This window comes from Uloborus diversus, chromosome 1, assembly GCF_026930045.1.
Source record: "Uloborus diversus isolate 005 chromosome 1, Udiv.v.3.1, whole genome shotgun sequence".
Taxonomy (NCBI): Eukaryota; Metazoa; Arthropoda; class Arachnida; order Araneae; family Uloboridae; genus Uloborus; species Uloborus diversus.
In genome coordinates this window covers 82,272,063-82,416,241 of record NC_072731.1, presented here as the reverse complement: position 1 = coordinate 82,416,241, position 144,179 = coordinate 82,272,063, and the positions used below count along the sequence as shown (strand labels likewise).

At 33.3% G+C, this 144,179-nt stretch overlaps 2 protein-coding genes across 3 annotated transcripts; one reads left to right on the top strand and one right to left on the bottom strand.

Moving 5' to 3' along the window:
* The first annotated feature begins 72,208 nt into the window (after positions 1-72,208).
* Positions 72,209-93,612, top strand: LOC129234680 (uncharacterized). Its single transcript, XM_054868727.1, has 3 exons — positions 72,209-72,347; positions 76,621-77,518; positions 93,498-93,612. The coding sequence occupies exons 2-3, from the start codon at positions 76,629-76,631 to the stop codon at positions 93,610-93,612; spliced, it is 1,005 nt and encodes a 334-aa protein (XP_054724702.1). The 5' UTR covers positions 72,209-72,347; positions 76,621-76,628.
* Positions 93,613-107,058: 13,446 nt separating this feature from the next.
* On the bottom strand, positions 107,059-141,501 carry LOC129230697 (cyclic AMP-responsive element-binding protein 3-like protein 3). 2 transcript variants are annotated; one of them, XM_054865120.1, is made up of 12 exons: positions 141,430-141,501; positions 135,323-135,542; positions 132,649-132,964; positions 130,837-130,937; positions 126,302-126,355; positions 125,237-125,326; positions 123,881-123,928; positions 123,747-123,805; positions 123,563-123,631; positions 116,555-116,639; positions 116,328-116,427; positions 107,059-115,138 (listed from the first exon to the last, which is right to left on the bottom strand). In XM_054865120.1, exons 2-12 carry the CDS (start codon positions 135,452-135,454, stop codon positions 114,804-114,806), a joined length of 1,389 nt encoding a protein of 462 aa, XP_054721095.1. In that variant the 5' UTR covers positions 135,455-135,542; positions 141,430-141,501; the 3' UTR covers positions 107,059-114,803. The 2 variants fall into 2 exon arrangements, with proteins under 2 accessions (XP_054721095.1, XP_054721102.1); XM_054865127.1 differs by having other exon boundaries at positions 141,210-141,441.
* Between the last annotated feature and the right edge of the window lie 2,678 nt (positions 141,502-144,179).

Below are 144,179 nucleotides of genomic sequence, written 5' to 3'. Positions count from 1 at the left end.
GTTATTGTAACATGCACGTGTAGTGTGATTCGATTCTTACCATTTTAGTAAAAGTTGTGAAGTTTGAAAATTTGCTGTTGTGCATTACTGATATCTAGATACTGATATAAAAATATGAAACAAGACAAAAGTTTCTCTGCTGCGTTTTGTCAAGACTTTGCAAACGTGCTACACAAAAAATAATGAACTCAATTTCACAAAGATGCTAGAACGAATTGACAACCAAAAGCACTTTAAGTTCCTAAAATTTCAGGCTTCCAGTGCCATAAAATGTTCCGTAATCTGAGATTGAACATGGCAATTCGTTACGACACACATAATTTCAAGCTCATTTTTCTATTCTTATTCGAAAGAACACCATCAAAGAAAAAACTTATTTTGAAAGGAAAAAAATGTGTTCTTTCTAATGGTATAAGCAAAAAGAAGATGCGAGGTGACAAACTTGAGCTATGGCGCTTTGAAAATTGGCAATTTTTCACTTCAACGGTTTTGATAGCCACTTTGAATAACAATATCTTTTAGAAAATAGATATTTTAGCTCTGCAACTGTAACCCATTAAAAACAAGCATTTTTGCAATGGAATCATGCAGCACGAGCTTTTTAATCATTTTGTTCAGATTTTATGACAACCTAAAATCCAGGGAAAAAATTTCCGATCACGCTTTTTCACAAGTTCACGCGCATTACGAGTTCACAAAATCTAACGAGCTCAAATTCACAAAAATACTTGAATAAACTAACGGTCAAACATACTTTAAGCCCCTAATATTTCAGGCTTATAGTGTGATAAAATGTTCTGTAAATTTGGCGTAAATTTGCAGTTTGGCGCAAAAAGCTAATCCGCCATCTTGTATCACATTTTTCAGAGATCCTAGATCCTCAGGATTTGGATCTAGGAAGCTGAAAATTTGCATAGGTTAGTTTCAAAGGCATCTCTGCGCTTCTATAAAATTTCATCCAAATCGGAGATGGTCGAGTGGGGACGATTTGAAACATTAGGTCAGTTGACGTGGCTCGTAAGCTTTAAAAATTATTTGTAAAACCTCAAATTTTAATTTTACAAAGGATTTAGCTTCTTGATCGTTATATTACACGACTTCGAACTTCCTTTACACCTGAATAAAATAAGCTATTATTCACTATACTCGAATTCCCGTGTCTATGATAATACAGTCATTCGATAAAGATTTTCACCGGAACAAACTTACCCCCCCCCCCATTTCTTATTTGAGCCATTGAAAGCCAAATTGGTGTAAGTCAATAGAACTAGTTACTAATAGAATTAATTACTAAGAGAATTAATTACTAATAGAATTAACTACTAATGTAAACTAGCAAGAGCTTTTCTCGCATTTTCTTTTTTGTGCCATGTTGTTAAGGGCCATTCATTAATTACGTAAGGATGATTTTGGCAATTTTTGTCCCCCCCCCCTCCCTCTCCCATGTAAGGGTACGGAAGATTTTTAAAACCCCTTCCTCCTGTTCTTACGTAAGATTCCATTTCGTTTTTCAAAATACTGAAACATTGTTAGAAAAATATCAAGTCCACTAAAACTCCCAGTTTGACTTAAACCAAAATCTCTTATTTTTCAAGATATTATATGATGCGATACTAATTAAAAAAAAAACATGCCAAGAAAAGTGCAATTTTTTAATTATATTTTACACTATTCATTCCTTGTTCAACAAGCAAAGAACAGCTCATCCTAGTACGTTTTTTGCCCTCCAGAAGCAAATGAAATATGATCTCTCCCACACCACTTGACCGCTCGATTTCTAATGTAAAATATCGGATTGGAATAACGTAAGAATGGGTTTGACCCCTCCCTCCCCAAAGTAAGGGTATGTAGAGATTTTTGAAACCCGCTTTTCCCCCTCGGGACCCCTACGTAATTAATGAATGGTTCCTTATTAATGAATATTGTACTAACCAAATGGTCATCGTTGATGATATGATTTCATTAAGAGAAGTTGATACCCTAAAAACTTTTTAAAAAAATCTTTTAGTTTTATACATTAAAATCGAGAGTTTTCAATCGACACAAAATTCATGTTTCTATGTAGATTGAAATTAACTCATTTTAAATATTGATTGGGCGCAGTGGCGTAGCGTAGGGGGGCAAACGGGGCACTCGCCCCGGGCGGCACATTGTTAGGGGCGGCAAATTCTGTAACACTACATTGAAATCAAAAAGTTTTTTTTTTTTTTAATACTGGATACTGACATGCATGCGGGCCATTATCACTTGGCGCTGGCATAGAAAGACAAGAAGAGAGAGGACAGTCTCCTTGGAAAGGATTATAAATCTCAAAGATCGACAAGCAAGCAGGGGCGGACTGGGTCCCTCAAGAGGGCGCCAACCTTAACTACCAAAGGGCACGTAAGAACTGGGGTTCAAGAGCGCAAAGGTTTTAAAGGTTCAAAAATAAAAGAAAGCGCACAGGTTTGATCGCGTGAAAAAACGTAGGCGCACAAGTTCAAGGGCGCCAAAAATCTTTACTAATATTAAAAAGAGAGAGTACGAATTTTTCTGTGTTTATATGTTCGAGGTAATCTCCGGAACCTCTGCACCTATTTGAAAAATTCTTTCACTGTATGAAAGGTGCCTTCTCACTGAGTAACATATAGGCTATAATCCGATAAATAGTGCTTTTTTTATTCCAATTTAGGCCCAAATTTCACGTAAATTGCCTATTATTGGCTATTAAGGGGGCGAAAAATTACTTGCACATATTAATATTATATATCGTTGAAAAGGGTAGATTTTTCCGCGTTCTAAGCAATTTGTTTCGATGCTCTAACTTCATTACGCCGGGAGTAATTTGCGTTTTTAGCTCGAACCTTTTTAGGCTTAGCTGAAATTTAGGCACTACTTTCTTCATTAAATCTATCAATGAAAAGTGAAGGAATCGTCCCACAGTTTTCTTTTTGACACCATTGAAAAAAGCGACATTTTTTACTCCAGAAATATCTCGACCAATGGCCGAAAAAAATCGTTTCTATCTTCAAAGGAAAAAAAGTTACAAGCGTTTTTAAATCAATTTCGAAATATGTCATTTTGATTCAGGTTGTCAACTATTTTATTTTCACGTTTCCACGGTTACGCTTTTTGAATTCATTGTATATTTCCTCAGTTTGCATTTAATACTTAAACTTATTTTATTTCATGTTTCCATGGTTACGCTTTCAAAATCAATCTTTCGCATTTTAATTTCTTAAAAGTATTTTGATATCTGTCGTCAATGTTTGGGACGGATGGATTATGATAGCGTGGTTGCTGGGCAAGTTTGGCGATAAACAATAGAGTTATGGAATTATTTTTACATTTGAAAGATATTATTTGATATATGAAAAATTATCATATAAACTTTGTGCTACAATATGATTAAAGTGAAAAACAACGTAAATAAAGCACAAATATTGGAGAAGATACAGCATATAGCTATTTCAAGGCTACAATAGAGCCTCTTCATCAGTGCAGAAAGCTCACCAACACAACCAAAAGTTGCGAGAGAACTGACAAGAACCAAGTGGACACCGGTATTTGTACCAAAGAGGGCCAACGAATAAGAATACAGGAATCAGACAACCAATCAGTGAACAGCACGTACACTCCGGACTCAAAGCAAGGGGAGAGACAACCAATCAGAAGCCAGGAGACAAAAAAGAGTGCGAGACACCGGAGAAACAGGAAAGGCAATTATAGAACTTGCTTCCAAACATCATGAAAAAATGGAGTGCTGGAAAAATCATTGACAAGAGAACGAGAATTTTTCCAAATATAGTAAGCTTCCCAAAAATCGAGGTCATAAACCGAAGAACATTTACAAATAATCTTTGCAGATGAAAAATCAAAACAATGACCAGAAGTCCAACAATGCTGAGCGATGGAAGAACGAGCAAGTTCTTTATGTTTAACATAGTTTTCGTGCTCTTTCAGACGGTGCTTGAGAGCACGTTTAGTCTGTCCAACATAACCAAGTCCACACTTGCAGGAGATGCTATAAATACCCCAGTTGCTATGGCAATCAATGGGGTCCTTTAAGTTTGTAAATTTTATCTTATTAACTGGAGAAAAAGCTTTATTATTTGATGTCTTTTTTTTTTTGTTTATTTGGCGAAATATTTTATATTGCAGCAAAAACCGCTTCACTCGCTAAATAGAGTTTTAGAGCAAATGTAAATCTAATTTAATCAACTGACGAAAAGTTTTCAATTCCAAAGAAACTTAAATATTTTTTTTTTGAAAAGGTGAATACGCATTTTATACAAAGAAAAATGATCATTTCACATCAGAGGGGGAGGGGACGTCAAAATTTTTTTTTATTTAACGGACCTCCATTACATTTTTGGCACGGGCATCGCTGTGCGGGTACTGCTAGTAAGTAAATAAAGTAAATAAAGTCACACAGGTTTGAGGGAGCACCCCGACACCCAAAAAACCCTATGCGCCCTTTTTTTTTGCGCTCACAAACCTGGGGCACTTTTTTTTTTTTTTTTTTTGGCGCTCTCGAACCTTTTATTTTTTTCATTTTATTTTATTTGTGCCTTCTGTTTTTTTTTTTTTTTTTTTCCACCTTTGATCCCGAGCTTTTTTTTTCTTTTTTGCGCTCTCAAACCTGAGCGTTTTTTCACCCGTCCTCGAACCTTTTTTTTCCCATTTTATTTTATTTGTGCCATCTTACGTGTGCGCCTTCGTTTTTTTTTTTTTTTTTTTTTTTTTTTTTTTTGCGCCCTTTCTCGAACCTGTGAACCTGTTTCTATTTGCGCGCTCAAACCTGTACGCCTTCGGGGAAAGGGGGAAAAGGTCTCTCTTTTTTTTTTATTTTATTTTTTTTTTTTTTACTCCTTCAAACCTGAGCGCCTTCTCTTTTTTTTTTGCAATCTTGAACATGTGAGCCTTCAGTTCTTTTTATTTATTTATTAATTTTTTTTTTATTTATTTTTGATTTATTTATTTATTTATTTATTTATTTATTTTTTTTTTTTTTTTTTTTTTTTTGCGTTCTTAAACCAATGCCTCCTCGGGGTTTTTCTTCTTCTTTTTTTGCACTCTTAACCCTGAGCGACTTTTTTTTTTTAATTTATTTATTTCATTTGAGCCCTCGAACCTGTGCGCACGTTTCTTTTTGCTCCCTGAAACCTGTGCGACTTTTTAAAATTTTTATTTGGCCCATTGAATTCGTGCGGCTTTGTGTCCTTTTTTCCGGCACTTTATTAGTATTTATATTTATTTTTATTATTATTTTTTTTTGTCAACCTGAACTTTTTTTTTGGACATGGGGATCATAGAAATGAAGCCGATACTTGAATATTACATCGAAAAGTAAATGATTGTACATCAAAAAATACAATCGAAAACAAACTGTGAAAAAAAAGAAAAAACAGTTTTTTTGATGAATTTTTAATTATTTTAGGGGGGAGAACCACCCTGAGGGTTCCTCCTTGCTACAAATGCTCATCTTTTTAAACTTTTCTTTTCTCTTGTCTCCCAGAATCCCAGAAGAATGCTAACTATCAATATAATGCTCCCTCCCACTCCCAAATAAAATTATTGGCTTAGTAAAAATTGGGAGGGGGTGGAGGTTTCTCTGCAGGATTCCAAAATGGGGTGGGTAATAGGGGGAAACAGTGGTCATATTTGCAGGTCCGGATCTATACATTTTGGACACCCTGCAACTAAATCTGCAGGGCCTCTCCCTAGAAGTGAGCAGTATATATTTGCGACGTTAATAAGTCTTAGTGCTAGATTTATTTATTTATTTATTTTTCCAGTTTCTTTGGCAGTCGGGCCCCTTAAGGCCGTGCCCCCCCCCCCTCCCCGCACTGCTGGGTCTGCGGGTGTGTAATTCCGGGCCTGCATATTAGGATTCGGAGGGTCATTTTAAAAAACGACATTTTATACGACATTTTACAGAAAAGACTGATACAATCGATATTGATAGTGTTGTTAAAGAATATCCGTTAGTGAAAAGTAGAAAATTAAAATTTTAGGTTAAGATGAAAAAATCTTTTCAAGTATAAAAAAATGTGTCGATCAGGTAATTTATAATCATATTTTTTTCTTCTTCTTCTTTTCAATAAAAGGTTTAAGAAATATGTTTAGTATACACAATTTTAGATCATGTTTTAAATGTTTTTATCTAAAATATTATCTCTCTTAATGCAATAATTTAATAATTTTTGAAAAATATTTATTAGAATTTTTCGATTAACAGTATTTTTTGTTAAAGTATGATTATATTAAAATGTAAAGCATGTAATGAAACGCAATGAAATCTTGTTTTTGTTCTGTAAAATGTTAAGCATGTCGTTTTTTTTTTTTTTTTTTGTGTGTGTGTGTGGGGAGGGGGGCATATAGCAGGACAATGTAAGAGGGGCGGCAAATTTGATGCCTGCCCCGGGCGGCAGAAACCTACGCTACGCCGCTGATGGGGCGGGAATGTATCAAAATGTACGTACAATTTCACTTTCAAACGTGCTTCTCTCAAAAAGTCAATTTTTGAACCTAATGTTCCCTTTTCTCCAAAACTACTTTGCATTATTACTTTGAAATTCTTACCACATTTCATTTATACCTTCATAACTATACTAAAGTGAAACCTTTGCATTAGGACTGAAACTTTTTCAAAAAAAAATCGGTGTTTTTATGGTCAGAAACGGCCCTTTTCTTCATTTAAAAAAGTGAATAGTGGCTAAAGGGTAGTAAATTATGGATTTGTCTTAAAGCTTCAGTTCCGTGGACTCTTAGATATATGTAAAAAACGTCGAGAAATGTTTAAGTTCCTGTCATTAAAACGTTTTGATAAAAAGGTACATGAAGTATAGCAATTCAACATTACGCGTAGTAAGTTAAAATGGATTCCGTAAAAGTAGTTTCTTTGTCAGTGTAGTGATAATGCCAGATAAACAACCAACAGTCGCTACATTCACCGAAAGGAGACTCTTATCAATGCATACCAGTTTTTTCTCACTTGGCACATTGAAAATTTCACCGAATTTCGAAGATTTTTTTTTTCCTTTTTCTCTTAGAGGATGTTCCGACTTAATTTTGTTCGAATATATTTGTTCGTTGGAGAAAAAAGTTATTGATGGCAAATCAGAGAGAGAGAGAGAGAGTAATTTTCAAATAAACTGAAAAAGTTTAACGGTATTTTCTTACTAAACAAAAGTTTGATGGGAACCTTATTGTAAATTTTTGTCAATTAAGAGGCGTCTGAAGATTGCTTAAAAATTTGTATTCAATTCATGCTGTCTGTTTTCCCCATCGGTATTTTTGACCGACTTTAGGAGGAGGGTGTTTATGGATAAGGTTTTGTTATGGAGTAATCACGTATTTTGTTTGTTTGCGAAGCTGTTTGAAGAAGTTTCGTGGATTTTTTAATTTTTTAATTTGTTTATTTTTAGACAGGGTCATTCAGGGTCAAAGGACCATATTTAAAAGTTTCAGCTTTAGATCCTTTCCTTTCTTTTGATGAATTGAAACATAGAATTTTGCTCATTGTGTCCAAAACGATACCTTCTGAGAGTAACTGGGTATGAAAAATTTACTTTTTGACTGATTGTTAAAAAACTAAACTATTTTTCTATTAACCCCATAGACTGGGGGTTAATGGAATGCACACGTGACAATACTTTTGGACATCAGCTTCATAACTTCCTTAAAAACATAACATTTTTTTTTTTTTAAATTGAGGAAAAAATTTTTGTTTAGCCAATCACACGAGTCAAGTACCAGTGAACCAGTGAAATGGTTCAACAAAAATTGAACTACCACCCTTATTAATTTGGGTAGAGATGAAATTGTAAGGAAAATGTAGTCCAAATTGTCCCACAAGTGATTATGGAATCAACTTCTAGAGAACCCCGTGGATTCACCCCTTCTATGTAACAAGTAAAATGAGTTAAAACCAGTTACTTCGCCTCTGTAAACCGGCTGGAGTGGAAAATGCAATATCCCTAAACTTTATATAAGTGTATACTAATAAAATAATAGTTTAAAAACTAAAAAAACACACGCTTTCGTAGCAAAATGAACTAAAAAGTGAAAAATAATCTTTGGATGATAATAGTTGACCAATCACTTAATAATTACATTAAAATGAAGTGATTGGTCAACTACTATCATCCAAAGATTATTTTTCACTTTTTAGTTCATTTTGCTGCGAAAGCGTGTTTTTTTAGTTTTTTAATTTATTATTTTATTTTCTTCTTTTTAGTTTAACTTGTTTTACGAAAAAATATTCATTTCAACATTGTTCAAAATCTATTATATTCATGAAATTTGCCCCAAAAAAGCGACTAAAGGTCTCGGGTGGCATTCGAAACGTGGTCTCTCGAATCCCAAAAAGAGCAACTGTACCCCTTAAAGTGTAATAGCCAAGCTCTAAAAACATTCAACTTCGCTGATACATTGCCTGTGGAGTAATTGTCTAATCCAGCTAATCCATCTCAGTCATCGATGTATGTGTGCGGAAATCATATCTACATTACTTTGAAAATTTGAGATGAATTTGCAGAAAAGTTTTGCTCAACAATGGTCTAATCAGCAATGAATTTCCAATTGAAGTCTAATCTAATTTTTAGCATGAAATTAGTTTAAAACAATTATATTTTATGTTTAATTACCTTGGAACATTGGAACAAATTTTGTCTGGTGCAGAAAAATTAAAGGTTTTTGTAGATATTTTTAAATAATTTTTGCGAGCATTTTTTAATGTATATTTAAAAAAATTTCCTTTTTTAAATTGTTGGATTTATGCCAAAATATTGATTAAAATTGGAGGAAACTAACAATTAAAAGAGTTAATTAATTAATTTGAATATAGAATATTGCATTGTCATCGGGTCTGAGGTCGCGTGCCAAATTTCAAAAGAATCCGATCGCAGGAAGTGGGCGAAATTTGAGCTGCAAGATTCCGTTACAAGATACATACATACATACAGGTGAAGCTTTTAAAAGCGTGTTAAAAAAAACGTTTTGCTCAACCCAAAATATTGCTACGATGCGGAAAATCAATGATCAATGGGAAAGAAAGATATAAAACGAACCAGTGCGGTACGTATAGTATGTAGTAAGAAAAACAAATTCACTTTCGTTGTAACGTATAGTAGATACAGTAATAATATTTGTAACTTAAAAAAGTGAAGATGATGATGATTTATGCTGCGTGATCAAACCGTTATTCTTATATATTTTTAAATAAACAATAGTTGCTTCACTATTTTTTTTATAATGTTTCCATCTATGGTAACACCCCTCTTCCTGGTTTCTTAAATTCACCATACAAGAGCAGCTTCCATGTTTATAATTTTTGCATTTCCCTTAGATACTACTCGGTGAAAATTGGAGGAAACTAACAATTAAAAGAGTTAATTAATTAATTTGATTATAGAATATTGCATTGTCGTCGGGTCTGAGGTCGCGTGTCAAATTTCAAGAGAATCCGATCGCAGGAAGTGGGCGAAATTTGAGCTGCAAGATTTCGTTACAAGATAGATAGACTCCGTATTTAGGGTCTGTGATATGAAACGTAAGCTCATCAAGTGCGGTCACTAATTTAAGAAATAGTCTTACTAAATGAAATAATAGTTGGAAATTTAAAAAAAAAAACATGCTTTTGTAGCAATATGAACTAAAAATTAATCTTTAAATATACCTGTAATGTTCGACAAAATAATTGACCAAACAGTTAAGTTCAACGCTAAAAATTCGTGGGGTGCACTAAGTCACTACATCCGGTACCTCGTATTGAAAATCAATTTTTATTCCTTCCGCCTTTCGGTTTGAATTCTTTGAATTGAAGATTTACCTATCGAAAATTCATCAATGTTACACTCAAGTGCGTCAATAGTAGCTTCAAGAATAAACACAGAATCTCGTATATTTAACTGACACCTGTCCAATGCAGCAACTAACTTTGGAGTAATAAAATCGTTCCTCATACATATTTACTTGTTCCAGGATCTTATTTACTTGTTCCAGGTTCTGGTATACTTGTTCCAGGTTCTGATATACTTGTTCCAGGTTCTGATACATTTGTTCCAGGTACTGGTGCTTCAGAGAAATCTTGTGAATGTATATTTTCACTAGAATCCGAAAAGGAATCTCCTTGTACTGGTTCATACAATTCCGAGAATGTTGAAGTGAATCGTATTTCATGAGCCTATTTTCTTCTGTGACAGCTCGAAGTCGAGCCCTTTCCTCTTTGTTGGCCAGTTTTTTTATCCACTCCAACTAAGTGACAAAGTTGCAAGAAAATCCTATCTTCCTCTATTTTGATTAACTGAATTGCATCAACATGTGCAATATCGAATAAGTAATTTAAATTACTCTCAAATTCTTGTTGGCGCTGCCCGATTACGTCTTGCAATTTCTTTGGATTTTTTTGTAAGTCTCTCCAAATTTGATACAGGTTTGTAAGTTTATTCACACAATTTGCAAAGATTTGGTGGGAATGCGTGCCTTTTCCCAAAAGAAGATACATTCCCGAATAGCGAGATTTGCACTTTCACTTATGGTTAAATTTACTTCTCGAATGTTATAAAATAAAACAAACAAAACTTGTCCATTAAAGGGAAGTTTTGAGCCCGTAATTTGATGTCTTACAACTCTTGTTAAAAATATCTCTTTTTTCGAGCTACGCAATTCCACTGTCATGTTTTGTTCCCTATGGAAGAACTATACTGCGTTATTTTCAGTAAGCTACCACCCTATAGCCAGGGCTGGGGCAGAAATACATGAAATACACCGCCATCTCAGTCATTACTGAGCTGGAGTTGTCTTTCATGGATACTGCGCTAGCTGAACGGAGTGTATTCGTACTGACACGTTTGACGGTGTGCACATTGCCACGGATTAGCTCCCAAATCTGTTTTTCTGTTTCGATTTGTTTTCTGTGCACCATTTACAGCTGTTTTGAGCTTCACAAAGTATCGCGTCACCAGCGTTCGCTTTCTTAGGAATACACGCGCTATTTACACGTTTAGGCGCAAGTCGGCACAGGTTATCGCGCTTCAAATTGTATGAAACTTTTTTTGCAACGGTTCTGATATAAAAGGAAAAAAATAAGAGGGTATTCGTTTGAAAAAAACGACTTTCATTTTTTTGGGGGCCACCCTAATATACATGCATAGGAAAAAAGTTTTTGATTTTAACAATATTTCCTACTGTTTTGTACAGTTAAAAACCCCTAGCATAGCGCCTACGGAGAAGCTTAAGGTCGATTTAGATCCTAAACTTAGAGGTGAATTAGCTTCAAACAAACCTTGTTGGAAAAAGCTCTTGATGAGGGATATGTATAGAGCAGATTTTTTTTTATTTGAGTGTTTTCAGATATTTTTTGAACAACACACCTTAAACGTGATTTTTTTTTTTTTTTACCTCAAAAATTTAAAATATTGTGCACATTCTGAATATATTCTCGCTTTTTTTGTTTCAAGAAGTAGGAAAAAAGTTATCAATGAAAATCAAAATACAATATTTCGTAGACTTAGCATTGACGCGTGACAGAGAAAAATATAAATATATCAAATGTGTTCACCAGGGCTGTGGAATCGGTGGGAAGATAGTGACTAACTCCAAACTCCGACTCCAACTCTATATTTTTTAGGGCCTTTGACTTCAACTCCGACTTTCTTTCTTTTATCGTTGCAATCATTGAGAAGAGATAAAATGGAGGGAGTGAAGACTTTCATCCGTGAAGCAAAGATCCCAAGTCACATGATAGATTTTAAGGCAAAGCATTGGAAGAAATCAGGTTTCTTTCGCTAGTTCCACGCAAAACGTGTCAACCATTCGTCGTTGCTGAATCATGTGACTTGAAGTCATTGCCTCAGCTTTTGCTAAGTAAATGATTCGACTTGCTTCCTCCATTTCCTAATTCCTACTCTAAAGTTCCAACCTAATAAACAGCCCCAATAACTTTACAACGTAATACCGTTGACCTCCGTAAAGAACATTTTAATCTTCTGTTTTGGTGTCTGATTCCTCGGAAAAAAAAAAAAGACACAACCCTTCGCTTCAAGGGCTGAGATTTCAGAAATTGCTGTAAGAGACCTCCATTTTGAAAGGAGAACCCGAAGATATGGTTTTCTCAATTGAAGTCACAGTCTCATGAGCGGATTCGTTCAAGATTCCACAAAATGTCATACAGTGGTCTCCCTGGGGGAAATTGAAGTAAGTCGTACTAAATTTGCACGTTTTGAGGTCTTCTGAATCCGTTTTGACCATTTTTGGAAAATGTCTGTAGTGGGGGGGGGGGGGTAAGTCTGTCTGCATGTGAGTGACTAGTTTTTTATAGCTGCTCTAGCGTAGAAATTGTTAAGTGAAATCAAACGAACCCAACCCTCGAGTAAATTCGTGCCCATTAGTGTTTGGCACCAATTAATCTGAGAAATGGTGTTGAGCATTCGAACATTTTTTTCGGTATGCGTGACTGCTATATTTCAAGAAATAACTGACGGAATCAAACAAAAATTGTTTTATAGGTCAGAGGGGGCAGATGTTGATTCAATTTTGGTGCAAATAGCTCTAAAGGAGAGGGGGGGGGGGAGAGTAATTGAGAGTTATTTCTCGTTACTTGCTTTATACTTGCTACTGTTCCTAAACTGCAAAACACAATCACAGACTTAAACTTTTGGAAACAGCAGCGCCATCTCTTTTAAGCAAAAGGTTTAAATATTAGTGTGTTTGAACTAGCTCATTGTTTTCAAAATTAATAAAAATTTCTGCATTAAATGTTATCAAAAATAATATTGCTGTATTAGAAATTATTTAACCCTTCATTAAAATTCAATAGTTTCCTTTTCTTGGTGAGTAGTCCTAGTAAATCTCCAGATCGAAAAGCAAACAGCAAAAACTGGAAAATTTGATACGACCGTATAGAATGCATGTGCTAAAGAGCTCAGTAAGTTGATAGATTATTCACCTCGTTCTGTAAAGCCGCTCATTACCTCCTTTCAACCGTGTAAATTATGTTTTATTCTGAGAGCACATTTCAACATTTCAAACCACTCTACTGGTAGCTCCATTATTGCCTATCTGATTTTCAACCAGGCTTGTATCAAGGCCCTAGCACAAGACTACTCTGCTTAACTGCAACCGTAACGTCAAAACTAGCTTAAAGCTAAACAGAATCATTTGTTTGAATCGAGTAATAACAATTCTTCCTGGAAATCGGAAGATGAATAGCAATAATGGAAGTAATGAATCACTCACATGTATGCGAAGAATAATTCTCATTTCTGAAATGCTTGTTAAACACGAAGCAGTTTATTTGAAAGCATGTAGCTTATATGTTTCTCAAACACTAGTACTTTATTTGTCAAAATGGAAGTTTTGCATCATGGTGATTCTTTAGAACGATTTTATATTTTAAGGAACATAATTTCAAAATCTTTTCTGCGACAAATTCACTATTTCCCCCAGTTACTCGTAGTTCAAACCATATTTTATTTTTGAGCAATCACGAATTGCTCATTATCCTCATTTGTTTGAAGTTGTTGATGCTCTGATTTTTACTTCCTTTTACGAAGTAAAAGAAGTATTGTATTCACGAAAAAAACTTAACCCAAAAATAGGCCTTAATTTCCATTTTGCTCGCTGAGTGTTCTCGTGACGTCTGTATGTACGTATGTGCATATCTATCTCGCATAACTCAAAAACGGTACGTCCTAGAAAGTTGAACTTTGGTTCATAGACCTCTAGTGGGGTCTAGTTGTGCACCTCCTCTTTTGTTTGCATTCGGATGTTCCAAAGGGAGTCGTTTACACTTTGGGGGGGGGGGGCGGAATCATTGTTAATATCAATGCAAACTTAAGTGGTGTTATAATTTGTCAAACATTTGGCGACATATCACCAAGCTTTTAATCGCCAAGTTTTTCGCCAATTTGGGCAAAAAAAAATGGCGTTTTTTTTTATTATTATTTGGTTTCACTTCGACCACTATTGGCGATATTTAGACAGTTAACCATTGAATCACATTAAAATGTCCAATATTGGGAAAATTAATCTGTATAAATCTTTTTTTTTTTTTTTTTGCTTCAGTTCGCAACAAACTTGGGCAAAAATATTTAAAGTGTTTATTTGCTTACTCCAAGGCACTACTATTATCATTCAATTGGCGTAAAAGGAAGTCATGTGATGCACACATCAGCTCGTTCACATTACCATGATGACGAGAATAAGGTAAGTCGTTGTTTTTAATATTTATTAAGAAGACAAATTTTTGTCGTTATGGGTACAAATCTTTTGCGTATATTCTAGATTTAACTTAAGCAGATTTCTACTTGTAAAATGAGGGGAGGGGGTAAAATTACGTTTTTTCAAGAAAAACATCAGCATAAATTAACTTAGAAAGCAAAAATTCATCTACAGAGGTGTGAAATTTCTTAGACTCAAGGAGCGAAAAACAGGGAAATCGAATATTCAGGCTTTAAAATAGCCTCTAGATCCTTTTTAAAAGCCTAATTATGTTTTTCGAGAATAGTCGAAGAACTATATACAATATTTCGGAGCTAAATTTCTCGTTTGCTTTGAGTTTCCCCTCCATGGCAGCATTGAGTCGAATCTAATAACCTCCGTCATTATCACTGGCGGCACTAGGAAATCCCGACGGGGAGGCAAGCTTGCCCGACAGGGGAGCATAGCCAAATTTCAGTTTGCAAGTTCCCATTCCCCCTCCAATTTAGGGTATAAAAAACTAATCATTCTTGAATCTAACAACACGAATTCCCATAAAAATTAAAAGCAAAATATATAATTTTAAAATAGATAAAATGAAATATGTAGAAAAAAGTCAAATTTAAAATGAAAAACATGAAACTAGACTTTTGTGAGCTGGGTCATCGCGAGATCAATAAACTAGAACTGTCTGAGAATCATAATTTGACGAAAAATCTGAATATGATGTAAAATTATTATAAATGTGTGCTGTTCAGAGTTTATACAGAGAAAGAAACTTAACAACAGGGATTCAGTTGTGAGTGTAATGCTGCACTTACAAAAATTAGGAGGGTCCGTTGGTTCACCATCGGAAAATTTTCGAAATTGTAGCTCTAAAAACGCAATTTTAGATGCTCTTCGGTGGTTTCGTGGAGAGAAGGTTTTGGGTACTCACCCCCAAAGAATTTTAAGAGATTGAAGTTCAATAAACGAGATTTTAGTCGATCTGTAATGGTATTTTATAGGCAGTGAGAGTCGAGGTGCACCCCCAAAAATGTTTCAAAATTAAAGTATCGAAAACGCAATTGAATCTCTGATTTTAAAAAGGGCGTAAGTCACAATTTTTGACAAATCGAGATAATAATGGGAAACGGTACTGTTTTAGTAAACCTACTAAATGAGATTAAAAACGGCATAAGTCTATATGAATAATAATTGAGAAAAATGGAGGGGAAATTTGCGATGACTTTGAAAAGGGCGTTAGTCATTGAACTTACTCCCTTTTCAAACTCATTGACAATTCTAATAGATGTCTCTGGCTGTGCAAGGTAATATTTTTTGTTTCTCTCGTGGTACAGTGTTTACGAACTGTAGTGGGTAATCCCGTCATTATTTTGCCATTCTGCATCATTATTTTACCAATATTGCATCGTCATTAGCTATGTTGTTTTGGTTTAGGTATTTTTTCAAACATTAATGATGGACGAAGTAGATGAAAAAAACGTAAAAAAGGAGTCAGAAACATGCTTTGCTTAATTTTCTCCAGAGAAACGTGACGGTGTCCTTGTAATCTGTACTCTATGCAATAAAAGACAATGCAAGACGTCCACCTTCAGTCCATCGTTGATCACCATGAAGTCGAAAAACATCGTCCCAAAAAAGAGAACAAAGAATGAGGCAGTCCACTTTCAGCCATCATGTTATGCAGGGCTCCCAAAAGGTACCTGTTTGTCAAAAGGTTTTTCTCAGTCTTCACAGCGTCTCCGAAAAGAAGCTAAGGCGTTTACAGGGATTGTTAAGAAGAGGAGACACTCCAAAAGAACTGCGCGCTCAAGCTCCTTGACCAAATTTCGAGATTTCTGCCATTGAAATCAACCGAATGGTGTGGAACATATTAAATCCTTTCCCACTAAAACGTACCACTATTCCAGTTCCTGACGAACATCATGCAATGATTCTGGCTGCCAGAAAGGATCCCTTCACTGTCAAGGTGCTACGCCCCAAAGAAGTCAAAGATTTCAGTCAATGGTGGCCACAGAATAAGAAATCCTGCGTCCCTTTGAAAAAGACCCGCCGGGACCAGAAGAGCGATCATCGCGATTTATTCTCCATCAATTCCAACAAGATGTACGTGTTTGATTCTTCAACACCTGCGATTTTTATTGGTTTTGACCGGATTGACGGTCTTAACTACAACAGTTACAAACTCCTGAGAGTCATCCCCGATCTACCAACTACGCTAGCATACACTCACTGATAAGGTGCCCATCAATGGAAAGAAGTTGACTGACATTAGAAAGCTCCTCCCTCACATTCCGAATAACTCCATGGATTCTACAAAAGGATCTTCTCTTGGAAAACCACGGCTTTTGACAACGCCAGCGGCAACGATGAAATGTAGTTCAGAAAAAAATTTTGTAACATTTATACAATTAAAATGTCTTTAAAAAAAGTGCAAAGAAAATATTTTTTTTATTGCCAAAAACCGATTGATTTTGAAAAGGGCGTAAGTCATCTAATTTGTAAATTCGGTATTTGATCCAAATTAAATCGGAAATTAACCAAAACTTCACTGAACATATGTAAAAACAATGCCTTTGGAACGACGGCTATAGATTTAAAATAACATTTTTGTAACTTGAGGTAAACGGTTTTATCAAGTTTTCTTAAAATCAATTACTCGTGACTTACGCCCTTTTCAAAATCAGTGATTCAATTGTAGGTCATGTTTGGTAACATTAGGGTGATGGAGTTTGTGACCGACTGAGGGTTCCTCCTCTCCCCCTCCTTCCATAATCAAACCTTACAAACACACAAATTTACGGGGTGGCAACTCCAGGACTCAAGAGTGCTCATCCACTAGCTCAAAATATTTATTGGGGAGCAGAGAAACTGATATCTTAAGTACGTAGAAGAAGAGTAACTAATATTAAGTTAAAAAATTCAAAAGAACTTGAGTCCGATGCCTAGCTTTATATTAACATGAACCTCGCGAGTCAGAACACGTATAAAATTGAATTTATTTATATTTTCTTTCATTATTTAATTTTTCGAGATAACTTGGGAAAGCACGGAAAAGGGAAGACAATCACAACTACTAAGTTTTGCTAGTGCAAAAGCAGAATCAAGAGAAAAAAATTGAAAATCTTTTGAAGAGCCTTGCTAGCTAAAACCAATTACAAGTATTTTATTTGATAATAAATAGAAACTGGAAACGTATAAAAATTTTGCGATAAAAAATTAGAAAAGGTGCAAATTTTTACGGTTTTTAATTAATTTCTACGGTAATAAAAAGTCTACATCGATTAGGCTTAGCTGGTGATGGATGGAGCCGGCGGGCAGCCGGGCTGATTAGGTAAATAATTAGGACAGTTTCAGAGGGGCCGCCAACATATTTCATTCCTAGATTTTTAAAAATATCATCGTGCAAATCACAGCTCTTTGAAGGAAAACGTGTGGGTCACCGAAGCATGTTTGAAATAGAAAATAAAAGTTAAAATGTAATGAGCGAGTTTTAAATTATTGAAATGAAGAGTCACACCAGTAGTTCTAAGCAGGACTGCTGAGTCGGAATAAAAATGACCGACTCCGACTTCGGGAATTTTAGAGCCTTCGACTCCGATTCCACAAGATCTGGCAGAGTTCAGATTTTAAGGGAAAATGATCGACTCCGACTCTTGAATTTTTAAACTTTCGAATCCTGACTCCGACTTCTTTACCTCAAAATCGGTACGACTCCAACTCCTCTGCCTTGGTTCTAAGTTTTTGAATGCACAAAACGAAAGTAATGTGTGTGTGCGTGTTTTGTGTTATAAAAAAAAAAGAAAGCGAAACTTGATAATGCAGTCGGCACCATGCTGAAATGGCTAAAGTAACGAAGGTGAAAAATCGCGAATCTCGTTTTTCAAATTCAATGGTTTGCCGCAGTGCTCTAAAAGGGCTGTTACTACTTCAAACAATAAGGTTTACACTTTAAGTTATCTATAAAAATTAAAACATTGAACTAAACGCGTCTGGTGAACAAAAATATTGTTTTGGCTCTCCTGAAAAGAGCCAATTTTCACATTCGTTAGTTCAACATGGTGCGGACGATATTACGCCATAAACAAACTTCTTAAGTATCCCTATCAAAGTGATTAACATTAATTGCACCTATTTCCAGAGCATTTTTTAAATAATTTTCACTTTGCTACACAAGTCAAAAATAACGATGTTCTCATAAATTTTTCTCTACTTCTTAACAAATGTGTGCACATATCGTCGCCTCAAAGCAACGGCAGGATACCTTAGTGGTATTCCTGAAATTAAATGTCAGACTGTTGTTCTGAGGTGACTGTATAAGACTTCTGGCTTAAGAGAAAGCTGACATGAACCTAACCGTAAATTAATATTAACTTACGGTTAATAACAAAGGAGGTCCGAAAAAAGGGTTCCGAGAGTTTCGTCCCCGGAAAATTTTTGAGTTTGTAGTCTTACGCATTTTAGACGATCTTTGGTGATGATAGGGCTTGAGTGAGAAAGCGTCGAGCACAGCAGTAGTCTGAAAACAGCTAAGATGAGCAAAATAGAGAAACAAATGGAGCGCAGCGTCTCGGACTCTTCCGAAGGCTGTACAGAAAGGCTTTTTCAAATGCGCAATTATTTTACAAAGAAAATTGTCTTCATCATCAGTTCGACTTTATCAAAGGAAGCTTTCCGAAAAAAATTCGCGAGTCACTAACAGAAATCGCTTTATTTGCCCAGAGAACTTGAAGAGATTTCTTGATTTTTTCAAGGATTAAATCTTCAGATACTGACCTGATGATCATGGGATCACCTGGGAAGTAACAAGAAAAACCCTTTTCAAACAAGAAAAAAAAATGTTCCAAATTGGTCTATGCGTGTTCGAGTTTACAGGAGAGATACATAAAAAGATTCCGACAAAATAAGAACGTCTTTTTAAAGTTGGTTAAAAAAAAAGAACAAAATCTCAATGCGCATAACATTTTATACGATTGGCACAAAAGACTTATCTTTGTTTCTCTTACGGATTTATTTGTGCGCTAATTTAATTAGAACCATTTAAATATCAATGGTTTTCCAAACTATTTTATATTTCACAATAATACGTGTCACGTAGCTCGTGAAAAAAGTCACATTTCTCTTAACTTGGCTCCGTTATAGATCAACACCACACTAGAAACATAGTATCTAGTGATGTTGTATATATGAAGATCAAAATACTATTAGAGCAATGGTACTAAATGAATTTCCTGTTTGCTTCAGAAGAGTCTTTATTCAAAATTTGCGATATGACTACTAATGATTAATACAGGGGAAAATATTTAGGGGGCAAATTCTCCAAAGCAAGAGCCCCTCTAAAAAGGAAAAATACCACTCAACCCCCCCCCCCTTAAGGCGGCGCACCTGATTAATATTAATGTTTTATGGAATTTTCTTTAACACTGAGTAAAGAAAGGATCTTTGTTTAATGGCACTTTCTTTAACCACGGATTTTATATTTAATCGTTTAATATTGAAATTAAATGAAGTTTATTATAATGGCCCATAACTTTTTTCTAAAGAACAAATATGGTGAAGCAAAGCTTTGGGAAATAAGTAGATCTTTCTCAGATTAAACAAAAAAACCATAAATATCGTTTTCACTAAGTGAGACGCTATGAATTTACAAACAACAAAGCGCGAGTAAGAAATTTGAAGAGTTCCCTCGATTTTCTCCAGGATCCCTCATACCCGGACTTTAAGACCAGTAGACGACCGGGAGAAGGACACCGTTTCAAACAGAAAGAGAATTTTCCTAATAGGGCCAGGTGTCTTCTAATAATCGGGGAGCATAGTACATAAAAAACTTCCAACGAAGCCTGTTAATTAGTATTGCCATAGCTGCAAATTAAACTGACGGTGTCATGAAATATTAATCTAGAATACTTGTCAAACTTCAGAAATTGGACACCAGTTACGATATATTTATTAAGGAATATAAACTGAATCGTAGGAGGGGGTGAGGGGTGGGGGAGGATTTTTGTCTTTAATTCCCCTTGAATTGTACACTAAATATATTTCAAAACTGAAATATTTAAAAAAAAAATTAAAAAAATCTTTAATGACTAAATGAAATTATTTATTAGCAAAAAATTTTTTATACTAAATTAATTAATTCAACTATTTTTGTTGCAAAATACATTTAATTTACTGATTTGCTACATAAGTAATAAATACATTAGTAAGATTATAATTAAAATTTACAAGCGACACTGTGAAAATCAAATATCTCGATGCGTGAGAATTAAATGATTGTTCAAGACAAGATTCCCTCCGTCGAAAAAATGCGCCGTTCACGCCAAATCCACGTGACCTGTTGACGTATCGTAACAGCTGACGAAACCTGGTCTACGTAGCCTCAACGCATGTAATTTAAAGTTTCTTGGATTTCTCCGGGACCCCTCATCAGATCCAGACGAAATTAAACATGGCACCATCTGGAAAGTATACCGTTCCAAACAAAAAAAAAGAAATTTTCAAATCAGTTCCAGTATTCTAGGTATAATACGAAAACATACATAAAAAGCCGCAATATAAAATCATAACCTCCTTTTTTGAAGTCGGTTAATAATGACGGAGGTTATCAGATAAGACTCAATGCTGCCATGGAGAGGAAACTCAAAGCAAACGGGGAATTTAGCGCCGAAGTATTGTATATAATACATCGACTATTCTCGGAAAACATAATTAGGCTTTTAAAAAGGATCTAGAGGCAATTTTTAAGTCAGAATATTCGATTTTCCTGTTTTTCGCTCCTTGAGTCTAATAAATTTCACACCTCTGTAAGTACAAAATTTCCATATTATTAACTCGCATCATTTAAGATTGATAAGAAATGAAAATACATAACGTTATATGCTGTAAATAATCTTTATATAATGGTACTGGGGGATGTCGGCCATAAAATCTTTGCCTTTATTACTGCATTCTAATCCCCTTTTTTTTTTTCTTTTTTGATGAATATTCCACCGTAAAATCACCAGTCATATGACGGGTGCAAATTTCTTAGCCATTTCCATTCCAATTGAAGAAACAAGAAACTCAACGAGTAGGGTCCTATCGCAGTTCGTGATTGCAAAAAAAATAATTTATTTGATTTTATTCATATATCTTTCAGGACTTGACTCAAGCAGACTTCACATTTAAAAAAAGGAAGGATTTTGTGTAAAAGTAGGTTTTTTCGGGGGAAAAAACGTCTATATAGACGAACTTAAAATGCAAAACTTCATCCAAATACAAAATTTCCAGATTACTGATTATCATCCATTTTAGATTAAAAAGAAATAAAATTTTTATAACGCTGTAAACAATCTTTATGATAAGTGTACTGGTGGATATCAAACCATAAAATCTTTTATCTTAATCACCATTTCTTGTTTTATGGATATGCCTCGTATTACCCATTCTAGAAAATCACCAGTCATGAGGGGCAATTTTCTTGGTCATTACCATTCCATTTCGTTTGTAGAAACAAGAAACCCAATGAGTAGGGTTCTGTTGCAATTCGAGATTTCGATTAACATAATTTGAATTCAAGAAATCAAAGTTTAAATGATTTTTCTAAAAATATTATTCTGCTTTTGTAACGATGAGGTAACGATTGTATTTAATTGAAACGGTTAGGAATAGCTGTGAATTTGTTTCAAAATACTTTAATCCAACAGGAGTGATTTGGACAAGATCATAACGTTTCTTTCAAATAAATTTTATTTCAGCAGAACCATCCAATATTCAAGAATGTTTCGCAGTTTCTCTGTTCTGATACATTGTAGCCAAAGGACTAAGAGAGCTATAAATTGTTCAGAACGTCTGGTTTTAAATACATTCTAACGCAGATGTGTAGTAGGGTGGGTCAAAAAATTATTTTTCGAAATGTTAAGGGGCAGGGGATTAAAAAGGAGCCAAATGGTCACAAACTAACACGTGTGAATTTTGTTTTCCACTCTGATAAGTCTTTTTGCCTCCGGATTGAGTTCGAAGTTTGTATTTCCTTACCCAAATAGGACACGTTCCATGTACGATTGCAATAAGAATAAATATTACTTCGTTTACAGGAACAAGTAATGAAACTTTCCATTTTGCACCTGGTTCTAAATCACGCTTGCAATTTTAGGTGTTAGAATTGACTGAAATGTGTGAATTAGGTCAAACGCTCCCTGCCTTCTGTGCAACGTAAATGAGTAAGAGATGCTTTTTTTTTTTTTTTTTTTTTTTTTGAAAATTTACCTCTTGAAATGCAGCAGCAATCTTTCGAAATCCTATCCGAAAATAACTAAGAAAAATAATCAGAATCATTCTACCAAGCTAGTAAATTGCTATTTAATACTTCATCTTGCAAATGCAAAGATTTTAACGACTAACATTTGTCCGAAAAAAAAAGAACAAGAGAGAGGGAGAGAAATTGCAGCTGCAGCCTCAAGAAGAAAGTGAAGACAGTTTTAGTATCATTACTTCATCGCATCTCTTCTATCGGATACGGACAGTGAGGATGAATTCAAGGGACCTCGAGAAGCTTCAAACTACAAACGCTTATATCGATAAGTTTACTACTACAAGCAATACAGTGGACTTGAATTTGCTTTTACGGACATGTGATAGATACGAAGTATCCGACAAGGCTGGAGTAGTTATTGCTTCAGGAGTACTTTACCCCACCACTTCAGAAATGATAGATAAAAACTTTTTTCTTCGGAAGCGCAAAATAGCACAAAAATCTGCCCTGGCAAGAGCCAAAGCCTAGTAAAATGTCTCATGTTCTATGGCTAACTCGTGCTAATCGAATTCAACATTTGTGTGTTTCAGTGGAATCTCCTTCTGAAAAATTAATAATTCTTCAATATAAGTCGTCAACGTTTATGCTCCAATCTGGTTTGCTATCAAAAGTTACCCTTTATGAGCAGATTGGCTAGACAATCGTTCAAAATCACTGCAACTAGATATTTATTCACTGAGTTGAAGTGCAAAATTGATCCGGCAAATCCAAAGAAAGTGTTTTCGGTATGTCCTAAAAACTAATTTATTACAATGCTGACAACACGTTCTAAAACTGAAAAATAATTTAAAAAAAAAAAAAAAACTTTTAAAATGTGTTTTTTTTTTTCTTTCTTTTTTTTTCAGTGATTTATGTACGCATATTTGAAGAGTTTTACGGGGAGAGGGTGGGTGGGCGATCGAGCTTCCTTATAGTTTCTGAAAATTTCACACTGTGTGCAGATTTTATTTGAGTCCACAATCACCCATGGGTCCTTCTCACTCCTTCCCCCTCCCCAAGCCTCCAATTTCGCGAACTTGAGATCAAGGGGGGGGGGGGAATGTGGAGAGAATTTCGCAAAAAAACAAATGTTTTCTTTCATTTTTATTTCAGTTTCAGGGAAAGTAGCAATTTAATGCTCTAGACTACTTTAGTAAGTTCCTGAATGGGTAATTAATGTCGATATATTCACTTTATGCAAAATGGGATCGTTTATCGTAAAAGGTTCAGGTTGAAGGTAATAGTTAGTTTACAATTAAATATCACACACACGTTAAGTCCATGCATGTATAATTAAACGGATATCCTCAGAAATGGGGACACTTTTGCCCTAGTTCACAAAAATTGAGGAAAACTAAAGAAAGAAATAAACAGAATAAAGGGCATAGCGTGATTTTGCCCGCCACACCCATGTCCAGTCTTTCGAGAATAGCCCATTAATTCCTGAAGAGAGCGACACATATTTCTTCACTTCAGTTACTTGTTTAGACTGAATTACTTTTAAATTGACTCAGGAAGGAAATGTAAGGACAATAGGTTTTCGATGATTACAAATATTTACTATATCGCATCCCAGAAAAAAAAAGTAACGCGAAATCACAATTTTAGGAAAACATTCTAACTATTAATTCAATATCTAATATTGGCGTTATTTAGTGTCCAAACTCTCCCAAGCTGACCTATATATATTACAGGTGCGTGTAGAAAAAAAACGGTAAAATCAATAGCGACACATCATCAAAATTTCATAATTTAGAAGAAAATTTTTCGACTTTAATTCTGCTAGTAAAGATCAGATCATATTTTTTTGCGCCTATTAAAATATTAAATAGACTAAATCATTTTTAACTACTCTCGAGCTGATTTTCAGTCGATCGTGGCAACGTTTTAAACATCCTATTTTGTTACAGTACTATTTTGGGGGAGGGGGGTAAAAGGTTTAATTTCTGTATTAAAACATGATTGAAATTTTAAAATCGCTTTAAGTGCTCCAATTTTTAATACTTAAAAAACGAAAATTCTTTTTGCTTTATATTATTGAAAAAATTAGTCCACAAAATGAAAAAGAACCTTGACATGTATGTTTTACAGATTCTTTAAGCAAGAAAACAGATTTTTGAGTTGAATTTTAGATAGTGTACGCTGTTTTGTTAGATTTCCTTCATTTGTTTATCAGCAGCCATTGCGCCTGGATCGACTCGCCAATGATATTAAAAGTTAAACGTCTTATTAATCCTATTTTCCCGGTTGGTTAATTGAAATAAGTTAACAGTAAGAGTTAAAGAAAGCACGTTTTAACTATTTTAAAACAAATAATGTATTAGTGTCCGAAATTCTTTTAATGTAAGTCAACGTTGTTCACGTAACATTTTAGCAATTTTAAGCACTCATCACGAATCATTTATTTACTCATCATGAAAGACTCTTTTGTTGAGAGCTAACATGCAGTTCAAAGTCCGGCACAATCTCAACATAACAGTTAATGCATCACATCCATGAAATTCTTAATCGTGCATCAATCCCCCTTTCCCTCTTCCGCGTTTGCTGAAATTGGGAGGAAGATCTTTAAGTAATTTAGGTTGCCGATCACTGAACTAGCAGGGTTGGGTTTTGGACTGTCCAAAACTGGTTTAGGACAGGACAGGTAGTTTTTACCGTCCCAAACTGTCTAAAACTGTCCGAAACTGTCTTAAACTGTCCAAAACTATGCTAAAGCGGTGTAACATAATTAATGCACATTTACTGCAATATTCGTAGTGTATAAATATTGTTATTAATGAGGTTTAATTAATGAGTATTTGATGATATTTTCCCCCATAATGTTCATTTTAAAATATTTACTTAAAAAAATGCCAATAACTAGTACATAAAAACTTCCTCATGTAACGTAGTAGGGTAGAGTTATGAAAGGAAATTCACATCACTGCCAAGACAACTAATTTCAGTTCCATTTAGAACTCAAAGAAATGTTATAAAATGTGCCATATTTAGGTGCAAAAAAAAGCTTAATTTTTTTGATGGTTTTTGCAAATAAGTTTTACATGATGTTTTAACAAAATTATTTTTTAAATCATAGATTAAAGAACAAGAAATTCATGATTAAACACTTATGTTATAAAACTTGTGCTCTTTTTTATTTAGTTTATATTTTTAATATAACACTTTCTGTAACTATAAAAAAATTGTAATTTATTGCATTTAAGTCAATAATTGCACTATATTTTGAACATTATCATTTGCACACTTGCATAAATGTCGAAAAATTTGGTTTATGGGAAAAAAAACTCTTGCATACAAATTGAAATTTTTAAGGAAAAATTTAATTTCTACGTAACTAGATTAAAATAGCTGCATAAATAAGTTACATATATATTTATACTTGAATGTTCACATTGAATAAATATATTAAATAGTCAAAAAAATATTTTTGACACACTTTGTTCTGTTTTTGATATTTTCTCACAAAATATAGTTTTTCAAAAAGTAGTTTTGGACACAAGGGTTTTGAACAGGATGGTAAAAACCTTGTCAACCCTGCTTTCATTTGCACACAGGCATAAACATAAGGAAATTTGGTTACTAATATTAAAATAAATAGACTCATGCATACAAATTGAAATTTTAATCAATAATTCAACTTCTATGTAATTAGATAAAATCAGCTGCATAAATAAGTTGAATGTTCTCATTGAATAAATGTTCAGTATAAAACATTACTTTGATACATTTTATTGTTTTTTGATTTTTTCTCACAAAATACAATTTTTCTAAAAATATAGTTTTGGACAGTTTTGGACACAAGAGTTTTTACTGGACGGTAAAAACCAGGGTTTTTTACCATAGTGTCCAAAACCTTGCCAACCATGCTTCTTAGAGGCAATTTGTTCGCCCCTTAAATTTGAAAGGAAAAACAACAAAAGTTGTTAAATTAATGCTTATTTTTTGAATCATTTTAGTGTCGACATGTTCATCAAATGAGGCAGTGAGAAGTAAAGGGATGTAAATGGACATTTTCAAGTTTTCAGTAAAAATTATGAAGCTCCGGTGGTAGGTAGGCTTTCATTGGAAAGTTTTTCTAAATCATTCTGTATAGCAGCACCTACTAGGGCTACTAGTACTATCTCTTGCCCCAAAACAGAGGAGAGGTTCCCTTACCATTTGTACTGGTTATCTCTTTTTTTTTTTTTTTTAATATTTTGACACATACATCTCCTTGCTTCTCACTGCCTCAAATGCAGAATTTGAGATTAGAACACTAAAGAAAGGGTCTACAGCTTTCCTTTTGAGGATACATTCTCATGAACTTGTGTTTAAATTCTGTCCATGCACATATGCACATTTTGTGAGCATATTGCGCTCATGTGCTGAGGCGTCGCAAAGCTAATTATATGCTTTTTTCTGGTGATGACGCTTTAAAAAGAGCTTGCAGCAGTACTTTTGGAGAACAAAAAAAAAAAAAAAAAAAAGAATTAACTGAGTTGCTGCGTTGCGAAAATTAATGATTAGAGCTCTTTCTGGACCTATGTGTCTTATCCCAAATAACTTCTGTAAATAATTTAGTCTCATTTTACAAGTTTAATCATAGACGAGCACAGCGATGTTAATGATAATTTGCACCATATTAAACAACTAGAAAATCGCGACGGGTAAAAGATACGACAAGTGAAAATTGCTTCTACATTTGAATGAAGCCATTGCCTCTTTGGTAATATTTTGATTGTTGAAATTTTAACCTTAACTCCAGTGGGTGAACTCTAAAGTCCAGTGGATAGAGCTCATTGTTGACCCCTTTTTCGTTTCTTCATTCCCCTGAAATGACGCAGTCATAACAGTAAAACAGTTAACTAACCGGATCCAGTTCAGCCTTGTCACGATAAAGCCTTCCTCTGCATTTTAAACATTACCAAAACACATTATCAAATTATCATGCCGTGGCGCGAGTTTCATTGTTGATGACGTAAGGAGCGTCACTCGATCATTGGCTATTATATAAATGAGGACTAGAAAATCGACCGTCAAGGTATGACGGGTGAAAATTGCTTCTACAATTAAACGAACCAATTGCCTGTTTGGTGATATTTTGATAGTTGAAATTTTAACCCTAACTGCAGTGGATTAACCCTAAACTGTAGAAGATAGCGTTCATTGTTGACCCCATTTTGGTTTCTTCATTCTCCTGTTGTTGTTGTTGTTTACAATCCTTCATTGATCCAGCGGCAGCTAGATCAGATTCATGATGCCATGAACCCTAGCGAAGTCAAGCACCAGTAGTGGGCTAGCACAGACATCTGCCAGAGTGAACCCCAAACAATCAAGGATGGGGTCGGGGAATGCCGGTTTCAGATTGCATTTGCTGCACAAAGAGAAGATCTTACACCCAGAGTCGAAAATCATGTTCTTCAGATGACTACTTATGAGTCTCGAGACGGCCGTTTGATCATGTCTGTCACCCTCGAAATCTAACGAGACTCCCGGGGTCTTCCTGCAGTACCAGGGATGGGCGGGAGGGGTGATCCAGACTTGCCTGTCTCCTTGTTTCTTCATAGAGAAGATTTCCTTATAAGTTAATGTGAAGTCCTTGTTGGGCAACTCTGAACAACCTCTTTTAGCCAAGATGTCTGCGGCTTCATTGCCATGGACGTTTACATGAGAGGGAATCCACTGAAAGTGGACTTCCCTTCCCTTGGTTAGATTTTAGAGATGGGTGATAATCTGAATACCCACAAGGTCGCACACACTGCTCCAGTTCTGTAGGTATTGAATCGAGCTCCGACTATCAATAAGGATCCAAATGTCACCATATTTAGTGTCGTGAAGGATGGTATTTAATCCTTCATTTATGGCGATTAATTCACTTCTGAATACCGAACAGTTATCCAGGTTACGTCTGGAAAGCTGAACAGAAAGACTTTCGATAAAGACACCACTCCCATTGTTATTCAATTCCTCTTTACTGCCATCTGTGTAAATCAAAATGGCATTACTCGGGATGCCATCTATAACTTCTAGAGCCAACTGTCTTAAATAATCTGGAGCATCTGTGTTTTTGTTAGTGACGGACATAAGTTCAGTATGCAAGTGAACTCCGTGTAGGCCCACAATCGGGCTCACACAAGGTCTTAGAGAGGACTGCTCTACTGTTTTAGAAATTATCTTCATATTATCAGCCAAACTAAATGGGCTATATTTCTTTAATCTTTGATTATTTTTTCCAATTACACAAATATTCTGATGTTCTATTATGGTTTCCATAGCTGCGTAATTTGTTAAAATATTTAACCAAGTTTGAGTTTCTTTCAAGACCAAGTGGTGGAAGATTTGCCTCATAGAGTACAATGTCATTCGGGCAGCTGCTTTTCAAACCTGTTATGAGCTGCATATAACTGAAACCTCTCTAATTTGGAGAGATTCGTTAAAGAGGCGCTGAAGTATACTGGGGACCCATACTCTAGGATAGGTCTAATAAGAGCAATATACGTTGCCCTGAGTGTTTTTGCATCAGCACCCCAATTTCTTCCACAGATGTACTTAAGGATGTTCAGTCTCTTGCGACTCTTGTTGACCAAATGTAGTAAGTGCCCATTGCACGAGATCTCTGGATCCAAAACGAAACCCAGGTACTTAGGGTGTTTGACATATGAGAGAAGCTGGTTATTAAAGAGAATCTGGGGGCGATACGAGTAAAGATGTTTATTAGTAGTAAAGAATCCCGTATATGACTTTGAAACATTAAAAACCAGTCTGAAGTCATCTGCAAAGTTCTTCACATCAATTAACATTGAATTTAGAGTTGATTCTATAAGACTCGCATCGGGGCCAAAGCACCACAGGACAATGTCATCAGCGAACATTCCAACTTTACACCCTCCATCAGATATTATCTTTTCAATCCCGGCCAAGTACAATGACAACAAGGTTGGGCTGAGGACGGATCCCTGAGGGACACCTTGATGCATTCTGTAGCAACTGGATAGAACTCCATTATATTTAACACGAATCAGTCTATCCCTTAAAAAATCTGCTATCCAAGAGAGTGCTCTGCCTTCTATTCCAAATTTATCATGAAGTTTAATTATTAGACGGTTCCACCAGACTCTATCAAAAGCTTTAGAGATCTAAAAATGCAGCAGCGGTGTGATTGGTTGGCTTGTTGTTTTGAGCATCCCTGATCCTTTGGCATAAATACAAAACCTGATCAGTAGTGCTGTGGCCTTTCCGATATGCAAATTGTTCTTTTGGTAAAAGATTTTTGGAAGCGAGATGAAAGGTAAGTCTAGTAAGAATCATCTTCTCCATAACTTTACAGGGTATACTAGTTAAGGCAATAGGTCTATAAGCATCAGGTGAGGTTGCATTTTTGTCAGGTTTCCTTATAGGTATAACGGTTGCCTTTTTCCAGTTCCTGGGGAGTCTTCTTTTGCTCCAGGAGTTATTAATAATGTCAAGCAGTCTCTGTCCAGCCAGCTCACCAAGATGTGAAATCATCTGTCCATAAATGCCATCAGGGCCAGGAGATTTAGAAAGATTCAAGTCCTTAATTGCATTTTCTAATTCTTGCAGAGAGAAAGCAGCGCAGAATAAGGAATTCCCTGCCTTAATGGTACGGTGATCATGAGCTAGGTTTCTTGCTCTGCGTTCAATGGTCCTGTCTTGAGGCGTGAAGGACAGTTTACTGATACTCTTGTAATGTAAACCCAGTATGTCGGCTGCTCCTTTATCATTATGGGGAATGCTTCCATCTTGGGTCCTGTTGTTGTTGTCGTGTTTAATGAAGTGCAGAGTGTGAAAGGTTCAGATGCCTCCAAAAGTCTTACTAACAAGATCAGATAATTCTGGAGCCCGATGGCTGAAGAGGATTTCAATTGGTGGTGCATCAAGTTGGAGAGGGAGCAAATAATGGCCTGGCAATAAAAAACTTGATCAGGGGTAGTTTTGAATGGGGACAGTGCTTGCGGATTCATTCTCCTAAAATCAGTCTTACCAGTAAAACAGTTAAGTTACCGGATCCAGTTCAGCCTTGTCAAAATGAAGTATTTCCCTGCATGTCAAACATTACCAAAAAAATATTATCAAATTATCATGCCGTGGCACGAGTTTCATTGCGATCATTCGCTATTATACTAGGTGCGCCTTTTTAACCTTCAAGACCTTTATTTTCACAACCTGTAGTCCTAGATACATACTTCCAATTGAAAAAATGTTCAAAATCAGCTGCAGGGTTAAGATAATGAATTTTTGTAGCAAAAATAAAAATGAGTCAAAAAATACCAAATTTAACTATTTATACGGGCCTTAAGTCCCCTAACTTATATTCAGGGAAATAATCTTCACTGAAAAATATTTCTAACACAAAAACATTGGTACAATCAATTTTCACCGAGATATGAAACGCAGCGTTTTGTGACTTACACCACTTTACACTCGCCGTCAGTAACACCTTTTGGGGGAAAATATAGCAGTTAGCAAGGGTTTAAAATTATATGTCTGCATAGAATGTCTTTTTTCAAATTGATTGAGGTTTTGTAGTGTGTTTTTGCGCATCGTGGCATAACATTTGCACTTATTTTTGAACAGCAATGAAAAATATAAATACTTTGTTTTTTTTTACTTCAACAACCTGTCATTCTTCTTTAAGGGCGATAAATTTCTATCTCAACTTCTATATGGTTCCTTAAAACTTTAAACTCAAATATCTCCTTGAGTTTTGGTCACACAGGTATCAAATTTTTTGTGTTAGTAATATCTTTCAATGGAGATTATTTTTCCTAAGTATATACTAGAGGACCTAGGACCCGTATGAAAAGTTAAATTTTGTATTTTCGACACATTTTTATTTTTGCTTAGAACTTTCAATATCTTAACTCTGCATCTGATTTTGAACATTTTTGCAATTGGAAGTATGCATCTAGGACGAGGCTGCGAAAATAGAGGTCTTGCAGGTTAAAACGGAATACCCTGTATATATGAGGATTTGCGCGTGTTTTAAATTTAGTTATCGCGTTAACTTCCCTAAGTTTAAACGTACTTTCGGCGATTTTATTTGATTCATTCCTCCAATTATTATCGCAGCTTACATAAAGTAGTTAAAAGTCAGCACAACAAATTATTTCCAGTTTTAAATAGAAAATTAGTTTCAGAAAAGCATAATCTATAAATTTTATCACACTGAAAAATCAATACAGCTGACGCGAAAAACGTTTCAAGAGCGGTGATCAATCCACTCTGCCACTCGGAATAGGGAAACCTCGGCTCTTGAAGCACAAATAAAAACAAATTCTATAAAAACGATCACGAGCAAAAATTACCAGTTGTCATTAAGTTCTAGAAGAACGTATTTTAGACATTTAGAAAGAAATATCTTTTTTTTAATAAAATAAGCATTTAAACTGCTGATTTTAAATGTTAAATACACCCTTCAATACTTTATGTAGTAACATAGTTCTACTTCTCATTTATGTTAAGCTTTTTATTCAAAAGTTTCACAATAACAACATAATCTCCTAACCTAAAAATTACAACTTACTTTGGCCGAGCATAAAAACTTGAAAAAATCTAGGTGTAGAAAAGAAAGGAAAAGTAAAACTCTACACAGGAAAAACACAAGAAAAAACCAGGAATTCTCAGCGGCGGATTAAGAGGGCGATTACAGACTCAAATCCTCAGGGCTTAATTACATGACTTTTATTATGGACTAGCGGTACCCGCACGGCTTTTCCCACAATAGAAAATTAAAAGGTCATTTGGTTTGCCTGTATATTTATAAATAATGGATGATGAATTTCTCGCCAATTTGCTATGTTAATTTGCTCACCCATGTTATGATAATTTACTCGTCCATGTTATGATAATTTACTCGTCCGTGTTATGATAGTTTACTCGTCCATGTCATGATAATTGCTCGATAAAATGTTCTTAAAATTGGAGTAGAAAGGAACAAAATCAAATTTTCGAAAAATCGCTTCGAGGTGCTTACCCTTATGCTACGAACTAACTTTGCACCAAATCGGCCGAACAGCCTATGCGCTATGCGCATAACAGACATCCAGAGATCCAGATATCCAACAATCCAGATGTCGAGATCAAGACATGCAGACTTTCAGCTTGATTATTAGTAGTAAAGATAAAGAAGATGAAAAGATAAACTAAAAGTTGCAGAGGAGGTTTAGAAAACGTTGACCCAGTTGGCGTCTACTCCTAACAAATTTTGTTAAATTTGTTTTGAGAAGTTTACGGAATTTCGTTATTGTTGAACGGAATGAGCTCAGGTTTCCAGGTATAGATGCTCTTGCGGGATAAGAAGGATCCAATGTTTTAGAGCATGGAACGCACCAAAAAGTTTTCGAAGCGACCAAGTGTTTAGGATTTTTTCATTTTACGAATGCGATCACCTTCATAAAATTATTCAACCTCCAAAACTGATGAAAAGATGACTGTTCTCTGTCGGTAATTTATGAGAAAATAAGGCATTCACGTGCATTTTTAAAACATTTTTAATTTTCCTTAAAATAAATATGAGCTACTCAAACTTCTTGCGAAATGTATTATTATTTTTTTTCAAATAAATAGTTTTTCCTATGAACAAATGTCTTCCTTTGACTCTAGTTACTTCTGCAATGATTTGAAATAGGGAAAACCACTTTGGGCCAAAGTAATCCAAACGTAAGGGTAACATTCGCCCAAATGAAAAGCAATTAGAAAGGCAATAATACTTTCAACCAAAGTGATCAATATTCAAAAATTGAATTAAGAGAACTCTAGATGATTTAAAAAAGTTTGCACACAACATAAAAATATGAATAGTTACAAAATGGTTGAGAAAGGATGAGAAAAGTTCCAAAATGTGGGTCAAATTACCCGACGTTTACATGTTTACGTTTTAAGATAAACTAAAAAGTGTAAAATAATTTCTCTAAGCTTCATGTAGATTTAAAGCCTATGCAATTTCAGAATTTCTTACAGATTGTCTGGAAAATGAGTGATCATGAGTTTTAATAGCTATCAAAATACGTCTGAGCTTTAAAAGGAAAAATATGGGGCGAACGCAGCAGAAAATTGATGTATTTATAATTTAACAGTTTTATCGCTCTGCAAATAGTATAAACTGAGAATTAAGCGTTTTCATTAATAACCTTTCTTTACACTTATATATATATATATATATATATATATATTGTACGTGCTCCCCATGTTTTTCCTTTTACAGCTCAAAAGTGTTTTGATAGCTATTAAAAATTCATAATCAGATTTTCCAGACAATCTGTTAGAAATTCTGAAAGTGTATAGGACTTTAAATCTACATGAAGCTGGGAGAAATTATTTTACATATTTTAGTTTATTTTAAAAACATGGCAACAACTTTTTTATATCATTAATTATTTTCTTTTTAGTATTGTGTGTTTAAAATTTTCCATTCGATTTTACATACTTCGATCAGACAATGACTGAGACGGTTAAATTGACGATGATAGAGTTCGGTAAACTTATTCAGTCGACAAAACAAACTTAAACAATAAACTGCACCGTAAATGACATTGTAACCTTAAAAAAACATATAGCTTTATTTAAATTTCTTTTTATAACATAAGTTCAATGCAAGTAGAATATTTTTTACGTGGAAATACAAAAAATATCATGCATTTATTTCTCTGCGAATGCACTGGAAACACATAGATGATTACAAAAATGTACCAGCGTTGAGCTAAGCAGAAATAAAAACACATATCTACTAAAAAGTTGCAATTGAACCTAACATTTTATTTACATTGAAAGTTCGCCACAATTTTGAAATATCCCTTACATATACAAATTGCTATGATTATGTATATTGTTTTAAACATTTTAGGTAAATTTTAATAAAAGCTTTTTTCAACAATGACCCTTAACAACAATGAATTTTCAATTGAAGGTCCTCTTCATTTTTGCATGAAATTAGTTAAAAAGAGTCATAATTCTCGTTTTAATTACGTTGGATTGTTGGAAAAAAAATATCTGATGCAGAAAAATCAGAGGTTTCTATGAATATTTAATTTTAATTTGTGCGAGCATTTTTATCGTCCTTTTATTAGAGGATTTAGGAAAAAATGTAGATTAAAATTGGAATTTGATTATAAAATATTGCATTGTCATCGGGTGTGAGGTCACATACAAAATTTCAAAAGAATCCGATCATAAAAAGTGGGTGAAAATTAAGTTGCAAGACTCCAGCCGAACAGACAACAACGAAACCAAGTTAATAAAAATATGGTAAAATAAAATGATAATAAATAGAGAGCGAGAGAGAACGTGATATCAGTAAAAACACCAAAATAAACTTGACAAAGTTAAAATACTTTATAAAAGGACATTTGTGTGTTGTCCGAATGACAGCTGTTAATATTTCTCTAGAAGTACATTACGGTCATTACAAGAAAATGGACATTACAAGAAAAAAGGTAGAATTCAAATCCTGCAAAGTATTGTTTATGAGCTACGAAGTATTTTGACCTTTAAAAACTGACAGCTATAGATAACAGAAATGACAGGTTCAGACCGACTATTACTCATGAGGGCTTACTTAAGCATTTTCCAGTCTATCGCCATTTGTCTAATCACCTGTCCAGTGGAAGATTCACTTCATTTTATTTTATCTTTATTTTCTTTTTCTTTTTGTCTTTTTCGAAACTGTTCATGAATGTATATATGTACTACAATCACGAAGGATAATCACATACTGATCATTGGATGCTAAGTCAAAAATAACGTTTGCTATTATGGAAGTGGAATTGCGGTAATGCCAAATGACCTTGTGATTCTCTCTCTCTCTCTCTCTCTGCACTTAAATGGCATGGAATGACGATTTTCAACTGATTGGTCTCCCACTGGGATCTAATTGCTCTGTATATTACAAGACTAGAGATTTTGCTGGATTTAAATTTCTTTTGCTTTTCTTCTGAAAACTTTTATTGGATTAACTAACATCAGCTAATCAGATTTTTTTTAATTCTATTTTATTATTATTATTATTGTATGCAAGTGAGGGATTTTAATGTATTTCTGGCAAGGATTGTGTCAAATTAATTGAGGAACATTAAAAATATTATATGCGTTGTTATCTTTCTTTTCTTCGACATGCGAGTAAAAAATCAAATGAGAATAAAATATCCTAGTGTAACATTCTTCGCTGCATGGTACGCGTAATATGACAACTTACTACATGAAAATTTTATAAGAAAAATAAGTGTACGAATCGTTGAAGCACTGTCGTTTTTACTTCCTTTTACATCGTAAAGGAAGTACTGTACAGCCACGAAAATAATTTCTCTTAAATTTCGATTTAAATATTCTCAGTAGTTTTTCGGTTCACCTGCACGTGTTTATTGTACCTACGAACGTATGGACAGTCGAAATACAGTGGACTCTCTCTATTCTAAACACTCATGGAACCGAACAAAAGTGTTCAGATTATGGTGGTGTTTATTACGTAGGGAGACTGGAAATGCATGCGTATATGATATGCATTCTATTACGTAGTGCATTCATTGTCTGATTACACTTTAAACTCTTGTATTCCTTTCTTTTTTAATTTAAAACGTTTTGCGTTGCAAACAACTATAAAAAAAACTACAGCACACTTATCGGTACAATACCTCTCAAACAGAATAATTTTAATGTGTTTTTTGCATTGTGTGTTTTCATGCAAGGTACGTGTTATCATACAATTGTTTAAGTGAGAAGGTTAAAGGGGGATTCTCAAATTAATATTGCTTGTAGGTAATCGTACTTTAAAGGTCTTGAAAGGTTGGATTTTTTAAATGCACAGTTAAAGTGGCAGAAACTTCAGCCTCAGCTGAATGATTTTAGGAAAAGCAGCAATATCTACGAAAATAATCTTTCTTCTTCCTCTATTCATCTTCTTAATGTTCTTCAATCATTGTAATAAAATTGGGAAGGTATTTCAGGTTTTACAATTTGATTCATAGGAATTCCTAAGTTACTATTGTGTTCATATTCAGTACATAGAGAGGTAATAATTGAATGGGGTTAAAAATTGAGTTCATAATACTGGGGTGTTCATATTACAGGGCGTTCAGAATACAGAGAGGTCAACCTACGCTAAGTCTATGGAGTTTCGCTGGGGCCATAAAAATATGTTCAGAATATCGCGGTGTTCACACTAGGGAGTGTTTAGATAGAGAGAATCCACTGTATTCATTTTGATGATTTCTGAGTTAATTAGCACGAGTTTTCTCGTGATGTCTGTATGTGCGTATGCATGTATCTCATATAGCTCAAAAACGGTAAGCCAAGATGGATATTTTGTATATAAATGGATGTTTTGTAGAAGATGGATATTTTGTATGTAGACTCTTGAGTGGGGTCTAGTTGTGTATCTTGAGTATCTCTCTTTTGGTTGCATTCGGGTGTTTCAAAAAAGGTCTTTTACACCTTTTTGGGGCAAAGCAGGGTTAATTTAAGTGATACTATAATTTGGCAACATGTTTAATGCTATTGTGTCACCTTTTATTTTATTTTATTTATTTAATGCACTACCACTCATAAATTTTAATGTATTTGAGAGAATATGGAAAAGTGTGCAAATAGTGTTTTTAACATTTATGTTTTATGCAATGATGGTATGTTTTCGATAAAATACAGTTTCAAGATTCTTAATCACATTTTGTTGGTATTAATAAATTATTTACTCTTAATTATTTCCAGAAAGAAAAAAAAGTGAAAAATCCAATATTTAGGAGAACATGAAATGAAGCGATAAATACACCCATTCTGTAGTTACTGTGTACTAAACAATTGAAATCATATTACATATAATCAGAAGTATATACAATCACGATGAACACTTTTATATTTATTAACCCTCTACGAGCTGCGAGGAGAACTTTGCAATGATCTCGGACAGAGTATGTCAACTTTTGACTATCCTCCTTCTGACTAATTTCATGCCTAACAATGTTTTCCTGCAGTTTTGTCTCAATTTTCTTAGAAAAAATTTTATACCCATTTTATGCCAACAAATTAAATACAGGACTATTCCCAGTCCAATCCAAAACTTTACTACGAGGCATTTCCATGTGGGACTGCATCTTATGGGAGAAAATTGAAAGAAAGTTACTTTTATACAATATTCGTAATGTTTCTGATATCAAAACTTGTAAATTAGACGGTACAGTCATTAATAAATAAGTTGGATTGTACTTATTGGTTTAGTAGTATAAAAAGTGAAAATTCTTGTTGAAAAATGCAATTTCTAACCCCTTTCAAAATGTTCCAGCAAAGAGGTTGAATATTTGTATTTGTACTTTTGAAGCAGTGAATGCATCCATGTGCACCAAAATGTTAGAGAAGAGATTAAAGCCAGCTCTTCAGAATTGTTTGAAAGGTGTAGAAGTTGCATGTTTAAACGGATTCCCCCCCCCCCCAAAAATATATATACTCTTGAATTTTCCCTGTCAAAAAACAAAATATCTCCTTATAATCCTACTTCTTATTAAGCACTTTTATTGTACTTGGCCTGTTTGTGTCGGAGAAATCTGAGGCTTGGTTTTGCGTATATCTCTGCAACTAGAACACTTAGAGACTTCGGGATTTCACTAAATGATTTGCTTAATCTTAAGGTACAACTTAGCGCTGAAAAATTAAAATTCTAAAATAAAATTATTATTTCAGTTAGGATGAAAAACAGCAAATTTCATGTAATTTTCCTGTTAAATCTATATATATAAAATTGGAGTTTGGTAAATTTGTTCCCTAAGATCTCAGAAACTACCCGGCAGATTTGGCTGAAACTTTCACCGTTTGTTCTTTTTGGTACTGGGGAGGTTTGTAGACCAGTTCGAAAAAAATCCGATTGATAGTTCCTTTTTTATTTTAATTTGTCCAAATTTTCGCATAAATGCCTCAATATGACGGTGAAAAAAAACGTGCACATATTAAAGTTATGTGTCCATCGAAAGCGCTTATTTTTCTGCTGAAGATGGCATCTGTTAGAAAGTTCTAAGTTGTATGAAAAACGAGTTATGAGCTTTTTTGTTCCATGTTCGAAGGCTTTCCTCAACCCAATTCATTATTTAGTGTATCATCTCAACTCCCAGTTCATAAGAATTGTTGAATGTTTTTGGGTTTCGTCTGACTGTTTGAGGCTTTTCTCAAGTCAAATCTTAAAGTAACGTTTTTCCCCAAAATTGGATAATAATAACTTGATTTGGTTGATTATTTTCCATTTAAACGGAACCTTAGTGTAATTAATGGTTTTTTTTATAATTATTTGTGCTGATTGGATTTTTTAATCATTATCCAATCTAACAGCAGAAACCTCGCCAAAATTTACTGTAAAATAATCTAGCAACGAAATTAGGCAAATTCATAAATAGCACAAAAACTTCCATTAATGTGATTTTGTGCTCAAATTCAAACCATCGCCAAATTTTACTACTTATTTTGGAAACATTTCGGGTGAAATTGTTTTAGCGCCATTTTATGGTGACCAAAGTATCTTAGCATATGGCGACAATATCTCTTTAACAAAAATTAGTAACATACCGTTTTACAAAGTAAGGAGGGGGAGCATTATCCAAGGCATCCCAAAACGATTCCCGCAAATTCGGTAACATTTTAAATCGCACCAAGAACCCACAATAATTGAAAATTTCTAAAATAACTAAAGCAAGTTTAAAGGGATCACGGGCGCGCGGCTACATTTTTTAAACAGTTCGTTCTTCAATAGCCATATAGAGAAGGTAAGACTCCATGTAAACAAAAAATAAGTATTAATTGATAAATCTTTTTTAACATGTGAAGTTTAATTTCATATTTCGGAAATTCTTCAAATTTGTATACGCTTAAATTTCGTGTTTTCGTTTCTAAATGAATACTATTTTGCTCTTTTTACTTACTGCTACTTTAGTTTTATGAGTAAGAAAGAAGCTAGATTTTAAATCACGTCAAAAAGGTGTGTTTTAAGTTCTTTCACTTAAAACAGAAAACAAATGCAAGTAACGATTGTTTCTCATAATTATTGCTAACCCAGGCAACGCCGGGTATTTTTGCTAGTGATAAATATAAAACCCATTCTTACGGATTTTGTTTCCTTGCAACAGTAATGTTAAAAGCAATCATAATGAAAATTTTGAATCAAGGCTTCTCTGATGCAAGCATGAAATTAGCAAGCATAAATCCTAGTAGAAACAAGGATTGAATTTTAGTGCTAACTGCTAGACACGTAAGTTTTTTTTTCCCTTTTAGTACCGAGCATTTATTTGAAAAAATAAAAATTGTCTTATTCTAGTCATTTCAAACCAAACTTTCCCAATAAGAAAAATATGCATGTTTTAACACTCAAAGTTATGATTGAAAGCTAGATAATGATAAGAGAAATTTTCTTCATGACTTGAGTCGCACTTTTCTTCGGTTGTGGTGTCATTTTCTTGGAATTTTCGAAAACTACAGGAATTTTTAAATTGTCCTTTCTGACCTAGAAAAGTTATTTTGTCCTTTTGAGTACATTATGAAAAGTGCTTGGTATTTTTTAAAAAAAATCTGCTATTTTATGGCCTAAGTTCTCATCCTCGATACATAACGGTTACTGGAAAAGTAATTTTCCCCCATTTCCTCCCATCAGAACCAGTCCTAGGTGAAAAAATATCTCCCTAAAATTGTCGGTTGGACTAAGAATAGTCATGCATTTAAATTTGACGGCATAAAATCAGTTTAAAATTGCTTCTAAGAAACCTGCTATAAAGATAAAACTACAGGAAAAATTTATTAGGCATAAAATTACTTCGGAGGGCAGTCAGAAGTTGACAATCTCTATGCGAAACGAATGTAAAACTCTCCCCGCAGCTCGTAAAAGATTTAATATAAATATAGAAATATTTAACACAAGTGTATACAATTCTGAATATAACATGTAATATGGTTTTCGTTGCTTGGAATTCACATGAACTACAGAATTTGTGTTTTTATTGCTTAATTCCGCAATCTCCCGTATATTACATTTTTCAACCTTCTTCATTTTTCTTAAGAATTCATAATTTATTAATCCCAACAAATGTGATTATTCCTAGAAATGTATTTTATCGAAACAAAACCCTCATTGCAGAAAATATATAAATCAAAAATATTAGTTGCACACTTTTCCACTTTTCCGCGAATGTATTGAAACTAATGAGCAGTAGCCCTACTGATCTCTGACTTGCGCAAATGCTACGAGATATGGTATTTCGATTTTTTTTCCTTTTTCTAGAAACTAAAAGTTGTACTTTGAATCTGCACAATTTTTTAAACTTTTTGGTGCCAAAAAACAATTTTTTGTGCTGTCCTTAATGTCCAAAAATTTTGCAATATTCAAAAAAATACCCTTAAAATAGCTAAATCAAAGATATATTTTCTATACATGTTTTTCATCAAGGACCTCCTTCATCAAAGTTTGAAGCAAATCAGCCTTTAAGCTTGGATTTGTACTGACCTCAAGTTTCCCCATAATGCTAAGGTTATTTGAACTACGCTAATGTTAAGGTTATTTGAACTACCCTAATGTTAAGGTCTTCTGAACTGTTCAAAAAGGAACGAAATATTGTTCAAATCAAAGAGATCGTTTCTATGTACGAATTGTTGTAGCATGTACGTATGTTCTGTTCACACAGTTTGCTGGAAACAAATTCATATTTAAGTTCGGGATTTATATTTGCCTTACATTTCCCCGTAGGCACTAATGTTACTTTTTTTTTAATTGTTCCAAATTGAAATTCAAATCGAAAACAAAAACTGAAATATGGGAATGAGGTGTCCTCGCCGAGATTTTTCGTACAAGAAAAAAGTTTGTTCGAATCGAATTATTCACTCAAAAGTAATTAAGGGGTGGAGGTATAGACAAACAGATCGACAGACACACATTTTCCCTATCTCTATACCCTACTTTCCAATTTTTAATTTTTCGATATAATTATTTTACTTTATTTGACTTTTATTTTTCCGTTACATTTTTAAGAAACATTAAGCTTCCCTCCCCCCCCCCTTTTTTTTTCTTGAATTGCGTCTCTTTTTTTTTGCTTACATTTATGTTGCATAAAACTGTTTTCATCTAGCCTTTTGGGTACTAAGTTTGGCGAACACGCTGAGTGTTCTCAGTTGATATTTCTCTCAAACTGCTAATTGGTTTTGATGGCCAAAATCATTTATTTGGCGGATATTTCATACTTTAATGGAACTGTTGAACTTACTGTGGAGCCAAGATTTTGGAAAACAGGCAAAGAGTTCTTTCACAATGATGTTTTTGACAAGACTTCAACAACTGATATTCTGTTTCGTCAATCGTACATACTGGTGCTTTTCGTTCTTGCCTGCGTCGCAAAAATAGAACGACTGCCCTAACACATTATAATGACACTCGATGACTTTTGTTAAATTCTAGCAGCATCGCCCAGCGTTGCGAAATGCTACTTCGTTTACAAAAACGCTGTAAGTGATGCATATTAAACTTAAAAGAAGAAGAGAAAACATTTGGTACAAAATTTCATATCAGTATGACGACAAAAGTTACTAAAATCCTGCGTCTCGTTTTGTAAGAGCTGCCTTGATTGTTCCGTTTTTCAGTGGGAGAAAGAAAAAAAATTACCTCATGTCATGTGACGCGTGTTCAACATTCACTCCTAAATTTCCCACTCTAAAAAGGTCAGCAGTTTTTTTAAAATATCAATATTTCTTCTTAAAATCCCGATCCCCATCATATTGTGCCCGGTGCTGCGTGGGTTATCTCGATTGTGGCATCGCGTTTTGGAGGAGAAAGTAACGGAGGTCACGTGCCTCGTGGTACTAAAGCTGCCGTTTTAGAGTAAAGAATAGCAACAACGGACCCTACAAATCAGTTCTAATCAAGTTTCTAAAACGCTCAATTTGAGTGAGAAGAGCTGTCCCTAAAAACTCCAATCAGAAGCAAGGCAACAGTGAATAAATAACGCCAACGGTCCCTTCCCGTCAGAGTAATACAGACAGCAGTTTCTAAAAATTCGTAACACTTCACCTTACTTCTCCCCTTACCTTGTCACATGTCACGCTATGTTTCATAGCATATTGTTGTAAAAAATGCTTGATGTCATACTTCCTGTAACCCCCATTCCTCCCCTTGCCACAAAGTTTCACAATTTCAAGAACTCTCTCCCCACACATTACTCGTAATCTGTGTCCCTTCTTATCTGTAGATGAGAAGGGAATTGGTTATCAGTGAAATACAAAAACGTGGCTATTGGTGATTAAATATTTTAACATGGTTTAACATAAAGCAGTCTACACTAAAACGTAATTTTTGAGGGCGGCAGAAAGGAAGTTTTTTACTCTCTCTTATATATATATTTGGTTTTTACTATTTTTCTCTCTCCTCATTTTTTAGCAGTTCCAAACGCTAAGAAAATATAAAATATATGCAACGTTATTTGTTTCTTCTTCCTAATCTTTACATAACCTCTTCTCTAATGTGCACAAATTGGGCTGCACAACAAGGTTTTTCTAGCCTTTAGGGGATGAAAAAAAACTTAGACGTTTTTTAGAGAAGTGAAATTCAGCTTGGATGAGTGAAATACACAAAAACCGTGAAGACCACAATAGTTATCCAGTTTTTCAATGAAAAACTGGAAGATGTCAAGAAAGAAGAGATGTGTACTACTTTGACTTTTAACATTTGAAATGCTTACCACTTTATATTTAAAATGAGCTGATGTGACATCACATGACTTCCTTTTACTCCAATTTAATGTCATTTCCCCATTACAGGCAATTTTAATGTGATTCAATAGTTTACTCTCTAAATATCACCAACAGCGGCCAAATTGAAAGAGATTTTTTAAAAAAATCGCTAAATTTGTCGCCAAGCTGGCGAAAAAATTTGGAGACCAAAAGACTGGCGATATATTGCCAAGTGTCCGCCAAATTATAACACCACCTGAGTTTACATCGAAATTAACAATGATTCCCCCCCCCAAAAAAAAAGGGGCAAAATACCATTTTAGAAACACCCGAATGCAACCAAAAGCAGAGGTGCACAACTAGACACCACTAGGAGTCTACGTACTAAATTTCAACTTTCTAGGACTTACCGTTCTTAAGTTTTGCGACATACATCCGCACATACATACGTACATACAGACGTCACGAGAAAATTCGTTGTAATTAACTCGGGAATCACATCATTATGGATATTTCGCGTGTCTATACGTTCTTAGGCACTTAGCTACGTGTGGTCGAGTCGAAAAAAAAACTCAATATTCATTTGGGGGTGAGTAAAATGGAAATTAAGGTCGATTTTTGAGTGAAAATTTTTTTGCGAATACAATACTTCCTTTTTTGTAAAAGGAAGTAAAAATAACAAAACATTCAACTGTGATAGTTTTTAAATTCCAGTTGTTGTTTTTCACACAGTGCTAAATTTTAATTAAAATAAGGAGCTTGAAAATACGCTTAAATGAATTTTTAGGAGTATTTCCAATTTTCAATTGCTTGTACGTGTCATTTTTATGCAAAACCTTTAAAATGTTCAACTACAAAATATAATAACTTTTTTTTCTCACAACACAACTTTTGAAATACTTTTAAAAAGCATTTTTATTTTTACTTTTCAAATCCTTTTGATTAATTTAATTAAAACGAGGGCGTATTAAAATTGGAACTATTTGACTTTTCATTGGCTGTCATCTCTGTCTCATCATTGAAAACTTTCACTCTAAGAAGCCTCATCTGTTGTAGATCTATTCTCACTTTTATTTCTTGCTTGTCAGCCAATTAGTGTGGACTGTTTTTATTTTGTTTTTTGGTACATAATATGAATTGGGTCAAAAAATCTCTACAGGGGAACATTCCCTTTCAAAAAATAAATAAATAAATGTTTTACATACGCAACTTTTTCTACTAACGGTATGTGACAGTGAGCGCCACTAAATTAACCCGGGTTTTACTTACTTTTTGTTTTTATTTTTCCTATTCTCTTTATTTACCTTTTGTTTACAAACAAAACCAACAAATTGATTAATTAAAGAATAAATAAGCATTATTTTAATCATTGTCAATGCAGTCATCTGAAAAAACATTTTAGTTGGAGTTAGTAGTAAGATAAATTGAGAAACAGTTTTGGGGGGAGAAAAAACGAATGTCTTATTCGCTATATTTTCGTCCGTCAGAAATCAGTAATGGATCTATCGTATGGTTAGAAAGTTGATTATGTTTGTTAGATCAAGAAGTGCTTACATTTCTTTCCAGAAGTCTTATTGCAAAACATGGGCCACTTTGATTGAAACCCTCGATGATATGACGAATGGTCAAATGCAACGAAAGAATCACAAACCATCTATTAGAAATCAGTTGTTGTTATTTTCTATTCTGTTGTTTTTTATTATTTCTCATACGAATTAGCAGACTACTTGTTAAAAATCATTTGTATAGTTATTATGTTATTGTTTTAGAAAATGAACCTTAACTCATCCTGCAGTGCTACAAATTTTGAAACTAAAATTATTCACGTTTACAGGCGAATTTGCTGTAGCCCTTGATACGATGCGAAAGGAACAAAAACTGTTGCAAAGGTTATTATGTTATAAGGAAAAGCCCAGGCCCGTCATTTAGGGGGCAGGGGTCGATTGATCCCCTCCATCCCGACTTTGAAAAGTTAATGTTTTAGTTATAAGTTGCGGTGGCTTTTAATGTTTTCCGATAAAATTTGCATTGAGTACACACCCTTGCCACCCCCCCCCCCCTTGAAAAAAGCCGAAATGACTGGCCTGTCAGGGACTGCTCCACGTACTCCATCCGTGCTCCGTATGCCATACCCAAACATATCCAGTGCCGATGACCTTAGTTTCAATGTAGAGCCCATAACGCCCCATTTTGTAACAGGTTATAAAATTACAGATGAAAAAAGATTTTGCCCAAATTTTAGAGCTAACTTAGTGCCACGAGACCCGTAAGTTGGTCCCGTTGATCTTTCTGAATCTAAAATTCTCTGAAAACAAAAAATTCATCACTCATGCTTTTTTTCTCCTGTCATGTCTGAATAAAAAAAAGCAGAAGACCAACCTACCCGAACTCATCCGCGTTTTTTACCTTTTTGCAAGAATAACTAGGTGAATTAAAATGCAATGCAGTGAAATTCTGTTCCAACGAACTTCAATCAACCGCAAGTTCTGTTTGTAGCAAGGAGAATTTCGTTGTAATGGAATTCTCGAAATGTAATGGAATTAAATCGAGATTGAAAATTTATGTCATTCAAACGAATATTTCGTTGCATTAGTATTCGTTGTAACTAATGACAGAATTCACTGTATTTCTAGACATGCGGAATTTAATTTTTCACTGTTGCACAAATAAAAATATCATAGACTATTTGTATTAGAACATTGGTAGGGGATAAAAGTGGAAAACTCACCGGAATTGCTTGGAAAGTTTGTTAATCCGATTTTTGCACAAAAATCTAGAAACATAAATCACGTGCATCCGTTTACTTCATTGCCGCTTAACTGCTGTGATCCTGAAATCAGTATGAGAATTCTGTTTGTATCCGCGCTTAGCGATTTTTCCTTCCATTCCCAGCGTCACGTGTCTTTGTTTGGAAGGCCTGTTGCCCTGGTGACGTTGAACTTGTTGATCGAACTAACGGCCCTGCCTCCCAATTACAGCGGCTGACCGCCCCCTCTCGTTTGCCACATTCCTCGCAGTAGCAACAGCTGTCGTTGTAAACTGAAAATTGATGCTGACGAGTAGTGCAAGCGTTTCTAATTAAAATTGAGGTTTGTTCAATTTCAAAAGTTCGTGACATTTGACGGTCGGCTGGATCAATTTAGCTTTGAAATATCGCTCAATGTCTTCCGCTTAGCCGTGAACTGGATAGTTTCGCTTTCGATCTGTGAGATGTTCAATTTCGGACGGAAGAAAATTATTTTAATTGGGATTTTTGCTCGACATTTTGCTTTAAGGAATACACTAGTTCGTCAAGAGAGTTTTCTCCCTGATGAGCCAGTAAGGAATGCGGTATGTTTCGTAGTATTTTCAAAATTTTCAGAAATAAACAAACAAACATTTATAAAAAAAAAAAAAAAAAACTGCTCGTCAATTAAGTGTGATAAATGTAACGAATGAGTAGTTAGGGAAACTGGGAAGGCTTGAGCTAAAGCCCTAGGTCTTTGAGCAGCTTTTTACAAAGAAGCATGCAGAATTTCAAATTGAAAAAAAAAATTCTCGTTTTTGCCTCATTAAATCAGCAGCTTTATTGTTAGAATAAAACAAAATTTTCAACTTTCATGAATTTGAATCACTTTGACTATTTCATTTTCCCAATAATATTTTATTTTACTTTAACATATTCTCACGCGTTTTACTATTTATCATTCATTTACCAAAGTGATGAAAAATGTTCCCGCTATTATATTCAAAATACAACTCTTTCAATATAGTTATTTTCCAAGACGAAAGTTTACAAGATTTTCTAAATTATTACTTTACAGCCAACTAATTTCATTAACAGAATTTTCAATACAATTTATAAATTTCAGTTTTATTTATTTATTTTTTCATTCGCATGCAAATAAATTCAAAGTCGCATATTTCATACAAGTCGGCTTCAATTTTGTATAACTAAAGAAGCTTCCAACAAAACACTCCCACATCACAACCAAGACTTACAAAAGATATTTTTAAAAAATTTCAAATCATTTCAGGAATATACACACTCATAGAAAATCCCCAACAAAATAAAATAAAAAGTTTGCTTAACACAATTTTAGACCTATCACAAGTACTATATTTGCTCCTTTTTAAGAATTTTCATTAAACTTCGAATTAATTTAATGCTAGTTCATAATCAACATAAACAGATAGGAATATACACATACAATCTTCGTGAAAAAAAAAACCGGAATCAATAGTAAATTTATCATACGAAGAAAAAAATATTTTAAAGTCAAAAATCTAACCTTTGTAGGAAAAGACTCCTCCATTACTTATGCATTGATGCATTATTGAAGATAATAAATAATATTACAAAATTTGCGTCGATTTTAAATTTAACAACGGCATAAAATGTAATATTATCCAAACTTCATTTCCATGTCTTCCTAGAATGTTCTGACTGCAACCAACACTCTCTTCGCTAAGCGTCCATCCACATCGAAAGCACAATGGATAATGAAAGATGAAACATAGGCTTATCTCAGATTTCATCTTATCATAGTGAGTCATGGAATTCACGTGGTAAGATTTTAACTCAATACTAACGGCTGTAAACACATGTGACCTCTTTTATCGCTGATAAATGTTAGATATCGCAACAAAACCATTTGTAATAATCTTATCGCCCAAAAACTTAAAGAAGATACATCGATTTAAATCTTTATTTGAAACTAATTTCCTAATTAATTTCAAAACCCCTGTCGACGATTTATTTATTTTTTTCCCCGAACTTGAACTGTCTACAAAGTTATTCTATTCTATTCGTTTCTCATGAACACACACACACACACACACACACACGCACACACACACACAAACTTAAAGACTTAATTTTTTCTATTCGCAATCATTTCACCATAACATTTCGCCTTTTCAAAAAGACCATAGTTATTACTTTTTTAAACTTAGTTGTTTCTCAATGATTATTTCACTGTGGAGATTATTTTCAATGCGTTCTCATTCTTTTAATAGTCTTCATCAATTAAGCATTACAATTATTTATTCTTCCAAAAACACAGCGATTTTCACATTTCCAAAAAATATTTCTAGTGATTTTATTTTTACAACAACGAATTCAATTTCCTTAGAAATTTTTGAATGTATTTTGTCATATTAAAACGAATGCAATATTCAAGTTATACATACGTACATGGTGTAGTAATCAACCTTGAACGAATAATTTCAAGTCTTTACTTATGAAAAAAAAATTTCAATTTGTAAGAATATTTTTTTTTTTCCATAACAGATTTTTTTTTTTTTTTTTTTTTTTTGTTTCAAAACAATATTTTTTCAAACTTGTAATATTTTTCTACTTAGAAAATGAAATGAAATATATTTTTTTTCTTCAATCATATAAAATGTTTTTAAGAATTAATTTCTCAAACGTGTAATATATTTCCACTAATTAAAAAAAATCAATTTTTTTTTCAATCATATGAAAATAAATTTTTAATCTTACAAAAATAAATTTTTCCGCAAAAATATTTTTTTCAAAAAAAAAATAATAATATTTTTATAACATATTATTTTTTCTTTTCAATCTTTTTTCACAAAACTATTTTTTTTTTTTTTTCAAACTTGCAAAAATAAATTTCCTCAACTGAATCTTCAAACACAATGATTTAATTAATTTCAAAACTAGCAATCACTTTACTCTTTGTATTAATAACAAATATTGTTAATCCATTTACTCTTTGCACTCTCAGTATTAATTAGCACACATGCATTACAAATAATAATAATGTTTAAGATACTTATAAATCATTCACTCAAGCTTTCAAATATCCAATTATCATGTTATTGTTCAGTCATGTTAGGGAACTTGTAATGAAACTTTACTCATCAATCGAAATTATAAGCGAAAATATCACATTTTTAGCAATTATTATAATCATACAATTAACTTTGAATTTAAGAAAATTAAAAACTATTACACACTTAGTAACACATAGGTCGAAATGGTTTACGATCAGGTGAGTGTCTTTTATCAATTGAGAGAACAACATAGTTGAGAAAGAGCGCTCACATTTCATATTAGAATTTATAAGTCTTTAAGGTATTTCTCCAATATTGAATCCAGTATTGATACGTATGAATTTCAACATGTGAATGTGACTGTATATTATTTTTCAACCCATTAACTTGTTTAAGGTTCACTATCATAATTTTCAACTTTTTCTTAGCATATGTTGAAATATTTTATGTGTGTCAATTTATTGAAATATCACAAAAATCATATTCTCACTCAAACTATATTACAATACCATACAGTGAAACAAACAAAATACAGCCATTCTAAAGCTTGCTTACAAGAAAACGCATGTAGAAATATATGAAAGATTAATTTCAAAGCACAAATCATCAACTATATACAACGCAAAGCAATAAAACAAGTTTAACTGCCTTAAAGGATAACAGACACATTTTGAAGGATAGAGGTAATTCATTTATAAAACTTATTAATTTACTACTTAGCTAAAGGTGCGTATTTCGCAGTCTGAACTTCCACATTGACAATATGATCCAACGTCCACCCAGATCCAAGTTGTATAAACACCTCTAAGGCGTTTTCAACCTGATCAATAGCATCATTCAAATGTTCTAAGATAGTGTCCTTAACAAGTTCTATTCGCATTACACTTCTAAAATAAGAAGTAATCAAATTATCATCATCATCATCATTATCACCAACATGGCGACTCAGCACTGCCTTCATTACTATGCACCATTTAATGCTTCGTTTTTCATCTATTTCATCCTCCAATATTTGAATAATTTGGAGTCTTAACTCATCAAAACACATTTTATGTCTTGAGAATTTTGAGGAGCAGGTGTTACAAACTCCGTAGCAAAACACCGAATGTAGTTTGTCGAGTAGGTTTCAATCTCTTTGGGACAAGAGTTTTCACTGTAACTTGCTTCACTGCACTATGCATAACACGAACGTGAGGCAAAAGGGTAGATTTACTAGCAAGCACTTTTCCGCACTGATCACATGTATAGCTTCGTCCGTGTATCAGGATATGCCTTATCCAACTATCCTCTCGTTTAAACTTTCTGTCACATTTCGAACATGCAAAGGTGGTAGTAGAATTATGAATCTTCAAATGACGATTCAAAGCAGATGTCCACTTGAATGACTTTCCACATTCTTGACATATGAATGAGCGACCATGCTCCTTTATATGTAGATTCAAATGCTTTCTTTCATCGAATAGCATGTCGCACTTTTCACATCTATAAGACTTCTTTCTAGAATGTATCTCTTGATGACTTCTTAAAGTAGACTCACGCCCAAAGGAAGCATTACATTCCATACAACTAATTGGTTTCATCCCTGAATGAGTCTTAAGGTGTTGATTCAAATTTGAATTTTAACTAAATTGCTTCCCACATGAAGCACATACCTATAAAAGATAAAAAAGAATAATAAATCAAAAATTATTACAAACTTTTTTTATTTAAGTCAATTCTATCATCGAAAATATCATTTAAAACACTAGCACATATGAAGTTTCATGCTATATAATTTTTCAACATCATTTCATAATCTAAATTTAAACTCAAATGAATTATAAATAAGATTAAAAGACTTTAGAATAGTCTAAGACTAAAACGGTAAAATAATCCTCGAACTTTAAAATGCTTGAAAATAAATCTAACTTGTGAAAAAAATTCAAAGTCTGAAATGATTAAAAATAGTGAAAGACTAAAAATGTGAGAAAATAATCAAAGATTAAAAGACTTTAGAATAGTCTAAGACTAAAACGGTAAAATAATCCTCGAACTCTAAAATGCTTGAAAATAAATCAAAACGCATGAAAATATCGTCGTAAAAGTTTGTGAGAAAAACGACTAAGTCCAGCATGACCGAAAATAAATAAAATTCGCCGCAAAATATCTAAAATCGCGCGAAAATATCCTCGTAAAAGATTATGAGAAAAAGGTGACGAAGTCCGAAAACGCAGGGGAAAAATATAAGTGCGCGAAAATATCCTCGTAAAAGGTTAGAAAGAAAAACGACAAAATGCGCGAAAATACCCCTGTAATCTTCTACAAAGATTACACGGAAGCGCAGCCATGAGGTCAGAGGGGGATCAACCCAAGGTCAGAGGGGGATTGGGAGTCGGATTGAGAGGCGGATTGCAGATGCATAGCCGCAGAGTCGCAGGCTGGCGCAGAACTGTCATTTATCCCCTACTAGGATCATGTTCAGCGTGCTGAGGCCAGTTTTGCCTCAGCAGGCATATTTAGAATGCTCTCTCTAGTGAACAACGACTCATCTGTCCACAGTATATTTCTTAGAAAATGATGTTGTTCAGTGTCTCGGGCTAGTCATCTGTAAAATTTTACCCACTTTTCTAAATCTTAATTGCGCAATTCTTGTACTAGTGTGATATGGTAACGGTGACACTTGTTTTGGTGCAATGTTTTCAAAACTTTACTTTGTGAAAGCCCACCTTCTCTACCAATCGTGCGTGAACTCACACTTGGGTTTTCCACTACTCGGTCCAGCACATACTCCTCAACATCAGCAGGACCGTGATCCTGGCTCCTTTCCAGTTCCAGAGAGAGCGGAAATCATTTTCCAACACGATAGAGCCCCACACTAGGGCGGGCCGAAAAAAAACTCATTTTTTTTATTTCGAAGTTGTAATAGCGCGGAAAAGTTGCGAATTATTAAGACAAGGAATAAAAGAATTATGGAAATCGATTGACATCTTCCATTCGCGCATGGGGCCTAATGTTTGACAAAGTATGAAAAAAAAACATTATTTTTGAGATTTTTTTAAAAAAATTTAATTAGATGTTTTCTTAATGTAATAGTTTGTAACGTCATTAAACAGAGCTTCAAAATATTGTGTTTACATTTGGTTTCAATCAGCTAATATCTTTCGGTCGTGCATGTGCCCCAAAATTTTTCAAAATAATGAAAAAGTTACATTTTTATGGGGTTTTGGTATTTGATAAATAATCAGTGTTTAAATATAATAGACAAAGTGTTTTTTTTTCACTTGGACTGAAAATGAGATAGAAAAATAAATCTGTCAGGACACTCAATGTTTTCCGGTAACGCAAAGCCTTCCTAGAACCACGTTAGCTGTCTCCCAACATTGTTTTTTCAGTCTGCATATGTCAGTAGTGATCTCAGTAAACTATTATTTAGTTCGATCTAGCTGTTTTCATTCTGAAACTCTGGTAGTTTTCTGTCCTGATATATGCCTGTGCAATGAGCTGTTTATCTCCTCCATTTCAATGAGTTGCCATTTCGGCACAAGTTTAAGCTCTTGGATGGCAAGACAATGGAGTCCAGTACCTCTAAAGGACCAATTGGTCTTGGTGAAAAGTTTGTTGGCTATCTGGAACATTACTTTCAAGCTATGTCCAGTGCACGCGCAGACTATTGAACGCTGAGTAAAACTCGTCAGGTTGGTCTCAGGACAAGTTTGGAGCTGAATCTCGAGACGGAGTAATGAGAACCACCCTTCTGTCCAGATCATCCATGCCTAATTTCATCAGCAAATAGATATTCAAAGTCAGGTATTGAGTCACTGTCGATGTGTGATTCGATGTCGTCGTCGTCACTAATTTGTACCAACAGTGGGGAAGAAGATAATTCATAGTACATCCAGTTCACCATTTCTGAGTTTTCTTGCACACTGAAGTTGACTTTTGCGTGAGTGTTCCGTTTTCCTTCTTGGATCTATCTGTCTTGACTTCAGAATTCTTCGAATCCCGAACATTTGTCCCCCCCATATCCCGATCCCATATTTATTGTCATCTTGAGTCATGGCTAAACTAAGTTTTCTGGGTGAGCGAAAAAAAAAAACATTCCGTTCGATCACAGGTTTGACAACGTAAAGCAAAGGTTTTGACAAGTACCTAATATATTGTGTTACTTGGTAAACAAGTTTTGAGCCTTCTTAAGATAGTTTTGATGAAAAAACCACATTGGCATGAATGATTTCAATATAAAATATACTAATTCTTGAAGTTCAGATGCGAGGCTTTCTTCACTTATATACACAATCTGAGAGTTCTATTTGCCTTTGTCAATCACCTCGAATGTGATAAATACGGAGGATTTCGTACAGCCAAATCTTCTTTATAGGTTCCTGATTCAATTGCCTTTGAAATATCAAATTAATGATGCTGACCTTTGCTAAACGCATTTTGTTCAATCTTCGGGACCAGGCAATCAATACTCTGAAACTTAACTACCGGAAGATTCTGACAGTCTACTAACTTTTCCCCACTTGATCCTTTACACCCCGTTGTCTTGCCATCCAAGGGCTGAAACATGTGGTGAAATGGAGGCAACTGATTGAAATGGAAGAGACAAACTGTCCATTGCACTGGCATATATCATGACAGAAAACTACCAGAGTTGCAGAATGAAAACAGCTAGATCGAACTAAATAATAGTTTACTGAAATCACTAATGACATATGCAGACTGAAAAAGCAATGTTGGGAGACAGCTAACGTGGTTCTATGGAATAATAAATGATCTTAATTTCAAAATGATAGGCAGAATACAGAGCGAGAACGGCGTCGGTTCAGTAGGATGTAGGACCACCGCAGACTGCGATACACGAAGAAACACGTCTAGGCATAGAGTCAATAAGGGTGCGGATGGTGTCCAGAGGGATGGCTCTCCATTCCCTTTCAACCATTTGCCACAATTCGTCTTCTGAACGAGGCAGGAACAGAGTCTGCAAACGGCGTCCAATCACATCCCATACATGTTCGACTGGTGACAGGTCAGGAGAGTATGGTGGCCAGGGAAGCATCTGTGTTCATTGGAGTGCATGTTGGCAGATACGAGCACTGTGTGGTCGGACGTTATCCTGCTGAAAAATTGCAATAGGTAGCCCTTGAAGGTAGGGGATTGCAACCGGCCGCAGCACATTATCCAAGTATCGTTGGGCCGTCGTAACGAACTAGAGGGGATATATGATTGTACGCAATTCCGCCCCAAACCATTATGCCACGTTATCGTACGGTGGGACGTTCCGCAGTTACTGCCGGATTAGATCTGTCTCCACGTCGACACCACACACGTATGCGGCGACTATCACTGGATACACAGAAGCGGGATTCATCTGAGAACACGACATTTCGCCATTCTGTCATCCCCGTCGCTCTAGTCCGGCATCATACTAAACGTTGCTGTCTATGAAGTGGGGTCAATGGCAATCTTCTTAACGGACGCCGTGATTGCAGACCACGTGCGACCAAACGACGGGAAATGGTTCTGGTTGACACGGGAACATTCAGGATATCTTGCACCTGCTGCAGAATCGAGGAACCAGTAACTTGTGGATCTTCTACAGCTCGTAGGTGGATGCATCGATCCACGCGTTCTGACGTCACTCTGGCTGCCCCTGCACCCATCAATCTTGCCACATTTCGTTGTTCCAACCATCGTTGGCACAGCCGATGCACCGTGATCGCATCCATGTGGATATAAGCTGCGATTTGACGTACAGACCAACCTCCCCTTCACAGTCCGATCAAAGTCCTCGTGAAATCGTCTATCTGCTGGAAGTGCCTTCGTTGACGGCGGCCTGGCAATCTCTCGTGTTACACGTATTCTCCAACACAAAAACAAAATTTCTTCGATATTTCTCCTGTCAAAAATAACGACACGAATATTGCCCATTCTGCATGTTCCTTCCCTTATATCTTACTTCACGTGCGTCGGAGAGCTGCTCATTTTACATCGTTTGTATAACTCTGTGATGTACGTCTACTTTAAAATTTGCATAAATTTCTGAACATTCCTTCTTGGTGTTGCATTTTCAGTGTCGAGCAGTGTATTTCGGCGACCCATGAATTTTTCTCCACTTTGCTGTGTTTCTCGAAAAAAATTATTAATGTTTACATGTTAAGCCTTTATGAAGCTATCACGTTTGGCTTGCCATAGGTTTCCATAATGCACTGAATAATTTTTATTGCAGCATACATTTTGGGGGGCTGTTATTTAGATTATCTTAATAATTCATTCTCTGACGTTTCTAAAAAAAATTTAAAAAATTCCATTTCTATTTCAAATTGGAAAAATGTATCTGTTAATTTTATATTCCCACTTTTTCCTTTTTTTTTCTTTTGAGCAATCACGATTGCTTATTGTTTTCACTTAACTGTTTTTGATGTTACGCTGATTTTATTTTCCCTTCAGCACCCTCTGCCAGCACCACCGTCGCGTCGACCGGAATCACGATGCTGCTCCTCTTGCGAAAACCGTCTCCAGGTTGCGTCCATATGCTGCACACACACGCATACACACACACACACACACACACACACACACACTCATGCCTTCACACAGACAAAAACACATATGCCTACATACACACACATGAACGCCTACACACCATAGATCTTTAAAAGGGATAGATAGGCCTTTCTCCTACAGCGCAGCGTATTTCGCCCGGAGAAAGTGGGGTCATCATGATTCTTCCGAGAATCACGTGATCAAAGGACATCGTGTCTCCCTTTTCTCGGTCAGCAGTGATATAACAATGCGAAGCGTCGTTAAAAGTCCAGGATTGTCTGAAGATTGTCATTATACTTATGTGAGAAATCTCTATATGTGTGAATGTAGATGCCGAGCATTATATTAAATCACTAAAAACAAACGATGGAAAATTAGTTATAGTATGTCCGCGAAAAACTGGATTTTTAGGTTTTTCTAATTTCTATGAAAAGTGTGTGGGAACATATGAAAAGTATATAGGTGCCCGAATTCCAGTTCTAAACTGCGTAATGACTTATAAGCTTACTCAGGATCACCTTGAAACTTTTTTCAGTGCAATCAGAGTATGAGGGGATTCAACAATAATTGTCGGACAATTTCGAAGTGCGAAAAAAAGATTATTCATTCATACGGAAATTTAAAGAGTCCAGTTCTTCAAAGTGCCTGATTTTGACAACCTTCAGATGCTAGGATTAAATTTGAAGCGTAACAAAAATGCTTTGAAAGAAAGCCTTTTCTTCCGATTCCTTTGACGACGATTTAGAAAATTCAGAAATCATCTCAATTAACATGACGCAGTTAATTAATGATGTTTCTGACTACGATGATTTTTTTGTCCGGCAAGTGCACTCTGTTCTGAACTGCGACGAATGCAACGCAGTCTTAACTACAACAAATCAAAAAATAGACCTAATAAAATTTAAGAATTTTGAGACACATTCATGTATGATAACTTATTGCAAGATTGCAGCCATTGAAATATGTACATTTGTGAAGAACAACTGAGCGAGAGTGTGAAAAAGTTTTGGGAGTAAAACACAAAAATATAATGTTACTCATGAGACCACAAGAGTTATGAGAAAAATTTCGAATTCAGTTTTTCTAAGTTTAAATAAGCATATGTTGGAAACAGAAGCAGCAGATTTTCTCGTTAAAAAGTTTATAAAATTAATCGTTACTAAATATTTAAGCGCTAGAAATCGCGCAGTCAATTCAAACAATGAAAATAATTCACAAAGACCAATAAGTAGGAAAGTAACAAAATTAATATTGTTAAGGGACAATAATCACTAGTTTTCTTCACCCTCGAGTTTAAATTGTCAAAATTATCATATTCTGTGGACGAAAAAAAAGAAAAATTGGGAAGGGGGCGGAAGTCAAATGACCATTCATGTAGTTTATAATTGCAAATGAATTTATTTTCTGAGTACTTAAAAAAAAAGAAAACACTGAAGTTGTTTAAAAATTAGGAACAAACCAAAGTTATTGGTTTGGCTAATATAGTGTTGGTGCGAAACGCATACGAATATTAGAATATTATTTAATTGAGTTGATATTCGATACTATTTACATTTGTATTTCTAATTGGTTTATGGTTTTAGATAGGGTTTTATGTTAAATTGTTGCACTGGCTTCAAAAGTTGTGGGAAAAAGCACGCATTGAAACTATTTATCTGTATTTCAAAAATTTGATTGAAATAAAAGAAAATTTATAAGGTCAATTTTTGTTTAAGATTTTTGAAGACATCTATTTCTACTCAGTATTTAAAGCACTTGAAAAACTGCTTAAATAGCTTGTACGCCTGCTTCAAAAGTTATGATGGGAAAATATCTAATGAACCATTCCATGGAAAAGCTGTCATTTTGTCCCGCATTTCATTAAAAAGTAATAACTTAAAAAGGTAACAAAGAACATTTTTTGCAAAAGTACAACAAATACATTTGCGATATCTTAATGAAAAAAAAATAGTTACCTTTTTTAATTATTACTTTTAGTGAATAAGCATTTAACCCATGGGTTAAATGCTTTAATTTCCCTTAATTGTGCAAATGATCGCGGCGCAAAATAATTCTCTTCGAGAAGGGAAACAGTTTCTTGTGAAGGGTGTCCCTTGATCACGTGATGTCCAACGGGGGATGTTGACGCGCGCTCTGAGGAGAAAAGTGGGGAGAAGGCACATTTATTCTATTTTAAGATCTATGCTACACACACACACACACGCGCGTACACACACAGCACTGCATACACAATACGCACACACATGCATGCATACACTCATATACACGCACCCAGATACATGCGCCTACACCAACACACACGCGCATTTATACACACACACGCTCGTGATTGCGAAAAACATAATTTAAATTCAAGATGCCGAAAATTCAAACTACTATAACTTTTTATTTCTTTTCTTTTTTTTCTTTTATCGCCTCAAAGGTCAACACAGCCTTTTTTTTGCAGTAAAATCTAATTTTCGACGCCTTTCTTGAAAACTCGGGACAACCCTGTTCTCCTTGCCGGCTCCACGTTGTAATTAAATAATTTGCTAATTGTCATTAATCCAACTTATAGCTGTGTTCATTTTTAAATAAAATTTTGGCAAACAGCTATAAATTGTTGAAGTTTTCAAAGTTTGAGCCGGGCCTCCATTTTAAAGTTTTCTAGGGGGGGGGAGCAAAGGGTACGAATTCATTGTACTTTATTATCGAAAAAAGCATCAAAATACAAGCAAAAATGAATAACTACTCTGTTTCCAAATTCCAGGGGAGATCAATTGGCCTCCGCCCGCCCCCTGATTTCCCATATGACGAGCCTGGTTTGAGCCCTTTTCACTCGTTAATCGAGACCTGTATAAACTTTGCAAACTTCCGCGAGTATAAATCTCTCTGCTACTTGAATTTTCTTAGGAATATTTAACGTGCATGAATGAGACTATGACATAATGCTGACATCTGAGTCCCCCGATCTAGATCCTACCCAAAAGTTTCTCATTTCGTGGCTCCCGCGCGGTCAGGACTCAGATTTTTCCATCTCAGGTGACCTAGGGGGGTTGGTATTATAATACGTATGTCCTCGAGCCAAGGTTTGGTTTTCGCGTATGAAGATTGGGGACCTTTCTACTCAGGTCCTGATTACTGCATAAGAACCCCGAAATGACTAAAACTGCAAATTGCGGAAATTGTGATGTTCGACTGCAAGCGTGCCCCGAAAAGGTTTTCAGCCTAGAGTACTAGATATCTTGTTTGGGCTCATCTCTACCTACTTTGGAAAGAAATGCAAAGATTTGGTATACTTCGGAACCAAAAAAGCTTTTTAAACTAAGTTCGATTTTCTGAAGAATTTAATTAAATTGACTGAAAATAAAGTTCCAAAATTTTCTGGCCCCTTTTGACTCCCCCCCCCCCCCCCGCTTTGCAAGGTTGTGCGATATGTAGCTACGCCACTTCTGGTAGCTGCTGCATTTTGATTCAAAATATTCTTCTACTTGATCTCAATTTGTAGTTAATTTAAACTTAGGTATTGTTGCAAGTTTAGGAAGCACGTTTATGAAATAGCATTAAAAGATGAATTAAAATGCAAACCAATCCACCAGCTACTTTATTCAGTCCCTTCGCGAAATTGGTGAAACATATTCTCGCGAAGCGACCAAGTTAACCCCGCTCAAAACTGCACTGCTGTATCCCATAATTCCGGCTTCAATTTCATCTCATTTTTACCCAGGGCCGATACCAAGAAGGGGGGGGGGTGTTACACCCCTCCAGATTTTCAGAAGTGGGTCCGCCAATTTCCTTTCAGCGATGCAACAAACGAAGAAAAAGGGAAACTCTTCCTTGTTTTAAAAAACTAAAATAGTAAATATAAATGAACAATTAAAATAATAGTGACAAAAAGTATTTTTTCTGCAAAATTTGAATGGAAAATGCAGTCTTAAAACACAATTTAGGAACATCCATGATTATCTTTTATTATAATTATAAAAGTAAGGGGCCGCGGAAATATGCGCTTGAAACCTTTTTAACGCAAAAGAAAAAAAAGTATTCAGTGCACTAGGCCGCATAGTGGGTATGTCTGTCTTGTCAAAAACTATGGGCCCGGCTCAAATTAAAGTACTGTGCATAGAGCATAATGGGAGGGAGGACCGGCGACAAAACGTGTGCACGCCTTGTCTGTCGGCGGCCCTGGTTACACAAAACCATGCTTCATGGTTCTTCAGTTTAAAAAAAAAATAGCTAAATAAATAGGATGGCTTCATAGGGGCCTCCGAAACATTCCCATATATAATTTTTTTGATGAAAAATATTGTCATGAAAATCGTTTTTAAGTGGAGAAAAATGCATGGGTTACAGAAATATATTTTAAACAGAGAGACGGGGGAAGAAAAAAAAAAGATTAATGCTAAGAGAGATTCAAAGTATTGTGATGAATACTCACACCGGAAATTCTAAATGTTTGAACGTAAAAATCGTAAGTAAATCAAAGCTTGATCAAGAGATGGAGGAGGCACATTTAAAATAAAATGAAGTGGAATGAATAAGACATAAGGTATCACAGAAAATTACCACATCCATTCAAAATGTTAAAAGTTCTTTTTCTGGGGCCGCAGATGCTTGTATTTCAAGAAAACAAAAAATATTAGGCTGGAAATTGAGAATTTTACTATGAGAAATCTAAGCAAATAATCGTGTTTGGCAAAAGGAAAATTGGAAGAAAGTATTACCACAATATGTTTATCAATAATTAAAATTTAAAATGAAGATAGGGACGTAGCCAAACTGAGGGTAGAGTGGAGAACTTTTTTTTACGTCCCCAAAGCTGGCCTGGAAGTGAGTTTTTAAAATTTCAGCTTTGAAAAAAATCCGAGAAAACGTTCTCAAACCCCATCCCTTGCCCTAACGTCATTAAAGATTGCCTATACATCAGTATTTCATTTTTCAATTCAATTCATTTTACTTTAATCAGGGTATTTTTTTTTACAAATATGCATTTCACATATAAGATAAAATAAAAAGAAGTTACAAACAGAAATTTATTTCACCCTATCTATTTGAAAATCTCTGATTGAGTAGGTGGGAGTAAAGGTTATAGCAATAGCCTGACTAGCTCCCACCACTCAGAAAAGAACTTAATTTAGAGCCAGTTTATACCATAAAATATTAATAACAAAAAAATTTTGAAAAAAAAAATTTAACCGACTTCAAAATTGCTCTAAAAAGTGAAAAATAATTTTATTCTTTAAACACCATCGATGCTTTTAAACATAACTTTCGAAGTTGGCGCAAAAACAAAACGTCAAATCCAGTGTAACCATGCTTCGTTCATATTTTTTCAGAAAAGCATCCGAAGTTACGAACGAAACATTTATATCGCTATTCAAATATGTTGTCATCAATGCATAATGTATGTGATAGTGAAGAAACTGGTCCTGATTAAATTTATAGTTGTATTTGAGTTATGGCTGTGAATGATTTTATCTCTCGTTTTTGCGCCAACTTCAAAAATTATGTTTAAAAGCATTATCGATGGTGTTTAAAGAATAAAATTATTTTTCACTTTTTAGAGCAATTTTGAAGTCGGTTCTATTTTTTTTTTTTTTCAAAATTTTTTTATTTTATTCTTTTTAGTGTAAATGTAGGTATTTCAGAAATAATAAGAAGTTACCATCACGAAACTTCACATTTTTTTCTTAAAAATGCTCCATACTAAAAAAAAAACTATTGACACGCGTCAAACTTTAAGCGATTGGTACTAAAAACTTATCTTTGTTCCTCTCTGGAAATCATGCGTACTTAATTTAATTATAACCATTTAAGTATTACGTTTTTTCTAACTAATTTACATTCCACAGCATCTAACTTGCTCATGATGCAAACCTGTATTTTCTTACTTAGCCCCGATCATCTGTTAGCGGCATAGATGATAACGATAAAAATACTACAGAGTAGTTGAGTCAAACCTAATGGTAGCATTGCGAAGGCTAAGCAGATCCTAATCACTGCATCACCTCGCTTCCAGGTTAGGTTTACCCCTACTATGGAGCAATAGCACTGAAGAAAGGAAGATTTTGATAATTCACATAGGGTTACTATAAATCAGCAGGATTACTAAAATAAAATTATTTACGCCAGAAATGAGACGACAGCGCCAGATTCCCCATTATCAAAATATGCCTTGAAGAAATTTGATGCTTGCTTCAGAGAAGCCTTCATTCAAAATTATCATTACAATTACTATTAATGTTACTGTTATATGGCACCAAACTTTTATAACAATGAGTTTCATATTGTCGCGTAGATGAAGATAGCGAAGACAATGTGAAAGCCAAATGAAGCGAATACTCGTTAGTCTCAACTCGAGATCTTTATTCAGAACCACGAATGAACGTTACATCTCCTTATATACAACTTGAGAAAGTGCTGGAACTGTCCACACTTGGAAAGATACAGAAATTAATAGAAGATTCGAGAAAATACGGGAAACAGTAGAAACGAAATTTTAGTAAAATTCACTTTGTCCTAGTCGGGATTTGAACTTGGGTCGCTCGTGTGGGAGGCGAGAATTCTACCACTGAGCCACCGTTATCCACGGATGAAAAGTGCGAACTTCGCTACAATATCATTTTAATCATTTAATAGGGAAATTGCATGGAATTTACTGTTTTTTTGCCCATAACTTTATTTTAAAGAACAAATATGGTCAAACAAAGTAATGGGACCTAAGTTGAGCCATCCCCTATCCATTAAAAAAAGAATCATCAAAATCGGTTCACTAGGTGAGACGCTATGAGTGGACAAACCAAAAAAAAAAAAAACATACATACGGCATGAATTGATAACCCCCTCCTTTTTGAAGTCGGTTAAAAAATGAATGCATAATCATACAAAGTACACATAAATACAACACAAGTAATGCAATAAAGTATGTCGAATTTTATAACAAAATCAAATATGCTACTTCATCCTAAATTAACTGTAGTCGAATTGAGTATAAAAATTTTTAGCCTTTTCTTAAACAAATTTCAACTATTAACGGTTTTTAAACGATTGGGTAAGGTGTTAAACAATCTTGCTCCGTAAGAGTTAATGCCAATAAACAATAGAATTGTTTTTGCGTTAATAGACATAATATTTTCACGGCTTCTAGTGGGGTAATTGTTAACCATTTCACGAATTTTTACTATTTCCAAATTCAAACCATTTATTACTAAATCATGCATAAAAATACCAACATTATATTTATAAATTTGTTCCACGGTCCTTAAAAAGGTTTTATTTTTGTTACCCATAATATTAAATCTATTAATTATTCTGTGAAATCTTTTTAATAAAATATTTATTCTATTTAGGTAATTTTTAGCTGATTGGCCCCAAGCAAGAACACCATAATTGAGAACTGAATATATCAAAGAAAAATATAAAATAAACAGAACATCAGCAGGAAGGAAATTAGACACAATATTGAACCTAAATTACAAGAAATCTTTTTTGAAACAAACTCAATGTGATTGTCCCAGCGCAAGTTATTTTGAAGATTAACCCCCAAAAAAATAATATTCTCAACATGGTGATAAATTTTTCCAATCAATTTCAGTTCAAAATTATCAAATTTTTTCATTTTTCCTAAGAAAAAACAGCGAAATTAGTTTTTTTCGTAATTAACAAATAATTTATTAGTGATAAACCATGTCATGACTTGCTCTAAAATTACCTGACATTTAATTTATAAGGAAACTATATCTTTTTCTCCAATAAAAACAGATGTATCATTAGCATAAGACAGTATTAATGAGTTATTTGCAATAGAGAAAATGTCATTTAGAAAAATGATAAATAACAGTGGGCCCAAAATTGATCCTTGAGGAACACCATGAGTAACAGTAAGCAATCTCGATTTGTATTTTTCATATAAACATATTGTTTTCTGTTCCTTAAATAACTCTGGAACAATTCAGATGGCCATCGTCTTATACCATAAAACTTGAATTTGTGCAGCAAAATATTGTGGTTAATAACATCAAAAGCTTTTGTGAAATCTAAGAAAAAACCAAGTACAATATTCTTTTTAATATCAATCTCTTTCTGAATATAATCAATTGCTCGAATTATAGCTGCTTCTGTTGATTTATTTTTACTGAAACCATACTGGTTATTAAATAATAACTTGTTATTATAAAAGTAGTTCCAAATCGTTGTATAAATTAATTTCTCAAGATTTTTTTTTTTTTTTTGAAGATGGGAACAACTTCACAAATTTTTAAATTATTAGGTATTTTAAACTCAAAAAAAAAACATTATTAAATAATATAGTAAGTACAGGAGAAATCGCATTATTAATGTTTTTTATCACTCTAGGATGTATTCCAATCACGACCTGCACTTATTTGATGCATTCAGTTTATTAATTGTCATATAAATCTCAGTAGTAGTAATTTCATAAGGATTAAAAGAGTTAAGCACTGACTCCAAATTCTCTAAATACCCTTGGAGTGAGAGATCATAAGAAACATCAGTATCATTAGTATTGATTAAATTATCAGATAGTTATTCAAGAGCTCAGCCTTATCTGCATCATTCACAATTACATCGTCATTGTTTAAATCTCCAATATCACACTTGTTCCATTCCCTTAACATCGACATTAATTTTCTTTAAATTATTCCATATAGCTTTAATTGATTTATGAACGGAAAATAAATTGCAAGAGAACTGCCTCTTCACTATTTTAATTTCCTTATTTATTCTATTTCTATAAGTCTTGTAGGTTAATAAATCATCGTAGTTTCTAGGGGGAATAAATTTCTGATAGAGCTTATTTCTGTATTTAATCTTTTTAGTACACTGTAACAAATTTCGGAAACGTTTCTGGATATATCGGAAACGTTTCCGAAATAGTAGGAATCCTTCATCCAATAGCGAACTCCTCAATATTCAGAAAGCTTTTTGTTATTTCAAGATATCTAGAAGCGGAAGTGATGACGCAACGCTTCGAAACCTATTTCATCCTTCCAACACAGGCGCCAATGAGTCGGAAATAACGAGAACTTCTTTCTTTCTTATCTATTGTTGCTGCAGTCACCAACTGTTTAGCATTGGATTGCTTGTTATTTCATGTCTAGAGAGTAGTAAAATGTGTCGAAACTAATTTTACGCCTTTGCATTTTGGACTACCCTTGATTTTTTAGACGATGTACGCAGCTATTAAGTTAGTTAATAACCATTTGCTTCTTTACAATTTCCAATGCGACCATAATTAGATATATATTGTGTGTTCAAGCGTGAATAGTTTCAACACCCGTGTTTATACTTAATGAAAGGAAACCCTTTGGATTACTTATTCAGTTGTAATGGAGGTACTTAGATTTTCTTCCGCTCATGTTCACTTGTAAGTATTAATGAATATTTTAAAACATGTTGTTATATACATTTATATTTTTGTTGATTTGCATTTGATGAGGCTCCAATTGTAACTGTTTTTGGGTTTATCGAATTAATTTAAAGTTATCCTACATACCTATGTGCGCGGTGTACTATTTGTTGTAACCAACTGAAACTGATTAATTACGCAAAAGAAGTAAGATTTATATTTGAGAAGCAATCACAGAAAAGTTATTTCGAAATACTTGGATGTACATACATTTTGGTTCAAAAAGAAAAAAAAATCAATTGTTTAATTCATTAGAAATATGGTAATGCAAATATTTTCTTGTATTGTAATATGCTTCACAAAAAATGTGCCGGTATAATTTATCTTTTTTTATTATAATTAATTCATTCATTTAAAAATATTTATACCATTAGAAAATGACCATGTTATCTATTAGTAAAAACATAGTTATGAAATTAATTCATCTGCTTATTCATTTTGTTAAATGTGGTTAACAATAAAAAAATTCCTTGACATTAGTTCCGAAAATAACATTTCCTTCGTGGATATACTAGTTTAATGTAGGACAGTCAGGAGGAATGAGTCAGTGGCAAAAATGGAACAGTTGCATTTACATGCTGAAATAAAAAGTAATATTATTTCATGTCATCGTTTTAAAAGAAATCAGTTTTTAAATACTATGTTATTAGTATGCAATGCACATATGGTGAGAAGACGAGGGGCGTTCACCACGCAGATTGTGCCATTGACATTTTCAAGGGGTTGCTTTTTTTTAAGGTGGGGGGCGCTTTATATCATTTTATGGGTGCACCATCACTCTTATGGTGTGGGGGGGGGGACTCTCGTATATATGAAATGGAATAATCATGTAATAGAGTTCAATGTTTTAATAAATAAAATATATAATGCATTTTGCGCACACTCTAAATCAGTAACCTATTTTGATTAAGTACCTATATTTGTGATAAACTGGAAAAGGGCAAGAACAGAAGAATAAACCCGAATGGTTCCAGCAGGGGGACTTTGGTGTCATATTTAAATTCATCAATTTCTCTGTTGGTACTTTTCGGTACACTTTGTTCGTCAAAGAAATTGACTTGACATGAACGAATTTCGGAACGCAAAGTGTAGGTAAGTTCTGTCAAATTTTATCCGAAAATAAAAGCTATCAAGTTTGATACAAGATATGTTTTTAAGTTCTGCATTAAAAATACAATATGTTGATAATTTTGTCTTGAAAATATTGAGAGAAAAACTGAAGTTTAATATTGTTTAACAAACAATCCCACTTTTGAGAAAGTACTCCCCTTCCCTCCCCCGACGATTTTGTGATTATGAATGAAACTACTATATTATTTCATAAATTTTCAAAAAATTTTAACTGTGCATATGTTATGCTGTTAACCATGCTATTTGTCATTAGAAATTCAGAAAAAAAAAATCCACGAATGATTCTAAAATTGCTTGTTTCATTGCTCTTAGATATGAAAAAACTGAAACTGATATGGCATGCAATACTATAGTAAAGAATTATTTTTTAGAAAAAATCACGGAAAAAGGATTCCGAAATTCTCAGAAACGTTTTTGAAAATTGTTTGGAGAATTCCGAAATACTCGGAAACGTTTTCGAAACTTTCATGAACCACAGCTGCACGGAATACTCAGAAACATTTCTGGAAATTACGGAAAGAGGATTCCGAAATACTCAGAAACGTTTCTGAAACTTACAGAAGGAGGATTCCAAAATACTCAGAAACATTTCTGGAAATTATAGAAAGAGGATTCCGAAATACTCAGCCACGTTTCTGGACATTACAGAAAGAGGATTCCGAAATACTCAGACACGTTTCCGGACATTACAGAAAGAGAATTCCGAAATACTCAGAAACGTTTTTGAAAATTTCATGAACCGCAGCTGCACAATATACTCAGAAACGTTTCCGAATTTTTTTTACAGTGTACGTCGTTATTCATCCAACACTTTCTCATTTTTTTCTTCTTTTTAAAGGCAATAAAAGGGGGGGGGGGAAATATCATAGTATTCAGAAAATGTATTCAAAAAAGCATTGTAGCTGTCATCAATGTTATTAACTGTCAAGATATCCTTCCAATTAATTCTAGAAATAAAAAGTCTGAAATCTTCAAGAGATTGCGGATTATAAGACCGGATCATAAGTACAGTGCAAACATTATCTTCATTTAGAACTATATGATTATTAAAAACTAATTTCTGATTAATTTTAACAAAAACAGGTAGATGATCAGAAATATCTGAGATAATTATGCTAGTAAAAATTTCCCGATTAAAATCAACAGAACCAAAGCGATCGAAACTTGCAATGTCACAATTGCCCAAGTTTTCGAGGTTAAGGTCAAAAAATTATCATATACGTTTGTAGCAATTATATCAATTAATGTAGAAGTATTATGAGTTATTCGAGTAGGTTTGTCAACATAATTATTGCAGCAATGGGATCTGAATAAGTCTTGTATCATATTAACATGGTCATTTTGTTCAAGAAAATTAATATTAAAGTCTGCAAAAATGCATTTTTCTTTTTTGATTTCTTTAGCATAATCACACAGAGAATCAATAGCAGAAAAAAAGGCAATAAAGTCAGCTTTTAGAGACTTATAACTAGTTGAAAACACAACTTTATCAGATTCAACAGTGCCAATTTCACAAAACTCAGTTATAAAGCTATATTTAACACATGTAAAAACATTATTAAAGTTTTGTTTTACAAAAAGAGCTACTCCTCCACCAATTTTATTCATTCTGTTAATATAATGGCAGTTGAAAGCCAGAAAATATGTAAAACCATCCAAAATACCTCATGTCGCAGTGATTCCAATTATTATGATATCATCAATTTCATTAATTAATCTGTTTAATTGATCAACCTTAGATCCAATACTTCTTACATTTATGTGCAAAATAGTGCAGTATTTAAATTCTCCAAGTGTGTTAGTTTTATGGTTTGCGGTTTGAGTGTTCAGATTATCACTATTATAATATGCAAAGTTCATTATGAAAAAATAAACAAAGAGGAAAAACGAAAGATCTCAGTTGCAAAAAATAGAACTATTGAAGGTATAAGCAAAAGAAAATCAGCAGACACAGCCCATAATCCAGTTAAATAGAATAGCGGAAAAATACATGAAGCATCGAAACACATGAAGCAACAAAGTAAATATCACCAAAAAAGACTTATAAATTAAGGCAAGTCAGCCATTAATCTAAACAAATGAGTAAACACAGAAAACCAATTATAATTATAAAAATAGTAACAATTAATGAACATTTTTATCAGATGCAAATGAATCAATATAGCGTTGCATTTCGAATAATTTTCTTAAAACTTTAATGTGGCCTTCATGCTGTACAAGTATATATCCCCCCCCCCCTCTTGTCCAACAGTTGACTTGAAAACTTCTTAGTTGCTCGTAAAAAAACACTTTTAACTCTAGTTAAGTTCTCAAAAATAGATATACAGGGTTTGTCCGGAAAGTAATAGGACTGAGTCGATCAAAAAAAAAATTATTGAGGCAATTGTTACAATTCTTTAAAAACTTTCAAAATAGGCTCCTTCTGCGCGGATGCAGCGCTGCCAGCGTGATTTCCAAGCATTAATGGCGTCACGGTAAGCATTCTCCGGAATAGCCTTGAGAGCCGCGGTGCATGCTGCTTGGATCCCCTCTGTCGTCTCAAAATGCTTGCCTTTCATCGGCCTTTTCAGGCGAGGAAACAAAAAAAAGTCCGGGGGACCACATCTGGGCTGTAGGGCGGTTACAGAAGCGTTGGGATGCCGGCCTTGGTCAAGTAACTGTTCGTCGTCAGTGAGCACTTTTGGGACCAATTTCGCGCACACCTTGAGCATGTTCAAATGCACCGTCACAAAACCATGAACCTCAGATTTTGGTAAATTTAACTTTTGGGCAATTAAACGAATACTTAGTCGACGGTCTCAGTTCGAAACTTTGCGCACACGAGTCACATTGTCGGTGTTTGTCGAAGTCGAGAGTCTTCCAGCACGGTCTTCATCGGCGACCTCTTCCCGGCCTGCCAAAAAGACCTGGTCTCACCGAAACACACCACTTCTTGCTAAAGCAACATCTGGGTAAGCCTGCTTGATCATATCAAACGACTCTGTCGCAGATTTACCGAGTTTGACACAGAATTTAATCTGCTCTAACGAACGCTGCATTTTCGGCTTGCACCACTCACAGAAACACGTCGAGCAAAAATGCCTGTCCTGACTCTCCAGGTGCTCGGAGACAATCGACTAGCCGCTCGTTCGTTAGCTTGGAACGTCCTCTGCCGAATCCAGTCGGCGCGTGCACGCTCCGAAGTACAGTCACGGCGGAAAAAAAATCAGTCCTATTACTTTCCGGACAAACCCTGTATCTGTAGTTTTTAAAAGTTTCTTGTTAGTAAACACTTTGTCCCGATTTTGCATTCTCACAAACTTGAAAATCAAAGGTCTTATCATCAACGCACACAGAAGGAACGCTATCAAAAACACAAAAGGAACGCTGCTCCTTCTGTGTTTTTAGTTCTGTGTTTCCCTTGGCCTGCCAATTCTGTGAATGTTGATAAAATCTGTATGTAGTAGGGATAGATTGAATTTTTCATTTAGAAAATATATTGCAACATTGTACAGGTTTTCTTTACTTCAATCCTAAACCATTTATTATTAGGGGGATTCTTTTCTATCATATAGTTCCATTACATCAACATTATCATCAAGGCAATTTAATCTGGATTGCATATTACTTACCTTATGATTAAAGTCACTGAATAGGTCGCTCCATTTTGTTTCTATTTTCTTGACCTCATCTTTTAACTGGTTATTTACACGATTGCACAAACTTTCATCATTTCCTTGTGTAGAAATCATCAGTTTCACGTCGTTTTTCAACTTGCAACTTAAATCATCAAAATCACGTTTCCAAACCTCTTTTAGCTTCTTGAGTTCGCTTGTACCATCTTCAAGATTGGATGTTGTAGGTGTGGAAGCTATTGTTAATTTCACTTTGGGAGGCATTTTGTTCAAAAAAAAAAAAAAAATGCATTAATACGATCAATTATGTATATTAGTTCCTCATGAGGAACTTATACACAAAATCCATTTGCCCCAATTAAAAAAAAAAATATTTACCACGAGCAAAATCTCTCTTTTAATGCCTCAATTACGAAACATTTCTGTGCGCGTGCACCTTCAAAACGCCCCCCCCCCCCCCGTTTTCATTGAATGTTGGCTTAAATATTTCTGTGCGAGAGTCCCTTCAACCCCCCCCTCCCCTTCATTGACGCTTGACTTACAGAACGTTTTCGAAGCTTTAATTTCAAGAAACTGGCGTTGCACTCAATTTTAACAAAAAAAATCTACAACCATGTTTCTATTTCAAAAAATTTCGGGGGGATGGTCCCCGCATCTTTCTTTTTCTTAATATTACCATACATCGTCTAAAACTGCATCTTTTGAACTACAATTTTCAAATTTTTCCATGGGGAAATCACCCGGACCCCCATTAACCTGTCACAATCTTAAAGGATTCACAATTGATGCTTGCTTGGAGTTTGAACATTTAACGGGGGATGACTCTTGAGACTCTTCCTCTCTTAACATCACCATAGATCGTCTAAAAACGTGTTTTTCAAATAGCAATCTTAAAAATGTCCCGTAAGGCCCCCTCTCAATACGTAATCAAATATAACGTACGAATGTGTTTTGGGAACTTGAATTAAAGGGGGGGGGGGATATCGGGAGAGGCTATCGATCCCCATCACCCTTCCTCCTCAACTTAAAATAGTCTAAAACTGCGTTTTTATATCTTCAATTTGGAACAAATACCAGGAGGAAGTCCTCTCCGACACCTTTATTTCTGACTGATATTATCCTTCGGATTAAATTTATATTGCTAGTACTAAGGTCTAGTAATATGTTTATCACTGCTAAACCAAAAGCTCTCTCTCTGCATATTGGAACATGCGTTTGGAACAATTAAGGGGCCGCGAAATGCGTACCCCCTTACCCCGGTTTTTTGACCTAGCGACGGCTCTGTTTTTACCATAGACTATCTGTGTAAATTTCTTTAAGGCCGATTCACATTTCGACCGTCACGTCCGCACATTGGGAACTGAAAGTAACCAAGACGTCTGGCGAGAGAATCTAAATAGGAAACGATGGCGATTGCCCGTTGTTCTGCGTGTTAAACTTTTTAGCAAAGGAATAAAAATGTCATTCGTGTATTATTTTAACTTATTGAACGAAAATGAAAAGCTCTTAAGCTGTTATATTTGTAGAAACTCTTGTTTAACAGTTAATCTTTCTGATAAATCTGAAAAAGGCATCATGAGAAAACTTGTCTTGTCACTCATACTACTTACGATCATTCTAGTCATCCAATGTGACAATGTGAGATACGAAAATATTTTGCAACGTAAACCACTCGGAAACTGGCCATGAGTAGTGTATATTGCTAAATTACTAGGATCTGCTTTGATACAAGTATATTCTAGCTACATTTTAAAGGTAACTCGGTATATATCGGCACCAAAACAATTAAATCAATCAGTGCAAATAATAATATGCAATCTTCCTGTGTAGAAATATACAGTGACAAAGGGATAGTATACAATAGATTAATGCTGAAATTAGAAACAGAAAAAGATATGAAATAATTGTACACAGTAAAGAGTCAAAGAATGGATGTGCAACAATACCAATACTACAAATAAAAATAGGAAAAGAAAACCAATATACCTACAGTTTATGAATAATTGGTGACACGGGGGGCGAAAAAATTTACTGTAACTCTACTAAAAGAAATTTCAGTTCCCAATGCTTGAAATAGACTCAATGCAGAAGAAAATAAAAAGGAAGACAGTAGTCATTTTTAAGTCCAGCTCAGTCACTTTCCTATGCCGGTCTGATGAGTGCAAATAAGCACGAAACTGCAGTCCTCGGCTGGAAATGACTGAGCTGGCGGTGTATTTCACGTATTTCTGCTTTAGCCCTGGCTATGGGCGGTAATTTACTGAAGATAATGAGAATTTAGAACTAGACCAGGAGCTAATAGCTACCTGGTGCTAGCACCCCCAGAGGTATCGTTTCACTTGGAGAACATTGAGACCACGAGCATATTTAACGTCGCCCAGTCCCCTTTAATGACGACGGTGGGTCTTCGACCATCGAGGTTCGAACTCAGGACCCTCCGGCCCCGAATCCGACACTCTACCGATCGGGCTAACACGGCCCTAGAAAAGACATTAGGATCCAGAAAAAATGTTTAATGATTATTATTATTTTGTAATTGATGGAGGAAAATTTCTATCAACGTTTTAAAGAATTTCCGTAACCGTATCTCTGTGTTAGTGTCCCATAATGGCGGCGACGTAATTGATGGATGTTGTGGGTGGGCGATGAACTGATTAACTGATGCTGTCACTGTTGTTAGTTCTTTTTACAAAGTGCGGCTGAACCTAAAAAGAACAGAAGTTAATGTCAATGCGAGGATGTGCATATCAATACAAAGGTGTGACGGATTGATTTTATTTATTGTTTGTTTGTAATTTGCTCGTACAATCATTTTGAAATGTATTGTAAATTTGATTTGTATATAACTTTGTGCATCGAACCATCTGTCATTGTGTTTCGTTTAAGTATAGACGTGTTATGTGTAAAACATTTTAATTTGTTATTGCGACAGTTAAAATAAATAGCAAATGATAGCAATTACATTATTTGTTGCTCCGATGCTGATTGAAAGTTTCTCACATAATAATCATCTTCATATTAATTCATCAATTCCCATTTGCTCGAGAAATTTTGCATTTGCGAACTTTATGTTGCTTTAAAAACAATGTAATGGTATAGCATCGTATCACTGGCCCTTTTATTTCATATTTATCATTTTACTACTTTCATTAAAAACATATCTCACTTATAGTTTTCATTAAGTTTTATTCCTTGTTTGGCTACTGCTTCTTTTTTCTTATTCACAATAAGTCTATTCCATAATGTTCAAATTATATTGTTGTGGTACATCTAGCACTTTACTTTTTTCAACAATTATTTATGAGTTAAGTGTCATTTTACCACCCCCCCCCCCTTCCATTTTGATCATGTCATGAATTTTTTGTGATATTTATGAAATAATTGCAATAATATTTATTTATTTGTTCAAATTAAATGCTCAATCCTTTTGCTATGTCATGCATATAGGCCTGGGCCTATATATTTTGGGCCCCTCCCGCAAAAAATCAGCAAGGCCCCTAACTGCTTACTGGATTTCTATGCCACTGAAAACCACAGTCCCCTTTAGTACAGCGCCCCCCCCCCCCTTCCCCCGGCATTGCGGTTTCTGCAAGTATGTAGTTCCGGGGCTGCATACCTATATATATTTTTGCACTTTATTCTGGAAATGCAAGATAAGAAGTTGAATAAGGATACATCTGATGTGAAATTTATGACAAATTAAAACATTACCGATGTATGATGAGCCAACATGGGCGGATATTTGTTTCTTCTTTCTGTGGAATTATTTTTTTTTAATAAGCAGGCAAACGTTTCGTAATGAGCTAGTCAGATATCACAAGAAATTTCTTAAACATTAAGCAATATCTAACCCTCTTGGCAGCACCACCCTAGTGCCCTTTGACACTGAAAAATGAAAGATTGAAAAATCATTTTGCATAAAAAATATATTTTGAAATAAATTCCAAATATTAAAGAGTAATAGAACTTAAATACTGCATAGACAGCCAGTTAGAGCACATAAAATATTTTATTGAATTTGGTAGACATTTAACTGTGCCTTCCTGACAGCAAAAAATTGGAGAAAAATGAAAAATATTCGATTTCCTAAAAAAACAATTTAGATTTTTTTTTTCAAAATTAATTCATTGACTGATTAATTAATTTGCACAATAAATCTTAGTGTTATTATGTGATTTTTTTCACAACAGTGTCCCATAGTTTCTAGAACTAAATACAGAAAGAATAAAGTTTTTAAAAAAATTACAAAAATGTGAATTGTTTTTAATATTTCAGGCATATTGAAATTAGGTGTCGGAATAATATTTTCTCTTACAGTTTCACCACAAACTATTATTGCAGCTTCAGATATTAGTTTCCCACAATACCTAACAGCCTAAATAAAGAAAATAGTTAAGAAAACATTTTTTTTTTTTTTTTTTTGAATGTTTCACAACGTGAGGAGAATTTATTTACCTTTTTGTAACGGACGTTACATATAATACATGATATTGTAATAATGCCCCCAACTAAAGCCAAAAACTGGGAAATTTGGTTAGTAGCCAGTGGCCGGCAGACTCGGTTTTATTAGTGACCACTTTTTAAAGTTAGTAGCTACTTTTTAAAACTGCAACTATGTTTCAAATTTTTATTATAATGAAAAAGTATCATCAGATAATTGCTCAAACGCAAGAAAGGTGACACAACCAAAAAGCATAAAATATACAGAAGAGACGAAAAAAAACTTTTAGTACAGTGCAAAACGAGGAAAAAGTTCGGTTTTAGAGCATTAATAATAAAATTGGTAAGTAAAATATTTATTCATACTGTTATGCATTATTTACATCACTTTTATTTGTTAGCTAACATCACTTAATGCAATATCTGTAGTTGAGTTTTTGCCATTTTTTCCATTTTTACCTTGGTTTTTTCCACTGTCCCGGCAAAAATATCATTTCGCCGGCAAAATGACCAACCCTGCTGCTAGGTAATCAGGGTGTCCCTAAGGCTTGCAGAATTGGGGTTTTTTTTTGAAAATCATAGTAAAAACCATTGTTGAAAATCATAGTAAAAACCATTGTTGAAAATCATTGTAAAAACAACCATTGTTGAAAATCACTGTAAAAACCATTGTTGAAAATCATTGTAAAAACCATTGTTGAAAATCATCGTAAAAGCCTTACTTGGTTTAATTACAAACATTTTATTTGTAGACAAAATGAAGATGGCAACAGAAAGATTTTAAATCACATTGAAAGTTTTCCGATGTTTTGTCCGTGCATTGCGTCCAGTTTGACATTTTATTCTGTATTGGTTTGTATCACCAAGTCGCAAGAACAAACAATGTCTGTTTGAGGCTTAGATTTGAGTACACCATATTTTTCACACAGATAATTATATGTGGCAAGTTTTCGGCTTGGCCAACGGCAAACCATCGAGCTTATTTGTGTTAGCTAAATATTGACAAAAAATATCGTACATTCAATTGCTCTTGAAAATAAATATTGATTTCCTTTATTTCATTTTCATATTTTGGAATAAAAAATATCATTTTTTTCAAACTTTTAATAGATTGAACAACTAGTTTATTTGTTATGTTAATGAAATGCATAATATTGAGAAAATGAATGGTTGGTGTTTTTTATTTGTGATCATTGTCTACAGCACTCCATTCCTCTTTCTGTCAAAGATATCATCTTCACAAATTTAAAATACATTCTCTATTTTTTAATTAAAAACCAAAATATTCACTGGAAAATATTTTTATGGCAGAACAACGTTTGCCGGGTGAGCTAGTAGAAATATAAAAAGTTACAAAAATCACCAGTAATTGGACCTGATACACCAGTGTATGACAGCTTGTGATCTAATGATTAGGACAATCTGTAAAATTACTTTACTTTTTGATTACATACAAATTTTAAATTCAAGTTGGTGATTTTACATAAATCAATGTTTAATCACACATTTTGATGTTGGAAAAGTATTTTAGTGAAAATAAAAATGAATTGGGAGTGTTGGAAAAAAATACCGAAATTATTGCCGTTTCATGTCGGTCAGTATGCAATTTTGATTTTAAGAATTATAGCTGTTTCCAGAGAAAAAGGACATTACCTAATGATTCTAAGGGACCATAAAAAATGAAACGATTCTCTACAGTCACAATATCCGACGTGATGCTCAAACATATAGGTTTTCTATATTGTTTCCCTTAAAAATTTAACTAGATTCTGTAGGATTCAAATCAATAGTACAACCTATATAATATTGTTGCTGCAAAAGTGTCAGAATTCAAACTAGTGACAGGACATTCAGAATTTCTAGCTTCAACAAATATGTTAAAACCAGCCTGATTAGACCCTGTAGTAATAAACAGGTGTGATAGTGAACTCAAATAAAATTTTCTGAAGGCAGTGAAATTTTCAGTAACTAGAACGAAACTCAAACCCCCTACCCAAACACATACACACACAAAGAGAAGGAAAAAATCCCCAAGGCACGGGTGGGAATCGAACCCATGGCATACAAAGCAAAGCTTCTATTATCAGAGAACCATGGAAGCCCCCTTGCCTAAATTAAAAACACAATAATAGATCTAACTTTTTAACTTTTTTTATATTTCATAATGTGATAAATCTTAATAGTGTTTTAAATTAACAAACTATTTATAAGGATTAGCATGTTGAAGTTAGTTAGTATAAAACAGTGAGTCATCTGTGCTGCATATGACTAGTTGAAAAAAGGTTTTTTGATTGGTTAAAAGGTTTAATCTGGTTGGGTTTAAAATCTGATTATCAGTTAATTTAAATCATATTTGCTGTGCTATCTAAAGTTTTATTAAATACTATGAAGCCTAATTTTATATTGTCTAGTATTAGTTTAACTATTATTGTTCCATTAATTTTATCTACCTAAAATAAAACTATCAAACGTTAAATAGTACCAGGCATACCCATTGAAATAGGGCATGAGCCAGCGCTGATCCAAATTGATAAACTTTGTTTTTTCCTGCTTTAACTTGTACATAGTAATGACAAAATTCCTTTTTTTAGAATAAAGAATGTCTGATGTGGACCGCGAACGACTCGCGGTGCCTGCAGCTCATAGTGTTTTCTCACAACACACAAATTCTGGAAGTTACAGTGGTACCAGTGTTGCTGGTACATCTTCAGCAGCTCCACCTTTTGCACCTCGCCCTCACTATGGCCAACAAGTTCGGCAACAGCATCAGCAACGATTGCATAGTACGGCTGCCTCTAGTAGGAGTGGAGGGACCTCTCACACCGATCGTATTCCCCCTTCTGCAGTGTCAGCAACTTCATCTTCATCCACAACTGAGTGCAATATCCATGAGATCTGCTATTACTTCCAACAGGCAATATTCATTCTGGCCATCATGACTGGCGTAGCCCTGGTCATTGCTGGTGCGGTTATGCATGTTCAGAATGGTGAGCTTTTAGTTCTTGTGTACATAGGTGTACTCCTTGGAGCCGTGAACACTGTACTTCTTACAATTCAATGCTGTGTTCGCCGTAAGCAAAAAAAGCGGTCTCGGGCTTATCGTTCCACACGTCCACAACAAGGACCACCCTCCTCTGCACCATCAAGTGCTGTCATCCGCTATGATCCTCTCAGTAATCCTCTACTTTCTACCACCCAAACTGTTTCATCTGGAGATGTTCAGCAATATCATTATAAACACTACCACATACATTCTCCAAATGTTACTCAACCTGCTTTTCAAGAGTTCCCTGTGCAACAAGGCATATTTGCCCAATCTCCTACAGAATCATCTCAAACACGATTTCATCATGGAGTACCTTACCACAGATCTGGATCTGTAGCTGGACATCACCGCCATACCAAAGGACTCTACCAAAAGTCTCCACCGTTAGGTCAAGCTCATCGTCCTCTGCTCAACACTTTAGGGCCCCAACAGCCAAATTTAAGGTAGATGCTTTTTTATTGTTAAAATTTATCAGAGAAATTAACAAGGTTCTGCTAGATCTTAAAAATACAGAGTTCAAAACATTTGTGTTAAATCTAATCAATTTTTAAGAATCTCTCTTGATGTAATCAGCCCAGTGGCAGAAAGTTTTGTAGCTGTCTGCGACAAGCTTTCTGAACTTCATAATCTGTCTGCGAAATTTCGAGCGTGGTTTCAATAAAAAAAATGTAAACAAGTCCTTTATTAAATAATTATTTTTTTAATTAAGGCAGGAGGTGAACCCCCCCCCCCCCAAAGACGATGTCTCCCTCCAAAACTAAGCCCAAAATCTTTCTTAAATTACCTCCTAAAAGTTTCAATGGTGCAATCTGATGACTCCCGCCCCCCTGTCCTTGATGGGCACCTGACATTTGCAAACATGTGTTGGCTATAAACAGGGGTCTGTTCAGGAATTTTTCACAGGGTCCTTTTTTTATGTGAAAACTCTTCATTTTGTGAAAAAGCAAATTATTCTGCGTGGGGGGGGGGGGAGGACAAAGTAAAATGAAATTTCAAAATGGGTGTTCGTGTGAAATTTTTCTTTTTTCTGTTATCATATTAATTTCTGCTTAATAATTGAAAAAAAAAAATCAAGCAGTAGTTGAGCATTTAACTCTTTGAAACTCTTAAGATCTCAGAATTTCGTTAAAAAATCTAAATTTCGTGATTTCAATAAATATAAGCAGGGCCGATCCTAGCAGGTGTGCAGAGTGTGCGCCGCACAAGGGCGGCCAAAGCAAGGGGCGGCCGCAGGTCGCATCATATAGTTCTTATAATCAAGCAAAATTCCTCACGAATTTCTCACAAGATAACTTATAATAAGTAGAATAAATATGCTGATTTTTAAATGTTCAATTGTCATAGTATGTCTCGATTTCAGGACAGCATAGCATAGTTTAAGAGAATAGAATGTTAGGGAACATTGAGTTGGTTCATTGTCCATTAATATCTACTCTTAACAACATGCTTCATTTGGTTGCAAAGTTTGTGACAGAACCAGTAATCAGGCATGGATACAGGGGAGGGGAAAGGCCCCCTTCTGAAGCATGAAATGGTGCCGTCTAATAAAAGGAGCACCGAGGGCGGCCACTAATGTTTACCCTCCAAGCTTTTATAGACCTAAACAATGAAGACATATTTTATTTAAATTATTTAAAAAAAAAAAAAAACTATACTGATTAGATACTCTTGCAAGCATTTCAAACAACAAACTATGTAACAAACTCTGTGTTTAACAATCAAAGATGCGTTGGAGAGAAAGTGGAAAATTGCGACTCCCTTGAGAGTAACATATATGAATGACGAACTAAAATGTTGTACTTTTCCCCCTTTAAGACAATTTTTCTGATTAGAATCTTGAATGAACTGCCCGGTTTCAGATCAGGTAGGAGGACAGGTTCCTTGCCCCGGGAAACAAATTTAAATGTAGCTCCAAAACAAAGATCCAAAAGGATGCCATGACCTCCTTGATGAAACTAAAGAAGTCTTAAAATTGCGTTTCTAGGACTTGACTTTCAGAAAATTTCGCTGGTTGAACCATCGATCTTAAAAACTCAATTAAATCTCTGATTCACTTCTTCCACCTTAACTTAATCAAACATAGCCTAAAAATGTTGGCTCCAAAATCCAAAACGTGTTTTCAGACAACAGCCCTTCCTATCCGCTTAAGAGCTCCAAAACCCTTCCTTCCCAAAAATAGCCTATAATGGATTTCAGTTCCGAAAGATATTTTGGTTCGGAATATTTTCACGTTTCCCCTATTGTTTTCAAATATAGCCAAAAGCGGGTTTTTGAAAAAATAGTGCCGAGAAATTTCCGGAGGATAACCGCCAGATCCCCTACCGTTACCAAAGACGGCCTATATTTGCGTTTTAAACTTATATTTCAAATCTTTCGATGGGAGACAATTGAATCTCCCTCCCTCTTGTAACGTCAACAAAGGTAACCCAAAATTGCGGGTTTAAAATTTCCGTTTCGGAAATTTTTCGGGAAGAACGCTGATCGTTCCTTTCCTAAGCTACTTTCTTAAAAAATAGTTTCAAATTGATTTCAATTTTGAAAGAATTTAAGGAAAGAACTGCAACATTACTTTCACCTAAAGTCTCGAAAAAGTTCCTAAAATTGCGATATTTGACGTCAATTTCGAAAATTTCTTCATGCATCTTGAATATACTTGACTCTTTTGTCCTTGCAACCGAACACAACTAGAGATTAACTAAAAATATTTTTCATAAGCCAATTTCGACAATTTTCTTCGAGCAATCCTCCTCCCCTGAACCCCTGACACCTCCCCCCACGCTTCCCCTTCCCCCGTCCCTTCTCTGATGTCACTGAAGAAAGACCATAAAATGCGTTTTTACGACTAGTAAATTTTGATATCTATTACTTTCTTCAAAGATATAAATTGTACCTAAGAAGTTTCTTATTATAAAAAAATTCTTCTTTTTTATAAGATCATTCTTCTCCCCCCCCCCCCGTCCCCTTTTTAAATTCGAACTTGGCATAGAAATTTAAAGAAAGATTTATATAGACGTTAAAGATTAGTCAAAATAGGCAAATTACACTTGAGGGGCCAGGGGCGGCACATTAGGTCTTTGCACACGGGCGGCCGACACCCTAGGATCGGCCCTGAATATAAGAGGAGAATTTATTTCTTTACCTCTTAACAACACTGTAAAGAAATTCCGAAACGTTACTGGTTATTTCCGTAGAACGTTTCGGGATTTCAAAGGTTTTTACCTATTTCCCAGCAAAATCAAGTATCTTCGCAAAAAAGTTTCCTGAATTGCTAAAAGATGCACGAATGCAGACTTTTCACTGGTGTGAAAAATGTTTTTTGCTACCAGTTTAAAGGTTGACTGAACGTGTTTATTAAGTGTATCGGCTTTAATTTAATCACGGCTCGTCTGGATTGACAAAGCTCCTAATGGGAACAAATAAGTCACTGGATAGCTGCAGCTTTGCGAGGCAGGAATTGCAGGCAAGGAATATGTTTGGTTCTTGCTTGCAGTTATGCTTCTGGAGCTTTCTTGGTAAACCAGGAAGACTCTATAATCAAATATATTAAACCTATTTACATTTTGTGGAAGATTTACGACTGGCTTTAACAGGGGAGATTTCCCAGTATTTCAGGAAGGTTACTCACTTTTGTCGGAAAACGTTCCTGGTTTTTGTAAGATACATTACTGGTTGAAATTGGGCACATCAGCTGCCTATTATTTTCCAGGAACGTTTCTGAATCGTTTTTACAGAGAAAGCATACTAAACATCAAAAATTCGAAAAATCCAATTCTCAAAGCGTATGCAAAGAGATTGCAATTCGCAAAGTAAAGTCTCCAAAAGTAATAAAAACGGCTCAAAAAGAATTAATTTTTTAAAAATTATTTTAGAATTGCTTTTTATAAGCCACAGAGAAGCCAAGATAAACATATCATTAATATCTATCGACACAGTTGCAGCAAAACTAAAATTAAACCATCTATTTGGCATTTAATTTTTTGACTCATACACAAAAACGAAGTTTCGTTTTAAAATCTTGAAATGATGGTTTTAATAGACTTTTCATTTATTTGCCCTCCATATAAAGCGAAGTTAGCTTGAAAAAAAAAAAAAAAAAGTAAAAGTTCGATCCTCATATCGGATGCAATTTTCAAAATGAAAACGTTAAAATTAAAAAATTGTAAATAAAAAAAAAAAATAATTTTAGAATTGCCATTTAGCAGGTCTACATGATGAATATTATTAATATCACTGACACATTCACCAAAAATTCGAAGTCGTGAAAAAAAAAAGGAGGAGTAAAAGTTTAAAACCAGACACTAAATGGCAATAATTTTAAAGCTGGTAACCCTATTTGAAGCGATCACATTTTAATTTGCTGATAAATGCTTTTTTTTAAAGTCATTAGCGGGAAGAAAAAGTCTGTAGGGAAGAAAAAGTCTTTACGCTGCATTTTCAGAGAACTTTAACAATACTACTGCTAACGATTTGATGAAACAAACAAGCAAAATTATTCACTATGTTATTAGTTAGTTATCGCTTGCATCACAGAATTGTGCTGACTCTTCTTTTTTTTTTTTTTTTTTGTATGCAGAAATATGCGTTATTTTGATTTCAGATTTGCTTTTTCAGTAAACAATTTTAAAAAAAATCGTTTTGTTTGGGTTTATACATGCCACCCGCGGGTGGGATTTTTCCCTCCCCCCCGCAATCCTTCCCCGCGTCAGCAGTTCATTTCCGACCATAATATGAAATAAATGTCATATGAAATAAATGTCCGACAGTTGCAAACAGCTTTTTTTTTCTTTTTTTCTCTCCAGACAACCTTTTTTTTTTCTGCGGACAACTTTCATTTTTTTAGTGCGCATAGAACTGTCCGCGATTTTGTTTCGTCGTCCGCAACAATGTCGCCGTGTCACGGCGTTTCTGCCACTGAGGTAATCAGAAGTCATTCCAAATTCTGAACTGTAATAGTAGTACTGTTGTAGTACAAAATTACGACACCAGCAGTTTTTGCTGAATGATACATTGAGCAATGTTTGCAAAATCCTAAGCAGATAATTAAAAATAATTAGGTACATCAGGATTCAGGAGTCTGATTAGCAAAAAAGATGCAATAAAAATTCCTTGCTCAGAAGCATGTCTAAACTTTTTGGGGATCAGTGAAACTTGATTTATTTGATTTTTATGAAATATTATGGAACAAAGCTCTTTTTTTAGTTTCTTCAAAATCGGAGTTCACATTTTTTATCTGTATATTTGAAACCATTAATTTTTCCTGCCCTATTGTATCAATGAGCAACATTTCCCCCAATCCCTATTAAAATCTAATTACTAATACGCCCCAAAATTTACTCGTATATACATGCATATAAGTCGAGAAAATGAATACGAAAAATGAGGTTTAAAGTTGGAGTAAACTTATAAGCGGGGCAGAATTTCCAAACATTTTCAAAGAAGAATTTGTAGCAAGAAACTCAAAAATGTGAACATTTTTCCAATTTTAGTCCAACTCTTTTAAGCAGATGCTCAAGAAGTAAATACTTCTCCATTCTGCTCTGGCTTTACATGGCCTGTCTGAAATAAAGACTGAAATCAGAGCTTCTCTCCCCCAGGATTAAAAAAGGCCATTTTTTTCGACATATTAAACTGCATGTTATCGCTTCAAAGCATTAGTGAATATAGTCATAGGATATATAATTCATGGGTTCAAATGTCTTACTATCGCAACTATAAAAACTTCAAAACATTCATGAATTACTTCCTAGGATAATTCAATAGTTTATCATCATTTCAAAAAAAATTATGATAACTAATTCTTTCAGCTGTTACTAGTTGTAACTTAGCACTTGTTTTTTATTTTCAATAGTTAAGTCTTTTGTTTTCAATTGAAATGTCCAAAATCATTAACATTTGGCTTTTACATGCTGAATTCTTCGTATTTTTGCATTTCTTTGATACCACGTGTCACACGAAATATTAGTGTTTTGCTGTAAGTCTGTAGCAATCTTTTAGCATCTGCTTTAGGTTTTCGATATTTCTCATTATTTTTTCAGTAGTAACACAAAATGAAGTGTATTGAGCAAAAATAGAAACTTTTTTCAGACCAAAGAATGCTTGGCGTGCATATAATGCATAATAAATAATAATCCACGAATTATGCGCAAAAACAACTATTTCAGCAAATAATTGGGATGTAGATTTTTAGATTGAAATAAAATTAAAACAAAAAATTAACTAACTTCGTGAAAAAAAAATGGAAAAAAATTATGCAGATTTTGAACATTGGCAGATTTAGGGCGGTGGATTTGTGGGGCTCCACTGCACCTGCTTAATTCTAATTCAAAATGTAAAAGCACCACTAAAAACTTGAATTTGAATGAAAGATTATAAAATGCCAGGCTAACTTAACGTTTATCTGGCTTGAAGAGAAGAGTTAAGATTATCTTAAAACACATGTCAATTGGACAAAGAAAAACTTCCCTTGTCATGAAGCAATAAGGATGACAGCCAGTATTCTTCGCTGGAGTAAGTGTAAAACTCTCCACATTATTGAATAAGAAGTGATGCAAATCCTGAGGCAAGGAGTAAGGAAGTGATTCTGCGAATTTTCAGCAGTGGCTTATCAGTGGTGTTCTCCAAGTAAAAGGCCCTTTGAAGAACATTGTTTAGTCTCTACAATGCCCAAGCCACTTTTTATCCCTTGTGGTAACTGATAATTGAAGACATGCTTTTCTCATAGTCAGCTCAATGGCAATCCAAGTTGGGGGGGGAGAGGGGGAGGGGTGGAAATTCGCTATTATCACTTAAAAGAAAGACATTGTAGGAAAACTATGGGAGGGGACACTACTGGCTCTCTTCTTTTTCCTACTAAGAATCTTAAATCAGAAGGGTGCCAGTTCATGAACAAAAATGAAATCAGGGCTCCGTTTTACCGATAAAATGGCAAGTTGTGTGCGTCCTAAGAATCAAAGGGAAAGTTAGGCGCATCCTAAGAATTATAGGGCAAGTTAGGTGCCACGCCCTACCGTCCAAGCCTGGGGGAGGGTCTGCTGAAATATTGCAGTAAACGGCAGATTATGCTATAAGTGCGGGAATCACCGAATTCAAGAATTTTCCAATAGTTGCTAATGAATGCTCTTTTTTTTTTTTTTTTTTAAGTAATGTAATATGGCTGCAGCTCAAAATTTTATTGATATTAAATCAAAGTAAAAGCAACAAGTAACAAAAATCGTAATGGCAAAGTCGAACCCTTTACAAAAATCGCGATCTCAGAAGTGAACCCTTTTTGTGCAAAATAATAAAAATCGGATGTTTTTTCACTCGAACATGTTCATCACAATTCATTTTTTTTCTTTTTATATTGTTTAAATTCAAAATTTGCAGCAAAATGCTCTATTTTTTCAGAAAGTAGGGACTGTACTTATATGCAGGTTTTCAATTTTGTCTCAACTTTCCTGCTAAAAGTAGGGGTGTATATGTGACTTATTATGCGAGATCGACTTATTCATGAGTATGTACGATATGTTAGAGGCTTCAGAAAAAAATTCTGTATTACTGCAGGGTGTAAATAATTTTGAAATGCACAAAAATAACATATTTCCCATATTAATTTTTTTGATCTGAACCTAGTGCCTTGTAGAGAAACTTCCTGTATTAAGAAATGAATTAAGTGAAACATTTTTAGGTAATTTGTATTCATGTTATATGAATGATAATCATTATAAATTACATCCAAAGGTTAAATAATTTGTTTTCTTACCAAGTGTTACTATTTACATAAAATGAATTCACAATGTTTAAAATTTGAAAAATTATCATTTAGTTAAGTATTTATTATTTTTGCTTTAAATACATAGAATATTGAAACTGTCAACAACTACTTTTAGTTTTGAGAGATATGATGATTTTATTTTCTTATGAATATTTTTATTAGCAAATGCATTAACATACATTGAAGTTGGTAACGAAAATGAAAAGATTAAGGTTCATTCATAGTATATCTACATGCCAATGATTATATTTCATTTCTCTTGTGTTAACTTTTCGATCTTCTCCCAATTGGTGAGTCGAAGCTCAAGTTATCTAGTTATTTGATGGCACTGCTTATGTTACATACTTAGCTGCGTCACCCGGCTTTGCACGGTCTACCTCAAAAATAAAAGTTATGTCAAGTGTTGCGTGTTCAACACTCAGGCTTGAACCAAAAAAAATCAATTAAATTTTAGGACTCGACCGATGAATCAGTGCCGATGGTTCAATAATTTAGCCATCGGCATTGGCGGCCGATGCTAACTTGCAGGAAACATCGGCCTTAAAAAACATCGGAAAGCCGATGGAATTGGCCGATGTTTTCGAAAAGGACCTTCGCTGTTTTACTTTTTAATTTAAAAAAAAGGGAGTTATTGCTTTCATATAAAATTTTTTACTTGAATTTCAGTACGAATTTCTATTTTTCACCCCTAAAAGAATTTTTAATACTGCATTCAGGTACATACACATGGGTGGATTTATGGGGGGGGGCAGAGGGGGGCAATGCCCCCCCAGTTTTGGGAGGACTTTATGTAGTAACAACACATCTTCCAAAAAATTTTTAACATTATTTTTTTCTTTTTTGACAGGGCATGGGTGAATTTATAGGAGGGGGCCATAGGGGCAATGCCCCCCAGTTTTGGGAGGACTTTAAATAGTAACAACACATCTTCCAAAATCTTAAAACAAAAAATCATTATTATTTTTTCTTTTTTTGAATAGTTCATTGAAAATGAAGAGGATAGTGAATGTCCTTTTCTGATGGGAGAAAAGAAAAAAAAAGAACATTAAATACAAATAGTACAGCTATCACTGGGGTGCTGGAAATATGCCTAAATTCACTATTTTGGACTGAAAACCATTTGGGCAAATATACAAATGAAAATATAGTCAAAACGAGCTATGCATTCAGCTGCAACACTTACAATAATTTACGATTATTTTTAAATTAGAACCTAAAACAAAGGGAACCCCCCACTCCCCCATTTGCGCTAACAGAACAATCTGCTCGTTATGATTTGTTTTCTTTCTTTTCAGAATGTTTATTTTCAATTTGCGTGATTTCAAAAACTAGATATTTTGTGTTGTTTCAGATGAAAGATTTTGAAGAACCTTCTGGATTCACACGTTCAGATTGGTAAAATTGTAAAAATCCTTTAATCGTAAAAACTGACGAACTTTCGTAAAAATTACAAAAATCTGCAGGTAATAGGGCCAGATTTGCCTATAAGATAAACAAGCTATAGCTTCGGGCCACTGCTTTGAAGTGGGTCCGTTACTCACAAAAAATTGCATGATTTGTTCTTTGAAAAATGGAAAGTGCTTGAAAAAATTAATTTCATCTTCAAGTGCTTGAATATTTGGAAAAGCGTGGCTACAAACCTTAAATTTTAAATTTCTAACAAATGGTAGGGGGAGGATGCCAAGATATGTCAAATTTAGCTCCTTGCTATATCGTGCATCAAAAGTGTAAAAATCATGTATGTAGCATATGACTTGAAAAAAAATTTTGTGACTCACATGTTTCATATCTTGCTATTTATTTAACCCCGAATGCAGTATTTTGGAAATTCTTTTGTATTGATTGCTTTTATCTTGCTTCTACTGCATATTGTTAATCCGTTTAGCCCGGAAAAAATGATACACTACCTCTATTCCTTTTCATTTTCTGCACTGCTTATAATTTAAAAAAAAGGTTGTTGTAATGAGAGAATTCTATAGTTTATTTTTTCCATAACCAAACCTTGTCGCCTTCGTTGAATTCATGTCCAGTAGACCTTGTGTCGTATCGGGTCTTCATCTTCTCCGCCGCGATGTTGATTCGCTCTCGTGCGAAGTTATGAACATCTTCCAACCGGGCCTGGAGATCCTGGATGTACTCCTCAGGCGATGTGCTCTTCCACAGTATCAAATTTTTCTTCCAGAGCATCGACTTTATCTCCCATGGCGGTTAGTTGATTCTCCATCATGGTTTTCATCGACGTTAGGTCACTTTTCATTTCATCGTGACTTGTAGTAATTTTAGCAGTTAAATCACTATTTAACAGTTCTTGGTTAGTCGTTAATTCATTTTTTAATTGTTCTTGATTTGCAGTAAAACTTGCAGTCAAGTCACTTTTTAATTGGTTTTGATTAGCCGCCATATCACTATTCACAGAGTTGATTGCATCAAGCAGTTGTTTTAATTGTTCATCCATTGCGCGAGTAATCACCATAAAAATAAAGTCCAAATTTAAAAAGTCTTTATGAAAAAATGTCCAAAGTCACACTTACTGCAAGAAAGTCCTGAAGTAGCCCCACGTTGGGCGCCAAATTGTAACGGATTCGGTGCGACTTCCACTTTCTTGAAATGAAGACACAGTTCTTGATAAAAACACAGGAAATTTATTTACACTATGTACAGGAAAGATCTTCAACCACTGCTAAATTATTCATCAGCAATTAAGCAATTATCACACAACACCGTAAACTCAACGTTTACACACGTATTTACTTCCAAATACGAAAACAACACAGCGAAATGCCTCGCTATAAACAGAGCAAAATGCCCTCAGCTCGAAATATCAATCCAAACTAACTGTTTATCCATCGCTAACGGCTTAAATACACCGAAAAGAAATTTCTCAAATATTCCACACGCTTCTGTAAAGTAGTAGACCGTTATCAATGAAAAGAAAGAAAATAGGGGTCGTATACTTTAGCCGAATGAAAAAAGGGTTGTATATTCATTACGGGAAACTATTTACAGGTTACGTTCCTACAATAATTACTTTTTACAGGATTTGTAACAGTATGTTACTCTCATGTTACATATTTTCTAATCCTGTACAGCATTTCTTTTAAAGTATTAACTTACATCACAAAGCACATTTAAATCATAAAACTTTTTTTAAAAAAATTGTCTATTTTTTCCCCGAGATTTTTGTTTTTCCAATTAACCCTTATTAGGCTTCAAAATGCACAATTTTACATCCATTTTACAAAATTTTCCCCGGACCCCCTAAATTGGGAGACATTCTTTATCCCACTTAAAAAGGAGCCCTGCGTCACTCTCTTGATACCAGTCACCTCTCTTAAGGTCAATTCAAAAAGGACAGCAAGAAAACACATATGAATGAAAACGACACACCAAAGGAAAAAAAAGAGTAAAAGCATGAACCTATGCATCGCAGGAAAACAGACCAAAAACATAGGGGGAAGGGGGGCAATTTAAAGTGTTGCTCAAAAAAAAAAAAAAAATCCTGCCCCCCCCCCAAGAACTCGGTCCTAAATTCGCCTATGTACATACAAGTTAATTATTGCACTGTTTTTTGCGATTGGATGTGCGAATGTATCTCTCATAAGTCACAACTCAAAAATGTTAAGCTGTAGAAGGTTAAAATTTCGTATATGGGGTCTGCGTATGTTCCAGTTGTGTGCAATTCCCTTTTTGTTTTCAATCGGATGTTCTAAAAGGCCTATTTACTCATTTTTGTAGCTATTAATTACTTGTTTCAATGCAAAACTAACATAGCATCTTAGACTGATCATTAAGATCATTATTGCCGAATCGGAGACCAACTTGGAAACAAATATGAGATGGCAAAACCGGTTTTTGTGACATTTCGTTAGTTTCTCGTGGAACCAACGGTAACTTTTAATTTTTCGATATTTGTAATGTGAATCACAGTAATGCAGTCTTCCTGTATCGCTTTGGTGCAGTTAAAAGTTGGGAACCCGTCGAAATACATTTTGGAGCCCTCTTTCTCTATCACGGAACTTGTAAAACATTTTTCATAAGGGTAGAATCCATGTTAATTCAACAAGGAGCGTAACTTGATGGTCTCTGATTTTTTTGAGTTTAACGTACGTTAAAATTCATATAAAATTTAGAAATATGTTTGCTTGTTTTTTTGTTTTGCCCAAAAAAATTCCTGAGCCGAGATACTGGCCGCTAAAGATGTCAGCCCTGTCATGATTTCTCACTTGGGATTATCTCAGGAAAGATAGAACATATTTTGTTGCGGTTCGTTTTATTTAAAAGAATATTTTTTTTGTTTAAGAAAATATACAAAATTAAAAAAAGAAAAATCCCACAGTCTTGTGTAAAAAAGAAAGTTTAATTTTTTTTTTTTTTTTTTTTTGACTTATCTCAAAAATGCCTATTTCAAAAATTTTCATTTTTTTACTATTTATTAGTACAACTGAGCACTACGTTCCCCGAAAAGGAGAGCTTCTACTTTATCTTGTAACAGATTTTAGAGGCATTTGAAAAAATGAGGGTTTTTAATGAATTTTTACATAAAGGCAAACTTGAAAATTAAAATTTTTTTTCACAGTAAGTGGCCAAAAAACACTTTTAATTCAGTCATATAGCGAAATTTTCATTTTGAGTCACCATTTGATTCAGGATATTCAATTAAGTGAAAACAAGATGACTTGCACTTAACGATTCTTTTAATGCTACGCTGTAAGGTTGCGTGGGAAAAAGCAGCGAATCGGATTGAGACTGCGCTATTGTTTTCATAAAGAATAAAACTCCTGGATAACGTGGAGACTAAAAATGATAATTTTGCTATATAATTTAACTTTAAAGTGTTTTCTGGCCGCTTGTTGTGATTGTTTTTTTTTTTTTTAAATTTTTAGGTCTGCCATTATGTAAAGAGTTCCTTAAAAACCCCCATTTCTTCAAATGCCTTTAAAATATCGTATAAACAAAAAGTGGAAGCTCTCCTTTTCAGGGAACGTAGTGCTCACAGTAGTACTAATAAACTGTAAAAAATAAAATAAAAAATATTAAATTGGCATTTTTGAGGAAAATTTAAAAAAAATATTTTAACTTTTTTTTTAAACAAGAAAAAATATCCTTTCAAGTAAAACAAACCGCAACAAAATGTGTTTTACTGTTCCTGAGATAATGTACTTTATAGATAGTGACGACCGCCATCTCTGGCAGCCTACATCTCGGCCCGAAATTTTTTTGGGCAAAAAAAAAAAAAAGAAAAGAAAACATATATCTTAATTTTTTATGAATTTTAACTTATGTTAAATTCAAAAAAATCCGGGACCATTAAGTTACGCACCTTGTTGAATTGAAATGGGTTCTACCATAAGCATTTTTGTAACTCCTACGGGGCCCTTATGGTAATGGGGCCTCTTGCGCTATTGCGATTTTTTTAAATCTGCCACTTCATGTCAAAAGAAACTGGGGTGCATGTGTTAAAAGTGTTTTTCTGCTCGCTCTAAGCAGGGTTGGCAAGGTTTTGGACACTATGGTAAAAACCACGGTAAAAACCCTGGTTTTTACCGTCCTGTCCAAAACCCTTGTGTCCAAAACTGTCCGAAAGTGTCCAAAACTATATTTTTAGAGAAATTGTATTTTGTGAGGAAAAATCAAAAACAGAATAAAATGCATTAAAGTAAAGTTTTATATAGAACATTTATTCAATGTGAACAGCAACTTATTTATGCCGCTGATTTTAATCTAGTTACAGAAGTTGAATTCTTGATTAAAATTTAAATTTGTATGCATGAGTTTATTTTATCTTTTTTATTTATTTATTGTTATTATTATTATTTTTTGATAATGGTAACCAAATTTACTTATGCTTGTGCATGTGTGCAAATGAAAGCAGGATTGGCAAGGTTTTTACCATCCGGTTCAAAACCCTTGTGTCCAAAAGTGTCCAAAACTATTTTTTGAAAAACCATATTTTGTGAGAAAATATCAAAAACAGAACAAAATGTGTCTTTTTTTTTTTTTTGACTATTTAATATATTTATTTAATGTGAACATTCAAGCATAAATATATATATATATAGCTTTTATATATACAGCAGATTTTAATCTAGTTACGTAGAAATTAAATTTTTTTTGTTTCCATAAACCAGATTTTTCGACATTTATGCATGTGTCGAAAGAAAGTAGTCAAAATATAGTGCAATAATTGACTTAAATGCAATAAATGACAATTCTTGTAAATATAGAATGTATTATATTAAAAATATGAACTAAAAAAAAGAATAGCACAAGTTTTAAAATATAAGTTGTGTTTAATTATTAATTTCTTGTTCATTAATCTAAGATTTAAAAAATAATTTTCATTAAAACATCACGCAAAATTTATTTGCCAAAACCATTGAAAAAAATGAAGCATTTTAAAAAATATTGTACATTTAATAACAGTCCTTTGAGTTATAAATGTAACTGAAATTAGTTGTCTTGGTAGTAATGTGAATTTCCTTTCATGACTGTACCAAAGGAAGTTTTTATGCGATAGAGTTATTGGCATTTTATTTTAAGTAAAATATTTTTAAATGAACATTTTGGAGAAAAGTATTATTAAATACTCATCACAATTAAACCTCATTAATATTTTTATTTATGCATTACAAATATTGTAGTAAATACAAATTGATTAGATTACACCCCTTTAGCTTTAGCATAGTTTTGGACAGTTTAAGACAGTTTCGGACACTTTTGGACAGTTTTAGACAGTTTTGGACGGTAAAAACCACCTGTCCTGTCCTAAACCAGTTTTAGACAGTCCAAAACCCAACCCTGGCTCTAAGGCAAGGGTTCTCAAACTGAAGCGGGGGAGGTGCACACCACCCTAGTGGGCGAAGAAGAGTGTCCTGGTAGGTGTACATGGTTAGAAAAAATAAAATGTAAAAGTAAACCTAACTATAATTTGCTCAATTTCATAGTCACTTGTGAATATTTTCGACATTATTGCTTTTTTCAGGTTGTTGGTGTAGTTTTCATCCACACATGAGTGAATCTGAATTTTCAGCATTAGAGCACCATATACAAAGTCAAAGCATCCAAGAAGATATTGAAAGTATTCTGATGCACTGCGTTAATTACAACCTAACATTCAGAAATTTATCAATCACAAGCAATGGCAGCCCTCCCACCAACGTAGCTAGTCTTACATTCCAATCTCACTTAGATCATAGATTTCCTCAAATTAATGTATATTAGTTCTTTGCTTCTTTGAATTCATGAGTTCTAATAATAACATGCACAAAATAAAGTTATATGTGTAGTCATAACATAAAAATATACATTTTGCGTACGAACTTGCTTTACTTTCATTTAAAAGCCTGCTTCAGTTTCAAATCCCTGTTTTCCGATTGCACTATTCTCGTATTGACCGAATATAGTTGAAATAGAAAGGAGGGGGGGGGGGGATACGTGTGAGACCAGTGGCCTAGTCAGGGTAGAGCCGGAGGGGGTGGGTCGCCCCAGGCGGCATTTTTTCAGGGGCGGCAAATTTACCCTAAATATTTTGGAAAAAGAAACGTTATTTTCCCAAAAAGGATAGTATATTTTAAATCTATATTTGCAGGCAAAAAGAAAATCTCTTAGAACTGTAAGTCTCTCGTATCACTACCAGAATAAAACTACTTAGATACCAAACAAGAGGTTTTCTTGATATCATATCAGTACATTTCCTTGTTTCTCAGTGAGGGGATGGCAGAGGAAAATCATGGAACCAATGTTTTTTCTACTGTATGAGGAAGCAATCAATGAAGTTTTCCTAAATTTCGTTTTTTGAAAAAGTTAACACTTGATTATAAGACAGTTTCTTGAAAACCTCCTAATAAAACAAAAACTTCCTTTTTTAACGTCAGGAAATGGTGGCAAGGTTTAGAAAGGGAGGGGGAAGGATCCTTCAAATCCCTGACAATCTTAGCAGTTTATTTTCGTTTGATTATTATTATTTTTTTGCCATCGGCCATTTGGAGAAAAACAATCGGCCCACAATCAGCATCGGCCCATCGGCCAAAAAATGCCATCGGTCGAGCCCTATTAAATGCAGATGGCGGAAAAATAACCAAAATGTAAACATTTCGAATCCTTCAATTACAGGAAAAGTCTTTAAAACAAAAGCAAGAATTTTACTTGTTCATATTTGAGAACAAAAATGGCAGCAGATCTTTCGTCTCAATGATTTTCTTCACTCTATAAATTTTGATAAAAGCATTGTTGAGATGAAGCACTGAATTATAATTTGAATGGAAGAAAGCCTTAAAAAATACGGATTTTATGTTGAAATCTAAGTGTCATAATTAATGGTTTTTAATTGATATCTTTGCTAATTATTATCAGAGGATTATGTTAAATTGCCAAACATAAAGATGGGAAAATTAGGAATCTATCAATACCTGGCTCGATGGTCAGTTCATTGGCGTTTGGGAGAAGTAACTTGGACATACATACATAGATACATACGCTCAGTTTTTAATTATATAAGATGAAGGGCAATTGATTTCAATGGCACCATCTATCAAGTAACTAGACAACTAGACATAGATCACCTATTAGGAAGATGCTGTATTTTCTTTAAAATTTTAATAATAAAAAGAACACTATTAAACGCTTACCAAACAGTGCATTAAACATTTTTAATGCATTAACTATTTCAGATCTGATGTTTGTCCTCAAGAATCATACAAAACCACTGTTGCACCTCCTAGCTATGAAGATATACTTCGTTCTGGGCGACTTCCTCAAGATGGCACAACAGTTCACTTAATTTAAGTGAAATACTACTGGTTCTGTTTGAAAATAACATATCATTATCATTCCTTGATGTTACGAAGTGTCTCGTCTATGAATGAATTTAATATATGTGTTCATGATATATTTACATGATCAATATTTTGTTTTTGTACATTAGTCATATTTTATATATATATATTTTAATATTTAATTAAACATTTGCAAGTTAATTAACTCTGTAATACTAAGTTACTCAAAATCTTGAGCCTCTTTGATTCAAGTTGCAATGACTGACTTTTTATGATTTAAAAAACAGTGAATGAATAGTTCATTAACAACAAAATCAACTTAACTATAACTTGTATCGAAATGTTTTCCTCAATTGCTACTAGTTTAATCAATACAAATACATAATATCATTTTAAACAATGTGCCCTGCCATCATGAATTTTTTTTTCAAATATACATTATGTATAAAATTGGTATTGCAAATCGACCTCTTCCAAGCATTCTCCCCAGACAGCAGAAATTAAAAATCTGGCTTTTAAGTATAATTTTTCTAATAACAGCGAAATGTTACTTGTTTGTTTTTTGCTGTAGTGGTGAAAAAGTCTCTGATACTTACAAAATTTGATGAGGTACAGTAGAAGACCGTTATAACACCGACCTATATAACGCAATTCTCTATAAACCACACAATATTTCAGAAGTAAACAATAGGTTTTGAAGTTAAAAAACTCCCTCTGTTTTGTCTTGCAAACATAAAAATTGTTGGGAAAATTAAAGTTTGAAACAGTTTCTCATCTTTCCATCTAATTCAAAGTTTTAAAATGAAAATTAGTGTTCACAGTAAAAAGAAAATACCAGTAGAGGGCTCTTGAAAATTCAGCTGTTAGGCAAACCATGAAGCTAGCAGAAGTGCAGGAGAATTCACCTTTTGATTGTGAAACATATTTATTTGTGAATAACTAATTGTAATATTGGTGCTTTAATACTCATTGCAGATAAAACTCATTCTGAAGTGCTAATATATAGCTATATTCTTAATATTAGTTTCAAAATTTGTGAAATGATCTGATATAACGCAAAATCCTGTATAATGCAAAAGCTCTGGTCCCAAGGTGTGCATTATAACGGTCTTCTACTGTATTATGAAAGTTATGGCATACCCACAAAAAACACACTTGAGAAGTAATGTGTATGATACTGTGATTTATCATATTCAAATAAGTCGCCCTGGCTTTGGCAGGAAACAGGTAGTAAAGGTACGTGCATGCGTAAAATTGCTGCAAAAACTAAATATCATAGCTTCATTCAATGTCACGTGACTTCATGGTCCTCATCCAACCATCTCGGATTTGGATTATTTTATAGAAGTGCAGACATGCCTTTGAAACTAACCTATGCAAAATTTTTAGCTTCCAAGACGAATCATGAGGATTTAGGATACCTCAAAAAGAAAAGAAAAAAGTGGGCTCCAAAATGGCCCTTAATGGCAAATTAGCCAAAATATGGCAATTTTTCACAAAGCTGATTTGCCATTTCAGAGCCTTTTTTTAATTGATCCTGGATTTTTAGGATTTGGGTCTTGGAAGCTGAAAATTTGTATAGGTTAGCTTCAAAGACATGTCTGCACCTCTATAAAACTTAGTTTGAATTGGAGATGGTCGGGTGGACATGACGAGGTCACTTGACAGGGAATAACTCCAAGATGGTTTAGTTTATGACACACTTTTTGCTGCCAGCTTCCTACCACGAGTTAGCTTAAATAATAGAGAACCTTTCTTACCTGGTGATGTGCTTACACAGAAAATTTTTGGGCCTTTATACTATGACTTAGGCTCTCAGGGGCTCTTGATCTATACTACGCACCCACCCATATACATAAATTTTTATATATTTATAGATTTTGGACTCATTTTTTTGTGGGGGGGGGGGAGGTTTTCTATCAGTAACTGTAATAAAGAAATTGTTTTTTCTAAGTTTACTTTAAAGCCTTTAATTAATTTTTTTAAGTTGTTATTATTAATATCTCTACAATCCATACGTCTGAATTCCTGGCAAGTCTGGATTTTTGGGATTGTACTGTATAAAAGTGTTATTTTTTTAAGGATACAATAATTGAATTTTAGTTGATTTCGTTGTTTATAAATTGATTTGATTAATTCCACTGTGTTTACAAGTGGTTACTTAATAAACATTTATCCTGTATAGCATGAACTGTCCATTGTAGACACAGCAAGAATTGTGTATTTATGATTTGAAAAAGCAATATTACCTCACTTAGTATGAAAGAAAAGTTACAAAATGTAAAACTTTCAAAAGTGAATGTTTTTTATCCTTAATTTTCCATGCATCAAGAACAAAATATCTCCTTTTCATGTTAAATCTTACAACCCTATTAAAAGGAAAAGTGAAGAAACTTACTTTTTCCTTCATATATGATGGAAGAAAGTGGGCCCTATATGCAGGCTTCTTGTATACAGATGTCAACATACTAAGTAGAATTTGGCATTTGCTTTTGCAGTTATTCTGAAGTTGTGGAGTCGCACCAATTGAGGCTTTTTCAAGTATCGAATTGTAGTTCCTGTATACCTTTCTTAGCTTCCCTAAAAACTTGATAAATTGTGCAAAGATTTGTGTAGGTTTAAGAGTACCATATATATAGAATATACATAGTGGTGCTATTTGAAGTAAAATTGTATTTTATATTTGTTTACTCTGAAAAGTTAATTTGTGCCTAACTTTTTTCCTACCCGTTTTCCTATAATTGAAATTAATTCTTATGAAACTTTATCTTTATGTAATATCTGCCATGTGCTTGTGAAATATTTTGGCTCTTGCCCATTTTTGATCTTGTAACTTATGCTTTTTATACTTTAAGAACCATTCATTAATTATGTAAAGATGATTTTGGCGATTTTTGATCCCTTCCCCTAAGGGTACATAAGATTTTTCAAACCTCTGCCCCTATTCTTATGTAAGATTCTGTTTCATTTTTCAAAATACATCACTTGAATCATTTTACTATTATTAAATGATTTTTAAAAATCTTTTTGTGTAAAGAAATATTTATTAACCCATTCCAAGATCAGCCCGAAACCCCTTAACGAGCATGCCGCAGATAACGAACGGAGTTGCTTTTTGCTACGTTGTAATAGCACTTTTCTCCCCATTTTGCTATCAGGATTTTAATTTTGTTTTTGCTGTTCAGCTTGCACTCGAAAATCGCTTCACTTTATTAGTTTTTTGGCACTGAATTAAATAGTGCAATAAAATACAAGGTTGCTAATATGTGCTAAAATATTCATTAAATTTACACAGTACATAACAGGAAAATAATAAACAATAGAGGATAGGACGAAAAGCAATTATTTTTATAACACTAATTATTTTATTGATTTAGTTTTCTTTTTGCTTTTATCTCAGTATATCATTTTTTTCTTTTTCTACACTTAAGAAATCAAAACTGCTAAATGTAAGATGATCTATCTTTCAAAACGGGCTCAACAAAACATTCTTCAAACAATGGACTGATCGATCCAATCTGTGAACAAGGGCATTGAATGGACAAAAACGGTTTAACTGTGGGAATGATTTTCTAAAAGGATAAAAAGTATTCTTCAGTGCCTTTTGATACATTGTGACCCTTCAAAAGGACCAATAAACACAGTGACATCTCTTTGCTTTTCAGTTCTTTTATCATAATTGCGATGACTTTTTAAATCCCTTCTGAGTGTCCAGATATCAGTTGCTCAAGCGTGGGAAGTATTTTGAAGATAAATGATTACAAAAGATCAAAACTTGCGGCTAATCCCCTATTTCCCTAAAGGATACTTTTGTGCCTACAACTAAAAGTCCCCAGCTGAGAGAGGAATAACAGAGGCTGCCTGGGCGGATTCCCTAAGGAGGTGTCCCCCTTGGTGTCTTGTGGTTATCCCTTCCACATTATTTTCTTACAACAAAACAGTTTGAATCAGAAAGGAATTCCAAAGCAAGCTTTACTGCTTGTATTTGAGAACATGTCTTCAGAAGAAAAAAAAAGAAAATCTTGCTTGAAATCGAGTCGGATTGTTTTTCTTTTTTTAAAACATATTTGGATACATTTTAGTCAGTTTCATAGGATTATTTACTAATTAAGGAAATTTAATTATTGAAAAGAAACCAAATGTTTTATTTCTATTTTTAAAATCTCATAAAAGAAGGTGCAATTAAAACATTGGAGCTTTTTTAAAACAATAAATAAAATCTGAAAAAGAAAGGGAGAAAAGCAATGTTTCGTTTTGTATGAGTAAAGCGAAAAGAACTCAAGATATTATCATTTCATTTGTAGTGTAGTATATATTTTATGTTTTGCATAAGGGTCAACTATTACGTATAATCAATGTGGTCGTCATAATTTTTGTTTGTGAAATTAAAAATATTCAAAACTATATCACTAAAAATCCATCAAAGGATGCCGCGAATATAAAAAGTTAAAATTTAAGTTTGAAAATATCACGATTTAAAAATAAATAAATAGTAAATAATAATAATAATATACAAATAAATAAAAAGCGTAGTAAACACGTCATAATAATAATATAAAAAAAACATACTCGTACAAAATTAAGATGTGTAAGATAATAAAAAAAAAATACAGTCGACGCTCGATATAACGACCATCTCCGTCCCAGAGAAAAAGGTCTTTATAACGAGTGGTCGTTATAAGAGGTATAATTAAAAAATATATACACGGTCATCATGCATGCCCCGCTGTTCCGAAAAAAATGGTACTTTTTCAAACATTCCAGTTAAATGCCCAAATTATTTTTATCATAGGAATTTTTTAGAAAAATCGTGTGCAAAATATTATGACAGAATATTAAACAAATTTTAAAGTAGAAAATATAGGGAGGAAAATGTTACACACTTGCAAATCTGCTACTACTACTACTACCACAACATTTTCTGAAGATAAAACCAGACAGATGTTTGCCTTTTTGACAGAAGTGATTTTTGTGAAACATTATTCTGTTTCAGATATAGGTGATAAATTGTGTTTTTCTTGCTTTTCAAAGAAGCATTTAAAAGTCCCTCGAGAACCCCAAATTTTAAAAACCACTAGATTCAAACACCAAACTACCAACATATCTGTCAACTCCCTTTTCTTAGGAATCTGGAAATTTCTCAATTTTTCCTCCCATTATTTTTTCTGTGCTAGCAGTGGTGAATGGTAATCCCTCCACCCCTCTCAAAGTTCGATTTGACATTGAAAACTTCAGGCAGATGTCCGTAAACAATAATCAAAGTCATTTCAAGCTACAAATTTGTTTATTGGAAAGAACACCAGAAATAGCGTCCGCTGAATTCGGTCGTTGTATTGGATCAGACGATACAGAACGGCCGTTATAACGAAGGCGAATTAACGTAGAGTTCGTAGGAACAAAGTAGGGACTTTTACCACTGGTCGTTATAATGGGACGGTCTTTATAATGTGTGGTCGCTATAATGAGCGTCGACTGTATTGTGTAAAATAAACAATTTGAGGATTATGAACAATTTAGTGAAGGATGCTTGTGTAAGAAGTTGGATTTTTGATAACAAGAAAAAATATTTCTGTTTATTTGCTTTATTCAGGCATAGAAATATTGTTAAATGTGTAAGGAAATATTTTCACACTTGTTCATCAGGAGTTCAAATGCCAGAATGCAAAAAGATAAAAATATAATGCCTGATTATTTGAAGCAATATATGTATCCCATCCAGGATTACTTGAAAGGTTAATATCTTATTAAAATAAATTACAACAAGTTTCGTGAAATACTATAATATTTTGTCTAAAGAGAAGAGCTTGATTACCGCTCCCCTAAAAGCACCAGAACCCAACAGAGAAGCGCAATAACAGGGTTCTGCCCCTGGAAGGATCACCGACACATATTCGGGCAAAGCAAAAACTGCTAGAAACGCCGTGACGACACAGGTTTGTCGAAGGCAGTTAGGAACCATTTTCTTGCGACGAGCCTGAATCGGCCGGTGCAGTATTAACACAAACTGCGCGGCCGATCCTGTATCGGCCGGGGCAAAGAATGGGTTAAAAAGTTGGAATTTAGACTGAAAGCTTTTTCAACTTTTTTTGTATATGATGCAGTACTAATTAAAAATGAAACATACTATACATATTGCAATTCTTTTATTATATTTTACATTATTAATTATTTAAAAGAAGCAAAAAGCAGCTCATCCTAATATGTTTTTTATCCTCCAGACGCAAATGCAATATGATACCTGCCAAATCACTTGACATTGCGCTTTCTAATATAAAATATTGATTTTAAAAATATTTTGTAAGAATAGGTTTGACCTCCCCCCCCCCCCCCCCAAAGTAAGGGTATGTAGATATTTTTCCAATCCCCACTTCCCCTTGGGATCTTTGCATATTTAGTGAATGGCCTCTTATGTTGCTCATTTATTTTAGTTATGAAATATTCATGAACATAAAATAGATGAACAACAATTTCATTAATTTATAATTTTAATGGATTTTAGAATGCATATCTTTTAAAACCCTTTTTTAAATGCATTTTTATACATCTCATGCTCTTTCTGTGATTTGTAAATGTTGTGTAAATATGTAAATTTTACATTTGTTTTGTTTTTTGTGCAGAGATTAGAAACTGGACACTTTTATTTGTTATCTAGATACAATATAAATGAAATCCTAGTCAACTAATATCCTATGGTATGGATCCTTGAACAATAAACATTCAATTTTCTTCAAACCAGTCACTATTTTTATCATTTTTTACTACATTATTATTTACAACTGCTTTGCTCTTGTGAAATTTTTGAACAGACTTTAATGTTGCAAATTTAATGGCCACACATTGATTAAAAAAACAAAGATGGTTGGTTTTTAACCACAAAAACCAGTTTTTGATGTAACTCACATTTTTAACTGGATTATACTGTTAAAACCCCAGTATCTTTAGAATTGAAAGTAATCAATTACTTAAAATTGTGTTGAAAATTATCTTGATATTCATTTGATTTTAAACTTAGTATGTCAAAAAATAATTGGTTTTTAATTATGGTATGAAAATTTAAATTTTATAAAACATGGAATATGAAATATTTTTATTTAAAAGTATGAAATGTTCATGTTTTTAATACATTAGGAACTGGTTGGCTTTATCATACTGAATTATGAGTAAACTGCAGTTAATTAGTTAAAGGCTAATTAAATAGTTGTATAGTAAATTCATCCTAATAAATTGACAATGAATTTACAGGATATGTTCTTTATTTAACACACAATATCTTTATAAAGAATAAATACCTTTGTGCTGAAAAATTAAAATGTCAGTAATCCAACGTTATTAAGCACAAAACTTGCAAATGATTGCAGACACGTGTTTCGGTGTTACAAGGAACACCTTTTTCAATGCAAAGAAGTGTGAGCTTTTGGATGAAAAGTCATCCGAGAAAAGCTTTTCTCGGATGACTTTTCATCCAAAAGCTCACACTTCTTTGCATTGAAAAAGGTGTTCCTTGTAACACCGAAACACGTGTCTGCAATCATTTGCAAGTTTTGTGCTTAATAACGTTGGATTACTGACATTTTAACACAATATCTTTATTTATTTACTTTTTTAAAATGCCTGTCATATCTCAACCTCTACTGATGTATCTAGAAATACATTTTTTAAAATACTGTCTTGCATTTGAAGCTTATTGCTTGTTTAGAATCTCATTTCATGGTCACTTTAGAAGACCACACATTAATTATTTATTATTTTATTTTGCATTCATTAGCATAAAATGAATAAGTGTGTTGAACATAATACATATGAATTCTCAGAACTAAAATTTTGTTCTTATCATATGAAGTGCATGCAATCTATTGTGCTGCAGTGAAAGCCATCATGCATTACTTTTCTTCTCTTTGACTAAGTAATTATGGTAAATTAAGTACTGTTATAACTTTTTTTCAACATTTTTATTTTTAATAGTATTTTTCAGTTTTTATTGGATTCAGTATATGTGCTTGCTTTTTGGTGAAAGGCAGGCTACCAATTTCTGGCATGAAAACTACTGGGCTTAATTGCTTTATGTGGCCATGCATGTTAGTTCTAAGATTTCTAGACTAAAGACCGAAAGAAAAAAAGAATGTTGCTAATCTTCATCAAAAATTCACACAATTTCCTTTAAATTAATGAATTGAAAAGACAATAATGTAAGATTACCATTTTCATGTATTAAGATACATCAATTTGGAACTACAGTTAGAGTAATTATACAAAAATTTAGACTAAAAACTTGTTTCTGTTGGCAAATTTTCATGATTTTGCGAAACTGAAAATGACAGGTGCTAACAGAGATCCCTTTTCCTGGTGTGAGCTGCCACTCAAAAGTGAGTTATATAAACAAAGTTTTATTTGAATAAAAATGAAACAACGTTTTAAAAGCACAAAAAGGATAAAAAGTTTATAAAAACACAGACATGTTTTTCTGGAATCCTTTTACATTCAAAAAAAACTTAAATAATCTTTGCAATGAGTCATAATCAATAGCTATTTTCATATATCTGTACCTCAGAGATTAGCTGAAAGATTACCAGATTAACATGAGTCCAAAAATTGCGATTTTCAGTTTATTAGTGCATGGTATATGTAGAATACTATTCTGCATCGAGCCATGTGAAAGTAGTTCTTAAAAAAAAATGTGTAATTTTTTACCAGTTAAGACTGCAAGTCCCATCCTTTGTATGCACCAGGCAATTATTTTCCCTCTTGCTTATAAAGAGATGATTATCTGACTTACATTAGTCTAGCTTTGAGGTACAGATATTTCTCATTCATGGAGGGTGAAATTTGTTCACATTTCAAGGTTGATGTACATTTTATATAAATTTAAATCAAACCATTAGTAAACTTTGATATATTTGTATCCAAACAATTCATGTTAATATGGTCCAACTGTTAATTTTATTTGTAAGTTAATATTTAATCATCAGTTTTTGACTATTTCATAGCAAAAAATTGAAAGTGGCTGGTTTATTATTATTTTAAAACACTTATCAAACTAGGTGTTTGTGTCTAGCATTAGATTAGTGCAACATGTTTTGTCTTTGAAAATGTTTTACTGATGAATGCTTAGGGTAGAAAATGTTTTCAAATTTTATTTCAACTAGATGAGATTGATCTTTAGATACATTTTTTAATAGCTTGAGGAATTAAAGAATGTTTCGAGTTATGTGAAATTCTGTGAGCATGTTTATAAAATTTGAAGTCTGACTGTAATTGAATACTTTGTCAAAACATCTACACAAAATTGAATCACTATACAGTGAAATTGTTGAGCATGTTTGTGACTACTTCTCAAATATGTTTATAATAAATTATAGAAAATTGTTTTAAGTACTTCACTCTTATTTGGTTTTGTTCCAATTTTCATTTGATACATACAGTAGTACCTCCTTTACGGGACACCTCTAAGGGACATTTTTGCTGATTCTAGTTCCTCTGATAAGGAACAGTCACATAGAAAAGAATTACAAAATATAATGTATAAATGAATAAGGAATAGTGGATTTACCCGTTAAAATTTAAGGTGAAATAGGGCAATAACTGGGAACTTGTTCTAATCTTCCTGTGATCATTTTCTTACCTATTAAAAATAACCTTCCTCTTTTTGAGAACATACAGGAATAAGTGCAGATCAGAAATATTTATTGGATATGCGTGTTGCTATATCAAGTGGGACTTGCTCACTAGATTTACTTTGATTGTACGTGGCAACTGAAAATCTCTAGACTCTGGCTCAGTACATTGTTAAAGTGTATGCTCCTGTGTTGTTTAACATTAAGTTTAAGCCTTCTTGCACTTACAGCTCTAATTGAATAATCATGGTTGAAAATTGTTCTCACTTGACCATCCTTGTCGTTGTGGTTCCTTTTTCAGCTCTGCAGCACTACCGGCCTCTGCAGGCACACCTCCTCTCTGGTCCGGAGCAATGTCCCCCGAAATTCACTTCTGCTGGGCGGTGGCATCCATGTGTCCTACACATGCATGCTCATACACATATACACTCATGCGCATGCCTTTACACACATACACACACCTCTACATGCACACAAGTAAGCCTACACACGCGCTTAACTATACACACGTAACTAACACCCCCCCCCCAGGGGGTCGGGGAGCCGTTTCTGGAAACAATAACTCCAATGAGTAGCATCTTGTCGCAACTCGTTATTGCGAAAAACATAATTTGAATTCTAAGTTTCAGATTTCAAATTAGAGTTGATTGGGGGAAGTGGGTCACAGTTTTTTTTTTTTTTTAGCTTATCTTATATTCACGATATCTCTCTCGTGATTTTAAGAACATTATAGACCCGTTCATGCAAAGAAATTGGTGTTTTGATGTAGCCGAAAAACTCCATTTGGCTATCCTATGCAGAGCCTAGAAATGTAATAGAACTTGGATTACGACGTGTGTTTAATGCAAGAACACAAAGTAGAGGTGGAGTTAGGAAGTTTGAAGTTCCACAAATAATCTTTGCTGCCAAAGACTCTATCGATATAATGTCATGGGGTGAAAATGACATAACTGAAGCCCCCTTGGTAAAACATGTGTCTAGTGACTCCCTCTAAGATTTTATATGAAAGCATCAAAAGTTCAATCAGTCAAAGTCAAGTAGACCCAGTTACAGACTTTCTGCGTTTCCCTTGACAGGCACAAGAAGTAGAAAGAGTTCTGAAAAATGTAACCGAAGCGGTTCTTAAAGTATGGTTCAGTCATGAAGATGGCTATGTAAGGGCAAAAATTGACTCAGGTAAGAGCATGCCGTTATTTGATCCAAAAAAAAAAAAAGTTTAATGTGTCAAAGAAGTAAACACAAACATCATACATGTTTAACCATTTATTTACAATCATTAAGGATACTTTAAATGATAAAAATTGAATTTTTAATGTCTTTTATGGTATATTATGATTTATTTCAAAAACTATTTTGTAATATGTTTTTCATAACCTAATGCTTAAAAAATGTATTTACTATCTTCTTTTGTATCATATGTAGTAGGGAACCATAAAAAGTAATCTAATTTTTAATTGAAAATTTCGTTTGTTATCAAAATTTAAGCTTGTTGCGGCACCTCAAGATGTTGTATTAAAGCAATGAAATTTCTTCTTCTTTTTGAACTTAAATGACAGCTTTTCCCCCCTACAGCAAAATTAAAAAAAAAAAGCAGGTCGTTTTTGTTACACCACTACGCAGTTCCTAATTGCAGTTTGACAATGCTATCAGGTTAAGTTAGAATCAACTGTAAAGTGAACAGCAGTTTTTTATGTGACAGCATGTAAAAGGAAGTAGAGAATTCTTAATTTTTATTGTAAATTTCTACAGGCCACTGTTATAGTTTCAGTCTATCTAGGTACAAGCTAGAACTGCTAAATAGACCAGTTCTATAGTTAATAGACCAGTGATTTTAATGTTTGAAACCAAAAAAAAATTTAGAACAGGATGAAACCTATTAGAAAAGTAAGAAAATATAATAAAAGTAATAGGAAAAATAATTTACGGGCCATCTGAGGTCGGGGAGGGAGGAGGAGGGGAGGTTTAAGGGTTGAAAACGGTTTATTGCAATTTCCGACAAAACTAAGAGTCCTATCGAAAAAAACTAAAAGACAAAATTGTTAGTAATAAAAAGATCTACAACTTTTGTATTTGCACTTTTTTTTACATAACCTCAAAATTTATGCAAAAAAATCAAAAAACAGACTTGTTGGTTTTTTATTTTTATCTCCCACAAAAAAATCAATTTTTTCACGAAACTTAGTGAAAAGTTACCTTTTTATGTCTCAAATACACTTTTTTTTTTAATTAAAAATGTTTATTTTTTCTTTCTTTTTTGGTTTAATACACTCCTGTTTGTGAAAATTGCAACACCATGAAGGAAGTTGAATGAAATTAAATACAGTGGAGTGGTAATGGTACAAATAAATGATTACATTTTCAAACCAACCAAACAATAAAAAGAGATAGAAATTAGTATTTTGTGTGGCCACCACACACCGCAATAAGAGCTGCTACACGCCTCAGCATGGAGTGAAACAAAGTGTTGCCTGCGGAAGAGTATTCCATATTGTTTGTATGCACAACCAAAGTTCGTCTGACGAAGCAACAGGACGAGGATCACGAATGAGATGCCGCCCAACAAAATTCCACACATGTTCAATCGGTGACATATCCGGGGAATATGCAGGGCAAAGAAGAAGCTGTACCTGCTGTAAATCAAAGTAGGATTTGACAGTCCTGGCAGGGCATTATCCTTCTGGAATACAGCCTCTGGCAATCCTTGCAGGAAAGGAGTAGCTTGGAGCTGTAAAACTTCCTTTATGTATCGGGTACTGTTCAAATTGCCCACAATTCATTATTTGAAAGCACACAAGTGATGTAGAGCCATTGATTATAATCCTACCCATGGCACAACTTGTAGGGTACTAGTTCTTTTCATTTATATTTGCCAGCTTGTGTGCTGTACCATTCTCATACCAGGTTAGGTGTCGTCCACAATTAGACGACAGACTGAACCTGCTTTCATCTGAGAATAGTACACAAGCCCAGTGGACTTCTCTCAAAATGCGATGCTGAAGATATCATTACAAATGAGCAAAACACCGACTTTTAGACAATGGGATGTACAAAACAAGCTGACGGGCATTTAGTCTTACTGCATTCAAACATCTGGCTACAGTTTTTCGGGATATTTGCTTGCTAGTAGCAGCAGGAAACTGCTTTGCTACCTCAGTAGCTGTGTTGCGCTGGTTCCTTTTCGTTGTTAGCACTAAGTACCAATCTTCTGCTGACGTTGTATTGCTTACACATTCCATTTCTTTGAAATGATTTCCAAACTCTAGAAACAAACCTGTGGCTGACGTCAAACTCCCTAGCAACATCTAAATTTTTCTGCCCTTCTTTGATGTTGCCAACCACACGGCAAATATCTAAATTTTAATATTAAATACACGGCAAATATTGAATTATATTTTACACCAGTCATTCTTTAAAACAATTAAAAAGAAGCTCATCCTAATACTTTTTTTACCTTCAAGAAGCAAATGAAATCTCTTCCAAACCAATTGACAGCACGATTTTTAATAAAAGGTATTAACTTGGAAAATATTACGTAAGAATTGTTTGACCCCTCCCTCTCCCAAAGTAAGGGTATGTACAGATTTTTGTAGCCCCCCTCCCCCTCAGGACCTTTACATTATTAATGAATGGCCCCTTATCAGTAACTCCATAAGATGTAGGTTATAACCCCTTATGTGCTAAGAGAACAAGCTGGAGTTGTACCCTGGAGCCCTTTTTGAGAGAATTAGAAAAATTAGCTTTTTTAATATTTAAAATTTCATTTTAAAACAGCTCAACAGAAACATGCTGTGATCAAAAAATTGATTGACATACTCAATATATACAAAAAAACAAAAAAATGGTTGGTTTTAAAAATTTATTTAAAAACTTAGAACAGAATACATTTTTGGTGAAATATTTTATGTACAAATAAAACATATATCCTAGTTTGAACGCTTGCAGTTACAGGTCATTGTGCTTCAAAATATTTCTTTACAAGAATAACAATCCACAATCTACTAAAACATAACAGATCCAAGGAAAAAAAATATTTACAATAGTTTTAAATATTTTTAGTCAGCAACATATATACACACAATTCTAACATATTAAGTTCTTTTGTTGCTTCAATTTTGAAAAGTGACTACTCAAGTTTTGTATAACTTCAACAAAAATTCTCCCTTTTTTTACCTCTTTTCCTCTTTATAGAAAGAGATGCACATTTTCAAATGGCAAAAGGATGTTTGTCTTCTTAAAAAAGAATTAAAAATAATTCAGTGATGTTTCATTTAACTGAAATTCAAATCTTTGTTTCTCAAACAGTTAAATATAACTTCATTTAATAAAAGTTATAATGACAACTATTTCTATATTCACTAAAAAATAGCCCAAAACTACAATCACTAGCATTTAAAATAACCGTACTTAGTTTCCATTCTGATTTCTGTAAAATAGGTAAATTATAAGTACAGGCGTCCCTCCTATAACATGGTACTTCTACAACATGGTTTCGATATTACACGGTACCAAATTTGTGATTATTATAACACAGTTTTGATATTACATGGTACAAAACTTTAATTCATAATTATACGGTTTTGATGTAACTCAAATTTTAAAAGAAAAAATTAAATTTTTGCACTGTTAAAAATGTATGATAATAACTGTAATAAGTTTTTACTTTGTTTTTATGAAACTTTTACGAAAAATTGTCTGTCTTGGGCTCAAAAGTGTGGTTTTCCCGTATAACACTAACTTTCAAATTTTAAATACATCCTTGATTTTTCTCATCAGTGTTCTAAAAGCAAAAAGATGAATATTATTTTGTTTCCAATGCACTGTAAGCAAATAATATTAGGATTAAACATATGTTAAATTTGGCGAACGATAAATGAAAAATGTAGTCAAAATATCAAATAAATAGAGCGATTCGATTTATTTTATTTTAAATTTTATTTTTTGTTGTTGTTGCTTAGACAAACTTAATTGCTACCAAAAAGCGCAGATATTTTTTCTTATAATGTGCTTTGTTCTTAGTATAGAAAGAAAAGTGGATTAAGTTTCCTCTTGTTGTGCATAAGTTTTAATTTAAGGTATTAAGTTTTATCGTTTATAACAACTCTTATTTTCAAATCAGTATGTCTTTGTATGTTCTGGTTGCCAGTTTTCGTTTGTATGTTCTATTGAGCCGAAATTTCCACTATTATAACATTTGCACCTTATGGCTTGGTTTCGATATAAAACGGTACACATTCCTTGATTTCCATTATTTCAAGGTCTTTTATAATACGGTTTCGATATAACACGGAACATGGTTTTGATATGACATGGTACACATTGACATGATTTATGATATGAACGTGATTAATTAGGTTAAAAAATGAGTAAAAAAATCATTTATAAAAAAGTCTTATATAACACAGTTTCGATACTACACAGAACGAATTAAGTATGTTAGACGAGGGATGCCCCTGTACTTAAATAGCAAAATAACCGCACCTGATGTGTCATAGGTGGAGCTTAAGAATAAGTAAATTTATAAGTGACAAAAGCTGACCGCCTTGTCTAGTGGTTGGAGAAATGCAGAAAGGGAGATTCTGGGTTCGAATCCCGGCTCGGGCCCCATGGATATACTTTCTCTCCTCTCCTTGTTCCTAATTTGAATGAATATGTTGTGTGCTGTGCCTACCCAGTGTTGCCAGATGGTCAAATCCATATTTCCCCAATTCCCTTTCAACTTTTCCCCAAAAAACGATGTTTTCTATCAAAATTCCCCAAATTCAAAAATTATTTTTCCACTAATATTTTCATAAAATGAATCGACTCCCTCTAATATTTTTGTCTGTTGAAAAAAAATGTTTTCCCCAAATAGCCAAATTTTCTTATAAAATTCCCCAACTTTTTTTTTCTTCCCTTTTTTTTTTTTTGTCTTCTTTATCTTTCTTTATCTTTACTAATAATAAAGCTGAAAGTCTCTCTGTCTGGATATCGTCAGGAGCTCTGTGACGCGCATAGCGCCTAGACCGTTCAGCCGATTTTCATGAAATTTGGCAAAGAATTAGTTTGTAGCATGAGGGTGTGCACCTTTAAGCAATTTTTTGAAAATTCGATTTTGTTCTTTTTCTATTCCAATTTTAAAAACATTTTCCCGAGCAAAATTATCATAAGATGGACGAGTAAATTACCAAGTTATCATAACATGGAACCGTAACATGGGCAAGCCAATTGGCGAGAAATTCATCATGCATTATTTGTAAATATATAGGGGATCTAATAGACCTTTTAATTTTCTACTACGGGCAAAGCCTTGCGGGTGCCACAAGTCATAAATACAAGAGCCTGACCGAAAGATAGGAAATAACTAAATATTTTTTTCTACTCGCATTTACTACTCTGCTTCTGTATGTACATTTAAACTATGATTTTTGTATATATTTATCCAAAAACATTATTCATCACTTATTTTTACCTTTTTCACCTATCGACTAGTTACTCATGCAGAACGATAATGCGAATTCCGTAGCATAATATTCCACATAATGCGAATTCCATAAAGTTGAGCAAAGCTAAACCAATGCTGTTTGATACAAACAATGTAACTACTACTTCTTGACGCAAATTTAAATACGAAAAATAAATCTTTTTTCCCCGAGGTTTTTCCCCCCCTAGGATTTCCCCCAAGAAAAAAATTTTCGCGATAGAATTCCCCTCAAAACACATTTCCCCAGAGAGCACCAAATTTCCCCAAAATGGGGAAATTTCCCCCAATCTGGCAACACTGTGCCTACCCTATAAACAGGTCTTTATGGCATGTGTATTGTGGAAGTCAGACTTCACACCAAACTACAGTAACGTCGGAAAAGTGAAGCAGCGCATCCCAAATTAGCCAGCCTAGCTGACACAAGACAACATAAGCGACAATTGAAGACCTCAATGCAAGAAAGGAACAGCTCCACTTTTTGCTGGTTTTGGGTTGAAATATGTAAAAATAATATTGCCTTTCATTCTGTATAAGAAATAGAAATGTCCAACTAATATTCCATACGATTTTAAAAGAAAAGAACTGCAAAAAATATTATTTTTAGTGTTTATCATGAGATTCTTTTCGTATTAAAACCAACTATTATTTGAATGATAGTAAAAGTCTGCTGCCGGATTATCCAGTATGAAGTTTAACTGGTCTTTCAAAAAAAAAAAAAAAATTTTTTTGCATGATAATTTACTGTATATAAAAAAATGCACTCATTTTTTTACTAAACAAGTATAAAATCTATTTGTAGACATTCCCATTTATTTATCCCCTTTTCCTTCCTATGACCTCAAAATTTTCTAGGTCAACAAAACTAGACTTTTCTCTAACTTACGCCAAGTTGAAACCTGATTTTTACATCTACTCTTGACCCATGTAAATGAGTGACCAGACTAGTTTTGTATGAAAAATTCGACTCTCCTACATTTTTTTTGGTGCAACCTAACTTTATATGTTACTTAGTTTGCATGGTTTGCAAAGTATGTGTAATCCGTTAGAAATAATGAGCCGTTCTTTTCTTTTACATACATTGCTATTGTTTCCAGCAAATGTATGCCAGTTTAAATGTATGAGCTTTTTTAGATCTTGCACGCACTAGTATAGTTCCTTACTTATTCTGTGGATTACACTTGGATAGTCGGATCCTCTATAAAAATATATATTTAGTGCAACAATGGGACAGCTCCAACGCTTAACATACTTTTAACAAAATATCATCAAAATTAAGTTTCATGGAGATAAATTCTAACATATTAAAAACCAAAACAAAATCCATGAAAATGAATTTTTAAAACTGTTTCAGGATTCCTGCAACATTCTTAAAAAGTGGAGCTGTCTTCTTGCACTGAGGTATTTTTTGCAGAAACATTATGGAAATCATTCAATATGAATAATACATACATGGAATACACCGCCAGCTCAGTCATTTCCAGCCGAGGACTGCAGTTTCGTGCTTATTAGCACTCAACAGCAGCCCAGCATAGGAAAGTGACTGAGCTGGAGATGGAAAACCTCTTAAGGAAGCCAAGAGTGCAAAACAAAGTGCTAATAAGCACAATACTGCAGTCCTCGGCTAGAAATGACTGAGCTGGCGGTGTATTCCATGTATTTCTGCTTTAGCCCTGGCTAATTGGGCGGTAATTTACTGAATATATGAATAATACATGTCTGCAAATCAATGATGTGAAAGAAAAAGTGAAGCGATATTTATCAGTTACTAATAAATTACTCTAAAAGTTTCCTAGATAGACCTTTCTTTAGCAAATGCTCAATGACTTACATCCTTTCAAGAAAATAAATTCAAAATTTTTATCACTCTCTTTCTTTCCAGGGGTGATTGTGACTCCATGAAAAAATACCTGAACTTTTTTCTAAGAAGAAAAAGTGTTTTGATGGTCATACATATACACATTACGTGTATGCACACATTATTTACATACATAATCATTTGTTGGGGCTAAAACTTGAAGTTTTAATTGGACTTAATATGTCCATGTGCATGGAGAGAATTAAATTCTTTTAATTTTTCTCATTTTTAAAAATTTTTCAAAGAATGTTTTATTTTCCTCCATTGTATCTGAATCCTTAACCATTTATTACATTCATTTTCTAAAAGTACATAAATATTTCAGAATTAAGTAAGTTTGAGGCAAAAAGGGCAGAATGTATTATGATCACTGCGCAATAGGGCTAGGCGATATCCGAATTTTAATGTCACGATATATCGATCTCCAAATATCGATATTTTCGATAGATATAAGTTGTTAAATTCAACATTTAATGGAGGGGGGACTGTAAACCCTATTACATAAGCATCTACAACAGAGAAAAGCCATAGGCCATCTTGGTGAATAAATATTTTAGCAATTTAATCTAATAATATAGTTATAGCAAGGATTTTCATGTGTTTGTGTCGGGAGGGGAGGGGGGGGTCATGAAGCAGATTATACCACAGAAACTTTTGGAGAAATTAATTTAGAAGAATTTAAGTCTTTTTATTAGTGGGTGGCAATTCTTGAGAGAAAAGGGGGCTTGGTAAAATTGAGGGGTGCCATCGGAGTCGGGGGGGAATGGGCAACCCTAGTTACATCATCTGCATATTAAGATATGCAACAGAAAAACGCTATTAGTCATCTTGAAAAGAAAATATTAAGGGGGAAAACATCAAGTAACCCTCCTTCCTCTTCTTATCTAGCCTTAATTCCATCTCCCACCCCAGCTCTTCTTCCATAATTACCATAGAGATTGCAAAACATGACGGTAGCTTACGCTTTATACCAAACGAAACGTCTTCAATTTGGACTTTCGGCGTTTCATTAAACATCGACCTAAATTTTACAAAAGTGGGTTTTTCTGAAAATATAGGATGGTTCCGGTATTTTCGAAGATGAAGATACCGGAAATCAAGATGTAAATACCGGAAATCCGGTAAAATACCGGAACACAATCACCCCTGTTCACACTATTTACAGAATTTTTGCACATTGAGCACCATCAAAATCACAATGCCTATTTCCTATTTTTATGTTTTTTTACATTATTCTGGCTTTTTTTTTTTTTTTCAATGACGAAACTAAGAGGAAGGAAGTAGTACCTGAATTTGCTGTCATTTAATATATTCGGCTCAGGCATAGTATTTGGGCTCAAAGGTTATTCCTACTGGGAAATAAATTTGAACATCACTTTTCAAAAAGACTTCATTATTATTATTTTATTTTATTTTTGTAAAATCAAAGTGCTGATAGTGTAAAATATTCATATTTGAAAATGCATATAACTTTCATGGAAAAAACATATGAACATCAGAGACTATTTTAGGTTATCTCTAAAGATACAATCAAGTCTGATTCAGAACTGAAATATAATCCGAAATGCAAAGGATTATATTTAGGGAAAATTTATGATTCAAAAAACTATTTCTAGTTTATTCTAAGAAGCTACAGTAGAGAAAATTGATCAATTTTCAAGCATAAAGAATCTTCTAATGAAGGTTATAATTTTGTAATTAGACATGGAATAGTCAAGTTACATTATAGATTTTGCTGCTATTTCGATCGTACCACCAGCTGATTTGAACCTTTATCAAGCACTCAAACCACCTTGAGTCTTCTTCAATTCACTAAACTTGAATTCATAATAGGGATGAACTGAGCAATAGCTAAGAAAAAATATCTTCACACAAAAAACAACTTGATATAAAAATTTGCTTCAAAAAAAAAAAGTAATAAGACCTCATGGCACATTATTCACAAAAAAAAAAGAAAAAAAGGTACAATGGAAACATGTTAAATTTGCTACTATTTTAATACATAAAATAGTCAAAGAGACTAAAACATCCGTGTTTGAAGCAATATTTTTTTGGCAGCTCCTAGCCTGACATGATAAATTTAATAGTAGAAGCAGATATTAATTAATCTGACTGGTCTTGGAATTTCAGCAGCTTCAAAAAAACATAGTCGGTACATATGTACAAGTATAACTATTACCATTCACATAATGCAAATTGTTAAATTTATTATGTATGGTAAATTATTATTAAATGTGATTCTTTATATACATACTATATAAAGAATTTGTATAATGAAAACAACTGTGTATGTGTGTCTTTACTAAAAAAAATTATACCATTTGATGGATTGGAATAAATTTAGGCACAAAATTAAAAATCGTCCTAGGCAAGGTTCCAACAGAAAATTCAAAATATTTTTTTATTATGTGAAGTTGTACAGAATTCACGAAAAGCTTTAATATATTCAGGTTTCACATCATTTTAGAGATGAAAAAAGTGCAAAAGTTGAAAATTGTTCATAAAACTAATTAAAGCGTGAGTTGATTGACCTTTTGTGTTGACGAAAGCGTGTTGACCTTTCTTTTATGAAGAAAGGCAGAAATAATGAGTAATTGAGCCAGATTGGTTAATTAAAATTTTGGAAATAACAAACTGAACTTGAATTTATTGTGAGCATTGTTTGAGCAGACTCAAGTAATTCCAAAGGTGTATACACATTTTTCTGCCTCAATATAGCTGTGGGCAAAGCTGGATAATTTTGTAATGTTATAAATTCAAGTAAAACAACATTGCATTTCACTTAAAGCATCTGAAACGGCAGTGAAAAAAATACCTTTAAAATTTGAGGTGTCAATGTGCCTCACTAGTTATTAACCAGACCCAGAGCCATAGACTCCAATAAAAGAGACAAGAAATCTTCCATATTTCACAGAGTAATGAGAATTATGAATGGAAAATCGGTACTGTTTGAATTTCCAAAACTGTTTTAAGATCTTTCACCATAATTTAAATGATATATTTGATTATGAAAATTTACTTTAAAAAATATTTGAACCAGCAGCATTACTCTAATCATACCCAAACCAATAATATAAATAACATACATATGCTTAAACATATAACTAGATATAAATTTGCATTATTTACAAAGCACATGTACTAATTTTGCATATTTAAAAATCAATCATTGGTATTTAATAATCTATTGAGGACCTGCCTCGTAGAGAATTGTTTTGAATGATATTCATGAATGTCAAATGAAAACATGCATAATAGATGATATAAACGAGCAACTAACTGTTCAATTTTAACACAACTGTATTAGGATCTGGAGCTTCTTTAACTTCAACAAAGTGACTTTCATTTTGCATGAATCCAGTAGGACCATCCTTGTGGTACTCTCGGAGATGCAATGGAATCAATTTGGATTCTTCAGGATCGAACATTTCTGTTTTAATAGTAGCAGCTGGCAGACCCTCAATTGCATTATCATATGGGGTTTGATAAACATTGGGTTTTAGCTGTGAGTAATCAACATGGCTTTGAGAAATATTTTCTTCAGTAATTTGTTCACTAATGTGAGCAGATTCAACACCTTCACGTGCCTCAAGCAGAAACCGTGATTGGCCTAAAAAAGGAAGTACAGTTAGACAAATTATCAATATTCCAGCTGGAAGTCATATAATGTCAGGGATCTCTACCAATTCACAACACAGAAAAACACTCACTAAAAGGCTTCCCGTAAATGATACAAAGTATTTTTTCAAAAAAAATGGACCCTTCTCCTTTTGGCACAAAATGTCACACTTCACCTTCCCTGTCCCCCTGTCACATGCCGCACTGTTTCTCATAAGCATATTGTTCTAAAAAATGTGTGATGTCACACTTGTTGCCCATTTCTTCTCCCTCGTCATAAACTCACAATTTGACACCCCTTCCCTCCACAAAAAAAAAAAAATGACATTTTGGGGTGACCCTTAAGACACCTATGTCTTTATGAGGAATATTATCAGTGAACCTGAAATTAAGTCTCCACTAGTTGTATCATTTATATCACAACAATCCACCAAAAGCATTTCAAAATGTAAAATAAACAGCATTACAAAAAGCTGAAATTCCACACCAAATCAACGAACCTCTAAAATTGATCCATCGTTGATTTCTTCAAAATTTACAGGAATGAGTCTACCCACGTGATGATTGAGTTTTTTTTTTTTTTTTTGGGGGGCGGGGGGCTTTTTTTGACCATTAGTTTTTTGAGTGAGACTGCCCAAAGTACTCAAAAAATGCCAAAAAGTGACATTTTGATAGTTGCAAAAATTAGTTTTTCTCAGCTCCTATAAGAATTAGAGTTTTGTAGTAGGTGTCATTTTAAAGCTCTTTTAATAGGCTTTCACATGATAGGACACTTGGCAAAGTTACGTGACACTAATATTTCAAGATCAAGCAAAACATTACTTGACTTTGAATATTTTAAAAAGCAGATTTTTTAAAAATCTGAAAAAAAAAAATCTGCTTACTGATGTGGTCTACACATGGTAAAAATTTCAGAATGGGACCATGCTGAAAATTAATTATGAAATTTTTTGATTCCGCAGAATAATGCAGTTTTCCCAATGTGTGATTGCTAATTGAAAAGAAATAATAAATTTTTTGTATGTACATATTCAAATAGTATCTCTAAAATCCATTTTTTTGTAGATACTGCCATTATGATAGAAAATTATGTCTTTAGTAAACAATACTTAAAAAAAAACATATAAAGCTTGATCCACAATAATTTTGCCAAATTATGAATTTCTGCTTTTCCCACATACCTGGTAGAGGGGTATCCTTTTTCAACATTGGAAACTTGGTAGAAGTTGAACTTTGGAAAAAGCTCGGCAAAAGAAATAATGCAAAAGACAGGAATAAAAACTGAAAGAAAATGAATATAAATTAATAAATAATCTGAATAATAAAAGCACTTAAATAAGTTAAAATGGATGAAAGAAAAATGCTGAAAAGGTCAACAAAATATTTAGAATGTTTTCAAGACACTTACCAAGAAACATGTGCTTGTTTGGACAGATTTCATGGATGAGTTAGTTATTGTAGCTTGAAGTTCTTTAATTTGATCCAATAAAGATCTAAAACATAAAAATATTGTTTAAAGAAAAAAAAATATTAAAAAATATTATATATATATATATATATATATATATATATATATATATATATATATATATATATATATATAATAAAAGTGAAAAATATTGAAAAGACCACACCAAGAGCCCATAGATGCGCAACGCAGCAAAACTAAAAAGCCAAGTAAATATAAAATTAAGCAAACAGAATTACAAATATTAAACAAATTATAAATAACAAATGATGATAAAAAGGAAAAATGCAAACAGCTATTAAGTAGGAATAGAAAAAGAGTGAATCCAGAGCTCATCAGCCGTGTGGTGCGTTTGCCCATTGTTACTCTATATTACATGTACTGGAGCTTAAACATTCTCTTCTAGTTTATAGTTAAAATTTTGGTCTTTTGACCATAATTAATGAATCCTCCACGGCTGATGAGCTCTGGATTCACTCTTTTTCTATTCCTACTTAATAGCTGTTTGCATTTTTCCTTTTTATCATCATTTGTTATTTATAATTTGTTTAATATTTGTAATTCTGTTTGCTTAATTTTATATATATATATATATATATATATATATATATATATATATATATATATATATATATATACATATATGTGATTGGTAGTTTTTGAAAATAAATCTTAATGCAATGTCAAGTTATCTGTATTTGGGTGAGTTCACAAAAGTGGGTTCCTCACTAATATTTTTATTCTATTTAATATCTTTAAAAAATAAAAATATCTTTGTACTTCTCAAGCACTGAAATTTCAACTTAACTGTGTCAAAATTAATTTTTTTCCCCCATCGAAAATAGGGTAACGGCATCAGAAACAGAGTCGTAAGTTTGAATTTAAATAATAAGAATTTTAGGCGGGTTAAACTAATACTGTTGCAACCCATGAATATGGTGCAACCATCTAGTGTTATGAGATGGATTTTATGAGGCAGTTGGTATTTACAAGGCAGTGGTATAAGGTTATGAACAGCCACCACAAGGTCTGTCGATGTTTCATGTTCATTTGAATTTAATACAGATTTAGATCTAAAAATAAAGAACTTTTGCACATTTCAAGAGAAAATAGGAGTTTTATCCATTACTCATCCTTTCCGTCACTGGGTATCATCAGAATTGTCGGTGTCTGTTACTGGGGTCGGACCTTTTTTCGAAACTGAGCAAATAGAAATAGAATCAACTAATTCAGAGGATCCGGAAGAAGCCAAACGTTAGATGAGATGTAGTTGCATGAGAGAAAAATAGTTTTAAAAGTCTAAATACATTAAAAGGCTCAGAAAATTGAGTTAACCTGAGAGCTATGTCTTAAGCATGTCTGTTACTGGTACCATTACCCTATTTTTTTTTTTAGGAAATATCATTGGTATGCCCTGTTTCATGGCTGTTATTCACATATTCTAAAAAATATAGACAAGAACTAATTAGAGATTTCAATTTCGTCTTTTTACAATTAAACATACATGCCTTAAGAAGATTTATTATAAAAAAAATATCAAAACAATGAAAACATTTTTTTTTAATGTAAACATTGTACCACGGATTGTTAGTCATCCAGATGGCAAGAAATCAAATATTTTTTATCCTTAGAAGATTTGTTTCACAAAGTGTGCTGGAAAAGAAGCATTTTAGTTTAATAAATCTGATCCAAGTTACAATTTGACGTTCTTCACGCATTTTGTTTATTGGTGTTAACTTTTACTTCATTTCTGGGTAAGTTTTTATTCTCCCTTGTTGTTGTGGCTTTTAGAAAACCAGTAAAATATAAATACAATTCAATTTTGAAATACACAGTACTTGCAATTCTAAGTTCTTGACGGAAGTTAAGACTAATAGCTTCACGCTTCTAAAACAGGGCTACCACTTAGTTATGGTCCTAAAAAAGTCGTTTTAGTTGCTTCTTAATGAAAAATAGCCTGCAAAATAGTTGTTAAACAAAGAATATATATATATATATATATATATATATATATATATATATATATATATATATAGTTTCTTAAATAGTCTCCTATTATTTCTTAAATAGTATTAATATTAAATTATGCCACATATACTTTGACAAATAGACATGTCTCAGATGCATGATGCATGAGCGGGATTTCCTAGACCAGCGGAACTCACTCCAGTTACACGCAAATGGTGTGCTCGACATGGTTTCATAACAATCTTATTTCAGTAACAAGAATGAACGTTAGGCGTATTATTATAGATATTTATAGAGTAATGAAAACATTACAGCCTACAGTCAGTAATTAATATTTTGAAATGTCTCGAAACATAACAGTTTGGGGAAAAAAAACACATTTTTGTTCTTTCAAGTACTAATCAGCCCCTTTTCTGTCTTAAATGAAGTAATTTTTTATCTCTACTACTCTGTCTGCCCATAGAACAAAGCAAAATTTTTGCCAATTCTCACTTTATGATATGATAGATAACCCAATAATCTGTTAAGAAACCATCTGCTATCTACAATATTGCACCTTGGAAAGAAAAGTGACACAGCTCAAAAAAATTGCATTGGAGAAAATTAAAGTTTGTAGTTTTAAGTGATTGAGTCTCCAATATTATAATACAGGCAAAAGAATTATTATTTGATGTTTACTGGTTAGTTTGTTTTTTATTTAAGTTAGTAATGCACACTTAGAGATCGAAAGTATTTGTCTTAATTTATAAAAATTTAATAATTTATCCCTACTGATTATATCATTTATGCACCACCACGCACCAGTTGCAACTTTGAGCGAGTTTGGCAAGAAAGAGCATTTAATTTAGATTTTACATTTTTCGTAAATTTTGAGTTTTGTCACTTTCCTTGCCAGGGTGCAATGTGTCTACAGCAGTTAAACACTTTTCTGTTTCAAAGCATTGCTAATGCACCCTAGTTATTTTTATTTTATAAGGTACAACAGACTTTTATATTTCAAAAAAATCCAAACACTTATTGAATTGAATAAAATATGACAACGTATATAAAGTACAAATTCAAAATGAAAAAAGGTTAAAAAACCAGCAAACAGCTGTTTCGGCACTCTAAAATACAAGTGCCATCATCAGTGCAATTAAAAACGAAGACAGGTTCAACCCGACTAAAACACAGTCGAGGCGAACATTGGAATGAGAGACGAGTTGTAAAAGATATGAGAGCAGTACCGGAAACGATGACGTCAAGGTTACGTCAGAACTACAGAGGACAGTTGCACTCAGGAGAAAACGTCACGGACAAAAAATAAATCAAATAACAGACTTCCAAACATTAGGAAAAGGGGGAGTGCTAGACAAATCATTGACGATTAAATTAGCATTTTTCCATATGTAATATGACTCCCAAAAATCTAAATCATGAATGGACGAACACTCGTGAATAACTTTGGCGGAAGAAAAAATAAAATTATGGCCACAAGACCAACAATGTTGAGCAATAGAGGAGCGTTTGAGATCCTGTTTTTTGATGTAGTTTTCGTGTTCTTTTATCCGGAATTTGAGGGATCGTCGAGTCTGCCCAATGTAGGCCAACTTGCACTGGCAGGAAACACTATAAATGCCCCATTTGTCAAGGTTCTGAACAGGGTGTTTAAGCTGGGAAAATTTTAATTTATTAACAGGAGAAAAAGTGACGGAAAAATGAAACTTTTTTAAGATTTTGGCAATTTGTAGACTGATTTTAGGAAAAAAGGGTAAGACAACGGAACTCAAATAGTTCACAGGAGCAAGTGTTTGATTTTTGTTAGCTGAGCTACATAGCTTCTTATAAATGGTATCAATAATATCTGATGTGAATCCCCGATCAACCGCAATACCTCGTTGGTAATTCAGTTCTGATGAAAGTAAAATGGAATTTGAACAAATGGCTAAAGCACAGTAAATAAAAGATCAAAAGCAGCCAATTTTTGAGCCAACATATGGAAAAATGCTAATTTAATCGTCAATGATTTGTCTAGCACTCCCCCTTTTCCTAGTGTTTGGAAGTCTGTTATTTGATTTATTTTTTGTCTGTGACGTTTTCTCCTGAGTGCAACTGTCCTCTGTAGTTCTGACGTAACCTTGACGTCATCGTTTCCGGTACTGCTCTCATATCTTTTACAACTCGTCTCTCATTCCAATGCTCGCCTCGACTGTGTTTTAGTCGGGTTGAACCTGTCTTCGTTTTTAATTGCACTGATGATGGCACTTGTATTTTAGAGTGCCGAAACAGCTGTTTGCTGGTTTTTTAACCTTTTTTCATTTTGAATTTGTACTTTATATACGTTGTCATATTTTATTCACTATGCAGTACAAAGTTTTCGACTACTTTTTATGTACTTATTGAATTCACAATCACTTATGCATATACATTTACACATTAAAGATTATTTACATTTACAGTAAAAATGAAAATAATGAAAAGAAAAAGACTCAACAGTGTATGTTCATTAAATAATACAAGGCTAAGATTAGCACCAATATAATTGTAACGGTTATTAATACGGCATGTGGTTGAAAAAATTTAACAAGTCATCCCCAAAACCTTTCATAGTTAACAAAATTAAAATGTATTGACAAATGTGAAAAAAGTAAGATATTGCACAAGAAAGTATTAATAACAGACTGTAGTGTTTAATATGGTAAATCAGGCTTTTAAATCACAAAAAAAAAAGCTTAACTCTATTAATTTACTATCACTTTAGCAGATAAAACAATCATTAGCTTTTATTTACATTTACACACTTAAGTTTTATTTACAGTTACAGAAAAATGAAAATAATAATAATGATAAAGCTGAATGCTCTATGTTCGTTAAATAACATCGTCGTCCGAATATTGTAGCTGCAGAGAACATCAAGCAGAGAAAAAAAGTACGATTGCCAGAAAATAATGATCTAGATTAACCTAAGGTACCTAAAAAAAGCAGTGTTTGCCCCTTTAAACTTTACTTTGCCATTGAATTAGTTATACTGCATATTTCCTTCCCAACCAGGAAGTACAATAAGGTACAAGGTTGAAATAGCCAACCCCCGAAACCGAAGTCATAATTCCCTTCACAACGTTATTGGTATTCTGAGGTTATTTCTGTTCCTCTTATTGGGAAGAAATGGGGTACCTGATAGAGCCAGGACAAAAAAATAAAAAAAAGTTGGTTTTACTTATTCTTGGCAATAAATAAGGCCGAGCTGGCCCATTTGGCGGCTTTTCACATAATTTAGCAGACAGCGTGATTTCAAAATTAGAAAAGTTCAACTGATGATACTTGAAGCCGAAGTTTTTTTTTTTTTTACATCGCTTGCATTTTTTACATTTTAGTCACTTTAAGGCCGAAATAGTAGCAGTTTTAAACGAAATAGTCATTTTGGGCTTAATTTAGGCTGAAATAGTCGTCATAGTCTGCAACTCTACAAAATAATCACTTTTTTAGTCTGTAGTGGCAGCTCTGCTAAAATAACTTCCTGAGACAGATTTTAATACTGTTTTCTTATTGGTATGCCCTTTATCTTATGTCATTGGTGTGGCTTTTATTGAAACATGAGAAAGACCCAAAGACCTTGGATTATAGAAGTGTAGAGCATAATCCATATCCATTCAGGCAAAAAAAAATTACCTTCATAGTCTCAGAATTTTTCAAATGTAACAATGTTAAAATTCATGAAAAAGTAAGGCGTGAGAAATTTTGGTTTCAACAAATAAAATTCCTGGGCCGAGATAAAGGCAGCCAAGGATGGCATCCCAAGCTTCATTTCTCACTTGTGATTTTCAACAAAAACTTTCAAGTTCTTTATATCTGGAATGGTACAACATATACATTGTTGTGATTTGTTGAACTTAAAAGGCTACTTTTTCTGTTTAAAAAGATATGCACCATTTTGAAATACCCTTTTAAGTTTTCTTTCCACAGTCTTATGGAAAAAAAATAATCTCTTTTACTTTTCTTTAAAAAAAAAAAAAAAATTACAAAAATTTTATTTTTTTTACTGTTGATCAGTATCAATGAATAATATATTCCCTGAAAAGAAGAACTTAACAATGACTTAACTTATGAGCTTAACAATGTTAATACGCAATTGAAAAATTAGGTTTTCTAGGAATTCTATATAAAAGAAGTTGACTTGAAAAATCAAAATTTTATGTAGTAGCAAGTGGCCAGTAGACACTTTTAATTCAGTTTTATAGCCCCCATTTTCATTTTTAGTAGTCGCTTCATGCAGGAATTTTATTTTTAACAAAATCAAGAAAAGTTACACTGACAATATCCCAGATTCAAGGGGGGGAGGACAACTTTGAGAAAATATGCTTATGTAAGATATTTATCTTGAACAGTTACCAGTCCACAGTCTTATGGAAAAAAAAATAATCTCTTTTACTTTTCTTTAAAAAAAAAAAACAATTACAAAAATTTTATTTTTTTTACTGTTGATCAGTATCAATGAATAATACATTCCCTGAAAAGAAGAACTTAACAATGACTTAACTTATGAGCTTAACAATGTTAATACGCAATTGAAAAATTAGGTTTTCTAGGAATTCTATATAAAAGAAGTTGACTTGAAAAATCAAAATTTTATGTAGTAGCAAGTGGCCAGTAGACACTTTTAATTCAGTTTTATAGCCCCCATTTTCATTTTTAGTAGTCGCTTCATGCAGGAATTTTATTTTTAACAAAATCAAGAAAAGTTACACTGACAATATCCCAGATTCAAGGGGGGGGGGGACAACTTTGAGAAAATATGCTTATGTAAGATATTTATCTTGAACAGTTACCAATTCAATATTTCCTTAAAAGAAGATAGCCAAATAGTAAACATACTTAATTTACAATGTTCTCTCTGAAAGGTATGCATGGCAATATAGAATTTTCAAAGAACACTTAGGATAATTAAAATTCATTTTATAATCAATTTAAAACAATTTAGAAACAGCTATAAAGTGAACATACTTTTGTTGCTTTTCAAGTGTATGTACTTTCTTTTGTAGTCGAATGTTTTCAGACGTACACAACTTCACCCTTAATGAAAAGAAGTCAAAAATTAGTCATTGTCAAGTTTTCCAAAATAGAGAAATAAAACTCATTAACTGATAGTAAAACAGTATAGGGAAATATATTAGGATATTATACAAACCTGGTTTCTAAACCATCAACATATTCTTTCTTACGCTTACGGCTTTCCTGAGCAGATTGCTGTAAAAATAGAAACACATAGCAGTCATAATATATGAGAAAATACTGAAATTTCAAACTGTTTAAAATATTTACTTTATTTCTTATTTTTCTTCGTATCCTCTTTAATTCCTTTTCTTCAGCCTGCAATGGAAAATTTAAAAAATATTTTCTCAGATAATTTAAAAAATGAATTGCATCACAAAATTAAAATATTTAAATGCAAATATAATTGACTGCAGATGAAAAATATAGGGGTTCGGATCGCATTAAGAAGAGTAAAACACTGAAATCCTGTTTCAACAAACTTCAAGGGAAGCACGTTTTATTTACTGTAACTTAAGTTTGGTTGTAATGGAATTTAAGCAATGTAATGGCAATTAAATTGGGACTGAAAATTTATCTCACTGAATTGGATATTTTGTTGCATTGATAGTCATTTTAACAGGATTTCACTGTAGGTCCATCAACTGCGTGAAAATTAAAAATTACACCTTTACCAAAATCAAAAAATCCTGTGTAATTAATTCTACAAACTAAACTTTTTAAAGTGCAGTTTAACTGTTACACAGTAAAAATAAATAAAAGTATTAATTCAGGGGGTGCCCAGATGGGACATCAGTTTGACCCCCCAAGATTTGTACAAATTTGGTAAACTTTGATTGACTACTTGGAACATGTGGAGATACATACAGTATTAAAATTATGATTTTTCTTAATTTCCCCATAATGTTTACTGCCTCTTTACATTAGATTTCGAGCATAGCAGGGATAATAGTGGACTCAAGTAAAATTTTCTGAAAACTGAAATTTTCTGAAACTATGAGGAAGCTCGCCCCCCCCCCCAAAAAAAAAAAAAAAAAACTCTTCAAATATGCATTTGAAATCATTAATAAAAACATTTTTAAAGGTTTTTTGTTTTAAAATTTGTTGTCAGCCTAAAATTTTTGGGTCATAAACACCCCTGTACATAGTATGCACACATTTTATCCATTTATTATTTTTCTATCATCTGGTAAAATTAGGAGTTTCATCCCCCCTCCCTCCAAAAAAAAGTTTAGGCTTGAGACGCCCCTCTGGTAAACACAAAAAATACTTTATACGCTTTGAATAATCATTTTAAGACCCTCAAAAGAGATGATGTTGAAAGAACCCAGAACCCAGATCCTACTGGACCAATATTGTAAGCAAATTACCACACAAATTCTGAAATAATGCATTCTAAATTCTAATTGCCCTCTTTCAAAGCTTTTTTCAATAGCAAAATTTTGATGCAAACGAAAACGTTTATTTTAGAAGAAAATTGTTCAATCAATGTTACACATCCAAATGCATGACAATATAGAATTTTTAAAGAAGTCTTTGGATTATTAAAAGTTCTTTCAGACTTAAATATAATTATTTGCGAAATACAAGGAAAACATTTACTATAAATTTTTTTATTTACACTACCTTGGTTAGAGGAAGGTGTGTAGGAATATCAATACCTTCTTTTTTCAATAATTTCTTTTCATCTTCGGTCAAATGCAAAATCTGAGTCCCCTACAGATAAAAGTTCTTAAATTACATTCACAAAAATAATTCATACGGTTACTTTGATTAAAGGCATTTCAAAAGGAAAAATTGATATTGTAACAGAAAATGATAGCTAAACATTCATTGAAAGATGTATAGAGCTAAAACCATGCAGCACAAATTTTAAGCTAAATTTCTTAGGTTCTTTTGCACAGGACAAGTGTTTTTTAGTGTCCAAAACTGTCCAGAATTACGCTAAAGCTAAATGAGTCTAATCTAATCAATATGCAGTTACTGGGATATTAATAATGCATAAGAATAAATATTAATTAGTTGTAATTATTAAATATTTCATAATATTTTTCTCTGAAATGTTAGTTTTAGAAAGAAATATTTTACACAAATAAATTTAAACTGTGTCAATAACTGTATTGGATAAAAAGTTCCTTTGTGCACGAGTTGCTATTGCTATGAAAAGAAATTCATAACTATTACAACACTACCAAAGCAACTAATTGCAGTTGCATTTTGTAATAGCATTACCGATGAGAAGTAAACAACACTCCGCTAATTGTTTTCTCATTTTTCTGTTGTAAAAGAAAAAAATCCAAACTTCTTTAAAAGTAAAAAAATCTCTAAATTAATACAAAAAGAATTGTTTGAGAAGGTGCATTTACTTTATCCGGTAATTAATAACATTAGCTGGACTTTAAATACAATAAATTTAGAATTTGAGTTATTATTGGAGCTATAAGAACAACGTTTAATACTGGATCGAATATGCAACAGCAAATATTTGGTATATTTTAAAACATGATACCATAATACCAGCATTAGAGATTTCCCAAAATATTTGTATTTCATAATTTTATGCAAAATATGCATAAGCTACAAAAAAATTATAATGAACAAATATAAAATTGAGGGACAGTTTTATAATAAAAAATCAAAACAGAGACACGAGAATGTTTTTAATGGTAGTTAGTGAAAAATTCTACTTACTGGTAGATAACTAAATGTGTCATCTGAATTTTTTCTCCTTTTGGGAGGAAGTTCCTAGAAAAAAATTTAAAACACAGGAAAATAAATAATTCATTTATTTTTTTAATTAACATGTAGTTTATTTTATTTTAGGAAAGAAGTTTTTGTGATTGGAAAATTTTATGTTGAATAAACAACAGTAGTTAAAGTATATAGTGTCTTAAAAGCTCCCACGAGATTATTCTGGGATTTACTGTACAAATGCAAACTGTAACAGCTATTTTTAATGTGCTTAAAAGCACCTTTTTCTTATTCCTTACAATAGCATAGAGATTTTTTTCTTGAGCTTAGAGTCAAACCTGTTTTTGTGCAATGGATAGGGACCACATAAAAAAATCGCATAAAAGAAATCGTTCAAAATTTCAGAAGTAGCTGTAAAAAATTTTCGCAACAAAAACTACTGCTAGATAGCACAAAAAAAAAAAAAAAAAAATCGCCCAAAAAAAGACCCTATGAAACACAGGTTTGAGCGCACATTATATGCATAAATTTTATTACATCACACTGCAATATATTCTAGAACATTATTTTTAAAAAATGTTTTGAATGTTTTTCTTTCTTTGCAAAATTTTTTAGAAACAAGTATAAAGTGACTTTATAGCATACCAGCACAATTTTTTTAATCCCGCCGAAAAGAAAATGGGAAGTTTATGTGCAGAATAAGCAAAAATAAAAACCTACAATGAGTTTTCTCATTCGAGCTGAGTTAACCACAAAACATTAGCTGCCAGTGGGGGGTTAACGAGGCCACAATTGCAAGGCGCCCTCATTACATGGGAGCCCAAAGGTTATCTAAAAAGGTATATGAAAATTATTCTTTTCCCAAAATGCATTAAAAAGGGCCCTCTAGCCTGTAAATCTGCAACAACTTCTTGTCTCTGACTACTGCATGTGTATTACACAGAATTAGCTGAATGGTTAGACATAATATATCTTTTCTCAATTTTGCATCACCTGAATATTTATGTCACTATCTGCCTTCTATTTTCAATATCATTTGCACCTTTGCCTTTGTCCTAGCACTAGGCAGTAACTTGCAGCTATTTGCGGAACAGAAAGCTTTACAGTTCATTTTAAGGTGAGCTACATCAGGTTTGTGGACCTCCGCTGGTGTGATAAATTAATTTTAGACATTAGTGGAAGGTAATTTCAGTTTTAATAAAAGTGCATCTACCTCTGCCTTGTTTATGGCTAGTCCGAGCTGATGATTGCAAGTAAGCAAGAAACTGCAGCATATGGATGCTATAGGTGAGCTGATGGGTTTTTACTGGTAGTTCTGCCTTAGCCTCGGTTCAGGATGGTAACTTGCAACATACTCAGGGTTGTCACTGAATTTTGGGGAAAAAATTTCCTGTGTTTTTCCTGTATGCAACATTACAAACAAGCGTACACTGATATTTAAAAAGAACTTTAAAATCCTGATAGTTTCATTACAGGGGGGGAAATATCAAATAAATATATAAAATACGACTTATTAAAGAAGAATTTCTCAACTGAAATAATAACATGGTGATTGTATATATATATTTAACTTTTTATAGAAGAAAAAAAAAGCCTTCTCCCAACCATTCATTACTTGAATCTAAAAACAAAGTTTAGTCGAAAAAGTTAAGCAGAACAATGAATATTGATGACTAATTTCAAACTCTAAAATAAATTAGCATAAAATTCAGGATGCACGTCAAATTGAAAAATAAATAATTTTTGCTTTTATGATAAGACATTTTAGTATTTACTAAAACAAAAACAAGAAAAAACCTGAAGTGAAAGTACCTTTTTATTATTTTAATTTTTTTAAACTTGATTAATAATAATTAAAAAAATATTTTCTTATTTATTTCAGTAGTAAATATATCTGAGCATTGATTTTGCATTTTCAACCTAAAAATTCCCAGTGTTTTCCAGGTTTTTGAGAAAATTTTTAAAATTTCCTTGATTTTCCCAGTTTTTTCTTTCTTTTTTTTTTTTTTGGTTGATTTTTAAATTTTCTGTATTTTCCCTGTTTTTTCAGGTTTCCCTGTGGCGTGGCGACCCTGTTACTTACTAAATTGCTACTATCATTTGAAACAATATACTTAGTAGAAACAGGCTTTTCAGCTCCAACAACAAATGGAAATACAGAAATTATCTTCCAAGAATGGTTGCAATGTTGAATATTGCATTAAATAAATTAATCCAAGTAATAATAAACAATTTGGTAAGCTAGAATGAGGAGCGGGTACTGTTATTGTACTGGTATAAAATTATTGCATGTTGTTAAAAAAAATATTGTCATGAGCTTGCGTCACTTATTTTCCCCTACACATATGGTTGGTTGCCTTTTAATATTGTCATTTTGGGAGGGGGAGGGGAGAACAAAGGTTGAGCAACCAGGGGTCTGGCCAGAGGACATTTTGGTCCGTTAATGGACCCTTCACAAAAATCCGATCAACCAAAACGGACCTTTCACAAAATCTCGATCAACCAAAACGAACCTTTCACAAAATTCTGACCTTTCACAAATTGTTTATTGAAAGAGCAAATCTGAAAGCAAAATAATGCATATTTCCATATTTCCAAATATTTCCAAATTTCTGTTTGTATAAAACCCCGATACTTTTTGGAACCTTTTTTGAAGTCATATTAGAGAGATCAGCTTATACAAAATCTGCTAATTTTGCAAAAAAAAATCGGCACTTTTGTGATGCTCCTGCAAGTGATAAATAATTGCTACTGCCACATAAATATCATGCTTGTTTCTTGGAAAGAAATTAACAGCTGAAAAATAAGTTTGGTTTTAAATAATTTTGTTTGTTTGATCACAGCTAATTAGCAGCGGTGCTGTTGTAAACTTTTCTGAAAAGGCGTTGGTAAGCACTTTTTCTCCCGTCTCATGATTTAATAAACAATATTAATAATAATATATATCAGCGAAATGAACTTAGAACTGCAAAGGGATAGTTTGGGTGGGGAAAAAATATGATCGATTCAGATAAGTTTACCAACTTCAAAATTATCACCACTTAGGGTCTGGCATTGAACCTTTATAATGACTTGATTAGAAAATATTCTCATCATTTTACCAGTTTGTCAATATTTCCGTTTTTACGTGAGGTGCAATGTTAAACTGTTATTTTGGGAAAAATTATATGGGTTTGATTTTTCAATGCTAACAAGGATGATTAACTTTAAATAAATTCTTTTAATTACCGTTTTTTTTCCTTAGATGTCTACATTTTGAAAAATGAAATCTTTCAACATCCGATATGGAATCATATTTTGTTCTTTTTTCAAGCTAACTTCGCTTTATTAGCATGCAAATAAATGAAAAGTCTCTTTATTTTTGTTAGAACTCTCATTTCAAGTTTTTAAAGCAAAATTCCATTTTCTTTTATAAGTCAAATATTAAAATGCTGAATCGGTGGTTTCATTTTTTTTTTTTTTTTTTCTTTTTTGCTTCAACTGTGTCCACAGATGTTAATGATATGAAGACTCTAAAATACAATTTTAAAATAATTTTATCAAAAATATTTCTTGTACAAGCAGTTTTTATACTTTTGATGCCTTCACTTTGAGAATTGCGATCTCTTTGCATCCGCTATGGGAATTCGATTTTTCGAATTTTTGATGTTTAGTACGCTTTGTTAAAAGGTAAAGAAATAAAATCTCTTTTTATTTTTGTTAAAATCACGAAATTTATAAGTTTTAAACAAAATTCTCTGCTTTTTAAGAGTGTCTTGGGTCAAAAAGTTAAAACCCTTGTCCGAATTTTATTTTATTTATTTATTTTTCTTTTTGTTACAATTATTTTAAATACTGCACAGAAATATTTCTAGTATAATTTAACATATTGTACAATTGTAGATAAATATTGATACTTGAGAGAGCAATGCCCCCCCCCCCCTCCCTCCATTAAATACTAGAAAAACACTCCACAATGATATTCTCAACATAGAAGAGGAAAATACTCAACTTTAAGTTTTAATGACGCAGTTTGTGCCATCTCTAAATTCCAAAATTTCGTTTTAACAATTTTTTTTAATGAAATTATTTGATTTTTCATAAAATTAATTCATTTTTTACAAAATTATTTGATTTTTCACAAAAAATGGACCCTATGGAAAATCTTGGGCAGATCCCTGGCAACATTGTATATCATTACGAGCAGTAATGTAGTCCATGAGGGGGGAGGGATGAGTGAGAGGACAGTTACAATACGAGTACAATTTAATGAAATTAAGAAATGGGGAGCTAAAGTCTAAATTTTAAAAAGTAGGGAGATGCAAGTGTGGAGGACTTTTATTACCAAGTTTTTAAAAAAGAAGCCTTAATTCTTCAAAACATGAAATGAACATTTTTGAAAGAATCTGAATATGCAAAGAAAAAAATTAGATTGCTTACTCATGAAATAACAAATTCTGTAAAAATAGATGCACCATGCAGAGGAAAAAGTGAAATACATAAAATTGCTTCCCAACACCTAAAACTATAACTTTAAATTTCAGAAAGTTTCTTACGTTAAATTCAAGCAAAGTATCACTTTTAAGAGATTCACAATCTGAATTATTAGAATCTTCACATACAGAGACTTCTGATGTCTCCACTACAATATCGGCACCTGAAAAGACAAAATGTAACTTTAAAATCTGTATCTCAGAGACAGAAGGACGCAAGTCACATTATAATTTTACTGGGGAGAAGAAAAACTTTTTTCTAGCCCATGCAAAGGATGGGACAGCTGCTTTTTTAATCCTAGTTTTAAGCATACACACATACACAAAAAATCATAATGGAAGATTTTTTAAAAACCAATAGCAACAGAAGTAATAACAGAAAATAGAGCCTTTTCAAAAATGCCAAATGAAATAAGATTTTGTTTGAGCATTAATTACGGAGTTTAGATCGCATGGTACAGTTGATTGTCATTTTAAAAATTCGGTACTTCAGAGAAATATAGTTGTTCCTCAACCTACAGCAAACTGTGACGCCGGCATGGCATGGGGTTAGCATTCAAATAGTTTCATAAAGGTGTTTTTTGTGGGAATGCCATCATCAAACTAGACATCATTTTAAAAAAAATTTTCATCACTACAGCAGAAAATAAACAAGTGCTACTTGTGCTATTATTTTAAAAAATACTTAAATCTGGATTTTTGAATTCCTTCTGTTGAGCGCCAATGCTTTGCACGGGTCAACTAGTTTTCTATATGAAATTGGAGTATCTATTCGTCATTTTGAAAAGAAATAAGAATAGTTTCCTAGATAAAGTTGCAACGAAACAACAGTTTATGAAATGTAATCTTACTGAGAAAATTAAAACACCATTTAATTTCAACTAAAATTATGTGGGCATGGGCAGCCACCAATTGAAGCACATCTGCTACATAGGCGTCACCCTTTGAGAGATGAAAATTTATATTTTAAGTAATCAAGTAAGCTGAAAATTACTAAATGATTAAATTATTACCTATTTTTAAATAATTATCATATTCATGTACATTACAAATTTTCAATTATAGTAAACCTTTGTTGTATCGCACTTGTCGGAAGACAAAAAAAAAAAAAAAAAAAGTGCCATATGACCAAGGTCATAGAAAGTAGTAATTCAAACAACATACAAATTAATGACATGTGAGATACAAAAAATAAAGTTTTTCATCACATTCAGATGATTTTTTTAACAAAAAACAAAAGAAAATTAGCTTTAACATAAAGGAAATAGTTTTAAATATTTCTATTGTTTTATGATGGAATAAAAATTGAAAGTTGCAGTATAAACTGCAACGTATTTAGATATATGGGAAACATACCAGTTTTGTTAATTGATTTAAGTAAGAGAAAAAATATTCCTTCTGAGGAATATATATTTTTTTTTCCCTGCAAAGAAACAAAATTTGAAGTCATTTAAATTGAACCAGAATGGCTCAAAATACCCTGAATGACTGCACCTTTTTTGCAGCAAACATTTCAACAAATATTTTTTCATTTGAACAGTGAAACCTGTGTAAGTTGACCACTTGTGGGGCACTACTTTTGTCGTCAACTTAAGCAGGTGGTCAACTTATAGATGTTGAATTATATGATAAGATCTAATTCTGTGCCTGAAAATAGCGGTCAACTTACAAGGGTGGTCAACTTTACAGATTTTACTACAAAAATTATTAATAATATTTATTTTCAAAATTTATACGGAAAACAAAGCACAAGCTCAGGAAAGTATTTAACTTTATTTGGAACTTTAAGAATTACCACTCAGTATTAGTCATAACTTTTTATTCAAGTAAAAGAAAAAATAATATTTTTCCCAAGAGGAAAAACTAAATAAATACCTATTTCAATAGTAGATGAATCAGGAAGGGCAGCAGCGTTACAATGCTGTATGAAAGGAGGATTGGAATTCCGATTAGTTTCCACGCTTTTATCTGGATAAGTATCTACACAAATAGGTTCTACAATTACTGATGCATCTACATTATCATAGCCTGATGATGCACTTTGTGGAGACAAGCTTCCACTATAATAGGACCCAGAGTCAGTTTCTGGATTGTCACTTGTGCCTTTCCCAATGAAGTAAGAGAAATCATCTTTTTCGACATCTCTCAAAAATGCACTCCAAAAATCTTCAGATGGAGCACTTGTATCAGTCTATAGAAGACAAGAAATCTCGTTACAAATAAAACATAGATAAAATCATTTACATAACAAAAATAAAGTGTTCTGAAACAACAGACTCTGTTTCACTTTTGATTACCTGCAGAATAGTCTTAGGATAATGCCAATAAGCAAATTTTGCAAATGATTTGAAAAATACATAAAAAATTATATTAGTCCATACCAGTAGCAAAAAAAAAAAAAAATCAATAACACTCCCATTAGAGATCATTGTGACCTCCCAAAAAATGTCCTTATTCAGCACATTTTCTCTGATGATTCGAGAAATTTGGAGAAAGTATTGCAATATTGAATTTTTATATGCTGACTATCTTTTCTCATTATAGGAACTTCTTCAACAAATATAACTTTTATGTCATACGCCTTTTACAGAAAAAACTTTAAGGAACAATTCATTTAACAATGCTTTTTAGTTTTATCAAAAATCTATCTATTTAAACCTGCCAACAATTTTTTAATAATAGTTTTTATTTTAGTATATTTTTGATTCACAACATGTGAATTCACACCTCTATGGCATGTCACACACCTTGTGAGATTGTTTATGTGCTTAATAATTTGTTTAATTAAAAGTACATACTTATTTATCTATTATTCCTTTCACAAGTGTCTCAAATACTAATTGTTTAAGTTTATTTAATTTTTTAATATTGTGTTTTAGTTTTTTTTAGTAGGATAAGGAGTCATGTCACACCATAAATTCTCACCTAAGTTATCTAAATACAAAATGCCATTCCTCATGGCAGTAATGACATCAAATTCTATTTTCCATGATACAAGTGTTGCGTTATTTATTTTCAGCCATAAAGAAGTTGTGAGATTTTTGTCAAAAACAAGAAGATGGATTTTGCTTTAAAAACTAAGTGTGGTTATTGTGACTTCTCATTTCCGTGAACTTGAATTTCAGAGATGTAAATTAATGTAAAAAAAAGAAGGGAACATGTTTTCATATGCTTAACATGTGCAGATTGTAGCAACGAAGAAACAAAATATTTCCCTGAAAAATGTATCCATTAGGCCTATATTAATGGAAAATTCTTCACCTCCGTGACAGACCTCATAAATGTCATTATTTCTAAGGTGAAATTAGCTGCTAGAAGGTCAATACATCAATCTTAGGCATTCTACCAAAATTATAAATTGCCAGTATATTTTAAAATTTACTAAATATTATTTTTTAGCACACACACACATTTGAAATAAAAGAATAACAGCTAATTAAGCCATACTTTAATTAGGAGAGCTTAATATTAGATTCCCACTAATCATTAAAATAGCTCATTGTTTGCACAATTAACAAAATTACTATTTTGATATTAAATTGGCCTCAATTTTTAGACATTAAAAGTTTTTTCTTTTTTTTATTTCCATAAACGAGGCATTATTTTATTTTTTCATTCATGAGTAAAATAATTGGAACTTAGCCGGGCCATTGTCTATGGTTACTTCTAGTAGGCAAAATTTGGAGTTTCATTAGGTAAAAAGTTAAGGTAGGGTAGCTCCCAATAACACATGCATAGCTGCCAACATGCCAACTTAAAAAATCTTACAATGTATGTGGTTATTTCTACTTTTTTTTGACCATTAAAGAAAAGCATTAAAATTGAAAGTGTTATAACATTTTCAAATCCTTACCTTCACTTGATCTGTGCTTTTATAAGCAAAAAATAAATAAATAAATTTAAAAATAAGTAAATAAATAAACTTTCTTTTTTTTGAACTTAAACTTTTAAAAGTTGCTGACTGAGCAGCTTTCAAAAATTGTTTATCAACAACTTGTTTGAAACAAGTTTTTCCTGTAAGTTCTACAAATGAAAATGTTCTCCATGCTGTTATCCGATAAAAAAATTGTGTGCACTACTCGTATAAATCTGCCATAAGACCGTACAATCATACAAAACGTCCAAAAATCTTACAATGTACAGCTAAATCGCTTTACATTTTCATTCTTGAGTTTAAAGATAAAAACTCAAAACTTATCGATGGAATTTTCCTTCCACATTCTCATGAACATCATTCAAATATTTATGTCAATCATTGGAACTTCTGTGCATCAAATGGTCAAATCAACATATAATGGATCACAGTACAGCAATGGGTATTGCATTGTTGTAAAATTTGGAAAGTTGTTCTAGGGATACTAAAAATATAGGATATTTTTCTTAAATGCTGGATTTTTTGGAATTATAGGGTGGCTTGAATTCCTGAAAATGGTTACACTAAACTCATTTTATGCATATCTTTCATTTTTAGCAATTTGTACCATGTCTCACAGTCACACTAAACATTTTAAAATTTGGCACACCTATTATAACTATCAGAATGACCTACCTGAATGCACTCTCTTAATTGCTCCAGACTTTCAGTGATATCTTCTTTCATGCAATAATCAACATCACAAAGAAGGGGATCATCTTTATCAAAAAGAATGTCCAAAATTTCATTACCAGGGCACAGATCCATTATTCAGATATGTCTCTATGTTTCAAACTTCAGCTGATAAGTTAGCCACCAATCACATAGCTTTCTTCTAGGACTAATAATTTGAAACCTGAAAGTGGAAAATAGTGTAATATTAACATCCCCAAAGCAGAATACTATTAAATTTGCGACGTACCTCGCAGAACAGATGTCTGAGCTACAGAACAATTCTGTTCAAATGGGAGAGGAAAACTCAGACAAATTTTCCGCAGAAATTCTACAGATTTCTGTGAAACTTCTGCAGATTTTCTACAAATATCTTCCAACTCAAGATATAATTTTGCACAAATTCTGCAGATTTCTTTAAATTAGAAAAAAATCTAAAAGTCCCAGAAATTATGATAATTCGGCAAAAAGCTCGCAAAAAACGTTGAATTCAAAAAGTCATCTGCAGGAACTTTAGATTTACTTTGAACTTATCTGTAGATTTCGCGAAATGCTATCTTGAGCTGGAAGATATTTGTAAAAAATCAGCAGTTTGCAGAAATTTCACATTCTAAATCTAAAAATATTCCGATTTTTCTAGCATTTTTAGTTTTCCTTTTCCTTATTTTTCCCAATTGATCTTCACCGCTGCAACTTCCTACATAAATGTATGTTTTGGAAACATGTCAACATTGAAACACCTCGTCGTTGAAAATTGCTTGTCTTGTTTGAGATTTCAATCCTTTTGCATCCTGAAAATATTTCAATAAATTTTCGAAAGTTTTATTATACTCAAGATTAACTCGATTCCTTTCTTTTATTATTTTAGTAATTTATTTATTTATTAATATTATTTTAATTGCTCCTTCATGCCATGTAAAACTAAAAAACGTGGTTTGGCACCTAGGATCGGATTTTTATAAAATTTTGTATCTCTGCTCTTTCTATGCATTTTAGAAAGCAGATAAAATATTTTTAGAGAATCTCAATCGGTTTAGGTTCCATAGAAATGCATAGTAACTGAAGTTTTAAAAACTGAAAGAAAAAAAAACCTGTATGAAACAATTTTGATTCAATGCTTCTGATTTGTGGAAAAGGTTACGTTGGTCTGTTTATACAATGCTTGAAGTACTTGCAAAACAATCTTGGTCAAATGATTTCATGTTGCATTGTTAAGTATTCTGATTTGGGGATTAACATATTACAAATGCTCACAATGTATACTTTCTTTCCTAAATAACATCTGAATAAAGAAATCCAAATTTTATAGAGCCTGCACATATTAATTGTTGGATACATTCAAAAGCGATCAAGATTAAGTTTCCATTTTTTATTTCTTGTAGCACACTAATTTAAAAAAAATTTTAAGCATTCTACAATCTGAAAAACTTGCATACCTTGAATTCAGCATTTTATGTGCATTCGAGATATGCAGAGGCGGTGATTGGGACTGAAAAGTGGGGGGGGACAAAAAAAAACTAAAAGCCATAGGACTTTTAGCAACAGCAAAGAAATGAAAAAAAAGGAGAGAGAGAAAAAGTACAAAATTTTGCTAGGGCTAGTTTTGAGAGCAGATGAGTAGTAATTAATGTAAAATCTAACAGCTTAACACGTTTTTATTAAGATTTTGATGAACTTTGTACACAACAACTTTTCCCGAAGAAACACTTACAGATGAACTAGACTTACATTATTTACCCCAAAGTATTTTGATGTGTCAAAAACACTTGGTAATAATTTCATTGAACAAGTATCACTTGTTTAAGTAAAACAAATGACTTACTAAAATATCAAAACAATGAATAAATAAAAGTTACTGATTGTCAGGATTTGAAAATATCATGATATTTTTGAAAATATGGAAAATATCCGATATCTTTGATCGGATATTTTGATATATATCCGATGTTTTCAACCAGCACAAACAAAAGTCTTCAAAATAGTAACTGCATTCACAAATCACTCTTTATTTTCTTATATTATTATTACAATATGTATACCTAAAATTAAGGTTTCTTTCATTATTTGTATCTAATATTCCATTTTGTATTTTTATCAATTTTAATGGAGTTAATTAAGTATTAGCTGTTTTACTGATTTTTCTTCTGTTAGCCATTTTTACACAGTTATATGATTCAGAAATAAAAACTATGCATAGGTCGGTGCACAGTCATAAGACATTTTCTTTTTTTCTGACTAACGTTTTAATCTTTAAATCAAGCACTTTTAATATCTGAATTAAAATTGTTACATTACTAATAATTTTATGGTTAAATACAAATGCAAAAGTGACGCCCAGCAACAGGCTCTGGGCCCAGCTAGACTGGTCCTAGTCAATTTACAATCCCCAGTGAAGATCAATGGCCCTCTTAAAACTATCTACTCCCTTGCTCATGACCACCTCTTCCGGTAAACCGTTCCAAGGTTCCACTACCCTACTAAAATAATAATTTTTCCTAACATCCGTGGTAGCCTGAGATTTAAATAGCTTAAAACAATGACCCCTTGTCCTGTTTTCAGTGCTAAACTTCAGCCCCGTAACATCTTTCATTTTAATAAATTTAAACAACTGAATCATGTCCCCTTGGTTTCTTCTTTGCTCAAGACCGTACATTTTTAGCCTTCTAAGCCTGGAATCATAGTCTAAGTGAGAAAGTCCATTTATTAGCCTTGTAGCTCGCCTTTGAACCCTTTCCAATACATTAATGTCTTTCTTGAGATAAGGAGACCAAAACTGAACAGCATACTCCAAATGAGGTCTTACCAAACTTCTATATAAGGGCAGAAGAACTTTAGATTTGTTTGAAATAGATCTATTGATAAACCCAAGCATCTTATTGGCCTTGTTACTAGCAATGCTGCACTGTTGGCTAAACTTTAAATCCTGACTTATTAAGACCCCCAGATCAGTAACTTTGTCTGCCTGACTAATGACTGAACCTTGCAAATAATAACTTGTACACTTATTTCCATGCCCTAAATGTAGCACTTGACATTTCCCAACATTAGCAGCCATACCCCATTTATCAGCCCACTCCGTAATATGATCTAGATCCTCTTGCAGCTGTTTTGCTTGTTCTTCATTATCTACAGTCCCCATAACTTTGACATCATCAGCAAAACAATTCATGTTCTCAGAAATATTCTTGTGAATATCGTTCATAAAAACAATGAACAAAACAGGCCCTAACACTGATCCTTGAGGAACCCCACTTAAAACCTCACTCCAATTAGAATAATTTCCCCTTACAACTACCCTTTGTTTCCTTCCGATCAGCCAGTTTTTTACCCAAATGAAATTTTTCCCTCCTATTCCTATATTAGCTAATTTGCTAAGTAGAGCAACATGCGGTACCTTATTGAAAGCTTTTTGAAAATCAATGTAAACAACATCTACAGGCTTCTTGTTGTCCAAAGCCATGGTAACTTTGTCATAGAAATGTAATAAATTAGTTGCACAAGATTTACCTTTCCTGAAACCGTACTAAAAACTAGTCAATAGATTATTAGTCTCTAGAAAATTTACTATCTTAATTTTTATCAATGTTTCAAAAATTTTGCAAACCACCGAAGTTAGACTCACAGGTCTATTATTTCCCGCACTCCCTTTAGACCCTTTCTTGAAGAGCGGTTATAAAATAAAAAAGGCACATTACTTTGTTACATTAATGATGTATTAATACATCATAAAAATACCTTTTTGTTTATTTTTAATAATAAATGAACAATATTACTATGATTAATTATACTGAAAATACTGTAGTTTATAAAATAAATATTGAAAATATCATGATATTTTCAAAATAAATATTGGATATATATTGTGATATATATCATAATATATATCGACCGATATATATCAGCGAATCCTGCTGCTAAATAATGTTTCGTAAACAGATATACAAAGTAAAATAAATAATTATGTTCTAAAATTTTTGACATTTCTGCTTTTTTTATAGTTTGTAGCTTGCTTTTAAATTGGAAAATAAAATAAATAAATGAATCATAAAAAGTGCAAAAGCGTTTGCCCCAACAAAAAACTCGGAATCCAAATTGGAATTTTGCAAGATCCACTGGGAAAAGAATTCTACTATCTTAGAATCCTTTTGTTAAATTTATTAAGATTTTATTATTTTATTTTATTTTGAATAACAGCAACCTCTTTTTCATGAAGCAAAATTTCAAAAAAAAAAAAATTTTTGCAATATTTACAAACAGGGGCTTTTACAGGGTATAATCCTTGATGTACAGAGTAAGGCTTAAGGCTCCGGTTGTGCTATTGATTGGAGCTGGATGATGCATTGCAATACACTGGTGTCCCGCAAGTCTCACATCATTACTTGTTTAGAACTCCGCACCAAACCAATGTTCAATACACCAATCCATGGTCATGTTGTCCCATTTCATTTCCTGTCTCTCCATATTTGTGTTGCATTGGCAGTATGCCAAACTAAATCCAGCATAACAACTATAAACGACAATGCCAATGCACGGTTCTGTTGCCTATTTTGTAACTACAAATGATTTTTGTTAGAATTGGTAAATTAAGCAATTATAAAAATATTTATTACATTATTTCGTTTTTCAATGTATCAGTGAACTTTTAATTTAAACATTCATCTTTTCAATCAAAATGAGTTCTTACGTAGTCACTACTTCTTAAGTTTAACTCACAAATGGTTTGAATTACATTGCAATGCATGGTTAACAGCTATTCCCTAAATTAAAACATTACGCTTCTTAGAAAAACTAAATTTTATTGTCTTTCAGACCTAGATCAACAAATCCCCCCCACCTCCCCCTTAAAAAATTCCGGATTGCTTGTTTGAAATTGCTTCTATTTTTCTACTTTACTTCGGAATTTATTAGTTTTTAAGTTTCAATTAAATTATTTTCAATTTTTTAAGTATTTTGAAAAGTTAGCTAAATGCTTCAAGAGAAGTTTAAATTTTTTTGATTGAGCTGTTTTGTTAAATTTCACAAAAAAAATTCCCTTTCCACCAGAATAGACATTTTATTACTTATTTTGTGTTAGAGCTATGTGTGTGCAGAAAACAGCAAGTCTCACGTCATACAGATAGGAAATTAAGGGGATGGATATTCAGGGGTAAAAGCAGGCCCATATCTATAATGATTCCCCCCTGCAACAAAATCTGTAAGGCCCACAGAGGCCAGCAATATATATTTACAACTTTATTAGTGGGATTCTGTTGATCCGGGCATGGGTAAAAGCATTCAACTAATCAATTGTCAATGGGGGTTTTACAACCAAGCCTCCTAGTTTTACTAAAACATCTAATACATTTTTTCAATAAAATTTAAGTTTAAAAAGTCGATTTCTTGGGTCGTTGAGCCCTTGTTTTAAGGACACTAGAAAGTTACATGTCACTTTTATATAAGGGCCCGAAAAAGTTGACATTTAAAATCATGCAAATGTCATAAAATAACCACAAGAATTCATAGCTTCAGATGAATTAAATGTCATTAAAGTCTTGGAATGTTTAGTAATCAAGATTGAACAATGATAAACAAAATTATGTAAAAATATTTCATCAACAGTCAATCTACAACAAAAACATGTTTTAAGTTAACCAACATTTGAAAGAAATTCCAAAGCAGTTCATTGATTCAAATAAGTGCTATGCAATAAAATGAACTTTTTTACTTCATCTATAATCAAACATACTACGAAACATGAAGTAATTGTTTATGTTTAATTTTTAATACGCTTTTGATAAATAAATCGTCATCAAGAAATACTTCACTTATACCAAGGAATAATATAAAAAAGAAAACTACAATGCACGCTCACAGGAAAATATCAGCTTAGTTTATTTCACGATGCATCAACTAAAGAGAGATACCGGTTTAGATAATGAAAGGAGTTAGATGTCATATAATCACAGTATTGCGAAATCAGATGAAACATTATATACAACTTGTTTGCTATAATTTTGGACAAGTTATCATATAAATACGATAGATTCCATCTTTTTTCATAGAACCTCCTTTTTCGATACAGGTACACATACCGTGTTTACAACATAGAAACGTGGACACCCTTCCATATGCGATGACCGGTCACCTGTTTCAAGAAAAACAAACAGATTGTTTTGCGTTGACTCACCTTCCAACGTTACACTTTTGACGTCACGAAAGCGAGACGTTGTGAAAAGCAATTGGCTAATAACAGGCCAATAAAATTACACTTTTGTGTTGCCAACTGCAATAATTTTATTAGAAATACATATGAAAAGAGGTGAAGCACTGGAGAGAGAGACTGCAAATGAAAGTGATAGAAAATCTGAAGACAACTTATTAAACACTAATCATGATCTCACTCAAAGTTGTCATCGGTTGGGGATCATTTACAAATATCCATCGTCAACACAGTTCACAAAATCAGCTTGACCACCACCTCCTATTCTGGTTGCGTTCGACGAACCTCACAGGTTAACCGGTGAGTAACCAGTTACTAACCGCAGGGTTCTATGATCAACCGGTTACCGCATCGGTTACCAATCTAAGCTGTTGATTGGTTGATTGGAGCACGTGATCATTGGCTGTCACGTGGTTAACTAACCGGTCGCTCTCGGTCGAGCTCGTCGAACGCAACCTCTGAATGCCACAGGGCAATAAAGTAAGACAAAACAACGTAAGTAGAAGCACAAATTTGTAAATTACAAATTTGTGCTTCTACTTACGTTGTTTTGTCTTACTTTACTGTTCAGCACAAAGGTATTTATTTATCTCACAGGACAATGCTTGCGTTTTGGCGAGCTCAACCGGTCGCTACCAGTTAACCGATCACGTGACAGCTACTGATCACTTGTATCAATCAACCAATCAACAGCTTAAAATGGTAACCGATAGCTGAAAGAACGTGTCGGCTCGGTGCATTATCGGATAGGTTACTCACCGGTCGGCCGGTGAGGTTCGTCGAACGCAAAAATGTCGAGTCCAAAGGTCAGAGTCCCCCCCCCCCCCCCCCCGAAATTTTTGTTATCGACATAGTAATATTTCATGTAAAAATGATTTTTTTAACTAACTTTTTGTGGTGAAAAAGTTGGTTAAAAAATTTGTTTGTACGACTGCAGTGGTGTAGACGGGGGAGAGGGGGATGCAAAAAAAAAAAAACTAGTACCAGACACGAACAAAGTGCATTATGTTTCTGTAAGTCAAGGAGAGAGGAGGCAATAGGGAAGTTGCAACCTATTAAATGTTCATATTTTGGCTATTGGATATTGTTAATTGACCCTCAAAACTAAAAAATTCGCCGTCGCCGAATTTTAAAACACCGTGATTGATTTTTAATGAATTTTCAAAAATCCACACGCAAAAGTGCGCTCTTATGAAACGTCACGAGCTTACGTCACAGGGTCACAATGGGTAGCCTTCCACCGAAGATCCTTGTTTTCGGTAGGGACATTTTGAGCGCGCTGATATTTTTATTTTTTAGAAATTCAATAATCCTTTTTGAACACACTATGGAGGCCGGATTCGTTAAAGCAAAATCTAAATAATCTTCCTCAAATAACATCAATGATGATATTCGAATATTTCCGAGGTTTAATGTTCCAGAAACACGAGGAGTTAAATGCGAGGAGATAAGCCTTTTACGTTTCGTCTTCGAAGTCGAATGCACGTCCTTCGGCTTCTCCCCTATCGGAAGAGCGTATGGCGTCACTTCCTATGCCATTTGACGTCACAAGCGCTTGAACTTTAAAAATTAATTTAATAAAATAATAGTTTAAAAGACTAAAAAAACACGCTTTCGTAGCAAAATGAACTAAAAAGTGAAAAATAATCTTTGGATGATAGTAGTTGACCAATCACTTAATTTTTACTAGCTGCGTTGTCCGGCTTTGCCCGGTCTACCTTGAAAAAAAAAAAACATTGCGTCAAGTGAAGTATCTTCAATAACCAGGATTAAATGAAAGGAAAAAACCATCATGCAAAATTTTCTTGCCAAACAATTACAACAGATAATAAAATACTTTTAAGAAATTTAAATAAAATGAGAAAGATGGATTTAAAAGGCGTAACCATGGAAACACAAAATAAAATAAGTTTGAGAATTGAAAATGAGAAGAGATGGAAATTAACAATGGATTCAAAAAGTGTTACCGTGGAAACGCAAAATAAAATGGTTAAAAACTTGAATCGAGAACAGATTTTTGAACTTCATTTAATTCGCTTGTAACTTTTTTTCTAATGGAAATAGATGGTTAAATTTTCGACCTTAGGTATAGGTCCAGTTAGATCTGGAGTGAAAAAATGGAGCTCTTTCCAATGCTGTCAAAAAGAAAACTCTGGGACAATTCCTATCCACTTTTTATTGATGGATTTAATGAAGAAAGTAGTGCTTAAATTTCAGCTAAGCCTAAAAAAATTCGAGCTAAAAACGTAAAAAACTCCCGTCGCAATTAAGTTAGAGCATTGGAACAAATTGCGTAGAACGCGGAAAATTCTTCCCTTTCCAACGATATATAATATTACTATTTGCGAGTAATTTTTCACCCACATATTCGTGAGTTTTTGTGAAAATTAAGCCTAAATTAGAATAAAAAAAGAACTATTCATCGATTTTTTTTTTTTTAAACTGGTCTGCAAACCTTCTCAGGACTTAAAGGAACAAACTGTGAAAATTTCAGCAAAATCGGCTGGGTAGTTCTCGAGTTTTGCGAGTTCAAACACACAGACGTTTTTTGGAGACTTCATTTTATACTATGTAGAGATGTAATACAAAAAACCGTGAGGTGCTGTCTATTTACATTTTTGC

Coding starts and splice junctions, on each gene's coding strand:
- LOC129234680 (XM_054868727.1), top strand. CDS start 76,629: ATGTCTGATGTGGACCGCGAACGACTCGCGGTGCCTGCAGCTCATAGT. Junction 77,519..93,497: donor CCCCAACAGCCAAATTTAAG/GTAGATGCTTTT, acceptor TAACTATTTCAG/ATCTGATGTTTGTCCTCAAG.
- LOC129230697 (XM_054865120.1), bottom strand. CDS start 135,454: ATGGATCTGTGCCCTGGTAATGAAATTTTGGACATTCTTTTTGATAAA. Junction 130,938..132,648: donor TTCATCTACTATTGAAATAG/GTATTTATTTAG, acceptor TTGTCTTTTCAG/GTGCCGATATTGTAGTGGAG. Junction 116,640..123,562: donor ACACTTGAAAAGCAACAAAA/GTATGTTCACTT, acceptor TTTATGTTTTAG/ATCTTTATTGGATCAAATTA.